Source organism: Rosa rugosa, chromosome 4 (genome assembly GCF_958449725.1).
Source record: "Rosa rugosa chromosome 4, drRosRugo1.1, whole genome shotgun sequence".
Lineage (NCBI taxonomy): Eukaryota > Viridiplantae > Streptophyta > Magnoliopsida > Rosales > Rosaceae > Rosa > Rosa rugosa.
This window is the reverse complement of record NC_084823.1, coordinates 54,547,607-54,665,165: the sequence shown is the minus strand read 5'-3', so window position 1 is coordinate 54,665,165 and position 117,559 is coordinate 54,547,607. Positions and strand designations below refer to the sequence as shown.

The 117,559-nt window shown below is 38.9% G+C and overlaps 11 protein-coding genes and 1 long non-coding RNA gene across 16 annotated transcripts; 6 read left to right on the top strand and 6 right to left on the bottom strand.

Annotated features, from left to right (window-relative positions):
• The first annotated feature begins 18,973 nt into the window (after positions 1–18,973).
• LOC133707426 (flavonoid 3'-monooxygenase) lies at positions 18,974–21,633 on the top strand. The gene is made up of 3 exons (XM_062132992.1): positions 18,974–19,510; positions 19,881–20,330; positions 20,779–21,633. Exons 1-3 carry the CDS (start codon positions 19,067–19,069, stop codon positions 21,427–21,429), a joined length of 1,545 nt encoding a protein of 514 aa, XP_061988976.1. The 5' UTR covers positions 18,974–19,066; the 3' UTR covers positions 21,430–21,633.
• A 453-nt stretch (positions 21,634–22,086) lies between these two features.
• On the top strand, positions 22,087–23,856 carry LOC133707429 (uncharacterized). The gene is made up of 6 exons (XR_009845115.1): positions 22,087–22,419; positions 22,566–22,625; positions 22,748–22,942; positions 23,035–23,082; positions 23,214–23,279; positions 23,384–23,856. It is a non-coding gene; the product is annotated as an uncharacterized LOC133707429 (long non-coding RNA).
• Positions 23,857–24,403: 547 nt separating this feature from the next.
• On the top strand, positions 24,404–26,718 carry LOC133707427 (protein CANDIDATE G-PROTEIN COUPLED RECEPTOR 2-like). The gene is made up of 6 exons (XM_062132993.1): positions 24,404–24,789; positions 24,875–25,066; positions 25,846–26,008; positions 26,096–26,198; positions 26,288–26,369; positions 26,467–26,718. Exons 1-6 carry the CDS (start codon positions 24,502–24,504, stop codon positions 26,542–26,544), a joined length of 906 nt encoding a protein of 301 aa, XP_061988977.1. The 5' UTR covers positions 24,404–24,501; the 3' UTR covers positions 26,545–26,718.
• A 124-nt stretch (positions 26,719–26,842) lies between these two features.
• Positions 26,843–45,353, bottom strand: LOC133707424 (DExH-box ATP-dependent RNA helicase DExH14). 2 transcript variants are annotated; one of them, XM_062132991.1, is made up of 49 exons: positions 45,083–45,352; positions 44,852–44,913; positions 44,592–44,760; positions 44,041–44,488; positions 43,869–43,934; positions 43,436–43,540; positions 43,052–43,345; positions 42,325–42,441; positions 42,181–42,240; positions 41,647–41,718; positions 41,428–41,544; positions 41,164–41,325; positions 40,298–40,363; positions 40,065–40,217; positions 39,899–39,982; positions 39,584–39,658; positions 39,366–39,497; positions 39,021–39,086; positions 38,442–38,507; positions 38,213–38,335; positions 37,359–37,508; positions 37,002–37,214; positions 36,534–36,689; positions 36,213–36,437; positions 36,025–36,126; positions 35,831–35,911; positions 35,635–35,715; positions 35,270–35,473; positions 35,055–35,171; positions 34,827–34,949; positions 33,981–34,070; positions 33,743–33,868; positions 33,505–33,567; positions 32,927–33,015; positions 32,648–32,738; positions 31,767–31,916; positions 31,489–31,680; positions 31,325–31,390; positions 30,632–30,787; positions 30,396–30,539; positions 30,126–30,193; positions 29,859–30,024; positions 29,708–29,770; positions 29,379–29,474; positions 29,115–29,282; positions 28,322–28,492; positions 27,698–27,841; positions 27,502–27,633; positions 26,843–27,117 (listed from the first exon to the last, which is right to left on the bottom strand). In XM_062132991.1, exons 1-49 carry the CDS (start codon positions 45,190–45,192, stop codon positions 27,046–27,048), a joined length of 6,246 nt encoding a protein of 2,081 aa, XP_061988975.1. In that variant the 5' UTR covers positions 45,193–45,352; the 3' UTR covers positions 26,843–27,045. The 2 variants fall into 2 exon arrangements, 1 of the variants encoding a protein (XP_061988975.1); XR_009845114.1 differs by lacking the exons at positions 26,843–27,117; positions 27,502–27,633; positions 27,698–27,841; positions 28,322–28,492 and having other exon boundaries at positions 29,146–29,282; positions 29,379–29,496; positions 45,083–45,353.
• Positions 45,354–47,184: 1,831 nt separating this feature from the next.
• On the top strand, positions 47,185–51,098 carry LOC133707428 (PLASMODESMATA CALLOSE-BINDING PROTEIN 3-like). The gene is made up of 4 exons (XM_062132995.1): positions 47,185–47,370; positions 47,790–48,026; positions 48,128–48,161; positions 50,407–51,098. Exons 1-4 carry the CDS (start codon positions 47,316–47,318, stop codon positions 50,735–50,737), a joined length of 657 nt encoding a protein of 218 aa, XP_061988979.1. The 5' UTR covers positions 47,185–47,315; the 3' UTR covers positions 50,738–51,098.
• A 12,401-nt stretch (positions 51,099–63,499) lies between these two features.
• On the bottom strand, positions 63,500–66,152 carry LOC133707029 (uncharacterized). Its single transcript, XM_062132575.1, has 3 exons — positions 65,792–66,152; positions 63,742–64,460; positions 63,500–63,633 (listed from the first exon to the last, which is right to left on the bottom strand). Exons 1-2 carry the CDS (start codon positions 66,149–66,151, stop codon positions 63,750–63,752), a joined length of 1,071 nt encoding a protein of 356 aa, XP_061988559.1. The 5' UTR covers position 66,152; the 3' UTR covers positions 63,500–63,633; positions 63,742–63,749.
• A 1,949-nt stretch (positions 66,153–68,101) lies between these two features.
• On the bottom strand, positions 68,102–71,280 carry LOC133745050 (disease resistance protein At4g27190-like). The gene is made up of 2 exons (XM_062173047.1): positions 68,647–71,280; positions 68,102–68,161 (listed from the first exon to the last, which is right to left on the bottom strand). Exons 1-2 carry the CDS (start codon positions 71,278–71,280, stop codon positions 68,102–68,104), a joined length of 2,694 nt encoding a protein of 897 aa, XP_062029031.1.
• Positions 71,281–74,669: 3,389 nt separating this feature from the next.
• LOC133706392 (uncharacterized) lies at positions 74,670–82,364 on the top strand. Of its 2 annotated transcripts, XM_062131920.1 has the most exons (11): positions 74,670–74,726; positions 76,069–76,117; positions 76,762–76,886; positions 78,046–78,146; positions 78,860–79,482; positions 79,576–79,749; positions 80,042–80,162; positions 80,637–80,870; positions 80,965–81,098; positions 81,298–81,645; positions 81,746–82,364. In XM_062131920.1, the coding sequence occupies exons 3-11, from the start codon at positions 76,884–76,886 to the stop codon at positions 81,847–81,849; spliced, it is 1,842 nt and encodes a 613-aa protein (XP_061987904.1). In that variant the 5' UTR covers positions 74,670–74,726; positions 76,069–76,117; positions 76,762–76,883; the 3' UTR covers positions 81,850–82,364. The 2 variants fall into 2 exon arrangements, with proteins under 2 accessions (XP_061987904.1, XP_061987903.1); XM_062131919.1 differs by lacking the exons at positions 74,670–74,726; positions 76,069–76,117 and having other exon boundaries at positions 76,581–76,886.
• Positions 82,365–82,553: 189 nt separating this feature from the next.
• Positions 82,554–87,341, top strand: LOC133742008 (histone deacetylase 5). Of its 2 annotated transcripts, none has more exons than XM_062169707.1 (14): positions 82,554–82,806; positions 83,141–83,342; positions 83,650–83,796; positions 83,957–84,069; positions 84,245–84,456; positions 85,013–85,077; positions 85,212–85,382; positions 85,512–85,598; positions 85,854–85,989; positions 86,066–86,187; positions 86,359–86,552; positions 86,641–86,773; positions 86,877–86,938; positions 87,029–87,341. In XM_062169707.1, exons 1-14 carry the CDS (start codon positions 82,634–82,636, stop codon positions 87,192–87,194), a joined length of 1,983 nt encoding a protein of 660 aa, XP_062025691.1. In that variant the 5' UTR covers positions 82,554–82,633; the 3' UTR covers positions 87,195–87,341. The 2 variants fall into 2 exon arrangements, with proteins under 2 accessions (XP_062025691.1, XP_062025690.1); XM_062169706.1 differs by having other exon boundaries at positions 82,555–82,806; positions 86,874–86,938.
• Positions 87,342–87,426: 85 nt separating this feature from the next.
• Positions 87,427–90,673, bottom strand: LOC133742007 (DNAJ protein JJJ1 homolog). Of its 2 annotated transcripts, XM_062169705.1 has the most exons (4): positions 88,549–90,673; positions 87,993–88,051; positions 87,775–87,867; positions 87,427–87,620 (listed from the first exon to the last, which is right to left on the bottom strand). In XM_062169705.1, the coding sequence occupies exons 1-3, from the start codon at positions 90,505–90,507 to the stop codon at positions 87,813–87,815; spliced, it is 2,073 nt and encodes a 690-aa protein (XP_062025689.1). In that variant the 5' UTR covers positions 90,508–90,673; the 3' UTR covers positions 87,427–87,620; positions 87,775–87,812. The 2 variants fall into 2 exon arrangements, with proteins under 2 accessions (XP_062025689.1, XP_062025688.1); XM_062169704.1 differs by having other exon boundaries at positions 87,427–87,867; positions 88,549–90,671.
• A 787-nt stretch (positions 90,674–91,460) lies between these two features.
• On the bottom strand, positions 91,461–93,146 carry LOC133745049 (DNAJ protein JJJ1 homolog). Its single transcript, XM_062173045.1, has 2 exons — positions 92,461–93,146; positions 91,461–92,214 (listed from the first exon to the last, which is right to left on the bottom strand). Exons 1-2 carry the CDS (start codon positions 93,144–93,146, stop codon positions 91,461–91,463), a joined length of 1,440 nt encoding a protein of 479 aa, XP_062029029.1.
• A 635-nt stretch (positions 93,147–93,781) lies between these two features.
• LOC133707248 (S-adenosylmethionine carrier 1, chloroplastic/mitochondrial) lies at positions 93,782–98,094 on the bottom strand. Its single transcript, XM_062132803.1, has 10 exons — positions 97,855–98,094; positions 97,457–97,572; positions 97,292–97,349; positions 96,874–97,023; positions 95,936–96,146; positions 95,672–95,717; positions 95,338–95,458; positions 95,144–95,216; positions 94,474–94,697; positions 93,782–93,931 (listed from the first exon to the last, which is right to left on the bottom strand). Exons 1-10 carry the CDS (start codon positions 97,943–97,945, stop codon positions 93,921–93,923), a joined length of 1,101 nt encoding a protein of 366 aa, XP_061988787.1. The 5' UTR covers positions 97,946–98,094; the 3' UTR covers positions 93,782–93,920.
• Between the last annotated feature and the right edge of the window lie 19,465 nt (positions 98,095–117,559).

Sequence of the window (117,559 nt, the reverse complement as noted above, 5' to 3'; positions counted from 1 at the left end):
TAAAATGTCAAAGTCATTATAATTATAGAATAGTCAGTGATATTTAATGCATCGAGAGTAACATACCTGAACAAACTTTTTTGTTCATTGAAATTATTATAGTTTTTGGTAAAAAATATTTACAAAAAGATATATATCAATTCATTTCTAAATGCAACGGTAGTTATCCTATTTCATTTCCAAGTTCTAACTTTGAGCAAAGTGGAGAATTATAAACCAGCTGATAGACGATGGGGTTGTTAGCTTAACTTTATATATATACACATGCAGGTTCTGAAGTAGACGTTCGCACTTCGCTAAAATGCAGATGTCGACCCTTCTGCGGCGTTTCAGGCGGCGACGGCGGCTCGGGGCTTGCCAGACGGAGGCCGGAGGCATCCCAGGCCGTTCTGGGTAGCGATCGAGGTCGGAGGAGATCGAGGTTGTAGGTTCTGGGCAGCGACTTGACCTGCAACTGCAAGGTTCTGGGCAGCGCTGCAACCTCGTCACCGGCGACTCCACCCGACTGCAGACTGGTCCATCCGACCCCTGGCCTCCGTCGCGGCTTGAGCAGAGGTGCAACGTCGACATTCTGTGTATATATATACAGGCTCGATCACAGGCGGACGCCCGCACTTTCGCTAAAGTGCGGACGTCGATGCAGCAGGCGGCGAAGGCGGCGCGGGGCTGACCCGAGGCTTCCCAGACCTCTTCTGGGCAGCGATCGAGGTCGGGGTTGCCGGTTTCTGGGCAGCCACCTCACCTGCAACTGCAGGTTCTGTGCAGTGCTGCATAACGGTCACCGAACTCTCCACCCGACCGCAGATTGGCTTCGCAGACCCCCGGAGTCCATTCGGCAAGCCGCGCTGCTCCGCCGACGCTTGATCGAGGCCGGAGGAGCGACGTCCAAACTTTTTCTGGGTTGCGGACATCCGCTCTCGAACGGCTCCGTGTATATATATATATATGTGTGTGTGTGTGTGTGTGTGTGTGTGTGTGTGTGTGTGTGTGTGTGTGTGTGTGTGTGTGTGTGTGTGTCCATACTAGGGCGGACGTCTGCACTGCCTCAAAAGTGCGAAAGTCTATGCTTTTGCTCTATTCATGCGGCGATGGCGTTGTGGGACTTGTCGGACGAAGGCCAGGCATATGCTTCTTCTTGCTGGTGGACTTGCCGACTACCAGTTTGCAGTCACTGCCCAGAACCTTGAAGTTTCAGGTGAGGTCGCTGCCCAGAACCTTCGACCTCGATCACTACCCAGAAACGGTCTGGGATGCCTCTGGCCTTCGTCCGGCAAGATTCACGCAGTCGTCGGCGCCTGAACAAAGCAGAAGCATCGATGTCCACCCTTTTGGAGCAGTGCGGACGTTCGCCTCTGATCCCCTCTCTCTCTCTCTCTATATGTGTGTGTGTATATATATATATATATACAAGCCTTCTCTGCTAAGGATATCCTTAACTTAGCTTACTGTACGGATTTCCATATTTTGACCACTTTTCAATCATATATTCACATCTTAACCGTTCAGTTTTTAGGTCCTAATGTATAGTTCATAGCTGCAAATTTTCAGCCAAATTGATGATCGTTAAGGCATCCAGAACTGCAATTTACACGAACGAACCAAATCTGTCAAACCTGAACCTAATGTATAGTCCATTAATTCCTTTGCTTCTTCTATTAATCACGCCGTTAGAGTCTCATAAATTCAACTCCAAAAATAGCAAAAGTTTCATCTTCGACAAATTGTGTTTTTTTTTTTTATTATAACTGAAAAAGAAAAAATTTACAAGGTAAAAACAAAACCACGTGAAACACCCCTCTCCCAGCTGATCCAAACGGAACACTGGGCACACAGAAAGGGGTAAGCAGTAGAACAAAACCTTCGAATTATCACAACTATAGGCTAAAGAAGCTAGATGATCAACTACAAAATTTGCTTCACGATAAATATGTCTGAAGATGATATGATGAACTTTGTCTGCCAAATCTCTAATATCTTGAATCAAAGTCTTGATATACCAAGAAACAGTCACAGAGTGAAGAACACATTCAATGATAAGCTTAAAATCCCCTTCCACGATTATATGGTTGAAACCTTGAAAATAAGTAGTATGCAATGCTTCACGTAAAGCTGTGGCTTTTGCTACTAAAACATTAGTAGATCCTAGCATCCTGCAAGCTGCTACTAAGGCATTACTATCTGAATTACAAATAACAAAACCAATTGTTGCCTTGCCATTCTTAACAGAGCCATTGAAATTAATTTTGACAGATTGGTTCTCTGGGGGAACCCATCTAATAGTTCTCTGTATAATTTGAGTGACCGGGACTTTAATGTTCTTACGATTAACATTCTGATAAGCAGACCCTATAGAGAAAGCTTCAAGCCAGGTAGCAACCGGAGATATGTATTCATGTTGGAACAAAAACTTGTTTCTAGTATTCCAAATAGACCAAAGTATAAGTAGAGCATTGCACAATAGAGCCTTACTATCTTTTTGTTGGCTTAAATATTTCAGCCAATCAAAAATAGTTCCTTGCCAACTAGTAGGCTTTACCAAATAAAAAAAAGACCATACCTAAGATGCAAATTGACAACTTTTGAAGAGGTGATTTATTGTTTCAGTGTCATTATTATATTTTGATGATACCGAGTAAGATTATCCCTAGTATTTAACCTACCCTGTATACAAAGCCAACTAAAAATTGTAACCTTAGGGGGTATGTTCAACTTCCAGATCTTAGTCAACAACTTAGACCTAGAATGGGGATGAGTCTGGGAAAATTGAATAGAGGAAGCAGTCTTAATAGAAAAAATATCGGTGCAGGGCCCCAAATAAACTCATCAGGTTTAGAAGTAATAGGCAAAGGTACAGCCAAAATCTTATCAACAATATCATCAGGTAAAACTTGTGAAAGAGCACGTTGATTCCAGGTTGAATTTGAAATAAAATGACTAACTGTGATTGTAAGGTCTAGTTGTTCCCGTTGCTCTTCAAGAACAAGGCCAATCAGCAGAAAGTGAAAGACCCAATTAAAAGATTATAATAAAATAGAGTTACCATCCCCCACAATCTTAGTCAACAACTTAGACCTAGAATGGGGATGAGTCTGGGAAAATTGAATAGAGGAAGCAGTCTTAATAGAAAAAATATAGGTGTAGGGCCCCAAATAAACTCATCAAGTTTAGGAGTAATAGGCAAAGGTACAACCAAAATCTTATCAACAATATCATCTGGTAAAACTTGTGAAAGATCGAGCACGTTGATTCCAGGTTGAATTTGAAATAAAATGACTAACTGTGATTGTAAGGTCTAGTTGTTCCCGTTGCTCTTCAGGAACAAGGTCAACCAGCAGAAAGGGAAAGACTCAATTAAAAGACCATAATAAAATAGAGTTACCATCCCCCACAATCCATCAGATCCCTAGAAGAAGAATGTCCCTGGCATCCCATTTTATTGAGCAGTTAAGAAATGAGAATGATAAATATACTTCTTAGTAATTAACCTAACCCACCAATTATGAGGTTGTGTCAAGATTTTCCAACCTAATTTGGCGAAAACAGCCCTATTATAACAAGCAGCAGACAGAATATTGACAGGACCCTGTAATACCTGCATAGGAAAATGACATGGACGTGCTCCTGTAAGACCTGCATCAAGTAAAAAATGCATATTTTCGTTGAGAAACGAAAATTCCTTTCTTGGACCATGAGACTTTAATGCCCAAGAAATATTTAAGATTGCCAAGATCCTTTATGCGAAATTCCTTATGAAGAAATGCCTTTAATAATTCAATGGCTTTGGGATCATTTCCAGTGAGCACAATATCGTCAACATAAATGAGCACAGCAGTGAAAGAATTACCAACCACACATGTAAATAATGAATAATCAGCCTTGGATTGCCTGTAATCAGCCTTTTGAATAGCATTGGAAAATTTGGATAACCAATTTCGGGAAGCTTGTTTGAGACCATACAATGACTTATTTAGTCGACATACCAGATTCTCCCCCTGTCGACTGAATCCAGGTGGAGGAAGCATATAAACCTCTTCATGAAGGTCACCATGAAGGAATGCATTTTGTACGTCCATTTGATGAAAACTCCAATTTCGGGAGGCAGCAATAGCGAGGATACACATAAATGTGGTGAGCTTGGCAGTGGGTGAAAAAGTCTCACAATAATCCACCCCTTCAACTTGGGTGCAGTGTTCTAAAACTCGGCCGCCTAGGCGGCGCCTAGGCGCTGGGCGGCAGCTCTCCGACTCGAGGAATGCCAAATCGCTGGGATTGGGCGGCCGCCTGGGCGGGCCACTAGGCGCCTAGGCGGACTAGAGGCGCCTGGGCGGTTGAGCGAAGCATCTGAAAATCACCTTCAAGATCCATTTCAGTCACTCAAGGATCTAATCCAACATAAACCTAAGGAGTACACAAATTTATCTGATAGTAAAACCTGAGAAACCCAAGTTCACCAATCAAACCAAGTTTGATCGTGAAACTGAGATCGCAATGGAGATAGCTTCAAGCTTGACTAAAAGTGTGAAAAGGGAAGAGAAAGAGAGGGTTGAAGCTTGATGTTTGTGCACGATGGTCGATCGAAGCGAGAAGACAAGAGAATCGGACATAAATGAGCTCCTTGGCCACTCCGACGACCGGCGAATCTAGAGCGGCGGTGAACCCAACGAGCTCGTCGATGGATGCAACGTAGATCTAGATCGTGATCCCCGAAGTCTCTCTGGAGAGGAACTGGAATGAGATCTTAAGGAGGAATGGGTCATTCCAACTTGGGTCCTAGCCTCTGTTGCACGATTTTTAGTTTGCTGGTGTCCATGGAGGCTTCTGGGTTTGGGTTAAATAGGGACCCATCGTTCATCCACCATGAAACTTGGGAATAAAATAGTTTTTTATATATTCTTATTATGGAATCTAATAAGCCTTTACTGTAATTAGTCTTTATAAAATATAAAATATAAAATATAATGAGATATATTCTTATATAATAAGTCTTTATATATCATATATATGCTATAAAAATAAAATTAAAATTAAAAAATACAAAACCGCCTAGGCGCCGACTAGGCACCCGCCTAGGCGCCTGGGCGCTCCTCTCCAGCCCACCGCCCGACTAGCGCCTAGCGATTTTTCGAACCTTGCTTGGGTGTAACCCTTAGCAACGAGGCGGGCCTTGTAACGTTCAATGATGCCATCTGAATTATACTTGATCTTGGACACCTATTTGCAGCCAATGGGTTCCTTGCCGGGAGGAAGAGGAGTAAGGCTCCAAGTGTTGTTAGGCTCCAAAGCTTGAATTTCAGATGTCATTGCTTCTTGCCATTGAGGATTTTTTATGGCCTCTGCAAAACTATTAGGTTCCACATTTCGAGTAATATTGGCAATAAAGGAACGGTGAGATGAAGAAAAACGGTGATAGGAAATGTAATTAGAAAGTGGATAACGCGTACCTTTATTAGGAAATGGCCACAAAGACGATGAATCCTCCTGGGTAGGCAACACAACATGAGAACAAACATAATCTTATAGTTTGACATTTGGTTTTCTAACGCGTTCTGAGCGGCGAAGTGCAGGCACAATATCCTCATAATTAGGTACTGGAGGAGAAGAAAGAGGTAAAGATGGTGATGAAGGTGAAGAGTTGTCAAGTGGAGGGGATGAATGATGTGAAGATGGTGATGGAGGTATTTGATCATTAGGATGAGTCTGATGGTCAGACAAGACATCTGGAGATAAAGAATTGTCAACTTGAGGAAGGGTGTGTTCAATGGGAGAAACTCTAGATGCAAACAAGGGTTCTTGAGGGATATCATTTTCAGGAATCACATTAGGAAGTACTGTGATCATGAGGCTGCAGAGAAAGATTAGGAGAATCTTGCTTATAAGGAGAGATATCCTCATGAAAAACAACATCCCTGCTAGTGAAAAACATTTTGGTAGTTAGATCATAAAGTTTATATGCTTTTTGACCGAAAGGATATCCAACAAATATGCATTTATGAGCACGAGGATCAAATTTGTGTTTGGGGTGAACATTAGTGGCATATGCAAGACAACCAAAAACATGAATATGAGAATATTGGGGAACACGTTGAAATATTTTTTCAAATGGAGATTTACCAGACAAAAGTGGTGTAGGCAGACGGTTGATAAGATAAATTGCTGTGAGAACACATTTCGCCCAAAACTCTAATGGAAGATTAGCTTGAAAAAATAAAGCACGGGCAATCGTGATTATATGGCAATGTTTTCGTTCCACAACTCCATTTTGTTGGGGTGTGTAAACGCAAGAGTGCTGATGAATGATGCCATTAGTTTGGAAAAATGCACGCATAGATAAAAAATCACTTCCATTATCAGAACGAATGTGTTGTACCTTTTGATTGAATTGTGTCTCAGTAAAGGCAAGAAAATATTTCAGAAGATTTTGAGTTTCAGATTTGGCATGCATAAGATACAACCAAGTACATCTGCTAAAGTCATCCACAATTGTCAAGCAATACCTTGCACCGGAATGAGATGCAATTTTGTGAGGACCCTAAATATCACAATGAATGAGAGAAAATGGTTTTGTTGTGGAAATAGTACTCAAATTGAATGAGAGACGTGTTTGCTTGGCTAATGGACCAATATCACATCCTTTGTCTACTGATAGGAGCATTTTAATGTGGTATTTTAATAGTTAATTCCTCACATTTTGCTTAGTTAATTCCTTAACGAATCGATTTTTAATTCAATTTTTATTTTCAGGTACATTGGAGTAGATGATGATGAAATAAGTGTTAGGTCCATAAAATGATGGAGAAAAATGGAAATGCACTAAAAAGGTCAACTTTACACATTTTCCTACTCCGGCTAGGAGAAACCAAGCCAAGCAAGGAAGAAGGAGCGACCACCTGACCAAATGAACTTCAAATGAGCTGAAACCTTCCAGATCCATTCTAGACATCCTAAGAAACATTTCTTATGAAGAGTGCAAGAGCCAAAAAGAAGTGGAAGGCCTTCAAACAGTCAGCCCAAGTTTCTGCAGAAGCAAAACTGGAAAACTGGACCTGTAAGGAGTCCAGCAGAAATTCCGGCCCAAACACATGGAGATAAATTCTGAAAACTTTACAGAATGATCTACACTCATGATGGATCATTTCATATGAAGAAGTCACGGGCAAAATCTGAAGTCTTGGTGGAGAATTAATTGAAGGAAAAATGAGTAGAAAGTGACTCAAACCTAACAAATTCCATTAGTGTTTAAATATTCAAACCTAACAAATTCCATTAGTGTTTAAATATTCAAACCTAATAAATTCCATTAATGTTTAAATGCTCAAACCTAACATATCATCATTTGTTTAAATCCAAATAGTTTTGCTTGGTAGTCTATAAATAGAGGCTACAACAAAGAAGAAAGGACATTCCTTCATCCATTCCATCTTCTTTGTCTCTCCATTTCCTTTCCATTTTCCTTTCCATCCTCTAGTTTCAAGTTTAGTCATCTCCACGAGTTCAAGCAAGGCCAAAGAAGAAGAAGAGAAGCCGTGAGCACTTCCATCCATAGCCATCCTTGAAGCTTGCTTTCGAGTTTCAAGAATCCACAACGTGAATCATCCATCTCATCTTCATCCACGGTGTAATCCTATTCTCCTTTGTAACCTTTGCTTTGAATTTCGTTGGTTATGAACTAGTTGACATATATGTTTGAACAAAGTATTATTTCTGGAATTTTTATGATTAATTGAGAATTTTCAGATTCATATATTGTGATTCGAGAGTTGCTTATGTGGGTTTGTTTAATTAAATTTGCGTTATAGATAACTTTTGTATTTTAATCTTATGTGGTTGCAAACACTTAGGGTTTCGATATGAATGGTGCTAGGTTTAAGAACATGAAATCGACTTTTCGTTTTGTGTAAACTTGAATCAAAGTAGTAAAGGTTTTGTACAAAGATCGAATTTAATTAAAGAGAATTGCAATTAGGTGGACTTTTCCATACTAAGTTGTACACTTGAGTTGATAGCCTTTCTCTATGTGTAATGCGTTAAACATGACATGATTGACTAGCTTTCTAGGGTTTGATTGCATGTTTGATAGGATTAATCTAGGTGCTTTCGCTTAGGTTAATTAGCATTGAAAAGTAAAAAATGGGAATTCATTTGCTTTCGAATGTTTCACATGATCAACTCCTTTCTCATGACTTAGATGAACAATATTAGGGTTTGAATCAATTTTAATCATAAGTTTCGGTTTTGATCTTTGTTCCTTCATTCCATTCGTATTTTTATGTTTTTGCATTTTAATTGTTTTTGTTAACTTAGTTTCATTTTCGAAAAAACCAAAAACAAAATCCCCCCTTTTCGTGTAAAATGTTTATATTTTGTGAATACATTTGTGAATATTATACTTTGTTTTAATTTTAATTGTTTAATTGTTTGACAATGACAGGTGTACCCTCAATCCCCGGAATAGAACGATCCCTATTTGCTTATACTACTAACGATCTTTTCAGGGTTAAATTATGCGCTTGCTTTGAGCGTATCAATTTTTGGCGCCGTTGCCGGGGAATTGAAAAATCACTTGTTTTTGTTTATAATTGTTGTATATAAACTGTTTGATACTTAGTTTAAATTAACTAGGTTGTTTTTTTTTATTGTTGAATACGAATTTAATTGTAGGTTGTAAATTAAAGAAGGAATAGGTGAAGTCGTGTTTATTAATATTGGCCTAAACCCCTTATTGGTACCTAGTTCAGGTCCCTTAAGGTTGAGGGCGGCCTTTATTAACATTCATTGAACTGTCTAACACACTTAGGACCTTTTACATCCTAGTAAGAATATCCTATGTGAGATGGTGTCTAGGAATGGGACAACGTTCATGACGGGTTTTTGAATCCAGAAGTGCTTATAAATGGGCTTAGCTCATGCCAAAATGGATTTTTCCTCTCGTGTTTACCCTCCCCTACCTGGCCATTTCAGTAAGGTTGCCCAACGGATGTAGGAGGGACTTTGTGTCTAGACGACTATACTTGGGCCGCACGTCCACTTGATTTACCGCTTGGAATTAGATTTGATATCAATAATGTTTATAACAAAAGAAATACTTGTGCATACTCTTTACGTGTAAATTATTTTGTTGTTTCACACTTTATACTTGTAAAAATACTTTTTACGTTTTATACTCACTTGTGTACTTAACTTGTGTCTTATGTACAAAATACTTGTTAATTATACTTGTAGTTTGTAATTCATAGTTACTTGTTTATTTTTTTTGTATTTCTTTGTTAATATTAAGTTACTAACTTTATTTAATGTAGGTACCGTCTGGCTGCAAGACGTAAAATACAAGCGCTGCTTGGGAGGCAACCCAATTCAGAATATAATCAGATTTGCTTTCTCTTCCCCTTTTACTCCTCCATTTTCTTTTTGTTTTAGTAGTTATTTTCGTAAATTCCATCCCTATATGCTTACTTATTTCATTGCATGCTTTTAATTGATTACATTGAGGATAATGCAATATTTAAGTGTGGGGGAAGGGATTTATATTTTTGTCTTTCATTTTGAATCCTATAAATATTTTTGTCTTTCATTTTGTGTCCTATAAATATTTTTGAGTCCTATATTTTTTAATAATAATAAAAAAAAAATTAAAAAAAAAATAAAAATAAAAATAAAATAAAATGCATTCATTCAGTCTTATTAAATTCAGCTTTTTACAAAAAAAAAAATAATAATAATAATAAAAAAAAAAATTTAAAAAAAATTAATAAAAAAAAAAAAAAATGCATTCATTCAGTCTTATTAATTTCAGCTATTTACAAAAAAAAAAAAAAAAAAAAAAAAATAATAATAATAATAATAATAATAATAATAATACTCTATACTAAGCCATGTCTGCATCTCTGTAGGAGTTGAGGCTGAGCTCAAGGGAAATGTGAGAGCCACCGCCATAACCGCTACCTCTCTCGGAAGTAGTCTTCATGATGCCCAAGATGTCCTCACCATGCATGGGGAACAATGGAAGGGTTTCAATCTCCTGGTGATCTCCTCCTCGTTGTTGCAGGGATGTTTGTCCTCCTGTTGTGCCAAAAGAGTTGTACTGGTATTAGTGTTGAAGTGTGAGGAAGAATATGAAACAAAATTTAAATCAAGAAATCCTTCATTACCAGTAGAATCGGTGGAACCAAAGTTGAGATTAATGGATCTACCATCATCAGTAGAACTAGTGGACCCAAAATTGATGTCAATGGATCCACCAGCTGGCCCAAAATTGATGTCGATGGATCCACCAGCACCAGTAGAACCAGCTGGCCCAAAATTGAGATCAATGGATCCACCAGTACCAGGAGAACTAGTTCCCATGGGCACTTGAGCAGCCTGATTGCACCTCTTCATCTGCTTCTCTCGAGCCCTGACATTCTGGAACCAAAAATAAATGTTCTTGCCCTCAACATGTCCATACTGGTTCAGCTGGAGACAGATCTCGTGAATATGCTCTGTAGTTGGGCGCTTAACTCCCTTGTCGTAGTAAAGATCCTTGAGGATCCTTATTTGATCTGGAGTAGGAACCCACCTGGCACGGCTTCGCCAGAAATCTGTGTTGGCACTACTCCCGGCTGCTTGGTTGTTTCCTCCATCCTCGATTTGTTGCTGGGTTTGTAGCTCCATCAGTTGCAGAGTTCGTGGTTCCATGGTGATGGGTTGAGGGGATGTGAAGATCGAAGAGTAAAGTTGTCGAGTGTTTGAAGGAGTTGTTGTTAAAGGGATTAAGGATGATGATGGTGTGTTGGAGATCTGAAAGTTCAGAGGAAAGATGGGATTGAATCAACTAGATGGGAGAGAAGATCAGAAGAGAAGGATTGAATCGAAGAAGAAATATTTTGAGTTTTGAAAGAAGAGGAAAGCTGAAGAGTTGGGAGAGAGGGGCTGGAACTCAGGAGAGATTTTCGTTCCTTTGGAGTGAACAGTTGCGCCCTCAGAATGCACCTATTTATAGAGCGAGGTGAGCAGATCTCCACCGTTGGATGGACGATTCCTGTGATTCATTCTACGCGTTGGATTAAAGTCGCCCTGAAACCCGGAAAAGTTGTTGGCGCGTGGAGAGCGTGTAAGGGGACCGAGGGAATCTCGAGGCGCTGTGGCAGACAGCTGTAGCCGAAAGCAGATTTGACTGCCGTAAATCACGGAAGGGATAAGCCGTGACACAAGTGGGCCGTACTTGGGCCTGTCTCGGATCAAGGCATCACTATAGCTGTGGGTGGAGGCCTGATGGGCCGAGTTTCAGAAATAGTTTTGGACATGATGGGCCGAGTTTCTGAAACAGTTTTGGATGAGTTGGGCCGGATTTCTGTAACAGTTTTGGATACGTTGGGCTGGGTTTCTGCAACAGTCTTGGATGTTTTGTGCCGAATTGTTGAAACAGTTGGTTTAAATAAAAGGATTGGTATGGATAATAACGTGAGCAGCCGTGCTCGAGTGGTTGAGTGTAAAGTTCGTGTACAAGAGGTCTGAGGTTCGAACCTCGCCTCTCGTTTATTTTTATTATGTTCGTTTATGACATAATAAGTATAAAATTTGTACACATTATATTAAGCACAGCTTGTGCTCCAGTGGTTGGGGACAAAGGTTTCGTGCAGCAGGTTAAGGTTTCGAACCTTGCCTCCCCCGTTTTTTTTTTTATTTTTATTTATGTCACTCCATCAGAACCCTCCTCCGAAGGCTGAAACCAGCAAGAAGGCTGCCACTCGCCCGCATACCGCTCCTCCAAAGGAGTAAATGGAGGTACAAGTCTAGGCTGAAAGACTTTAAACATTAAGCGCTGCATGGGAGGCAACCCATTTCAACCGTAGCTGTGGAGGAGCCATCAACGCAGATTTGCTCTCTTAAACTCTATCTCCTCTATTACTATTTTCTGATTGTATCTTTGTTATTTGCGTTTTTAGTTTTTGTTTTTAGGTTTTCTTGAGTTAATCATTCCATTCACATGATAATTGTTCATTGCATGCTCTAACTTGTTTAACATTGAGGACAATGTATGATTTAAGTGTGGGGGGAAGGATTAATGCTTGTAGTTAGTTTTTGTCATAAAAAGAAAACAAAATAAAAAATCAGAAAATTAAAAAAATTAGATTCAAAAAAAAAAAAAAAAAAAAAAAAAAAAAAAATCGTTAACTTTGTTTTAGGTTTTATATTCATGTTTTGGTTTTTGTTTATCTTTGTTCTTTAGTTTGTTTGTTTTGTTTGTTTGTTGTTAGAGTCAAAATGAATTTTGGGTAAATATCTTCTTCATCGTAGGCGCATCCAATGGGATGTGATGTCTAAAGGTCTAGTTTGGATATGAGAAGTGCTGACAAAGGGTCTCGTCCCCTGTCAATCAAGTGAGCTGAGCTCCGCCAAAATCGTTCCTCTCTTCACCTGGTCATGTTCCAAAGGAGTTACCGAAAGGAGAAGAGAAATATCCCTAAGTCCAAAACGTTTTTTTTTTTTTTTTTTTTTTTTTTTTTTTTTTTTTTCTTGTATGTTGCGTCACTTTATGTGTTGTTCTTGTTTTTGTTTTGTTTTGAGTCATAGGATGCCTTTCAACTGTCTGGGATGATTCTATATCTCTGAAATCATGACTAAAAGAGGATCACAATATTGAGATGATTTTAACATGGTATTCTTTGGTTAATTGAGATATATGAAAAATATGTGCTTTGTAGTGGATATGGATTGCATGACCTTGGTACAGAATATAAGCATGTTAAGATGAGTTGTGATTCATAAAGCCCATGTGAGATAATTGAGCCATGTCCCTTTTTCTTGGAGTGAAATGAAAATATATTCTTAATTTCTTGGCGATGTTTTGATGATCTCATTATTCTTTCATCTTGATTGACTGCTTGCCATAGATTAAGTTTAATGGACTAGAGAATGCTAGAATTCGCTCTTGTGCTTGTTGAGACGTGATATCAATACATGGCCCTGATTCTGGAAGGGATAGAGGTTCTCTAGGAATTACCACCATTGCCAAATAAACTTGTGTCCCCAATTGTGCCCGTCGTGGGACCCCTCTAGTTAAGCCCCTTTGAGCCTACATTAAGCCTTTTCGTTCATCACCCTTAAAATCCTTAACCATGAAGCTTAGTATAGTTACAACTCTACCCTTTGTTCTAAGAACTTAGTGGAGCTAACTTTTGAGACATATTACATGGGTTTGGTGTTAAAGATGAAGATTGAGAAGAGGTGAAAGTTCAAGTGTGGGGGTAGAATTGTCCATAAAGAAAAGATATGTGAAAGCCGTGAAAAATGAAAATAAAGAAAAATATATATATATATATATATACGGCTAAAAAGAAATAAAAAGAAAAGTATATGGACTTTAATACCCCATACTTAGTGATTTTGGAGTTTGCTTTGAATTGAAGGCCCACTACAGAAAAATTTGGCCTTTGTCCATTTCACTAGATTCAAGGGAAGTTTACATTGAAGATTGGGCCCAACATGAAGACATTTGGCCCTCTTATATTACCACTATGGGGAAGTGACGTTTTTGCAATGCCTTGGTGGAATATTTCGAAATCTCTACATTCATATGAGCTCTACTAGGTTTTTAGGACACTTTGATAAATCCTTACCTTTCGTTTCTTTAAACCTTGAGCCTGAGCCCCATTACAACCCTTGAGAGAGGACCTTCTTGATCCTTATGATGGGACAACCTTTGATGTGGAGATGAGTTACAAGAGTTGAACCTATGGCAGTCCATTCGTGCAAGTAGTTGGTATCCTTCATGAGATCTTAAAAGAAAAATATATGTGCTTTCGTTTATATATATGTGATACACTTTGTTTATCTTTCACATATACTTGAGTGAATAAGCTTTTAAGCATTGCCATGATCTGAGAGAAGAAAGAGTGGATATACCTTGTGAGGATATGAATCATACTTGTCTGAAGCATGCTGAGCTAAACCCCATCACCATTGTTACAACCAAGTCCTACTTGTGTATGTGTGGATTATATGTTTTAATTAACTCTCGAATGCTTAACATTGATTCTTGGTTGAGTGCTAATCTTGGTGTTGTGAAAGTATGAGATTTCTGAGACAATATGTTAAAGGGCAATAGAGGTCTTTGTGATGTCAACATCTTGGTCTTTGTCTTTGAATTTACTCTTTTATGTGTGACGTTTTTTTTTTTCTTTGTGTTTTGCTTTGTGTTTTACGTTTTTGGTTTCTTTGAGTCTTTGTGTTTTTGTTTCCATACTTAGTCATTTTTTTCGTTGGTTTCTTTGTTTTGTGTCATAGTCTTTTTGGTTTGTTAGTTTTTGATTTTGCTAAGGGACTAGCAAAAGCTAAGTGTGGGGGAATTTGATAGGAGCATTTTAATGTGGTATTTTAATAGTTAATTCCTCACATTTTGCTTAGTTAATTCCTTAACGAATCGATTTTTAATTCAATTTTTATTTTCAGGTACATTGGAGTAGATGATGATGAAATAAGTGTTAGGTCCATAAAATGATGGAGAAAAATGGAAATGCACTAAAAAGGTCAACTTTACACATTTTCCTACTCCGGCTAGGAGAAACCAAGCCAAGCAAGGAAGAAGGAGCGACCACCTGACCAAATGAACTTCAAATGAGCTGAAACCTTCCAGATCCATTCTAGACATCCTAAGAAACATTTCTTATGAAGAGTGCAAGAGCCAAAAAGAAGTGGAAGGCCTTCAAACAGTCAGCCCAAGTTTCTGCAGAAGCAAAACTGGAAAACTGGACCTGTAAGGAGTCCAGCAGAAATTCCGGCCCAAACACATGGAGATAAATTCTGAAAACTTTACAGAATGATCTACACTCATGATGGATCATTTCATATGAAGAAGTCACGGGCAAAATCTGAAGTCTTGGTGGAGAATTAATTGAAGGAAAAATGAGTAGAAAGTGACTCAAACCTAACAAATTCCATTAGTGTTTAAATATTCAAACCTAACAAATTCCATTAGTGTTTAAATATTCAAACCTAATAAATTCCATTAATGTTTAAATGCTCAAACCTAACATATCATCATTTGTTTAAATCCAAATAGTTTTGCTTGGTAGTCTATAAATAGAGGCTACAACAAAGAAGAAAGGACATTCCTTCATCCATTCCATCTTCTTTGTCTCTCCATTTCCTTTCCATTTTCCTTTCCATCCTCTAGTTTCAAGTTTAGTCATCTCCACGAGTTCAAGCAAGGCCAAAGAAGAAGAAGAGAAGCCGTGAGCACTTCCATCCATAGCCATCCTTGAAGCTTGCTTTCGAGTTTCAAGAATCCACAACGTGAATCATCCATCTCATCTTCATCCACGGTGTAATCCTATTCTCCTTTGTAACCTTTGCTTTGAATTTCGTTGGTTATGAACTAGTTGACATATATGTTTGAACAAAGTATTATTTCTGGAATTTTTATGATTAATTGAGAATTTTCAGATTCATATATTGTGATTCGAGAGTTGCTTATGTGGGTTTGTTTAATTAAATTTGCGTTATAGATAACTTTTGTATTTTAATCTTATGTGGTTGCAAACACTTAGGGTTTCGATATGAATGGTGCTAGGTTTAAGAACATGAAATCGACTTTTCGTTTTGTGTAAACTTGAATCAAAGTAGTAAAGGTTTTGTACAAAGATCGAATTTAATTAAAGAGAATTGCAATTAGGTGGACTTTTCCATACTAAGTTGTACACTTGAGTTGATAGCCTTTCTCTATGTGTAATGCGTTAAACATGACATGATTGACTAGCTTTCTAGGGTTTGATTGCATGTTTGATAGGATTAATCTAGGTGCTTTCGCTTAGGTTAATTAGCATTGAAAAGTAAAAAATGGGAATTCATTTGCTTTCGAATGTTTCACATGATCAACTCCTTTCTCATGACTTAGATGAACAATATTAGGGTTTGAATCAATTTTAATCATAAGTTTCGGTTTTGATCTTTGTTCCTTCATTCCATTCGTATTTTTATGTTTTTGCATTTTAATTGTTTTTGTTAACTTAGTTTCATTTTCGAAAAAACCAAAAACAAAATCCCCCCTTTTCGTGTAAAATGTTTATATTTTGTGAATACATTTGTGAATATTATACTTTGTTTTAATTTTAATTGTTTAATTGTTTGACAATGACAGGTGTACCCTCAATCCCCGGAATAGAACGATCCCTATTTGCTTATACTACTAACGATCTTTTCAGGGTTAAATTATGCGCTTGCTTTGAGCGTATCATCTACGCAACAAGAAACACCAGGAATTGTTTTGGCTAGCAATTGCAAGCGATTTGGAGAAGGATGACCAAGACGTCGATGCCACAAAGTTGAAGAAATGACTGCATGATTGGCAGAAGAAATATGTGAAGGTTTAGTGGCTAAATTTAGAGTGAGGTAATAGAGACCGTTATGCTCCCTACCCAAGCTGATTATCTTCTTCGTAACCAAATCCTGCAAAAGACACATGTCAGGAAAAAAAGTGATGAAACATTTAAGAGATTTTGTAAGCTTGCTTACTGAGATAAGATTAACCTTAAAACTTGGAGCACAAAGCACGTCACTTAGACGAAGATTAGAATTAAAAGAAAGGATTAAATTCTGCTTACTACCTTGTACTTTCAAGGGTTCATCAGTTTAGTCCCTACACTTCTAATTTAATCAGAAAAGTCCTTGCACTCTCCAATTTCATCAAATCGATCCAATCCGTCACTATTTCGTCAATTTTTGCTGTTAAAATGTTGACGTGGGACCTTCTCACAGGGAAAATTCCCAAACTACTCATCGCTAGGCAACCCGCTGACGCGTTAGTGTTGTGAATGCAGATGGGTAGTTTGGAAATTTTACCCGAAAATTGACGGAGTGGTAACGGATTGGATCGATTTGATGAAATTGGAGAGTGCAAGGACTTTTCTGATTAAATTAGAAGTGCAGGGACTGAACTGATGAACCCTTGAAAGTACAGGGTAGTAAGCAGAATTTAGTCCTAAAAGAAAAATCCCCAATTGAATGAATGGGAGCATGTTTACCGTTAGGTAATTTCACAGGAGGAAACGAAGGTGTAGGAACAAGATTTGATAAACAATTAGGAATGGATGAAATATGGTATGTTGCCCCGCTATCTATGATCCAATGATTAAGAAAAGAAGAGGAATGTGGTAAACTTGTACCATTTGCTTGAGATGGAAAAACACTCTTACTCTTTACCAGTGCCATAATTTTTAGGCATTGTTCAACGGTAAGATTGGGTGCAATTGCTTGAAGTTTATGGATGGCAGAATGAGCGGCAGCCATGATAAACAAAAGAAGTTAAAAGCTTCTCAAAGAAATTCCAACACTAGTTGGAAATATTTTGAAATTTAGGTCCAAAAGCGTTTTGCTCTGATACCATGTAAAAATGATAATTGGTATATTGATGATCATTAGAATTCAGAATATTACAAGATATATAGGAAAACAATCTACCTTTTATGGTATGGAATAATCTAGATCCTAAGTATTATCACAAAAATAAATTACAACGATTGACAAAATGTGAAGGGAAACAATTAGCATTTACACCTAAATCTTTTCATATCATGAGAGATTCTCAACAGGGAGAGTCAGGGAGAGAGAGAGAGAGAGCTCGGTAAGTTTCTGAAAAATGAAAACTTACTACAATAACTTTTCATAGATATAGAAAGTTACCATAAACAGTAACCTTAGTATTTTGGCCATAACTTTCGCATATGAACTCCGATTTTTACGTATCACATATTCAAGGACTTGGTTTAACGCCATCTACAACTTCCATGAAGAAAATTTTCTCAAAATTTAATCCGAACAAAAGTTAACTTTTAGGGCCTCTAAAAGATCGGAACGAAGTTAAATGTAAAAATAAATGTCGTTTACCGTCCGAAAGATTAGAAAACCGGTAAATTTAGGTTCGGGACGTAACAAATACCTAAACTACCTTTATCCTTAAGTAAAGCAATTTGGGACCAAGAGACTGTAGGATTTGAGTTACCCCAGAATTTTTTTTTTACAAGTTTTATCAATATTTCTATTTAACTTAGCAAGACATTTTTTTTAATAAAAGGCTGCTATTGGTGCAGCTGCTCTCAAGATTTGACTTAGCAGGACATTTAAAAAAAGACAGAATGTGATTAGGTATTCCAGAGATATTAGCCTTTATTAAAGTGAGTTTACCTGCACGTGAAAGGATATTTGCTTTCCAACCGGAATTTTTTTTTTGCATTCGAAGCATGAGTTCATTTCGATTAATAGGATCTTTCCAGCAAACAATATTATGAAGATTCAGCTTGCATTGGTATACATCATAAATTGTCTATTGGTAAGTATCTTGTGAAGATGAAACATTAGAAGAAAGGAAAAGAATGGATTTGTGATAATTCACCTGTTGGCCTAAGGCTTCTGAAAAGGTTTGAAGCGTATTAAGAATATTTTAGGCTGCTGAGACATGAGCCATTAAAGAAATTGGTCAACTTTTCAAGAAATCAAGGGTTAGTTTTATTGAGAATTTATACTATACACACATATGATACACACAAATGTAAACTACAAATAATCTTCAACTTTCATCACTGACCGTCAGATTTTTTATTCATGACGTACATGTGTATATAATAAAAATTTTGAATTTTATCCACCCACTAGAAAAAAACTCAAAAAAAGTGAAGGTTAATCAAATAGGGGTCGAGACTCCTCCACATCTTTTTCTACTTGCAGATATTTTACAAGCTTTTATTAATGGGTAATTAACAATGCGGCCATATTCTTGTGATTTTGTCAAGAGAGGAAAAGTCATAACCTATTCTCGGTCTTCCATATTTTTCTTTTCTAATCATATTTCTTTAAGGTTTTACCATGGGATACCGGTCCTTCAAATAAATAAGTGCATCTCTTGCCAAATAAATAAATAAATAAATAAGTGCATCTACCATTCACTTATACCAAAGTACTGAGACACATCCAACCTAACCCACACACGTTGTAACCTACTAGCCCCACGCACCTCACTCCCCAATCCACCAACCTCTATATTATGTCTGAAACCTTCAACACACTCGACTCAGATTGAACAGAAAGAAGAACAGCCATGTTTCTCATAGTAGTGATCACATTCCTCTTCGCCGTGTTTTTGTTCCGGCTTCTTTTCTCCGGCAAATCCCAACGCCACTCGCTCCCTCTCCCTCCTGGCCCCAAACCATGGCCGGTGGTTGGCAACTTACCTCACTTGGGCCCCTTCCCGCACCACTCCATCGCGGAGTTGGCGAAAAAATACGGGCCGCTCATGCACCTCCGCCTTGGCTACGTTGACGTAGTCGTGGCGGCATCAGCATCCGTAGCGGCCCAGTTCTTGAAGACTCACGACGCCAATTTCTCCAGCCGACCGCCCAACTCCGGCGCCAAGCACCTCGCCTATAACTACCAGGACCTCGTGTTCAGGCCGTACGGTCCACGGTGGCGCATGTTCCGGAAGATCAGCTCCGTCCATCTGTTCTCCGGCAAGGCCTTGGATGATCTTAAACACGTCCGGCAGGTAAAAATTGACCTGCTGCGAATACGTTAAAACTCATAGAATATTTTTAACTGTTTGTGCCCAAAAATAATATAACTGTAAAGTATTTAAGTTACTTAACGTACAGGGTCAGACACTGAGATTTTCACTCATCACCGCTTATTTTGTCATCATTATAAAACGTGTTCTTCATCTTAGTTAAAATTAAATAATAGTTAAATGATTTTCATTGACTGGAATGTTATCTACCTAATAAATTAACAGATATGTAGGCTCTTAATTAATTGGTCGTTACATAAGTGTTAAATTAAGAGTTACCTTTTTTGTTTTCCTAGCCTTTCTGAGTTTAATACATAAGTTTTTTTAATTAACTATGCAAAAATAATTGTAGGAGGAGGTAGGTGTGCTAGCGCATGCCTTGGCAAATTCAGGGTCAAAGGTAGTGAACCTGGCGCAACTGCTGAACCTGTGCACGGTCAATGCCCTAGGAAGGGTGATGGTAGGGCGGAGGGTTTTCGGCGGCGACGGCAGCGGAGGAGACGATCCGAAGGCGGACGAGTTCAAATCGATGGTGGTGGAGATGATGGTGTTGGCAGGAGTGTTCAACATAGGTGACTTCATCCCCTCTCTCGGATGGCTTGACTTGCAAGGCGTGGCGTCCAAGATGAAGAAGCTCCACAAGAGATTCGACGACTTCTTGACCGCCATTGTCGAGGACCACAAGAAGGGCTCCGGCACGGCGGGGCACGTCGACATGTTGACCACTCTGCTCTCGCTCAAAGAAGACGCCGACGGCGAAGGAGGCAAGCTCACCGACACTGAAATCAAAGCTCTGCTTTTGGTAAGTGCACGTGACACGTCTCTATCTCTCTTTCTTGTCTTGAACCCAAAATATACAGTTACGTTTAATTATGCGAAGATGATGATGATGGTCTTGACTCCTGACTGAGATGGATATATCAGGGCCTCTGAAAATCAAGAAATGGCACATGTAGGCTTTAGTGTGATTGGCCCTGTTCCTCGCATTTAGTGAGCTACTACCGGATCTAGTTAGATGGCCTTTTCCTATGTTACTCCCCCAACCACGTGGCCTACACCCAACCAACCCTACGGCACACATACATCACACATTAAGTGCATAACCTTGCTATAGTGAAGAAATTTAACCTAGGTTAAGTTTAGCCGCATTTTTACTGTGGTAACTTTATTATTCAATTTATGAAAACGGGAATAAGTTGGGATTATTCTAGAAACGTATTGTTTCTTTGACCCATATTATGTGCATGCAGAATATGTTCACGGCTGGCACTGATACGTCATCGAGCACGGTGGAATGGGCAATAGCAGAACTCATTCGGCACCCTCATATGCTAGCGCGAGTCCAGAAAGAGCTTGACGATTTTGTTGGCCATGACCGACTCGTGACCGAATCGGACATACCCAACCTCCCTTACCTCCAGGCCGTGATCAAGGAAACGTTCCGACTCCACCCATCCACTCCTCTCTCGTTGCCTCGTATGGCAGCCGAAAGTTGCGAAATCAACGGGTACCACATCCCGAAGGGCTCCACACTCTTGGTCAATGTATGGGCCATATCACGTGACCTGGCTGAATGGGCCGACCCACTGGAGTTCAAGCCCGAGAGGTTCCTGCCGGGGGGCGAAAAGCCTAATGTTGATGTTAGAGGAAACGATTTTGAAGTCATACCCTTCGGTGCCGGGCGAAGAATATGTGCCGGAATGAGCTTGGGCCTGCGTATGGTCCATTTAATGACTGCAACATTGGTCCACGCATTTGATTGGGCCTTGGCTGATGGGCTGACCGCTGAGAAGTTAAACATGGATGAAGCATATGGTCTCACTCTACAGCGAGCTGCACCGTTAATGGTGCACCCGCGCACCAGGTTGGCCCCACATGCATATAAAACTCCATCATCTTAATTAGAGAGCTATGTTCTAGTTCTAGTGTGGCCAGTTTGATGTCTCCATGTTTTCTATTTAAGTTTAAATTTGTAAGTTGATAAGGTGATTCTATGTATGCTGAATCACAAAAGTTGCTATCTAAATTCCATGTCCAATGAAAACGTTCTTCTTCCCTCTTGTAAAACTTTCTCTTTATATAATATATTCTTTTGATTTGTTAAATATATTTATTTCAATCATCTTGATCGAGATTCAAGACATAACTACTCAACAATGTAATAATGTAACAATGTGTACCAAGTTGACTATGGCTAACTTTCCCCTAGAAAGACCTATTCCAAAAGAAAATCAATGTATAGTGTAATTGACTCATAGTGGTGTTCACCTGGTTAATTACTGACCAACAAATTATACTATCATTTTTTTTTTGTTTTGAAAAGTGTTACTCAATCACTTCATGATGTAAATCCAAATATCCAATGGTGAAAAAACAAAACTACTCAACTTAAAAATAACTTTTTCATGGTGAAACGATTTCATCAATTGTGTGCAATTCTACTCTTTCTAAATGTACCCAGCAAATTTCTATGTAGACCCAGCAAATTTATTTGTTTATAAATATTTCTAATTAAACCACCTAAATTCCCATAATAACCTTTGTACCCAGCTAAAGAAACAAGCCAACAAGGCGATGTAAACTTCCCAGCTTCATACCAATCTTCTTCGGCAGTTTCTGGGTTCTTTCAATATGAATGCTGAGTCTCAGCAGCACTCAGTCCATGAAAGAGCAGAAATTCGAGAGCTACTTTGGCCGCAACATTGCCATCGATGCCAGCATGAGCATTTATCAGTTCCTCGTATGGATTCTACTACTCCTTTCTTTATACTGGTTCTGTATTTTGGCTAAAGAAGCTTTCTTTCCGATGTGGGTGTGTGTGAACTGGTGTAGATTGTTGTGGGAAGAACTGGGACTGAGATGCTCACTAATGAGGCTGGTGAAGTTACTAGGTAGTAGGTACCCTTTTCAAAGTTCTTAGCTTTGAACGACATAAGCCAGTTTTAGTCTAATTTGGGGTTGAGAATTGATTTATAGCGTTACAAATATTTGGTTTTGCAAGTAATGACATGAGTTTTGTTCTCTGGGTACAATGTAGTCATCTCCAAGGCATGTTTTCGCGGACTATTAGGCTTCTGGAAGCTGGAATTAAGCCGGTGTAATTTATTCTTTACCCTTGTTTTTATATGTTTTTTAGTCTTTGGATCGTCCCTCCTATATATTGCACTCATGAATTCAAACTATGGAATGACTAGTTTCTATGTTGATATATTGTTTCAGCTATGTTTTCGATGGGAAGCCTCCAGAATTGAAAAGCCACGAGCTGGCAAAGGGGTAGCTTTCTTACCGCCTAGTTCCATAAGCATGTGTTATTGATTGATGTGTTTTGTCCAATAATGCGTGTTGTACAGCAACTTTATATGCAGTTACTCAAAGAGAGTTGATGCTACTTGAGATTTGGCGACAGATGTAAAGGTACGTGTATATTTCTGATTTTGGACTAGTAACTTTGAGAAACCAGAAAATGTACCTCACAGCTGTCTTTTCTTGTTATTGACTCATTGCAGTCTGGCAATAAGGAAGACATTGAGAAATTCAGTAAACGGACAGTAAAGGTGAGCCCATTGCTTCAACTTCCTTCATGCTATCTGTACCATAGTTTGTGTGCCAGAACTTTGTATTTGTCACTTAGATCCATTACATGAGAATTAGAAGGTTTGAGGTCATATATTTTGTGCTTTGGCAGGTGACAAAGCAGCACAATGAAGACTGCAGAAGACTTTTATGGCTCATGGGTGTGCCTGTAATTGAGGTTGGACATTATTTATAATAAGTAAACTGCTGTATATGTGAGTTTCAGTTTGATACAGAATTAAATGTTTGCCATACTTTACTTGGATGAATTGAGTTTCACAGGCTCCCTCGGAAGCAGAGGCGCAGTGTGCTGTGCTTTGCAAGGAAGGAAAGGCACCTGTATACACCATAACACCCAGAACGAGCCATTTTTTGGTCTAAGAAACCCATTCTGGTACGAATCAAACACACCAAATCCCAGAACCCGAAACCAAGCGCCAGCAATTTAATTTTTGTCCTCCATTTCTCTCACCAACCACGGCCAAAGCCTCGTCTCTCCGATGGAAAATTCTCCGTCAAGCCCTTCTTCGCAAACCAACCGGTCCCTTCCTCAACCCTCTCTCTTCCTCTTTAATCAAACTGAGCTTGAAATTTATATATCTGAATTCTATGTGCTGGAGCAAATAAGCAATCTGCAATTGGGGTTAAGCGAATCACGAGGAAGACGATGCGAAGTTTCTATCGCTTAGTTTCTTTGCTGGGTACAAGATAAGGGCAGTTTGGGAAATTAGGTGATTTATTTAGATATATTTAAAATAAATAAATTTTGCTGGGTTTACTAAGAAATTTGCTGGGTACATTTAGAAACACCCATCCAAATATCCAATGGTGAAAAAACAAAACTACTCAACTTAAAAATAACTTTTTCATGGTGAAACGATTTCATCAATTGTGTGCAACTCTAACAGCTTCCCTATAATTTTTGTATTTTAGGAAAGCAAAAGTCAAAATTTTAAGTAATTTTTCATCCCCAACTCTAACAGATTCTCTATTTTACAGCAATCTCTGAAATCTTCATAATCATTTTAAGATTTTAGAGATTTCTATAAAGATTATGAAGATTTTAGAGATTGCTGTAAATTTAGAGAAATTTTTTTTTTTTCTCACTATCCCTAAAATATGGATAATTATTGGAAATCTGTTAGAGCAAAAGAGACTTATTTTTTCTTAAAATAGAGAAAAAATCAAAATATGAGAAACTGTTAGAGTTGCTCACAGACTTACTGATCAGACTAGATGAACATTATTGCGGTAACCAGGTGAACATTATTGCGTTAATAGTGCACTCTCGCATAGTGGTGCGTGACGCAGAAGCGACGTCGTCGTGATCTCTATATTACCAAAACTAATGCTTTGCTTTCTTTGATTAAACCCTTGATGCAATCTCTTCGGCCAGAGCTATGGCAACAAATCTCGTACAACACCTGAACGCCTCGGTCAACGCGCCGATCCCAAGCCTTCCCGCCACCGTCGACGGCGAGGATCGGAGGTTGTCCAGCTCAGACTGCCATGGTCTCTGGTACGACGCCGTTCTCGTCGTCCCTTCCGTCGTTTTCTTGGTCTACTTGGCCTTCCACGCCAAGAAGAACCTCAAGAAGCTCTCTAATGGCAGCTCTTATATCATGATTTCCTATTATGCCCTCGTCTGGGTCGCCGCCCTCCTCAACCTCGCCTGGTGCGCTCTTCAGGTCCGTGCAGCTTTTCGCTTTCTAGGGTTTGAAATTGCTTTTGGAATTTTAGGGTTTGAGATGAAATTGGCGGTTTGCAATACAGGGTTGGCAATGCTCTGGTGGAAAGGCGGTGGCTTGGAATCTGTTGACTTTGTTCACAGCTTCTGCAATGATGTGTTTGGAGATTAGCTTGGTGGCTTTTTTGCTCCAGGACAATTACTCAAGTGGAGTTGAAGCTCTAGCTCAGACTTCCCTTTTCTCAGGGATCGTTGTGAGCGTGGATACACTGCTCAAGGTACTATTGAAAATCCATGTCATTTTTACCTGTTTGTAATTGACCACTTGTTTCTGCATAATGTGATTTCGGCTTAATCGTTAGATATGACGTTTTGGTTGCAGTAGATTCTGTATGTATGATGTGGGGTGGTCTTGTTCCGGTTTCCACTTGTTTATAGTATTGTTGAGTGGATTATTACTGAATCAGTTCATTCAGATCCACAGTCTGAATCAGATAATGTGATCATCTGTTAGTAATACTATTTCCAATTTTATGTTCCAAAATCCTTTTGCTGTCTCTGAGCATGCATTCATTCATTCGTTCAGTGGTACAACTAGCAATTCAATGATCTCAGCAAAAGATCCTATTCTTCAAACGAGGTTGCAACCTGGTGTTTTGGTCTTGAAGAAGTTTTATTTTAACTTGACGAAGAAGTTTTATTTTAACTTGACGAAGAAGTTTAGTTACTTAACACTCTTGACAGTTACCTTTTGCATATGTAAAATGGTAACGGAAGATTACATATATACACCCAACACTGTCCGATCAATAGATTATATGGTGGAGAGTGGAGGTCCGCAATAGGGATTTTTGGCAGACGTTCACTCTAAAACAGGCCTTGTATATGTATGATTTAGTTGTCTTTGTATTTCTTTCCCCGTTCTTATTTTAACATCTTTGTGTTTCTCATCCCGTTCCAATAAAAAAAAAAAAAAAAAAAAAGTCTTCCACCTATGTACTGGCACTCGAACCATCTTTACATCTATGGGTTTAACATAAGCCTTGTTCATTTTCAGGCAATCTATGTATTCGGATTTGGGGTCCCTCTCTTCATGGTTGGTGTTGGAGGTACGACTGGAGTGAAATGGGGCCTATGGTTCTTCCACAAATCATTGCTTACTGCAGTCTATGGCTTCATATTGTTTGTGCATTTCTCCAAATGGAGAGAAAAGCTTCCGCGTGAGTACATGTCTGGTTCTTCTATTGCCACAGCTTTGTTTAAAAGTTTGACCAATTTAACATGTAGTTCTGTTCTCATGTTTGCAGCCAGACCAGCCTTCTACAACTACATTGTCGTGATGTTTGTATTTGGTGCTGTGACAATGTTTGCTTGTGGGCTTGCTGGAATCGGGGCTGGTTTTGGCATTTGGTAATTAAAGATTTGTTGAAAATTTGAATTAGGACAAAGTTATTGTCATTATCTTGCAATTAAAAATTTGAATTATGTATCTCTTGCAGGTTGTACAATTTGACAGAAATATGTTACCACGCTCTCTATCTTCCTTTCCTATATGTAACCTTCCTGGCAGATTTTTTCCAGGTGATCATTTCAGAATCATGGTTAAACAATGTTTTCTGGTTTTCAACAGCTTATGGGAAGGTGATAATCATGTAAAATTATGTTTTCTTGTTTACAGGAAGAACAATTTCTTCTGGATAATGCATATTACTCTGAGATGAAGGATGCAGGGTTCTTCGATGCTGATTGGGATTAGTCTCTCGGTAACTTGTAGCCATCTGGCCCTGCTTTGTATACCTTGTAAATAAGATACAATGTGTATTTCAAGGGTAAATTAGCGCACGAAACAAAAACCATACTCGTTGGGTGATAATTGTAAATGCAACTTTGTTGAGTAGTGAGAGCCAATCTAATTGACTAATTCTGTAGCCATCTGTGCTTAAATGAGCTTGCTTGGATGATCGAGATGAAGAAATTCATGCTAATTTTTCACAAATTTTTCTTTTCTTTGCATAGTCTAGTACCGTCTAGTCTAGTGATATTTTGGAAGTTCCTACGACTCAATAGACTAATTATTGTATATTCTCAATCTTTTATGTTATCTTCAATTGCACCTGTTACCATATACAATCTTGCTGACTATTTTTCAACAGTATGGACATGCACAACTAATGTCAGCGACTGATGTGCATATACAAAGTTATTATGCATGTACAAACTTGCTGACTGATGTGCAATGCTCTGGTTGCTGCCATCCTTAAAGTTCTGAAATTGAATGCTCTTGTTCGAACCCCAGATAACAATCTGATATTAAAATCAGTTTCATCCCCTGAAGAAAACAGCAAACAAAACTAAAGTATCAGAAAGATGTCCTCTCACTACAACATACGTAGACTTAGTGATAAAGCAAGACAATTCCACAAACTATAAACAGTGAGAAAAACATCAATAACAACCCAATCAACAGATCTATGCAACATACACACTAATAATTTACAATGCAACATAATTTCTTTACGCTGTCCAGTAATAATTTACAATACTACATAATTTCTTTACACTGTAGTTATTCCATTGTATTTACACTAACCCCTATTTATCTTTAGTGATTGTCTTTTGAAAATTACATATATACAGTTCCATTTCTTTAGACACACCATAATTAACAAATCGTAAGCATAGGTTATCAGTCAAATTGAAAGCTAGACAGTACCTGGAGAGTGGTTGAATCGGATGGTAACTCCATGTTAGTAACCAAGTGATCAGAGAAAGATACTCTCTTCAGAGCATATAGTTCCAACGTAGAGGTGTTCCCAAGGACCAACCACCATGCTTCATTTTTCACCTGTAAAAAGAATGTCAAGATTAGATTGGTGCGCTCATAACTAGTTTAGAACAAGAAGTTTTACCTTAGGAAAACGTGGAGTGAATGCTCTTGATTTATATTTCCTGAAATTGGTCTTCACCAATCTGATGTTTAAAGAGCAAGATTTTCCACCATCTTTCTGTAGAATTTTTAACTTGACTTCGATGCGTGGAAAGAGCTGCAGATCCTATTAGAACAAAAGAGATAGATGTCAAGTTACTGATATCAGTCGACATGCTTGATGGCCAATAAAGAGAGAGAGAAAAAAGCAACTATCTAATACTTTAATAACGTGACCAACCGACTTAAAGAAAGAAAGAATGGTCATGTTACGTCATCTATACGTCAGTTGCACGGTGGGAAAGCCAGGAATCAAGACTCCAGGGGATTGATACTTTCATGCATCACATATTCATCTAAAGTCTTTACATGCACACACACAATATATATATATATATATATATATATATATATATATATATATATATATATATATATAACACCAAACAAAATAGAGAGCTGAACACCTCAAAAAAAAAAAAGAAAAAAAAAAAAAGGGAAGATGGTTTTTTCGATTACTGGTCATAGTTCCATACACTCAAACCACTAACCCCACCCACCCTTCTCTTACCCAAACAAAAGTATCACATATCTTAGAAGTCCGCACCTGAAAGAATTTTGAAGCAGGGAAGTTTCCAATCATGTTCTGCAAAGTTGCCTTGGGAAGTTCCAATAGCTGCTGTATATGGAAGATTCCTCGTTTGCCGAGTGATTCCGCAAGTTCAACATTCATGCAAGGCAACATCCATAAGGAAGAATCCTCATCAAACCATAAGCCCTGAAAAAACCACAAAAGGATATGAGATGAGGCAAGGAGGCGGAGTCAATACTTTTTAAAGAACAAACCATCTAACCCAATGAATAATTGCAAAAAGATGACTTGACAATTCTATAAACTAATCAAAATTCACGCCTTAAAAGTGACTAAGATTTTATGGGGTCTCCTAAATGTCTAGTTAGCTCAATTCCGACCCTTCATCAGGCAAATATGACCACCTGAAAGGTAATAGATTCCTCTAAAAGTTATGTTGTAGGAAGGTATCTGTTTCTCTTGTTGATTCTTCTGTGTAAAATCCTCAAAAATACGTACACCTGCAATTTCTCTTTTGTAGAAGGTTCAAAGTTCAGGGCAGATGGCCCTAAAAGGTTTGTAGGCCTTTCACCTTGAGAGAAGCAAAAAAGGAAAGAAGAATTTTTCTTGGAACCAATGAAAAATTAAAATACCATCAACAACAATGAAGAAGACATCAACTAACAAAATTCATAGATATTCAGCATCTCTGACACGTCTAGCTAATCAACAGGTCTGTTATCTGTAGATATTCCCTTCTCCATTAATCTAAGCCATTATTTATTTTCATGATAATAATAGTTATAACTGTAACAACTAAGAAGAATACCTGCATGACCATCTGCAAAAGATGCATGCAAGTAACTGAACTTGAAAGCCACCCACTGTTGGCACATATATCTATCATGGCCTGGATAATCCGTATACTTTGATCCAAAACTGACTTCAAGTCTGTGACATAGTCAGTAATTGGTAATTCTAACTGCGAGAAATGTGCCTGAACAAAAAGTTCACAAAAGGTGAGAAATAAAATGAGGAACTAACAAAAAAACAACAGAAACTTCATGTTTGTTATGATGAATCTAAGTCTGACCTGAAATAGCAGATTTGCTTTGACATGTGGATCATCTAGGCGATCCTTATCCACTTTATATCGAACTCTCTCGGACAATGCCTCATTGTAATTTTCCTATTACCAAAGAAGAGAGTACCTAACAATATTAAGATACTTGTGTGTGTGCTGATCAAGTAAACTGGCAGCAAGGACTACTGTCGGCCAAAATTATTGGTTTCCAATGAAGAACTTAAGGTCCTCTTTGTGGTGTTGTAAAGAAAACATATGTAGTAGCATATTGTATGCAGAACATATTTATCTAAAAGGAAAACTAAGTACACATGTATCGACAAAAAGCCAATATTTACCTCGTTATGGCGAACAGGAAGCTCATCATATTCAGAAGCAGCAGATAGGATATGCAAGAATACCTATAACAGAAAACCTCCTTGAGCATTACAGAAGTGTAAAAATGAGAATTTGGAATACTGAATAAAATCTTCATGAACCGTTTCTTACTTCAAGAGAGGTATCTGAGCCAATGTTTGAACCAAACATCGATACAGTCAAGTAGCTAAGGTAATACTGGGATGCTATCGAACCCAGCATCATTGGCTCCACACTGTCTTCACTCATCTTGATGCATCCACTGTCTTCCAGATCCTCCAATGTGTTCTGCACTAACCTGCAGAAATAAATCAGCACGTAATCAAAGCAATTCCACCAAAAGAGATCGATGCATCCTGATAGAAATACATTTCATAACAAATGGGAATATACTATTACCTAGACAAATAAGAACTGAGAACTTCGGCATCAGTATTGTCCAAGCCATAGTAAGCCGGATTAAACATCTGCAGCAAAGAAATTTTCCACGTAAGATCTTGGACAGGCTCAACAAATAAATAGCACAATTATAATAAACACTAAAGGGTTTTAACTCATCATGTGTCACGGTGTCACAACAGTAATGGTAGAGACCAAGAATGTAGAATCCAATTCACATATTTGTTTCAATACTATTACACATACTTATCACAGATACCAAAACCATACCAGTCTGCGGAATAAATATGTCCACGTAAGATAATGCAATGCATCCTCTTTATGGCAAATTGTGCCAGAAACTATCTCCGCATTAATGTGATTATGCAGCTGTTCCCTCAGACTACTCTCGACAGGAAATGGTTCATATAAAAACTGCAATTCACAAAACCAAAAATTACACCATGATCCTAAAAGATATGCATTCCATTCCACTAACTATATAAAGTCACTGCTTCAAATTTGACCTTTTTATAGAAGCTCTTTTTGGGTTCATGAACAAGAATGACTGCTTTCCCGTGTTGATCAAATTGTGGGCGACCTGCACGACCCATCATTTGCAAGATATCTGTGATTGGGAAGTCGACATATCTTTTTGTTTTCCCATCATAAAATTCTGTTCCCTGCAAGAGAATATAAAATCCAGTCAAAATTGTTTCTACAAGGGTGGAAATCAGGAGTGTACAACGGAGAACATTTCATGCACAGCTACCAGAACTCTAATAATGTAAAACACATCCCAAATGCTTTGCTAAACACGGGTCACTGAGAAATTTAATATTAAAAAGCAGTAAAGGATGGTTACAACTTACAACTCCTTTTGGTTCTATTTCCCAAATTTTTCTTGTTGGTAATCTTTCATTTATCAAGACAGGATCCAATAGATCATTGTCTTCTAATTGAATCTTCCTCTTACCCAAAATATCTTCACAAAGTCCAATACCCCTACTAGACTTGTGCTTCAAATCCATAGAAGGAAGTGCTACAACCCTCAAGCCAAATTCTATACAATCTCACTGATTGATTTGAAGACTCATGTTAAAAGCATGATGTGAAATGTAAAAAAGATCCAAATTCTGAACAGCAAAAAACATCCAGATAGAAAGTTTCTTATACTGGGAAAAAAAATGTAAAACCATGTCACACAAGTATTGCCTTACCTTAATAATAACCAGATGCGCTGGAAGGTTTACACCCCATGCCAATGTGCTAGTACAAACCAATACCTACAATTTAATGAACAATACTTGATCAGTATAAAGAGTGAAAGGATATGATCATTGTTTATTCCTTTTCCTACTGTATTTAGGTAAAGGAGCAATGCCTGAATCTTGTTGTTTGCAAAAAGTTCCTCAACCAGGGATCTATCTTTGTCATTCAGACCAGCATGGTGTAATCCAATGCCAAATTGCAAGGTGTGCCTCAGGTTACTATCAGCAACCTGATAAAGAACCATCTGCAGTTCTTCTTCTGGTATACTAAGAAACTGCCTTGGATGCTCATCTGAAGCTGCATACTTTAATTACCAAAAGAAAAAAAATGATTAGTCATAGTTATTGAGTGCTTTGTATCCCCAGCATTACCATGGAGTTTCAATCCTACCTGAATAAGGTCCAATGCAGTAAGCCTTGTCTGGCGACGTGAGGAAACAAAAATTAGAACCGGTTTTGTAGGTGAATGGGTGCATATAGCAGCATATGATGGTTTGTTCATGCTATTCATCCTTGGACAATAGAACTTTCCTGGATATCCCTGTTTATAGAAACTGACATATTACTGCTATGAAGTAAACTATAAACATGCATAGATCAAGAGGAAGACGGTATAAATTCTAGTTAAAGTAGTCATATACACCCAACAATAGATAGCCTTGTATATCTAGCAGCAAGTGCAACAGGTTCATGCATTATTTCCCTTTATATAAGAAAATAAATTATTTTATAGTTATTTGAAAAGGAAAAAAATAGTCTACCAAAATAGTGCAAACCAACTTGGCAATATTCTTTCACTCTAAGTTAGGGATGGGAAAGGAGTGCCGACTCACATGTGCTTTGCTTGTGCATGATATGACTGCAGACTTGTTTTTGTAGGAAATCTTGTTAATCATCATTGTAGTCTTTTTATAATTTTAACATTATTAAAACAATATTTAGCTAGAAATTTTTGTCCTTGTAAGTAATATCATTTGTTAAATTAAAACTATGAAAGCTACATGACGAAATAATTTTGCAGCCGCAATTAAAACTTCTCTACAAAACCAAAAATAAGCACTGTACAAATTAATACAACAGACAGGAGAGCAAGTAATAAGAGAGACAGAAGATTAATAATAAATTGCAAAGTAACAAAATAAGGATGTCCATAGTGCTCATGAAAAGATATTGATATATCATAAAATGAAACAGAAAGAGCGAAGGTTAATACTACAGATAGCCAATTACTATTCAAGAACCAAATCCATTTGAAACACTAAATCCACTTACCTGGATATGAACTTCAAGAGGTACAGGTCTCACACTTGGTTTGAAATTGAAGAGTCCAGTTTCTCCAACACCCAACCAATCAGCTAAATCTCTATATAATTCAAAAGATATAAAACTTTAAAATTTTATTTTGAGAAAAAATTGACATGAGAATACTAAAACAAAATGTCTAAGTCTAGGACAATGAGAAATATAAGCATTGCAGAGATTCTGCAAAAAGAGCATGAACATGTGACACCTTGTGCAAGATACTAGGATCAAAGATACAGAGAGGCATACCCTGCATTTGCCAGAGCTGTAGAAAGGCCTACAAACCGTACTTCACGCTCTGTCTGTGAGGATATGTATCTCATCCTTGACACAATAACCTGAAACAATGAATCTGGGGTTAGGATGTTCACTGCATAAATGAGAGTCAACTACTCAAGCTAAAAGAACTTGAAATACAACACATATGACGAATGGAACAGAAACTATTGCGTAAAAGAATTATACAGACCCCGGTTAATTTATGACTTGACTACTATCATAAAAAGATGTGATTCTCACAACTAAGTGGAATCCAACAGAGGAGACTTCAGAGCTTGCCAATATTGATTTCTTTAATTTTTTATAATTTCATTTTTGACAAATTTAAGGAATAGCTACATTCAGTCCACATTTCAGTTGAATTGCATACTTAAGTTGAGTAGATAAAAATTCCAGAAGCATTTGAGATGAGATAAAACAAAATGGGTTAATACTAGCACTCAAAACATACATTTCACTGTACAATCCAAAAATATCAGTAAGAAGATACATAACATGAAATTGAAAGTTGTAGTACAGCTAAGAGCACGGAATTTTCAAATAAATACCTCGAGGATAGGCCCACGGTCAGCTCCCAACAAGTGAATCTCATCCAAAATCATAAGCCCAACCTACAGATAAAATCACAGTTTAAGATATGACTTCATATGATCTAGTAGAAAGAAGTGTAAAAAGAAAAAAGAAAAAGAAAAGAGAAAAAATTGAGAAGAATACCAATTAATGAAAGTAATACAATGCCTTCTTGAAAGAATAAAAAAAGAGAGGCTTATATGTAAATGATTGCACCTTTTTAACATAGGTTCGGCTATGCCAATTACGACTGATACCATCCCATTTTTCAGGAGTTGATATTATGATATCTGCTGACAAGATGGCCATCAAATCTGGAGTATAATCTCCTGTCATTTCAACCTGATAGAAAAGTTCAGTCAGTACCAGTACCACATGTTAAGATATAGCTATAAGCAAAATAAAATAATATAATAGTGAAAATATAGTAATAAATAAGAAAGAAAATACCAACCATTTTCTTCCCTAGCTGAGAGACAAGGCGCTTCCTCCAATCATTCATTCTTTCTCGAACAATAGCCTTCAAAGGTGCTATGTAAATGACCTACAGCAAACAATTCACACAAATAGCACTTTACAAAGCAGCATTCAAAACATGTGGTGGAACACATGCATCATATACCCAATGTTAACCCTCATACCAAGGAACCTTAATAACCGTTAACTATATACTGACTACAAAGCATATGCTTTGATGAAAATCCAAGAGAAAGCTGCTTTATAAGATAACCTTTCAGTAATTTTGTCCATCAATTTGACAAATGTAAAAGCATAAGACTTGGATTACTGAAAGTGATGTCCCTTTGTAGAGTTGCCCAGATCAGCAACTGATATCCTCTAAAACCAGCCCTTGCCCATTATTCTCCTAATAATTTCTTAAAATTTCACTAAATGGAACCTATACAATATACCCAGAAATTCGCCAATCCCACTTCGCAGACCTGGGCTTGAAACTTGAGTCTGGACTCTGGAGCCTCTTTCTGAACCCTACAATTAGACGACAGGAAATTCTAGCAAATGGCTAGGTGGGTAACGTGAGGGGGTTCACATCCCAGACCACATGGTAGCAAACCATGGCCCTGACCAAATCCATACAATATAACGAGCCTGCTGCAGTCTCCAAGCAAGAAAGTTTGCTGAGAACGAAATTTTTCTTCTTTTCTGAAGAAGGCCCAATATCGAACACTACTTCACTGTAATCCTCAAAATTTGTTTAATTTCTTTCTCACCAAACCACGATTCCAAAATAGTGTTCATCTAATTTTGTGCTGTGTACCATTAAGAAATGTGAATAACATACCTTCATATCAGGCTGGGTGTTGAAGAGACGAAGCATAGCAAGCTCAGCAGAAATAGTTTTTCCACTTCCAGTAGGAGCTCCCAGTAATACATTATTGTCTGTGTGATACAGCACATGGAAAGTCTGCCCCATTGCAGAAAAATTGTCAAGTTACTGAAATGTAATGGATACAGCCCAAAAGAGCAAAAATAAAAACAAATATAAAGGAGTACAATCGCCAAATCAAACCTGTGTTTGTATTGGATTAAAGTGTGAGAATTTGTACAATGCTTCATAAGCAGTGTTTCCAAGAGATGTCACAGGGAGAGGCTTTAAATCTAGCAGTTCTGTATGTGAAGTATGGGCCTGAAGAAAGCATACATGTCTGATGAGACAAAGCTTTTGGCAGGACCATCTTGAAATTGCAACCCAAAAAAAAAAAAAAGACGGTGAAATTTAATTACCTCTGGTAGTGTTAGATTATGGAAAGAAATGGTGTAGAATGCCTCTGCATGCAACCAAGAATCAGAAACAGCACGAATATAATACTGTGGCGGATGTGGCTCAAATATTGGCACAGTGAACGAGAGCTTCTGAGGTTCCCCTTTAGCCATCCGCTTTGTTAGAGTGAATAGCTCCGAGTGGTAGATATGATCATTCTCAGAATCCTGTTACATAGTTGAACAAACTCAATTTAAAATATATAAAGAGTAATTCTGCTAGTTAAATATGTAAAGTATATGAGGCCATGATCGAAGTGACGTAAGATTACTATCATACAGGCAATCATTCCTCAAATATTTAACAGATAGAGGATCCAGGTCTGCACCTCAACTAGAATCCACCAACGCTGGGCGGTGCCGTGAAAACGATCTTTCCATATAAAGTCTGGTTTAATATGCAAATCCACCTGAAAATTAAAATTAATCAAGTAGGATTTGAAGATGAAATTCTTGAACCATTAAAACATATTAAGTGAGGGAGAAACTAAAATATAAATTTTAAGGTTCACAACAAGAATTTACCTTTAAAACAGTTCTGGTAATTGGACTTACAGTTGCTTCTAACTGGATCCATGGAAAATATCCCAAATATTGCTTAACCAACTTCAATCACCCAAAAGAAAAAAGAAAAAGAAAAAGGCGTTGGACAAATTTCTAATAATTTGAGGCATACAGCACCACATGAAGTATAAAGCACCGCATTAAAGAACATATACCCTTCCTCCAGGTCCATAATTGACCAGTTTCCCAATCTCTTTTTCCTCCATATCATATAGGCGATCTAGATCAGCACCTCGTTCCTCAAGATTTCGCAGTATCTGTACAAAAAGAAGCATTTTACATTTTTGTCAAACACTGGACTATACTTTGAGTAAGTAATAGGATAAAGGTACAATGGACAAACTTGTGCTGAAATCTCCCTGTCAAATTGTCTGAAAGGATGTTGATGGGGCCAAACTTGGCGGTCCACCGCCTTGCAATATTCCAACATGAACAATGACATCTCACTCCAGCCTTTTCGCAAACAAATCTCAAATAAGGCCCGAATAATACGTGCCAAGCTTGCACTTATATATTGAGCATCAGAAACCAAAGAAAAGGTATCAATTGAGCCTCTAGATATGTACACCTGCCGAGCACATAAGTCATAAATTAGCCAACAAGTATTGCCTTTTCTGCCAGTTTCTAACTAGTATTTGGTACCAGTTCCAGAGCAAACAGCAACCTGAATGAGAACGGAAATCTTTCCATGTTTATTTGAAGGACCACCCCTAACTTCTACTGGACACAATTTTCGCACCAACATCTCAAGCTCATTTTGTTCCTCTTCTCGAATAACAATATTTTCAAATTCCGAGGAGTGGGCTACCATGTCAATTACCTGTAAGACCAGCAAGAAGAGTACAATCATATCAAACATCACAAGACAGTAATATTACCAGTCATGGATGGATCACCCATACAGTTTTCCTATGAAGACACGCTTTTAAAGGCTCTAGTGGGTTCCCTCAACTAACTCACACTACGAGTTTCCGGCTCATTCTTTTAACAGGAGCATGATCAGTCCATAACAAACAGCATCTCTAGGGGACATATTATTTATTTGGAAAGATACTTTTGTTGAAAACAATTGGGTGATGGTAATTTTGACCACACACAAATCCAATACAAGTTTATTAAAGAAAACAATTACCTCAGTCTCATTCATGTGACGTTTCAACATTTCATTGTAGGTTTCAACACTAGAGTATTGAATATAAAAGTGGCTTGCTATGCGACCAAGCTCTGTACAGTAAAAATTGCCACTTTTCTCGTCAAACCGCATCATTTTTGCTTTGTCAAGGGCACGCGCAGCATCTGCTACGAGAGATCTCTGCTTTAAACTCAAGGAAGGATCTGCCATAACCTGCAAAATGCAAAAGAAAATTTTCCTGTATAAGCACCTAAATTCAAGTGAACTAAGCATAATGTAGTTCGGAGAAAAGCCATCAACATTCAACGAGGGTCAACTGGTCAACTATATAGGTTAAGTGTTATCAACATACAGTACCTCCTCCCACGCGATACCATATGCCAAAGGGTTGAGCCTCATCCTTATAAAAAGGTATGTATATCCAAGCCATGCACAAGCTTCCTTGACATTGGTGACAGTTCCAAGTGCCACCTCTGCATTTAAATTGTCCTTCAAGGAACTAATGAACTGAAAATATAAAGACAATTTTTAAACAATAAGGAAATTAAAGCATCTTTGACAGTCTTGGATAAATCGAATGCACAAACAAGCAGAATTCAGAATTTAGAGCAAACAAGAATAGCTTTCCATTAGAGCACACATGAATATTATCAATATCACCACTATACTCATATTTTATAAGAGCCACAGGTAGAACCAGAACATGAATCTGAAATGTGAATATGAATTTCTATTGAAGCGTAATGAAGTTCTTGAACACACATCACACATGAGAGACATGAACCACCACTTAGTTGCACTTTTAGATCAACTAAAGCTGACTAGTGAGTAGTGAAAAATAAGAGAAAATAAAGCAGATAATCAATAACACAGCTTTCACCATCAGTTTCTCCCGAATTTATAGAAAGTTCCTGCCTGACATAATTCTCTTTTTTGTAAACTACAAAAAAGCTGAAATGTGAATGTGAATTGTGAATATGAATTTCTATTGAAGTACGCATAATGAAGTTCTTGAACACACATCACACATGAGAGACATGAACCACCACTTAGTTGCACTTTTAGATCAACTAAAGCTGACTAGTGAGTAGTGACAAATAAGAGAAAATAAAGCAGATAATCAATAACGCAGCTTTCACCATCAGTTTCTCCCGAATTTATAGAAAGTTCCTGCCTGACATAATTCTCTTTTTTGTAAACTACAAAAGTACCTGACTTTCAATAGGAAGTTGACTCGTCAGCAACCGCAGATAGTAGGCCAGCTTGTCATGAGACGTGATTATAATACCTTCACCACTTTTATCGAATTGAGGTCTCCCAGCCCGTCCAAATATCTGAAAGCCAGATGTCATGAGTACAAAAAAAAAATAATAATAAAATAAAAACAGATGTCAAAGTTTACTTGAGAATCGAGATAAGAGCAATGGTTAAGAGGCTTACCTGCATAACATCAAGCATTCCCAGGTCTCGCCACCCACCAGCCTTTGGATCATATAATTGGGTCCCCTGGAAAAGAACGCGAGATACTTTATACTTTATGCATAATATTTTGTATATTTTTTTTTATGTGTAGGATACAGGAACTATTGTAATAAACAATCAAATTGTGAAAGATAAACAAGAAGTCAATGCGTCACAAGATTTCATCAACAAAAATTCTTCCCATTCTTGAATTACACTCAAAAGGTACATCCCTAAATTAAACTGAAACAGTATCGTTTAGTAGAAATCTTGCCATTAAAGTTATTTACATTGTGAGAGAGAGAGAGAGAGAGCAATGTCTAAACTTAATATGATATACTATGGAAGAATTTCTCCTTTATTAAAATGTCTAAACTTAATATGATATACTAGAGACAGATGTAAAAACTCTTCAACAGAAAGAAACAAAAAAAAGGCGACAAATTTATAGTCCATTTTGTCACATCTTGTGGCTTTATAAAATTGCAGTATATATGCTCACTAAATGCAAGACTTAAGCGATGGACATATATAATACTTTTGGATAGATGCTCAAACCTTTATCACAACAGTGTGAGCTGGTAGATTTACGCCCCACGCCAAAGTTGCTGTACAAACAAGTACCTATAAAAAGAAAATAACAGAAGACACAAATGCTTCAACCAAAAAACAAGCATAATGGTACATGCCACATCATGTAATCAGGCTGGAAGATCTTAGGAAATGTAAATGAAAAAAAAAAAGTATTAGAAAATAAATAAGTGAGATTTTTTAGTGAATTTTATGTGGTACGTCCACCTCATTTGCCACATCAGGTGGTTTAAATGTGTTGCATGAAAATCTTTAACATTATACATATAAAATTGATGGTATGATGTACGGAAGGAAACTAGATGTATCTACCTTCAATAGTCCATCAGAGAAAAGGCGCTCAGTCAGACCTCTATCAGAACGTAACATCCCAGCATTATGAATTCCAATTCCGAATTCAAAAAGTTCAACAAGATCTTTGTTTCTGGATTTTACAACTTCCCTCTGAAATGCATAAAATGGGACATCTATGAACAAAAAGAAAACAACACTACTACCAATAAAATGCAGAAAATCAGGGATTTTCATGCCTGGATCAATGAAAATTGTGGGTGCTGATCATTCTTAAAGAGCTCCAGTCCTTCAAATTTGCGAGCAAGTTCAACCTGCCAAATAAGTCATATCAGTTGATAATGGGAAGCAACATATAACACACATCACATAATGACACTAAAGAAATCACATAAGAGAAAAGAAAGAGTGCAAATACAGAGGGAGTTATCTTGCAGCAAGAATGCATACTGGTCTCGCTGATTCATTGGCATGAACAACCAACCTAGTTTCTTATTAACACTTGCAAACAAAAATTTCAAGCCAAAACAAATCCAAAAAGATAAAGCACATACCAGCTTCTGAGCCGTTTTTGCTGTGTCCTTTCGAGAATGGACAAATACCATTGCCTGATGACCTTGCCTTAGTGACTCCACAACCTGGCCGAACAAGTATTTAATCAATCAATGATCATTCCCATACATAAGTGGCACAAAAGAGAACCTCCCAGGAAGCACAGACCTTCTTGTAGCATATCTCATTCAACAATTCAGTTTTGGCTGAAAAGTTTGTCTCACTAATACCAATATACTGTTGTGCAAGGGGCACTGGACGATAGCTAGAATCAAAGTAGAAGAGTCCTGCCTCTGGATTCACTCTCAGAAACTGTGCAACCTACATTATTATAAAAATAAGTTCAAAGTATGGCAGTTGAAGGCAACTGAACAGATTATATTAGTAAGTGGCCAAGATACCTCCAAATAGTTGGGTAGAGTGGCGGAAAGTCCCACAATGCGTATCATTGACTGTGAAGACTCCACCTGTCACACATAAAAAACAAAACCAAAAAGAAAAATCAAAACATAAGAAGAAAATACGTAGTTTGCAGGCACTCATAACATGCAGCTATCACATAACACTTCTGAAGAGACAATCCTCTTCTGGATGACTTGACAATACATTTTCATTTTTATTTATTGTATAATTGTAAGCTTGTTATACATTGTTGTCCTCATCCCTTATAAATTAAACTCCAGTGGTAGTGTCATATGGTAAGAAAGGCCTGGTTGAAGTAGGTCTCATTCACCCACTATTTGCTGATTAGCAAGGTGAAACTCTTGGTATGCATAATCATGAGCAAGATGGATTTGCACAATAGGAAGATGCTAGTTCGATATACATTGTTGTTCATTCCCTAACAGCAGAGACATTTGGCCATTTGGGCCCAGTGGATGTTTGGTAACCTTCTGAATCTCTAATCTCTCTAAGTTGGAACCAGTTAAATAAACACAGAACTTAGAAGTCACAAATAAGTGGAAAAAACTAAATGCATTGAATGATTCACCAAAAATTCAATAGATTAAACTTAGAACTTTCTCAAAATATGCATTAAGCACATGTGTAGTGTATTGGCCCAAGTTAAGAATTATGGTAATGAGAAGGGAAAAGAATTCTCCCTTTACTGTCAACCAGACATCAGAAGATAAGGACCAAGAGCCGGCAAGTATATAAAAGCATCCTTCATGCGCATAAGTTAATTGTACAAATTGAATCAATCACACTTAACTGGTACAATAATTATTTAACAGCACAAAGTAAGACATTAATGATTAAACATTACCTGGCGTAAAGTCCGAGCAACTAGTGCCTCAATTACCGGGCCTCTATCATCATTCAAAAGATGAACTTCATCAATTATTAGGAGCTTCACCAGCATTGAAAGTGACATGTCGCTGCTCTTGCGAGTAATGACATCCCATTTCTCAGGTGTTGTAACTATCATCTGAATAACAAGATACGAAAAAAATTAGTTTGTAACAGTAATAATATTAGTTTTTGCATGCATGTAACAACCAACTGAGCCATCAGAAGTTGATCAATTGACCTGAGTTTCTTCAAGTTCATTCTTAGAAAGTTGCATGTCTCCAGTAAGTTCTCTCACAGTCATATTTAATGGAGATAACCGATGGCTAAAAGTTGATGTGACTTCTGCAGCTAACGCCTAGAAAAAGAACATGATTATAAGTGACAAGTCACTAAGCCAATGCCCACTTCCTGCCCTCACCCACTCAAAAAAAGCAAGAGAGTAATATATGGGAGGAACCTTCATAGGTGCAACATAAACTATTTTGAACTCGTCTTTGTGCAGGTAACCATCTTTGAAGTGCTGTCCAATCTGCCACCAAATGCCTCAGTTACTATCTAAATCTGAAAATGGATCCTAAACGACAGTAAGGAATACTTAACCATGCAAACACAATAAATTGAATTCTACATGAAAGGTACTTTACTATACATAGCGCCATAACTAAGGCAGCCAATAGCTTAGTTTTCTTCTTGCTTTTTGGCAAGGTGATATTTTGAAGAGATGAATTCTCTTGGAAAATATATTATATTATTATAATATTTCCCAGCTCAAGGACTATGACTGTATGACAAGCCTCTCCCACATCCCATACGGAGGAGGAGGACTGTGCAATGAGCCTGAGTTCAATCATAGATAACAAAAACAAAAGTGCAAATCTTTGACCATTTCCAAGTAACAAGAAAAAAAGGGTCTACTTTTTTTGGGTGCCTAAAGAGAAACAGTATAATCACAAAATGCATATTAGAAAAACAGGAATGGCAATCTTTGCACCTCATGTAGAATGGAAATCATAGCTATGTTTGTTTTGCCAGCTCCTGTTGGAGCACAAACCTGCAAGTTTATGGAGAACAGATTCAGACACATACTTTCACTACAATGGTTTGCAATTCACAAAATCGGAATAAAATATCTTACTAGTATATTCTCATTTGTGTAGTACACAGTATGATATATGCGGCTCTGAATGCGGTTCAAAGATTTGTATCCACGAAAAGCAGCTTGAGCAAACTCATCTAACTCCGAGATCTCAATCTGACAACATATGATAGCGAGCACAGATTGCAAAGGAGAAATCAAGGTCAGAAGTTGATGAAATGCCAGGGCAATGGCTATTTGTTAAACCACAGCAAATGCAGAACTTATTAAGGTCAGTTTGCCACTCAACTCCAATTGCATCACAAACCCATTTTAAGGAACATAAGTCCATACAATTATCTACAAAAAATTGCATGCTTCATATGATTCTTCTAATGAAAGTACTATCTAAAGGCTTATACATGTCAAACGCATTCTGTTCAAGCCTCCTTTAGAGAGAAAATGTACAAAAATAGCATGCGTTTCCAAGTAGTTTGTATGATAAATTTAGCAAGCCTATTCATCAGGTAAAGGAATAGACAGGTTTAGTACTTCATTATTATGAAGTACATAAGATAATTATTATGAAGAACAGGCATCCCTCCCCTGGTGTTCACTTCTGAATTACCTAAAGGTCCCTATTAAAGTCATTTCTTTTGTTTATTGACTTGGTTATGTAACATTGGAAATCTAATTATTAAATATCTAAGTAAAAGCATTGAGAACCAGTAAATAAAACTGGAATGAGAGTCACGAAGTACAATGAACACGAACTGCAAATGGATACCAGCTTTTCTCCAGGTTTCATTTGTGCTCCTGGTGTAGGAGGAATTAGGACCTCCTCATACCCCTTGTGGTGCTTCCTCTGAGTTCCTTGCGGAAGAGCATTAACCGCTATCCCTTCACCAAGGCCCGATAGATCATCAAAAATATTTTTTTTCTCACTTGCTTGTAGTAGAGAAGAAAAATTTACAGCAGCCAGATCACTATCAGTGCCATATTCTGTTCCTCGTCTATTTCGCTTTTCCTCTTTGCGCCGAAGCTTATCAATCTGCCGTTCAGATTCTGTTTGAACAGTAACCTGAAAGACAAGTGAAATTGTTTGATGCCACATGTTGCTCTTTTATGATATGTAGTAATGGGAACAAGTTTTAAACAGAACCAGCTCTACCTGTGTGCCATAACTAGGCATGCGAGGTTGAGAGGTCAAAGACGATTTGTCAGATTTCATTACTAGTAACCCATGATGGATAGCATCAACAAGTCCCTTTCGATGCTGAGAAATTTAAGAGAAGAAACGAAACAAGAGTTTAGCTGTAAACTCATCAAAAAGTAAATCTAGAATGGACTTCTCCAACAAAAGTCCATTCAATAACTAAGAATTAAGTATTGATAAGACCAAATCTTTGGAGAATATATTTTGAGCCTTTTCTACAAAATGAATATGTACATGAAGTGGCGAGAGAAAGATCCTGATAACACACGTCAGGAAATCAAGACTACTGTGGGAAGAGATTTTGTTTTGTAGTGTGTGTGTGTTGAAGATGAACCATAAGGAGTATCTAAGATCAATCTAAACAGTACTAGAATATTTAGATTCTTACTGATATGAGGTCTTGAACAGTTTCAAATGCACTATCCCCCACAAGGTCCAACAAGTCACCTGCTATCTTTATTGAATAAAACAAAAAAGAGCTTACAATCAGAATGAAATGGAATTAGTTGTGTAGAAAAGCTCAAGAGTGAAACCAACATATATGAACTATTAGCCAGTACCTCGTCACCAGGTTTGTCAGAATCAAGCACCCGACAAATGGCCATAGCCAGTTCATCTCGAGAAAGCTGTGTAGTACTTTTTGTTATCTGATCACATGCATCTTGTAGCCAAGTCAGATCGATGCTGCGCCCATCAGTAGCAGAATGACCACCACTCAAGCCACTGTGACCATATGATCCTTCATAATAAGAGGAAGGTCCAGCGGTTTCCTCACAAAATGACTCCGCATCATCCAAAGAAACATCTACCAAAAACCGAGCCGGAGGATGAAAAACAAGGTCGGCACCAAATTCTGCATCGTCATGAGATCCATTTACAGGCCTTTCTGAAACAAGTGTAATCCCATGATCACTAGACCGCATCCCACAAAGTCTCTGAGCTAGAGACGCAACTTTCCGCATGTTAGCATCTGAAACTGTGTGCCCCAAAAGCATTTGCACTTCCTGCCTACATTTCAAAACGATAAATGCAATGCATAGAGTCGATTACACTTCCAAACTAATGACTGATTAAAAAAAGAAGATTAGTTATTCGGAAACAGGATTTATACTTTTTTCCGGCAAAATTTGTTTCAACACTGCCTTCCTCCTCCGGTCTGTCAAAAAGCCGGTAAACAACGAGTGCCACCTCACGAAACTCCTCGGATTGAACTTCTCCATCTATCAACTCCACCACAGCTCCAATAAACTGCTTGTAAGCTTGCCGCAGCTCATACGAAGCTGCTCCACAAATTTCCAAATTGCATTAAGATCAAACACTCCCAAATGCACAGCTAACATTACATCAACTTCTTAAAACATAAGCCATTACCTTCCTCCCATCTATGAACTATCTTTCTCGCAAGCTCCGACTCATCAACTGAGCTCGATGATCTATACACACATCAAATACAAACATTTCCAAACATATATTAAGCATCAAGCACAAGATCAAAGGCGAAGTAACTAGCAAAATGACTACTACAAAGTCAAATTTCGATTTCGGACCAAAGCGAACAAAATTTCAACTACAATCAGACGCAGTAAATAAAATCAAACATACTGGCCAGGCTTGGTGTGGTTTTGAAGGATGAGCTTGCGCTGCAAATAGGCCTGGTCGACGTCGAAGGGCTCCCTCAGAGAGCTAGTCAATCGCGGAAGCTGAACCAGCATTGTTGAATTTTTCGCTCGGAGAATTTTGCTTTCCGTCTACTTGTTCCGGTTTAGGGTTTTGCTTCGGGGCGATTACGGCGCGAAATTGAGGAGGGAAATAGAGCTCCGGAGTCTGAAGCGTTTCTCGGACTTTTGAGTTTTGAGAGAAGAGGAAGCTTTACTGTAACTTACAGGTCCTGAACCGGTTAACCGGTTTACGGCTTTTTGGGTTTGGGCCAGCTATTTGGTGAAAGGTACCATTAATCGGGCCCAATAAAAAGTTGAGAGTAATCGAGGCCCGGGTCGTGAAGGAAATTGTTTCATTGGGCCAATCTCTCCCAAGTTGATTGGACCTGGGAATCTCCCATCCGAACCAAAACAGACCGTAGTGTGTACGTGTGGTCCATTTGTATAGTGGTTTTATTGCCCAATAGGCCAATACCATTTTAATGTTCACCATACGGTTCAACCTTAGAACTTTTTAACAAATTAAAAAAAAAAGTCAAAATACTTTCGTTTCTAAACTAAAATCATGGACTATAACACAATGGGTTTTTGAGGAAAATTTATTTTCTTTAATTTCTCACCAATTTTTTTTCACCATCAAATTATGGATTTTAAACACTTCTCCAACTGACGGAACTCAAATTTTTTTAAACGATTTTTTCAAAGTTGAAAATAAAAAATTTGTTTTAGAAAATCTAGTCACAGTTTTAGTGTTCCGTCTATTTGAAACTCTTTTAAAAATCATGCTCTATAAATTGTGAGCTTATAACACATGATAATTTCAAAAATAAAATGGTAATTAGAGGGGTCCAATCATGCCAATAATGTCAAGATCTATTTTCGTTTAAATCATCTCATGTCATAATCTCATAATTAGTAAAACACGATAGTTTCTCCATTTATATATTTGTAAGTTGTAGCCTAATCTAGGGTAAACAAAATAGCTAAAATAACATCGATATTTTATAGTGGGGTTAATTAGGTTATATAGAAACCACTGCAAGTGGCCTAGTGGTTCTTGCTTAGTTGGGTGTGCTCCCCAACCTAAGTTCGAACCCCGAAGCTGTCAAAGTGGCGAGGCACTGTGCTGCAATGCACAGTTGGAGCATTTCACATGCGCCGAAGGGGTTTATCTTGGGCCTAGGAAGCCTTTGGGTTCCCCTTGACAAAGTAAAAAAAAAAAAAGGTTATATAGAGACAAGCAAATATCAAGTGTTAGAATACACAGACTTGTCACACTGTGAGAAGAGAAATGAGAATAAAAGCAAGACAGACGAGTTGAAGTCATGCAAAGTTGAATCTACTAATTGTGGCAGCAAAGTCACACGTCAATTACAATAACTTTGTGGCATGTTTTAGTCATATGAATGGCTAGTGCTTCTAATGCATTATTCTTTCTTCTTCAAGTAAAATGAATAAATTCAAACTCAAATGAACACAATTCGTAGATTACTTTATCTCAATCTTCCACCCTCCCCTCGTCCATCTAACCTTCACTACCCTTGAGTTTGGTAAAAGAATATATACACTTGCAATGTAAGAATGCATGCTGATATGATGCAAATATAAGAGTGAGATTACAGATTACAGGATCCCAATAATATGTTTTCCCGTATACAAATAATTCCCAGGTAAACCGTAGAGTACGCAGTACATATGCATGCACAGCTAGCTAGCATTATTTTCGTATCTGAGCACCGCTTGGAAACCCTACGAATCTGGACAGACACTATATCCGGGCAGTCGGCTGTGTTAATTAGACTGTTTTACTAGTCCCCATGCCACCACACCTTGTCGATTTTCAAAACTGTCAAAAAGGTTAAAAAGAAGCAACAACAACTGAACGATCTACAGAGACAGCAGGACACGAAAAAAAACAGAAAAGCACTTACAAAACGACACGACGTTCGCACAGTACGTCGCCACTACCGCCACCGTCAAGTTGTCCACATCACACCACTATCTTACAAATTCAGTTCTCTCTCTTTTGATATTAACCCCATTTCTCTCACTCTACCCAACACCACTTCTCTCTTTCTCTCTCTCTCTCTCTCTCTCTCTCTATCTGGTTTGAGCTCACCACCATTATTGTTAGCTTCCTCAAACACTTGCCACAAAGCTCTCTGTTCAGCTCAATCATGGGTGTTCTAGCTTTTGCAGCTTTGCTTTTCTTGGCCATGGCTGGGCAGTCAAGTAAGCCCTTTGCTCTTCTTTAGATATTCATCTCTATATATTTTCCCTATTTTCTTCTTGAGGCATGAAAAAACATAAATCAAGTAGTTTTTTTTTTTTTTAAAGTATGATATTTTTCATTACCAGTAATGTGTGGATCTTTTGTAGATTTGAAGACATTTTTTGTTGGATAGGTTCTTAATTTGAAGACATTTTACCCATTATTTGTTTTTTTGTTTTTGTTTTAATTTCCAACATTTTCTTGTGCTAGAACTGGTTCTACAAGATTCGTTCTTACCCAAATCTTGTTTTCAGCTTTATTCTGTAGGACAAGAAAAATCTGATCTTTTGCATTTAGATGTGCAAGTTCTACCTTTTTATTGTGAAAGTTTATTCCTTTTTTAATTTTAATTTCCTTTGTGGGAGTACTACTATTTTAGGTGCCAATTGGTGTGTGTGCAAGAGTGGGAGTGATGCAGTATTGCAGAAGACATTGGACTATGCCTGTGGAGCTGGGGCTGACTGTAACCCCATACATCCAAATGGGGCTTGCTACAACCCTAACACTGTTAAAGGTCACTGCGACTATGCTGTCAACAGCTATTTCCAGAAGAAGGGCCAAGCTCAAGGCACCTGTGACTTTGCCGGCACCGCAACCCCTGTTACATCCGATCCCAGTAAGCCTCCATTGCTACAATTAATACTCCGTTTCCGTATTCTTTTTCAGATCAGTGTGGTAATTAACCAACTCTTTACATTGTTCTTTGGTGATTTACAGGCGTTACTGGTTGTGTTTTCCCATCTAGCGCCAGGTATGATTTTTGACCCATTTTTATGTTTTCCAGGGATATTACTTTTGCTCTGTTCCAAGTGTTTTCACATTTTGATTTGAAGAAGACCACACATTTCATAAATGATTGAAAGGCAAAATATAATGAAGAGACAATAAGTTACCAAGAAGCAATCTGCATTTACTTCTCATACCTACAACATTACCCTTTAAGAGTCTTCTATTTACTTCTTTAGCTTTCTAGTTGAGTGTTATGAACCGATGGGGAGGACAACATTATTTCTACAAAGTCTTTGTTTATATGGCTGAAACTAATTTTTTTTATTGTCATCTAAAAAAAAAAAGAAGGGTTTTTATGCACATATTAGGTTCGCAAGATTTGATTTTTGGGTATTTAAGGTAAGGGCCGAAGCTTAGGTAGTTTACCTTTGTCTTCTGTGGTAGTGTTGGGGCCTCTAAACTAAAGAGCTTTCCTTTTATTCAAATATTTCTCCTGGTGGGATAGGCATCTTTGCTTTTATCATTGAAAAACGGTGCTTTCTGAAAGAATGATAATTACTTTAAATTATTTTTGGTTCTGGTTACGTCAATTAGCTCATGATAAACAACCAATACACTCCTCTTCCTTTTACGGTTTCACCCCTTTTTCCCCAATCTGAATTGAGTCGTGAGTATTTTGACTAGTATTGTATTGCATGATGATGTCCCTGACCACTTCCCCCTCAATTATTGGTGGGGGAGCTCCTTCATTGTGTGTAATAATTCTGAGCTCCTCATTTCTACAAAAGGTGCTACAAATAGCTGGGATCCAATGCTTTTTTCCTAAAAGGTTTAGTCTTTCTGAATTGAACAGTGCAAAGGGTAACTTCTTACTTCCCCCAAAATTACAAACTGGTCCTTTGTTCATTCAACTATGATAGGACCTTTATTTGCTTTTGGGTAAACATACAATGCCGTATTTACATTGTGGGATCTGACCCATGGTCAAAAATTCAAAAGTAATGGCCACCATGCACTGTGGTGAAAGGGTTTTTGTCTACATTGTGATGGGCAAAACTTTGTCCCTTATAAAAAGCATAGTACAACTTTCATAGTGGGACAAGTATTCTGATTATATGATAAAAAAAGCTTTGGGGATTGGCAAACTTTTTGAGATGTGAGCCAACTTTTGAATTCTCGACGGTTGTGCCTGTATGTGTAGTCCCAGTCCGCCGTATTTACGGGAGTACTCCTCTAAACTCACTTTTACCTTTTTTTTTTTTTTTTTTTTTTTTTCCTAAGATAAAAATGAATAAAAAAATTATCTTGGTTTCAAAATATATAGTTAAAACTTTTTGTTTTTTGTTTTTGTCTTCCTTTGATGCATGCATCTTATACTTTAACGAAACTCTAGCAAATACTTTTGCTTTCCTTGATTAAAAAGCTTTCTAGGATGACCTTTGAGGCTATGCCTTAATCTACTTAGCAGTGACCGATGTAGTTTTCACACCTCACACAGCACAAGTATGCTTATGTGGTTTAAAGTCTTTGACTGTAATCAACTAATTTGACTGGCATATTGCAAGATTCATACACTTTAATTAATTATCACCTCCCAACAACATAAGGTGCTTTGATGGATAGGATATCAATACATTGATATTTCGGAAGTCAAAATAGTTTCATTGTAATGTAATGATATGAACATAATAGTCTTTTAATAGAAGTGCCTGATCTTGTAAGGGAATGATATGATAATCTTTGAGTCCACTGCGAGTCTGCAAGTCCTATAATTCTAATAAAGCTCAAAGCTTGCTTTGCCAGCATCTCTATAAGGCTTTAGGAAATTAGAATATATCTGCATCTGCAATGCCATACTTGTTCCATTACATGATGGAGATATTCATCCAAAACATATTGTCATAAACTGTATTTGTATATCTTCATGGCTGAAAATGATTTAAGAATGGCATGACTTGTATATTGATACTCTGAAGCTGCGAGGATTTAGGAAATATATCAATATATTTGTTAAGTTCTGGCAAATGACCTAAGATACTAGAGTTAGTTAACATGATCATGTGGGGCCATAATTACATATCCAAGATTGAGGAATAGGACCTGTACTTTGAAGAGGAGAAATAATAATGCCAGATAGTTTCTATTCCACAATATAATATTGGTTTCAGTTACTATGCTTCTGATGTTCATGGGCTTTCTACTTGCATTTTGGCAATTTTACTTTTTGTGGTTGTTGTAATAAACGCTGTTTCCTTTCTTTCATTCAGCTCTTCCGGCAGTACGACTCCAAGTACCGGCACAACCACCCCAAGTACCGGCACGACCACCCCAACCACCGGCACGACCACCCCAACCACCGGCACAACACCCACAAGCACCAACACAACACCAACAACCACCGGAACAACCACCGGAACAACCACTGGGACAACCACCGGTGCCACTCCTTACACTGCAACTCCTGGAGTATTCGGAGTAGGGCCATCTGGAGCTGGCATCACGGATGACAGTGCTGGGATTAGACTCATTGACACTACTAGTTTGTTCTCTTCTTCCGTAACCTTATTCTTTTCAAGCTTGATGCTTTGGTGGGGTTGATATGAAAACTTAAGAGGTGGGGTAGGGCTGGATATCCGAGATGATGCTATATTTCAATATGCAGTGGTATATGCATGTGATGCTGCTGTTGATTATAGGTGTTCATTTAGGGACAGCCTTGCTAAGTTTTTGTTTTCTATCTCCATCCTACTATGATCTATGGGGCAAAAGTGCAGGGGCTTTTGATTCCTTTTGGGTGGTGTTGCTAGTTGGACTATGGAAGCATATCTTTGTGTCTTCAACTATCTTCGGTTTTTGTAAATTAGATCTAATCTGAGTGTACTGCTAGCTAGTGTATTAATTTGATGAGTATTTGGCACTCATTGGTATTAAGGTTATATTTCTCTCTTAATTATTATCATTTTGTTTCTTGTGTTGGGTTCTTTGTGATTATTGTGCCCCACTCTGTGCTAGCTAGGGTGTACATATATATTATAATGATTGAACCTTGGTAGTTTCTTGAGCTAGTCGTTGTTAGATCTGAAACGTAAACACCATGCCAAGGTTAGATGAAAGTGTGGATAGATCTACTTTCACTGTAATTCGAAGTGTGACATGACATTTGACAGATAATCATGGAATAATTATTATGCATATGATAACTACATAAGCCGTTTAAACTTTAGAGCTCGAGCTTAACGGCTATATAGTGGTTCTTGCAATTTGCTTACTTATGGAGGACTTGAAGGGAACAAAACATAACTGGGATATCTCTGCAAAAGTTGCAGACTCCATTATATAGTTCTCTGGTCCACCTTGATAAGGTTGGTACTATATAGTCTTCAGTTAGCGTAGAGCTTTCAATGAAGCACTAATTGGCTCACCAACCTCACTGTATATTGACAAGGAAGCTCACCACATATTGAGAAATGAAGGCTCGAAATAATGTGGTTCTCAAAACTCCCACTTTGAAGCTTAAATGAAGCAACACCATATGCAAGTTGCAACACACCTTGAACCGAACCGAACCGACCTTAATTCTCAGTTTAACCTTACGACCTCGGTAAGAAAATGTGAGAGATTGCAGGATCAAAGAAAACTCAGCTCACATGGTGCCACATTTTTATAATGAAAGTGTACTCTATTTCCCATTTACTAGTATCTTTCTAACCCAATTTTTTATCAGTCAAGAAAAAAAAAATTGCAATTTTTATAATGTGCATGCTTTTACATGGTCTGACATATCAGGATGTCGATCGTTATGCACTTGTACTCCACATTCTGATTTTTGAGTCCAGGGTTCTTGAATATACAACTAATTGTTCAGTAGAATATTTTGAAGTAGTCTCTGATTTTTCATTTCTTATCATACACTTGAATATTCAGATTCCCACTTCTTTCTTTGTCAGCAGACTCCACTATATATTATAGGCACTACTCTTTTAGAATATGCCAGAAAGTGAGAAGCATCCTCACTCAACTCGGCGGTAGAAAATGCAAGAAGACATTTTGGTATCAAAATTGCGCATGTAAAAGAAGAAGAAAAATCGTTTAGCATTTTGGTAATTTGAATTTAATTGTTCTAATTAGCTGTGGATTTACTTGTTCTTTGTTGAATTGGGTGGATTCTCCCTCAACTTATTATAGTAGGCTAGGTTGGATTAGTCGACTTTTCTCTCTGCTAGGGTTTCCCTCTAGCGAAGAAACTGATCGAGTTTAGGCTGCCATGGCGGCGGGAGAAGCGGTGGCTAATCATGTACGAACCGAGGCGGCTGTGGCGAATCTGATTGGGGGTGGCGAGGCGATCCATGATCCTTTCTTTTATCTATGTGGATGTCTGCTATCTCCGAAGCGCGTGGTGATATCATCATTCTCGGCGGCGATCTCTGGTGTTTGGAGATTGAAAGAACGTGTTTTGATCTGGCAGGAGGAGGGAGGTATTTTCGTTTTCTAGTTCAAGGAGCAGGAGGCGAAGACCCATGTCCTCAATGGCTGCCCTTGGTTTTATAACAATTCAATGTTGTTGGTGGCGGATTACGATGGTGTTCGTGTTGTGGATGAGGTACCGTTGCGCTACCTTGAGGTTTGGGTGGTGGTGACGGGGCTACGTATTGTTATGCATAATGAACGAGCCCTAACCTTAGTTGGAAATGATTTGGGGCAGTTTGTACGGTTTGATCAAGCGGCAATGGTGAGGAAGGATCCGATTAAGAGGATTCAGGTGATCCATGATGTACGACTTCAGCTCACGTACAACTTTTCACCGGAGGTGGCGGTGGCTCTGGAGTTTAGGTACGAAAAGTGCCATGGGATCTGCAAGAGGTGCGGGTTCTTCATCCATGGACAGGATGGTTGTGACAAAGGACTTGAAGGGACAGCGGTGGCTCTGGAGGCGGTGTCGGACCGAAATGGCCTGCAATCGGGCTTTTGTGGCAGCGGTGACGGGGCCGGAGATGCTCCCTATGGGGCCGGCAGAGCTAGGCTTGATGTTGGAGATGGCTGGAGATAGGGTGGCGGTGGATGGACCGATGCCGGATGCTGCTGTGACTGCTCCAGAAAAACCGGCGAGAAACCCTAATTTAGAATTAGGGTTGACCGCAGGTTTGACTGGGCTGCACAGATTTGGGCCGGGCGACATCTCTAATGTGGGTGTGGGCGCTGCTGGGTCTTCTTCTAGGCTTGGGGCTAATAGAGGCCCAATGGTGGATTTGGGTTTGAGAAAGAAGATCTTCAAGCCTAGTTTGACATTTATACAGCCAGAATTCCATCTTGGTGAGTTGGTGGAGGTTCTGATTTCGATGGGGCCAGCTCCAAAGAAGAAGAGGGGTCGTCCATCTGGTCGCCGAGTTAAGAAGGCGGAAGGTAAAAATGCAGGTGTGGATTTAAGCTCCAACTCGAATGGGAAGGAGCTGTTTATTGCTTAGCTGTTCTGTTTAGGGGTTAAAGCCTGTGCAAGGGTGAGTAAGTTTCTATGAGTCTTCTATGACGTTTCTAGTTTCTCTTTTATACCACAATTGCGTGATTGGTAAGGGAGGGTTAGTTGAATGATTTCTTCCCGCAGGAGGTGAAGTTTTGTCATTCTTAGATAGGCTTACTTGTGAGCTTCCCAATGATGTTAATTAGTTTGCTTTAGCTTGGATATGTTTTCCCGGATTTTCTTGCCAAAACTCTTACGTAAGTTTTGTAAGCTATGGCCTATTGGTTGTTGGTTATTGAATAACAATAAACTTCTATTTCAAAAAAAAAAAAAAAAAGGCCTGGATCAATGGGCTAGGCCCAACCTTCCTTCAAGGGTGAGTCCAAGATGTATCAGACAGCCTGCACCCTAAACACTATATGATTAGGAGTGTTCTAATTTTTTTTTTTTTTGTTCTATAGTGCTACGAAGTATTGAAGTCGTTGAATTAGCTCATGTGTGAGGCCCATCAAAAACTGTGACTAATTAAAGGAACGGCTCTCAATTCCAGAGTGCTAATACCCCGGAGAAGAATTTTTGGAATCAGATTCACCAGTACAGCTTTTCCTGTGCAACATCTGTGGCAGCAATATTAACATGTGTGGATTACTGATTATAGTTGCAGTCTGCACCACCATTCTGAAAAGGCAATAATGGTGGAGAGAAAACAACAATAGCATATAGCAGTGAAATTTGAAAACATGTATGCATATGTGCATTAGACTCATGAATACCTTTTGCATCAACAATGATCAAATCAAAGATATGACGAGCAAACACACTTTCAAAGTTCATTGCAAATTGATCATACCTTGCACTATAATACCAGGTAGGCTAGTTAGCTTAAACATTTTTCATAACTAAATAACTACATAATGAGATCCCAATTCTCATCCAGAAAGCTAGGATTAAGAGAAGTGCTTACTTCAAGCTCTACATAAATACACGAATAACTTCTGTTAAAGAGCGAATTATGCTTTTCGAATTGTTGACAGTTTTCCACTGCAGCTGGTGAGTGACACCATCACAAACATACTCCATTTTCAATTCCCATCACAAACATACTCCACTTTCCCAGGGCTTACTTTGATGTCACCAAGGCTTTCCAAACATCCAGCGCCAAGCATAATGTCACAGCCCCACATTCGCCTCACATAATAGTCACTGCAAAACCCATGAAGATTCAACAGCAAAGGCAGGTTCAAACACTTCTTCACACAATCTATTTCTTTACCTTTAGCACCAAGCCTCAAAGCACCTAAATGAGTTTCCGGCATAGTGGAACAATTATCCTTCTTCACAATCCAAGGCTGAATAAAATTGTAGGTACTGAGTACTGACAGTGCCTATGACCACATGGGCTAAGGTAACTCCAAGATACCCATTCACTCTCATTAGTCTAGGGATTAAGGTTTTAGGAGTTATTCCTAGTTGGCACAGGAAGGATAATTTCATTTCATAATCTCTAGCCAACAGATATGCTTGCTGAACATCTTTAGGCTTATCTCCCATAACAAGACACCTAATGTTTTCACTCAATTAACCCATTGATATAAATTTTGAGCAGACATTTCTGCGGCCCTCCTTTGATCTGATGCACATTTTTCGAATATTTCATATTGTAATCCTCGACACTACCCGTTTGTTGCAAACTACACAGCGCAGTTTCTGGGAATTTCACCTCTGGGCAGCCGAATTTCGCATAGAGATCAGCCTTGAACTCCTCCCAACCACTCCATGGTTTCGATATCAGTCTCTTCTTATACCACTCGCGAGCTCTCCTTCAAATATGAAGGAAGCTATTCCATAAGACACTTATATGACCGCTAGTGATCGATCAAAATTTGAATTCATTACGTGAGAATTAAGTAATTTGGAAAATAGCGTTTCTCACCTTGAAGGTTCTCATATATTCATGTCGTTAATGAATTCTATTAAGCGTTGGGAGTCCTTAGACATAGCAATTTGACAATGAATTTCTTAGAAGAATATGAACATCGTCAGAAATTTGAGAGAAGATTTAGGTACAATAGGTTAAACGCTAAAGCAGAGGGGATCCCATAATACACTTACAATGATCAAAATTTGAATTCATTACGTGAGACTAATAAAAAGTATTGTGAGAGCAAGCTTTCGGACGATCAAGTCGTTTGAAAAATGTCGTTTCTCATGTAAAAAAATCAAGAATAACACTCCAAAATAAACATGATCTTAGCATGCACTAAAACACCAAGTAGCTTAAACAGTTTCAGTACAAGACCCCAATTCTCGTTTAGATCGAAAGCTGGAACTAAAAACATTTCATCACATTTGTCTTAATGAACACCTTGAACCTCTTATTTGATCACCTAACCTACTAAAACCTACTACAATTCAAGAACATAATGAAACCAATTCAAGCAAGTTCATCATGAATGGAACTTCCCCAATCTCCATTCATAATCCCTGGCCAACAGAAATGCAGCGTCGACATCTTTGGGCTTAGCTAACATAACATAATCCCTAATGTCTTCACTCAACCCATTGACATACACTTTGAGCAGAAACTTCTGTGGCAATGCTTCAATCTGATTCACAATCCTCAAATATTTCTTGTCGTAATCCATAACACTACCTGTTTGTTGGAGATTACACATAGCGATTTCCGGTTCTTTCACTTCTTGGCAGCCGAATCTAGCATAAAGATCTGCCTTTAACTCCTCCCAATCGCTCCATGGTTTCGATTTGATTCTCTTCATCACCCTATACCAATCTCGTGCTTCTCCTTTAAATGTGACCCCAGCGATTCGGATTGCTTCTTCGAATGGGATAAGATAGAACTCGCAGAACTTTTCTGCTTCAAGGGCCCAGTAGTCCGGGTCTTTCCCGCTGAAGCTAGGAAATTCGACCTCGATGTAAGGAAAAGTTATGTAATTTACTTGATCCGGATCAAGGTGTTTAGGGTTTTGTTGTTTCTTTGGTTTTGGCGGGGGAGATTGAGCTTGAGGGGCTTCCTTGAAGCCTTCTTGATCACCAATCATACGGTTAAGGTTTTGGTTCATGACGGTCAATTGCTGACTGATTTGGTTGAGCTGAGATCCATAGCGTTCTACCGTGTCGACCAGTTATCGAACCTTGTGATCCATTCTTGGCTCTCTGCAAAACCCTAGAACTTAAGAGACAAGGTGAAAGAAAAGTGATCAGGTCGGCTCTATTTAGAGGGTTAAGTGGATTAAATGTTCGACCTTTGGGTGGTCGCGACTAATGGACTTCCTAAATGATTTAAGAAATTTAAAACGTGACAATAAGAGCATTTTTAATGGGCTTCCAAAATGATTTAAGAAAGTTTTTTTTTTTTTTTTTTTTTGGCATTGAAGAAACATTACAGAGGGAACGAACAAAGGAAAGAAACAAAGAAAGCAAGAAAACTCCAAAGGCACAGCTAGGGAGGGGGGGCCGCAGCATCGAAGAGCAAAATACGCATAAGGGAGGGGGGAGGATTGGAGTACCAATCAACAGGACACACCCTGCGTAAAGCCATGGAAGCCACAAGATCAGCAGCACCGTTGGCTTTTCTACTGACCCAACGCCAGTTAACACGATGGAAGCGGCCGGCAAGAGCTCGTATACGAGCAACAATTGGGGAAGCCGTCCAGCCCACCGTAGAAAGGGGATTTTGCAGAGCCGAAATCAGAGTTAATGAATCAGATTCCAGCAGTAGAGAAGAGAGGGAGAGGGAGGAGGCTGCGATGAGGCCAAGCTCAATAGCCATAGCTTCAGCAGCCAAAGGAAAGGAAGAGAAGTCAAACCTGGAGGAGCCCCCCACAATGATTCCAGATGGATCACGAATCACCACCGCCAAACCACAAGAGTGCGAATCTTCATCCCAAGCCGCATCCGTATTAATTTTAAGAGAACCACATTGAGGGGCAGACCAATGGGTCTCCTTGGTAGACAGATCAGCGACGCAAGAGTGTCGTGGGCGGAGCAGCTTGGGAGGGATCTGAAGGAATTCCCCTGATGCAGCGAAGGCTAGGGAAGCGACAATCGAAGGATTATAAGGAACTTGCTTGAAAATGAGATTACACCTGTATTTCCAAATATACCACAGGAGGAAAGCAACATGGGTGGGGAAATGAGCATCATCCAGAGCTAAACCATTGTCAGAATTGAACAGCGCCAACAACCAATTGTCAAATGTGGTAATTCCTTGAGTGTCAATACGGTAGGTGAGAGGATGAGAAAACCAGGTCAGAATAACCAGAGGACAGAAAAAAGACAATAAAGAGTAATTTTCCGTATAATACGTAAATAAAATATGTATTGATTTTTTTTTCAAAGATTTGTTAATTTTTTTGTATTTTTAAGCCATAATTATAGGTACTATACATATTTTTATATATATATATTTTTTGTATTTTACACATATTATTGAATAAAAATATTAATATTTTAAAATTTGAAGATTAATTAATTGATTTTAAAAATATTTTGTCGATTTTTTAGAAACTATTTGATAAAATGTCCAAATAATTCTATGCGTCTGGCCCAAACTCTAGTAACTTGTTTAAGTTATCATCTACAACATATTTCATTCAATGTAAGATTACGTTTCATTATAGAATTCAGATTCTGTATTTTGTAATACTCTATATAAAGAGACTCATATTATCAATGAAATACACATTCATTCTCCCCAATTCAGATTCACTAAAACACGTATGAATTTTTTACATATTATACGCGTTCTGTATTTTATAAGGGGAAATGATCATTTACCCAATTTTGGAGTTAATTAACCCCACTTGCCCAAACACTCTAAGAGATTGCCCACTTACCCAAACACTCTAAGAGATTATTTCCCTAATACCCAATTAATTATTTTTTTATTCTTTTTTATTTATTTTTGGGATTTTTTTGCCCTCTCCTTCTTTCTCACTTAGAGACCTTGCCGGACTCCGGTGACCAGTGGCCGGCCGCCAACTCCGGTGACGGACTCCGGCGACCGGTGACAGGAATCTGGTGACCGGTGACCGAAATCTGGCGACCGTTCACCTGAATCCGGCAACCGTTCACCGGAATCCCGAATCCGGCTACCGGACTAGTGATCGGATTCCGGCGTCTGAATTTATTGCCCCCCTAATAAGGCCCAGTAATCATATTATTGCCCCCCAATGAACATATTATTGCCCCCCAGTAACAAGTTTATTAGGGATCAATAATTAATAAAAAATGAAGATGTTTATAATTTTGAAAGTTTTTGTAGGTTTATCCAAATAAATAATCTTATTAGTGCCCCGTAATAATCTTATTATTGCCCCAATAACCATATTATTGACCCCTAATAATCGTATTATTGACCCGCAATAGACATGTATAACTCCTCAATAAAACCTTTTTTTTCATTCTTCTTTCTTCTTTCCTTCCATGACATGTATAACTTCAGCCGGCTTGAGCACGTCATAAAAAAAAAATTCAGATGCACGATCATATTCCAATGACACACGTCGATCCCAGACAACATCTGCAGCATCCAGCTCTTGACCTCGCTGCAGCCCATCCCGCCCTCCTTCTTCTTCGCCGCTCTGATTAGTGGCCAGAAACTCGAGCACGAGCACGGCGTCCTCGTCCTCGCGCCAGAAGTACTCGTACAAAACGAAGACGTTGGGGCAGCCGTGGAGCGTCTGGAGCGCCTCGATTTCGCTGAAGGCCGACTGGTAGTCGTGGACCTCCTTAAGAGCGACGCTGAGGTTGTCGGCGAGACGGCGGGCGCGGTAGACGTCGGAGTAGGCGCCGGATCCGACCCGCTCGAGGATCTGGTACTTGGCGATTATCTAGGGTCGGGTGTGGATGCTCCAGCTCTACGCCGGTGGAGATCGATCAGTTTCAGTTTAGAGAGAGAGAGAGTCCAGGAGGAGAGAGAGTCTAAGAGGAGAGATCGAGCAGTTTCAATTTAATTAATAGGGGTAAAATTGTCAGTAGATGTTAGACTGGGTAAATGGGGTTAAAAAACTCTTAGTGGAGTAAGTGAAAAGCTGAAATTGGGTAAGTGACCACGGCCCCATTTTATAAACTATGTTAAAAGAAAATTATTAATATTTCAAAAAAAATAATAAGATTTCAAAAAATAATAATAATAAGAGCATAATATTTAATGTGTTTCCTAATTTGTTTAGGAAAGTTTTAAAAAAATTGCTTCGATTATTCCTGTACGTGCACAATTTTGTTACAAAGTTAAACAAGTTCACAGCGAATCTCTATTGGCTCTGTATCCTATTACCTCCATTAGAGTCGAGGAAGCACAAGAATGATGGAACCAAGACAAACCCGCAGTCCCGCACGCCTGGTAAAAAAAAAAAAAAATTAAAAAAAACAAGACAGACTACCACTCTCGATTCTCTTCATTTCAATTAGATTCTTCAGCTTCATTATTATTCTTTTTGTTTCAAACCTTACTTGTAATGCGTGATGGTCATTCTTAATTCAGAAGTGTACGACTCTCGGATTCTTTATTTACTGCAACCTTTCCTACTCTGACGTCTGATAGTTACAACTGAGTGGTGTCTTTGTTAATATAATATCTATATATATATGCTTGAAAATCTCAATTGTCTATGTTGTTTCATTTTCCTTTTTTCTGAACTCAGGACTTCTTGATTTAATTGTTTTGTCATGTGTTAATGAGGAATGTGATATTGTAAAATGTCTTGATGAGCCCTTTAGGTTGTGAAGAGATAATTTTCCTATTTTAGACCTAATTCTTGATTAGTACTCTGGGGCTCTGGGCTTATTGTTTCAATTCCTTCATTATGGAGCTCAGTAGCTCACTAGCACACTGCACATGCTCATGTACGAAAATTTGAGGTTCTTCTTGGGCAAGGCTTTGAAATTGATATAGGGGTGGTCAAGAGAGCATTGTTCTGACAGCCGGTTCGTGTTGAAGTACACACCTCTATCTCATAACCAAAATCAAAAACAGCCCCAAGGTTTCGGGTTCATAATTTAGAGTACCAAGATGGCTAGCATGTTAACAGTCGTTCCAAGGAACTTGTGCTCCATGAGCATATGTCCCTCGATCTGCAGATAAAAACAGCAGTTGGTTAGACAGGAGTTTAGATTTCTGTGTTGAGTTTGATTTTGGTTGGTCCTACACATTGAATTAAACGCTGTTCGCTTGCCCTCGCTGGATGAAATTCTCTTTAAAAGAGTTACTGAGACCATCTCTTTCTTTTCATTTGTCTTATCAAATGATTAAATCATAACTTGTGTGTACAAGAGCTTGAAGTGAACTTCATTATTCTTTGCTATATCTCCGTCGACTTCACGTACAAAATCTCCAAAACTCCCTAAATTGTCTCTCTTCTCTAACATATGTTATATTTATGAAGTATAAATATAACATATGCAGAGGAGAGTTTTTTTCTTTTGACAAATATGTTAAAATGTCATATAGATCTCAGAAAGTGGATTTTCCGTCACCATGTAAATGGCATGCAGGCCCTGTCCAAATAGATACCATGGTAACAATGTCTAGAAGGCATTCCAACGAGTTTAAACATGGCCGTAAAGATTTATCTTTACAAAAGGTGAAGGTTACTTACAAAAGTGAACCTACTGGACATGGCACTGAAGAAATCAATTCAATCACTGAGAAACAAGAGTCTAAATCATCTGCTGAACTAAAATGTATGAAAACTCTGGCATTGATTGCATGAGAATTTTTCTTGTGAAGAAGATCATAATTACTTGCTGCATTATCTCGAATCATTAATGCATTTAATTTTTTTTTATCCCCTTATGTTTCTGTTTCAGATAAAGCTACTTCTATCGAGTATAAGAATCAAAACAACTGCAAGAAAGAGTCACAGGATGCTCCGCTCATCAACTTTCCAGGCAAAAAAGCTTCTCGGAAGTGTTTCTTATTGTTATGTAATTTTGTTCTGTGCAATTTGGTCCTTCAGTTACATCTTTGGTGTTTACTAATTGAACATGTGTTTCCTCAGGAGATAACTCCATTGCCTCTGAATTTCTAAACATCAAACCCAAAACAGAGATAAATCTGCCAATTCGCGCAGTTTTAGATGCTACTTGGTGGTGAGTAACTTATATTTCATGAAGGTGCACACTCTTTCAAACTGTTAAAAACATGCAATATAATCTGACAGAATATATTTCTCTCTTTGTTTGCTGAGCTAGAACTTGTGTTTGGCTATATCGACATTGTTTGGTTACTGATGATGATACTTCTGTTGTAGTGGAAGCCTTGAGATCCTTGATAAGGATTCAGGTAGTCAATTTTATGATGGATTTGTGGCTCATCTTCCTGGAAAAGTTTGTTGTAAAGCTCTAGAGCATACACAACTGATGCCTAATGTGCTGCCTTGTACTATGCTCTCTTGTTGCAATGTATGGGAAGAAATATTTCAGAACGAAATCCCCACCATTGAGGATATTGCAGTATTCTTTTTCCCTGGCAATTTTGAGAGGTCAGTTCATGAACTAATTTTCTAGTTCACTTGACTTATATACAATCTCTTAATAGGTGATGCCTTGTCATTTAAGAAATCCTTCAATCATTTTAGGTCCAAAGAGCAGTACTTTAGCCTTGTACAAGTTATGGAGACACAAGATCTGATACTGAGGAGTCTTATAAAGGGCGTCAATCTATTGATTTTCTCTTCTAAGAGGCTGCATCTGGATCCTTCTGGTAAGTTTCGAAAACTTTCAGTATGATTTGTTTAATTCTGTAACGTATTGTGTGAAATATTATAAAGCTCAAGGGTTAAGTCTCATACAAATAAAAGGAAGTAAGAAAGAAGCTAAAACATTGCTGTTTTCCGTAAAGACTAAAGAACATTAACCTCACCATGAAACATTACTCATATTCTCTTTAATATTGGCTTGATATGAGGGAATGAACAAAAGATCTTTCGGTGCACGTCAATGGCATGAAATTGATATTTCTCATTGTTGATTTAGGATTGAAAATGAAATCTTTCCTGTGGGGAATATATTGCCCTCTCCAGCTTACCAATGACTCCCAAGCACACTCAATGAAGGCTAACCGCCTCTCCCTGATGCAGGGGATGCTGCTCTACCACCACATGAGTTGAGAAATTCATTGACAACTCAAAGTTCAATGTACTCCTGCTATGATGTTCTGTGAAGAATTAGATAGAGATGTATCGATCTGTTGGAATTAGAAAGGCTAAGTAGTGATGCATTGTACTAATAAATATGACTTACGTAGTGCAGTCGTTTTGAGAAGATGGGAAGCTTGATGAGAAATGTAACAAGTTGGCTATATTTCTAGAACTGTTTCCTTTGTCTCCATGGATATTTACGATTTCACACATAAATGGCTGAATCAATATGCACTGTTTCATGGTTATATTCACCGGTTTGGTTCCTAATAGGAGGTATCGAAATAAGTTTGTTTTCTCTTTAATGGTTGGAAGCAATTTGGATAAAATGACACTAATGTTGCTTCAGAGATATTTGTCATTCATGAACGACCCTTCATTAACCAATCTGTGATTTCAGTTATGAGTAAAGTTGAAGCGAGTCAAGAGCAAGAGTAAAGTACTTAATGTTCTTCCTAAATTTCCTTTGAGAAACGACAAATTATACCGGACATGTCAACAGAAAATCCGAAATTACAAACAAGCTCTCACTCACATAACCAATCTGTGATTTCAGTTATGAGCAAAGTTGAAGCGAGTCAAGAGCAAGAGTAAAGTACTTAATGTTCTTCCTAAATATCCTTTGAGAAACCACAAATTATACCGGACATGTCAACAGAAAATCCGAAATTACAAACAAGCTCTCACTCACATAAAATAAACTATCATGCAGTCTTTTTTTTTGGAACTAACGAAAGGAAGTGTTTGTCGTCGTTGGTCCTCACCTCAGGCTAAAGTCCAATCGAGCAGGGAACTTTGCAGACATAAACAACAACATCCCAATCCTGGATTTACTCTCTCCCCCACGAACAGAAATGCACAATCTGTTTCCAATCCATCTACACAACATTGTATATGTCACATTTCACATTCATTCCTTCATTCATCCCGATGGATGCTCAGTCAATTGAAACACAAATAAGAGACGTAGAAATGCAGTCACATACCTGATCGATCAGATTCTGTTTCTACTGTTATTGAGCACCTGCAAAACACTCTTACTGGCACCTTGGACATCTATTTTCACTTCCTTTGGTGTGCTGAGGGATCCTAAACAAAACCTCTTCATATTGTAGCATTTGAGGACTTTTATGTCTTTCACTAGTGGCCATTTGAAATTATATCTGCCTTGCGAAAAGCTTGAGAGATTTGGTAGATCCTCAAGAGTCAAAGTACATAGCTGAGGGAACAAGTTGTCATCCTCTGTTTCTTCACCCTCTGCTGCTGCTACTATTTCTTCAATCTTCTCGCAGTCTTTTATCTTTAGTCTTTGGAGCTTCACAAGACCTCTGGCAATTGAGGGAGAGAGCAGAGTTCTCAAACTTTCACAAGAAAAAATTGATATCTCTCTAAGATTCTGAAATGCTTGACGAGATTGATTCCTTGACTCAGAAATTGTTAAAGCAGCAGCATCCCCTTCATCATCGACAGTCAATCTTCTAAATTCAAAAATCTCTTCCAGAGAAGAACAGTACGATGTGTATATGCACTCCAATTTCTGCAATCTATTTTGCATATGTGTTGGTACCAAACGCAATAGTTTGTGACATCCGGTCACCCCTAGATATTTTAGTTCACAGAAGGATTCTGCAGAAAGTTGGCTGTTCCATATCTCTTTTAGGTTCAAGGAGATAATGTATACTTTTGTCAAGACTGGGAAATGAACCTGCATGCAAGTACGTGTGAGTCTGTTAGTCTATACTTTATATATAGTACTGTACTGTCTCCCAAAATTACTCTACTTGTTTGCGTATGCTGTGATAGGTTATTTGTTGAACATTATATATATTATAAATAGTGTGATGATACAGAACATTTGTGTGATGATATATATATATATATATATATATATATATATATATATATATATATATATATAGAGAGAGAGAGAGAGAGAGAGAGAGAGAGAGAGAGAGAGAGAGAGAGAGAGAGAGAGAGAGAGAGAGAGAGAGAGAGAGAGAGAGAGAGAGAGAGAGAGAGAGAGAGAGAGAGAGGTTCTGAAGAGGACGTCCGCAACCCAGAAAAAGTGCGGACGTCCGGATTCTCCGTGATCAAGCTCTGACGGCGGCGCGCCTCTTGCTGGACTGAGACCAACGGCATCCCAGACCAGTTTACAGTGAAGACGAAGGCCAAAGAGATCGAGGTCGGAGGTCTGGGCAGCGTGGTCGACTGTAAAGTGGTAGTCCGATCAAGGTCGACTAGAAGCCGGCTACCACTGAGTCCACCCGACTGCAAACTGGTCCGGGATGTCCAGTCCGGCAACCGCAGTGCAGCCATTGCCGCCTTCTCAACGCCGGAAGAGGGACGTCCGCACTTTTTCTGGGTTGCGAACGTCCTCTTCAGAACCTCTCTCTCTCTCTCTCTCTCTCTCTCTCTCTCTCTCTCTCTCTCTCTCTCTCTCTCTCTCTCTCTCTCTCTCTCTCTCTCTCTCTCTCTCTCTCTCTCTCTCTATATATATATATATATATATATATATATACACGGTCCTCTATCTTCCACTAAGGGATCCCTTTTTTTTGTCTTTTCTAGGGATAGGTCATTAGACCAACTTTTCGATCACATTTCATCATCTCAACCGTTCAGTTTTTAGGTCCTAATGTGTAGATCATTTCTGCAAATTTTCAGCCAAATCGGTGATCGTTAAGGTATCAAACTAGATTAAATCAACGGATGAACCAAATCTGTCAAGCTTGAACCGTTTATACTTAAAATCTTAAATCGCCATTATGAATGCCTTAATCTGTCAAGCTTGAACCGTTTATACTTAAAATCTTAAATCGCCATTATGAATGCCTTAACAATAATCAATTTGGCTGAAAATTCGTAGAAGTAATCTACACATTAGGACCTAAAAACTAAACGGTTGAGATGCCGAAATGTGATCGAAAAGTTGATCTAATGCCCTATCCCTAGAAAAACAAAAAAAAAGGATCCCTTGTTTCGCCAACAAATAGTGAAGATAATTAAGTGTACCCAGCAAAATTTAGAAACAGATACCTTGGTATCGAACAGAGGTTGTATGATGATGTCAGATTGTTCTGGGCTTATGTCTTCTAGTAGCCATTCCGACCCGTTAGAGATATATTTGCTTATCCCCGTGAAGCTTGGTAGTGTTGAGAGAGTCAATTCTGTCAGACTTTGGAAGTTGAACATCTCTTCATCATCTTCAAAGGCAAAAATCCCTTCCAAGGAGGAGCAGAATTCTATTTTCAAACTTCGTATTTCCTTGAGAGACCCCGTTGGCAGCTCACCATGAAAAATCTCTTTCAGTCTCCTTGCGTAACTGATCTCCAGTGAATTCAAAACAGGAAAGATGCCGCTGCTGCTATGTGGAGTAGTAGGTTTCACAAGGGTCATGTCAATCGTATTTTGGGTTTTCATGCAGGTCGTCTACCTTTTATTTATCTAGGAGTTCCTATATTTTGTGGAAAACCCCGCAGCTGTCATCTCCAAGTTATTGCCGATAGAGCTAAGTCAAGGTTAATGGGTTGGCAGGGGAGGCTTCTCTCTATGGCTGGGCGTACTCAACTTGTGCAATCTGTTTTTCAGAGTATGCTTCTTCATAGTTTTTCAGTGTATCAATGGCCTGCTTACCTTGTGAAGAAGTTATCTACTTGGGCGCGTAATTTTATATGGTCCGGAAATATTGAGACTCGGAAAATTGTCACTGTTGCTTGGACTCAAGTTTGTGCTCCGAAAAAAGAGGGCGGGGTTGGTATTCGTGACCTGGCAACTCTTAATTCTGCGGCTGTTCTAAGGTTTGCATGGAACTCTTTCACTTCTTTGAATCAATGGGGTGATTATATGCGAACTCGTTACCCTATTGTATCTAGTTCCAAAGTGAGTTATCGCAAATCATCAATCTGGCCAGGCTTCCGTTCTATTGCTCTTCATATCACCCACAATTGTCGTTGGATTATTGGAGATGGTCGTTCAGTGTCCTTTTGGAAAGATAAATGGCTTCAGGATCCAATTTTGAAAATTTTGGGTTTTTTCGACTGGTCAGGATTCAGTGATTTACGTGTGGCAGATTTCATCTCAGATCAGTCTTGGCAGTTCCCCTCTTTTTTCCTAGATACCTTTCCAGACTTGTACAGAAAAATTTCTGATATTTGTCTCCCTTTAGACACAGAACCTGATATGCTAATTTGGGAGTCTACAGCCTCTGGAGAGTTATCTTTCACTAACTCTTATAACTTGCTTAGACGTCACTTTATTTTGAGAGACTGGGCTTCTACTATTTGGCATTCCTTCATTCCTCCGCGCTATTCTTTCTTGGCTTGGAGGATTCTCCTTGATCGCTTGCCCACTGATGATCGGTTGAAAAGAGGTGGGATTCCGGTTGTGTCCATCTGCCAATTATGCAACAGTTCGGCAGAGTCAGCGTTGCACCTATTTTTACATTGTCCTTTTTCCCAACATCTTTGGGGATGGCTGGCAACTCAGTTTGGAACCTCACTTCCTGCTTATAGCTCTCTGTTGGATTTTTGGGTTGGCTTTTGTCACAAGGTTTTCTCCCCTCAGCTTTATAATTTGTGGTTGGCAGCTGGCTTGCTTACTTTCATGGAAATTTGGAAGGCGCGAAATAGACTCAGGTTTGATGATCGATCTCCTATCTTTTCTACACTGTGTTGTTCAATTATGGCATGGCTTCGGCAATTTGGTTCCCTTGTTCCTGGTCACTTTAAGGGCGTCCTTGATTCCCGCCTATTATCCTCCCTTGGGGTGTGCCCCAAGCCCCGTAATGCGCCCAAGATTCAACGTGTCATATGGCATCCCCCCCTCTTTCCTTGGGTCAAAGTTAACACTGATGGTCTGGCGAAAGGTAATCCTGGTCCTGCAGCTTGTGGGGGAGTCTTTCGTGATGCCTCTGGGGTTTATTTAGGGAGTTTTTGTCAACCTCTTGGTCGCAATTCATCCTTCTATGCTGAACTTTGTGCGGTTATTGTGTCTATTGAAGTTGCTTTCACCAGAGGTTGGACTACTCTGTGGTTGGAAAGCGATTCTACTAGTGTTTTAGCATCTCTTTCCTCCATTTCTTTCTCTCCTCCATGGGACTTGAGAGTTAGATGGCAAAACTGCCTGAAGAACATTCAACAAATGCAATTTCGGAGCACTCATATTTTTAGGGAAGGGAATGCAGCTGCTGATAAGATGGCAAACTTAGGTGTTTCAAAGCACTCATTTACTTGGTATCCTAGCCCTCCTGCAGAGCTTCACAGGTACTTGCAGGCTGATTTTTTGGGACTCCCAAATTATCGCTTCACAGGTTGCTGAGATGATTATGTTGGCCTGTCATATTCATATTCAGAGGCTTCCTTCCCAGGAACCCCAGGAATTTGTGCGCATAGTTAGCTTCATCAGCATCTACATGAAGACCAGGACAGTGCAGCTAATTTCTTGTCTCTACTTTTAGATCTTCATATTCATAGGGAAGGCATTTCAGTGGCAGATTGCTTGGCGATTTTGGGATTGACTTTTCCTTCTCTTTGCTGGCTCCCTACGCCTCCAATGGAGATTTTTTCTAAGCTTCGTAATGATGCCTTAGGAGTCCTCCATTATCGTTGATTTGGTTGGATTTTTCTCTTTTGTTTTCTTTTTATGGGAAAGGTTTTGGTCTAGTCCCCCTTTCCCTTTTGTAATTTTTCTCTTTTTCAATAATTTAATCCGGGCGTGGGGCTGAGCCTCCCAGTTAGGCTGGGTTCCAAACCCCTTCTTAAAAAAAAAAAAAAAAAAAAAAAAAAAAAAAAAAAAAAAAAAAAAAAAAAAAAAAAAAAAAGGGTCATGTCAATCAGATACTCCGCAGCATCACACTCCTCAAGTGTAAGAGACTTAATCTTTGCAAAACAGACCGTATCTAAGACATTCAGAGCTTGAGGTTCTGTTAAATTCTTCATTCTGAACTCAAGAATGCTGGTTTTCTTTAGCAACAAAGTGATTCCACCACCCATAACAGCGCTTCCGTCAAGATCGTGAACTCTCAAGTAGTTGCCATCATGCTTCAAGTCCCAAAGTATATGCTGCTTCCATCCTATAAAGATCTTAAATCTTTCGAGCTTGTTAAATAGATTACTGGTTAGAAGCTTATTAACTGGTGGCAGAACAACTTCTAAAGTAGTCAAATGGGACAAGGAAAGTAACTCTGCAAGTATCCCAGTTTTCCAGTCCATGGAGTTAGCCCACCTTGTGTGCTCATCGTTTGCTCTGTCCAGACCTTGAACCTCTTTTCTAAACTGGTTTCCTATGTTTGCTGGTTGCTCAACCGCCAATCTGTTGAATCTCTTCCACGTGTCCAGTGACGTTTCCCGATAGTCCACTTCTTCGGATTCATCAACTCTCTCCTCAGCCTCCAATTGAGAGATCCAATTGGTTGTTTCAATCGAGGCTAGTTTCTCAACTACCCAATCCTCGAAGCTATGCCACATGTACAATTCTTCTAGTCGGGATAAACTTGATATAACACCTGGTGGTATTATTTTTAGCTCACTACATATGGACAAATCAAGAAATCTCAGATTAGACAAATTTTTGAATGTATCAGGCAACTGTTCAATGTCGGATCCACACAAACTGAGTATCACGAGTGTCCTTAGCTCCCCAATTATAGATACATCACACTTGAGATCGCACACATCTAGACACAGTGTATGAAGGTTTTTCAAAACTGGAAGTGATGGCAGTAGTGACAATGGAGACATACTCTCAATTACTAGAACCGTGATATCTTTCATTCTACTTAAAATTGTGGGTGGAGGCTCCAATGGAATTCCAGTTAAAGGTAGAGTTCTCAACAGTAAAAGCCGACAAAGCCCCTTGATACTCAGTGAAGTGCAATAAGTAGATTTCTCAGCAACACTATTCTTAGCAGGCCAATCCATCAATTTCACAGTTTTTGCTTTGTCTCTCACCACAATTCTCTTTTCAACCCCATCATTTTTCTTTTCTACAAACTCTTCAGAGGCTATATATACGGCTACATCATGCACCACATCATGCATTCTCACAAATTCTGGCTTATCATCACTGTCTAACAATAAAAAGCGACTTTTAAGTGTCTGAACCAATGTTTCCATACGGTTTCTTCCTTCAACCATTGAATCAATGCCTTTAAAGAGCTCAAGCCCAAGCCCGTATCTAACCAAATCTTCGATTGGTATATCAGCGCTTTCTTCAAATATGCAACACAGCAAAAAACATGATTTGGCTTCCTCGTTTCGTAAACATTCATAGCTGAACTTTATTTTACCATACACATGTTCTATCACTCCTGGAACGTTTTCTGGGTTAGCCTTTTCTAGTTCCTTTAGTGCATTCTTCCAAATTGCAATGCTTTCACCTTTTAGTGCCGTTCCAATAGTTGAAATTGCAATTGGCAACCCAGCACATTCCTCCAGAACCTTTTCTGCTACAACATGCAACTCGAGATCAGATTCGATGGCACTTCCTGCTGTCTTCTTAAATAGACTCCAGGCATCTCTATCTGGCAAACCATCAATTGAGAAGTTCTTTCTTCTGTCCATGTCCTTGAATAGATCTTGTTGTCTTGATGTGACCAGAAGTTTACAACTAGGGGGAATCCCTATTTCCCACAAAAGGTCTGAGGTTGTTGTTGAAACATTGTCTAACATTACAAGGATCTTCTTGTTGCCTTGAGATAATCTTTGACGTAGCTTACTTGCTCTTGGACCTCTCTCTTTTTCGTCCTCAAGGATCTTCTTGCCTAGATATTCTGCAAGTTCACCTTGAATCTGAATCACGTCAGGAGCTTTGTCAAGAGATTCCTTAATGGTTGCCTTTGTATACTCATCGAACAGACCCTCTTCCTTCGCTTTCTCAAAAATTTGCCCCATCAATGTTGTCTTCCCAATGCCGCCCATGCCGCATATGATAATCGGATTGAATTGATTCCCCTTGAGAGCTTCCATCACATCTCTAATGGTTGATCTTCTTGAATCAAAATTAATATTTTTTCCTTCACACGCAGGTAGCTGTTCTTGGTTTGATGCTTCTGAGGAGCTGCCACCTTCATGCAATAAGTCCTCTGTGGGTTGGAATTCCACCTCTGGATGAAGAGCAGGATGCGCTATAGTCCTGGGTTCATTAGCAAGGAGTTTATCCACCTCATCAGTCATCTTCTTAGCTTTCCTTCCCAAAGAATGACGGCACTTCAAATTTGGAAGCCACCCATTACAGCACGCTGTCTTTCCTGCTACAGTTTCTTCACTGAAACTCGTCTCCTTTTCCTGTATGATCTTGTCTACATCACCGAGCCAGCGATCAACTCCGGGACCAATAATCTGTGAAGCTTCTCTCGCAGGTTTCATCTCCAGGTTTACTCTTTCTCTTTTGTCACGGAGTTCCTGAACCTTTCTGGTGAGATGCTCAATGTTGCTGTCGTAGTGAAACACATAACTCAACTGTCGACAAATTGGTCTCACTGTCCATTCTGCCAATGGTTCAACAAATGCTACAATAATCTCTTGCATTTCTTTCACTACTAATTTGTTGTCCTTCTTTGTTTTTTGACTGGAATAACAACGTTTGAAAGATGAAGAAATTAACGAAGGAAAGGAAAGAAATAACCAAAGAAATTAAGATGAAGGACACTGTTTTTTATTTTATTTTTTCCCCTGTTCTGGATGAATAGAACAGATTGATAATGTAATGATAACACAGATAAAGAACGAATGGCAGAAAGAAGGCAGATATATAATCAACTCAAACAGCAAGTTTTTTTTTTTTTTTTTTTTTTTTAGAATTTTGTTGACTAGAGAGAATACAGAATCAATAAGTGAAGCAATACTGCGTATCAATTAATATATATGTTAAGGGACTGAAAGAAACAAAGTAATGGAAGTGAGATTGAATAATGATTTGCAAGTGCAAGGCTATCGATCTGTTGAAATGTTTGTAGACCAGATTGAGAAAGAACTTTGGAGCACAGAGAAAACTAGACACAACACAAGAAAACTCGATCACAAAGTGACAAAGCACACATTATGGAAATTTTAAAACGGGATTGATTCCTTTCGTTTGCCACACTCCATGTCATTCTAAACTTTTCTTCTTTCCAAAACTTAGACTCTTCAGATTTCAGAATACATTCTTTTCTCTTTTCTTTTCTTTATTTTAGAGTAGAAAGCACCATTCTCTCTTCTCCTCTGCAAGCAATCAAATTGGGCATGGAAGTTGGACAAAACTGCTAATTCACTCTTTTAATCTTGGACATGAATAAGTAATGGCAAACTGGGTGTGAAAGTCGGCCGTCCCAAGAGGAATTCCTTGCCCTGTGAAATTCTTCAATTAGAGTTTACTAGTTTGTTTTTTCAGCAGTCCTGTGAGGTCTCTATGTTAAAATCCAAAATGGAAACTTTGAAATACTAAAATAAAAAATAAAAAAACCAAAGTTGCAAAATTGCAGTAGAGCAATTGTCTAGCAAAAGGAGCTAGCTTGTTCATGAGCACAAAATGCTAGTATGAGTTGATTCAAGACTAAAGCGGTCTTTACCAAAGTCAGGTAATAGAAGACTTTGGAATTTGGATAGTCTCATGGTATTAGTGTTGCCGTAGCGTGTTCAAAAACAGTCTCAAGGCCTCTGACTACTCAGTTTTTGACATTAACTACATTTTTTTGTTGAAATTGAGGGGAAATTAATTGCCATACAAAATGGCATTCCAATCGTTTGTCCCCAACAAAACAAATGGAAATGAAAAGTTAAAGCTTTGATTCTGGAGATCCATTTCATTCTCTTTCGAAATGGAACTTCTCACTTTTTGAAATTTTGATCAAAACTGTTTCATTTCTTGCACGATCAGAAAAACCGTACTTGCTCCTCCTCACAGGTAGACATTCTTTTGCTTAATTAGTCATTGTTAGTAACTTAGTATAGCCAATCATTCATTCTTTAACAAAACTCTACCCATTAGTTTGAGTTTGAAGAAGCCCAAGACCCAAGACCATGATTGTTTAATTGCAATCTTCTTCTTTATTGTGGTTGTCTTGCTGTCGAATACCAAGTTTGAAGATCCGTTTAATTGCAACTTTGCTTCCCCATTATGGCTTGTTGTCTTGTCCGAGATCAAGGTTGAAGAACATAAGATGTCCTTCATACTCATGGCTCAGGTAAGCTCATCCATAGCATCTGATGGTCCTTAAATTGCTACAAAGTTATGGGTTTTTTATGGCTTCCATTCTTGTGTCAACCATGATTAAGGGCTTTTGGATAAAATTGGTTTTTCCAATTGAAATTAAGGAGTATGGGCTTACCTTTGCAATTTGAAATTAAGGGTATGGCTTTACCTACTCCAACTGAGTTTAAGGGGCTATTGTATTGAAAATAGTTTGGTTTTCAATCCCTTTGTTATTCAAGAGTTTTCTTTTTGGTTTCTTATTTTACAAAGTGTCTTGTTTCATGTTGAAAACAGTTTGAAAAATACAAACCTTGCATTCATATTCATCTCTTGCATCCCATGAGGTCATTTGGCATCTGCAAGCTTCAAAGGTGAAATCTCCAAGAAGAACTTGTTGTGTTCATAGCTGAGATTTTCTAAGTGTATCACTTGTATAAACATTTAGCAAGGAGTGATTACACACAGCCTAGTGAGTCAGTCTAGGAGGGATTGTCGCGGTTAGTGCAATCCCTGTGTTTTAAACTTGTAATATGTTTTTCATTAGTGATTTGATTTTGGTCTTTCAAGAGTGAAAGACCATGCAGATGTTTTCCCTTGATATTACTGCATCAACAAAACACGTGTTCTTTACTGTTTTAATTGGCTTGTTTGATTTTACATACATTATGTTCAATATCAGTATTCACGATTGATCATCCATTTGCAATCTCTGAGAAAATTTTTGATCGAAAAAATTGGTTGTGAGCTTCACCACCCTCTAGGCTCCTTCCAAGATCTTCAGACATGTTGCATAAACTTTACTTTTTGATATCTATAATCTAGTCATGTTGTCACTGCCTTTCACAATTTTTCAAAAAGATAATTAAGCTGCATAATGATTTAATGGGTTTAGCTACGCCTCTCTTATTGTCTCCGACCCTAGCAGTGACGCAAAGATCTTTCTATATAACAAAACGAACCCCCCTTTTAGCTAGCATTTTCTACAGGTCCCGTGTCATTTTTTCCAAAACTTATATCATAACTGAAACAGCAAACTGAACATGACAATACATAAATTAGAAGTAAGCTTTTTGTCCATCTAATTCTCATGCCTATTTGCATTAACTAGTCTGTTATTTGTCTTTCATTTACACCACACGACCACTTCTTGCTGATGACAATGTACTAATTCCCATACCTTGTTGTAAATCATGAGCCGCTGCTGAGCAGATGTAATCGCACCTAAAGCAGAGAGAGGTTTTTGAAATAAAAGACAGATTATCCCAGTCGATGTGACACGCACGTGACAGCCTTACTAATTGCATGTGTTAGACAAAAGGTTGTAGTTACAGCATGAGCCGCTGCTGAGCATATGTAATTGCACCTAGAGCATAGAGAGGTTTTAGATGTAGATCGATGTAGATCGAAGACAGATTATCCCAGTCGATGTGACACGAACATGAGAGCCTTACTAACGGTGTTAGACAAAATGTTGTAGTTATAGTATGTAACTCTGTAAATATGATTTTCTTCTACCAACTCGGCAAATTAGAGGCTTGAGAGTGAATTTGTGTTTCATTTTCTACATTTCACTAGTGCGATATCAAGAAAGTAACACAGTAACAGTCAATCACATAAATAATATGGACCTTAGAAGGAAGAAAGTGAATCTTGTCCCTCCCCACGTGCATACTCTTTTTTTTTTTGTTAAGCAAAAGTTTGGAGAGAGAAAGACTATCATACATCTCCGCGCTAGGGCAAACCTACAACTTCAACACCGAAAGACTAATGTGGAAAACGTACCTGTCTCCACAACCCCCAGGTATATATAAATTTCCGCATGAGATTTACAAATCGCGCAACCTAACGCAGGACTGTTGACAGCAGGAGTCGAACTTGAATTGAGACTCAACCATAAGCACCGCCATATATACCAACTGAACCAAAGCATGTTGGCTATACATATTCATTTTTCCTTTCACTTGGGATTGCTTTTCTTTCCGGGGTCGCCAACCGAGTTTTTCGCTCCTTTTCTTATGTACCGAAATTTGCACCTACCAATTTACCATATACATGATGTCATTTTTCTTCATTCATGTTTCTGATTTAACACGCAATAATTGATTTTTCATCGAAAAGGAAAAGCAAACCCAATGGATTTAACGATTTTTTTCCCTCTTTTTTTCATGTATCAAAAGTTCGTGAATCTAAGTTTGCACTTGCCAAAAATGAGAATGGTATTTTTCATTCATGTTTCTGATTTAATACGCAATAATTGATTTTCCATGGAAAAAGAAAAGAAAACCCAATAGATTTAACGCTTTTATTTCCTCTTTCTTTAAAAAGTTCATGAATCTACGTTTGCACTTATCATGGTAATAAATTTCGGCGTGCAATATTGAGATATAAAATGAAAGAAACATATACATTTTCCTTCTACCTGGAAATTTGCTTTGTTTTCGTCTATTCTCTCTCGGCAAAAACTAATACAAACCATAGAGAGAAGCATTTAGTTAGGTCCAGAACAACCATATCTAAAACTACTGAAATTCTGGAGGTGGAGACCTCAAGTCTAAGTGAGACTTCCACCAAGAGAGTAAGGCCCCGTTTGGGATTGCTTCGCTTTTTAAAAAATCAGCTTTTGTTCAAAATTTTAGATTTTATTATGTTTGGTAAATAAATAAAAAGTAGCTTTAATTGAAAGTTATAGGTCACTGGCAGCAAATTTTAGAAGCAGCCTAGAGGTTGCTTTTAGAAGCTGCTGTAGATAAAAACATACTCTGCAGTTGTTTTATATATTAACAGCACTTTTAAAAATATTATTTACCAAACACGAAACTGTTTTAATTCACAGCTGATTATTCTCACAACACAACAGCAGCAGTTTTTTTTAAAAGTCACAGCAATCCCAAACTAGCCCTAAATAATTAAACCCATTGTCATCAAGCTATCTACAATAAAATTTACCTTGCAAAAACAGCGTTGAAAGAAATCTCACCAAAAAAAATATGTTGGCCTTCTTTTTGTTATCATTTATATGTAGGATCTTCTTGAAGTACTGTGTTTTTTATACTGAAACATTGTAATAACCTATGATCTAGTTGGTGAATGGTGAGTGAAATTACAGTTACCTTCTTTTCTTTCTTTTGCTCTTTTCATGATAGCTTTGCTGCTGGAAACTCTGGATGCAGGTTTGCTGTTTTTCCATTTCAGGTAAATAGCTTCTCCTAGAAGTAGTTCTTTTATTTTCTCAATATTTTTTGTCATTACTCATTAGGCCCACAATTATAATAAATATTTGTCACATTAATTAATGATGTTTATGGACCACTGGATCATGAAGAACCCTTCATTAACCAATCTGTGATCGATCTCCATTGAATTTAGACGACTTCCCATTACATGCTTCTAATTAATCAAAGCTCCTACTTGTTAACTACACTCATTAACCACCAATCTCTGATTTGACAGAAAATATAGTCAAAGCATTTTCTCCTTTTGAAAATTCTATAGTATTCTGGAGTATTGAAACGAACCGTTAAATTGTAGTGTGTCCCACCCAATAAGTAATCTAACGGTATGAGATTTTAAAATTTTAATACTCCGGAGCGCTACAGAATACACACAACTATTTTCTCCACACAGGCCACCTGAAACGAAACCAACAAAACAAAGTCCCTCACTGAAATCGGGTACACAATTCAAACCAGAGAGCCCTTTAATCGGCCATAGCTGTCCTAGAGAGCAAAGCCAACACACCCATTTCCTTCATCCATTCCCTTTCTACAAAAACCAGTCACCATTTTCAAACTGTGATCAATGCTCTGTTTTCTCTAACCCTGTTCATTTTTTTGTAGTTGGTAGCACTTGAGTGAGTCCCTGAATTTTGGGTCTCCTTCACTTCTACACTGTTCTTCAACAAAAGGGGACCAAATATCAAAGCTTTGGAGCTAAGAAGCTCGAAATTACTGAGACCCAGATGGTAAAAACCCTAAAGTTTTAATCTTTACTCGTATTCTGCTACCCTCGGCACTTTATTTTGTAATGTATGTTCGAATGATCTTTTGTTTTGAAGAACGATATTTTATTCTGCAACAAAATGCTTGTTCTTGATAGTTTGTGCAATTTTTTGTCAATGTTTACTACAAAAAGTTTTGACTTTTTACTGTTAATTATTTAGTTTTGTGGTAAATTTTGTGTTTTGTTAAAACCTGTGCCTCTGTTTCCATCGAGAAAGTTTCTCAATTTTGTTTTCACTGCCTTGTATTTATTTATGTCCTTTTAGATAGATGATTATGATAGTAATGTCATGATTCTGATGCATGAACACCTATTGATATCTGAAGTTAAGCAAATTAATGAGCCAATGTTCTTCAGTAATTTGAGATTAATTTATTCTTTTCACTAGTGAATGCTCTTGCACTAAGAGAAGGTCCAGAAGTGTTAATTAGGAGCAACGAGTAAGTTCCTCAGGGTTTTCTAATTGAAAGTTATTGAGCTTGGACAGAGTATGATTTTGCTAGTGTGCAAGTATTAAGATTGTTAAACTCTATAGAAGAACACTAGTGTGAGTTAAAGATCAACCAAAATAAAAGAAAGTAAATGTGATGTCGCTTACATTATTTTGTTGCTCAATATGGTACTAGCAAGCTCATTTAAAATTTTGTGCTTTTACAGTAGAGGTGTTTCAGACAAACCTTCATATTGGATTTAGTTGAAGTTGGGCTCTGCCCTTTACATTGTATTTAGTGCAGTTTCCAATCAGCATATTTTTAGTATTCAAACAAGCAATGCCTTGTTACATGCTATTGGAAGTGCATGGGACAATAATATATACTGGATGGGCAAATAAAAACATTTGAACTTTGAACTTATGTGCATGGGACAATAATATATATCAGGTTGTACACACTTTCGAGTTTGAACTTTGAACTTATGTGGAATTTTCATGATATCTGAAGAAAAGAAATAAAATAAAAACATTTGAATATATTTAGATGGCTCTTGTGCAAATGGTGGAAAGCTCATGTCAAATTGGCTGAATATCAGTGCATGCATACTGTTCTTTTCAGGAAATATGCTGTATATCCATGAACTCTTCTGATTTTTTTATCCTTTTCTGTATCTCTTTGACTTTTCAGGGCGGACCCTGTGATATATGTGGTGGATATACTGATCGTGGTAATGCTTTTGAAAATCTGATTGTAACTTGCTGTAAATGCAGAATAACTCGTGAACATCTGTATGACTCTCTCTCTCTTTCTCCATGAATTTTCCAGTTAAATCAAGATCCATTGTGTATCTTACTTGCTCCTTTTGTGAAAGGGTATCACTAAAGAATAAAGATGGATAAAAGTACATTGGATGTGAACAAGTAGTTCTATATCAGAATCATAACTAGCAACTACCATCAGAGAGCAGCTAAAAGAAAACCATCTCTTAAGTAACAGCAGCTTTTAATCAGCATGGATTGAGAAAACTAGTATTTCACAAAATACAGTTGAAACCAAAGGCCACAAAGTTTACTAATAAAAATAAACTCTTCCCACAACAAACCATTCTAAGGAGTTTTTCTGCTAGCTTCTTGAAGTAAACAGAATCACTCTAAATTTCATGTGCATCTTCTTTTATTACTCATGTATATGGTATTTTGAACAACAACTTTGTCGGTCTGATGTCCTGTCCTTACACTTTAGTTGCTTAATTATTTTCAGAAATACATTTTAGACGTGGGGAAAAGAGGGGAAAACAAGGTAGCTAAGCTGGAGGGTAGATTTTATAATTTATTTTATTTCAATGCCCTGTAAAAAGTAATGGATTTGTCTTTTTCTTTTCGCTAAGATCCCTATTTTATCTTAATAATGCTTGTTACTATAATTGTTTCTGGTGGCTGTAACTGTATTTTCTGAACTATCTTGACTGTTGCATGTTGTAATGTGATCTCTTAATTTTCAGTTATTGCATGCGGGATAAAATTTCCTATTTTAATTGGGATAAATGGGTTTGCGAATCATGCACCAAGGAAGAAGGGACGCTTTGTTCGAAATCTAGTATTAAGGGAGATCCAGTACCATTGTCAGCTGATATAGCCCACTATGATGGCAGACATTTCGCAAGCCCCAGCAAAAATTCAGGGTGGCAAGCTCACTCTAGCAGGCAAAAGGCTGTCAAGAGTGGAAAAGTAAGGTACATTACACATGAAGAAGTCCAACAGCTAGCTAATACAAAATCAACATCACCCCAAAAGACTTCTATTGTGGTCAAAACCGTTGCACCAAAGTCCCCCTTATCCAGGGTTAACGCACCTCCAGATGTGACGTGGCCTAAACATAGCAGACCCCCTAACAGGCAAAGCATCTCCATTTCAGAAAGGGGCAGCCCCTTCTCCATTTCACAAACCGTGACGCGTCCTAGACGTGGCAGGCCCCCTAACAGGCAAAGCATCTCCATTTCAGAAAAGGGCAGCCCCTTCTCCAGTTCACAAACCGTGATGCGTCCTAGACGTGGCAGGCCCCGCAAGATGCTTAGCATCTCCAAGATTAATCAGCAAGCATCTCAAATTATAAAACATTCACAAGGTGATATATGGTAATCTTGCTATAGTAATTTGTATCCCATACCTAAATAGAGATAGATGTGTTATAGAACTGATGTTATTATCTCCATTTCAGAAAATTGGTCTCCTGGAACACATACAAAAGGGCACGTTATCGAGGAAAAACCAACGGATGGATCAGTACTTTCTCGGGGAGCTGAAACTTCTAGTAGGAAGATAGTGAAGGAACCGAACACACTATCATGCACACCATCACCATCAAGGCATTCATCACTAAATATGAGTTCAGGTAAAATAAATTCTCTAGTTATTAATACATTCTACTGACTTGGATCTAGTTTCTATTATAGTAAATAAGTTGAACAAATCCTTCAACTGTTTTTATTACAATTTCTTTGATATGAAGGAGCACTTTAAGATTGATTGGGAGTCAATGATGAAATAAAAAAGTATAGTGTATTTGTGGGTGTTCAGTTCTTTCCAAGCAATAGTATCTTATCATAGAATTGAAATTTTACCAGAGTTGTGAATGTGGTTGGTAATTAGTTGCCTTACTAAATATTGAACATGCATTGCTTTAGGTGGTGAGACATCTGCTGCTGAACATAATCATACAGATGGTGAAGAAAGAAACCTCCTCAACATATTCTCTAGTCTCCATTTATATCGCGCGTCTCTTCCTGCTCTGCATGCTACTTGGAAGTAAATAACTTCTCCATTTTAAGATATTACATATTGTCTATTCTTGATCTTCCAAACTCGCATGCTGATTTGAATACCAAGAATTATTAGTTGATAAAAAAGGAGTTGCTTGACAGCATGATTTTTATTTTTTATTTTTAACTTAATCTTCTAGTGGTTTCACTTTTGTATTCAAAGTTTTGAACACGCTACTTTGTGCAGGGCCTCTGGGCTGCTGTATCACATATATATTAACATCAAACTCCTTTGTCAAGCTCTATAATGTCTATATGATATACTGATATATGGTTGTCACCTTTGTTATCCACCCTCACCTTTTCTAGCTGGTAGTATTTTATATGTGTTGAGGCATACTGATTGAAAGAATGGTTCTTATTCCATTTTCAGGTCCTTAAGGTGTATATGGCATTTAATCTTATCTAATTTCCATTAATTAAGTGTTTTCAAAAGCTTAATTAGTGTATCTTTCTTTAGGGGAGGCTTCTTCATCTTTGATGCAGACACACCTGCTCAATTCATTGGTGGGTTCCAGGCACAACTTCCCTGTAAGGTTCGTCGTAGAGCCTATGACTTATCACAAAAAATGCCTGCTGTTCTTCGAGCTACTTTGCTTCCTCGATTGCATCTTTGGGATGATCCGTTCCAAAATGAATGTCCTGAACTTAAAGATGTTGCACTGTACTTCTTCCCTGATGATAACATTGCCAGGTCTGTTTTGGTTTCTATTGCATGCATGGTTACATCTGGAATGTGTTTTACAGAACCATCTTATCTGAATATATTTTTTCTGGATGATCTGTAGCTCAAGAGAGACTTATGCTTCGCTGTTTGAGGTCATGGATACCAAAAGTTCAGTCTTGAGAATTTACTTTGATGGAGTGGATGCTGCGGAGTTGCTTATATATACATCTAAACAGCTGCGTTTAGACTTGCTGGGTAAGCTTTCTCTTGTAGATGACTTTTTGGAATTTTTAATTAAAAATTTCTTAACTGAAATTCTTGCATACATTGCTTATCTACCATCATCATATTGGTTCATAAGTTATTGCAAAAATTGGGTCTTTAGTAGTGTGCTTTGCTTTGTGCTTGTTCTCTCAGTGGCTTAATATGATGGCCTGCAATTCTGTTTTTGCAGACACTGTTACATGTCCAAAGACACAAAATTTCTTATGGGGAATCTTTCGTTCTGGAAGTAATTGTCAAGCTGACCTAGATGACAGCGCAACTATTGCGGATATGGAAGTTGACATGGTTGGTGGAAAGATGGTGGGAAGTGTTGATGTAGTTGTTTCAAAAGATTCATCCACCCCTTGCAGAATGTCTGAGCAGCCTAGAATGACTGCTGTGCAACAACTTTTGTGTATTACAAAGCAGGAGCATTCTTCTTACCAAAACAGAATGAGGCTTCTAGATGCTGCTATTAAACAATTGTTAGGAGTTAAATCAGAAGAGCCTCAGGACTCTGATACTTCTGCATCATCAGGTGCTATATACTATTGTGAACTGTTGTGTTTTTTTTTTTTTTTTCCTCCTCCCTTAAAATAGGAACTTCCTCATGGTCTATCATTGTAACATTTTAGCAGCAATGGAGACCACAATTGCATTGCAGCAAGTGATGTTGGAGAAAGACAATGACGAAATGGTAGGGACTTCTTCAACTACCGATCATGCAGATAATCAGAGTTAAAAAAACCTTTTGCAGAAGAGTTTGAAAACCACACTGGAATATAGTTAGCTACAGAGGACTTACAGGAACACTACTTCTACAACATCACTTCCAAAGGTAACACAGGTTTCCGTGGAGAATGCACCTATTCTGTTCACCAAAAAGAGTTAGAGTCAGATGCTTAGAGCTACTCTGCTAGAGTTCACACATATTTTAGTTTTACAGGTCACTGAATCACTCGTGTTGCTGGTATGTTATGGATGTATTTTGTTGGCTCAAAAAACTTATGTCTATGTACTATTTGCTCTCCATCTTTTCTTGTATTTGCATTTAAGATTTTGAATTATTTGATAGGGTATGGCATGCAAGGTTAAATGGTTGAATGTCTTTAGAAAAAGTCAAAAAACGACCCAACATTTGGCCAATGTGTAAGGTTGGGTCGTCTTTCAATGGGTAACACATGTAATTAGTAAGTATGTCATATTTCGATTTTTGCAATATATGATGAGATGAAAATCTGATCATCTGTTGTATTGGTCGAGAAAACATGAAGGTATGGCAGAAGAACTCATTTCAATTTTCAGACTTTTTTCACTTGTTAAAGTAAAAGAGAAAGAGCAAGGGGAAAAAGTAAAAAAGAAATCAAAGTAAAGGCAAAAGGGCAAAAAAGGTATTAAAAGAAAAAGAAAAAAAAAAAAAAAAAGGAGAGTGGGAACTTGGAAAACTCCAAAATTGAAATTCACAGTCCAAACGAAACACAAAAGGAAAAGAGATTGGTTGGGTCAGAGTGAGAGATCAGAGCACGATGGAGGTTGGTGGTGGTGTTGACTCGGAGAGCAAAAGTCAACGGCGGGTAGGGTTGTTATACGACGAGAGGATGTGTAAGCACTCCACACCGGACGGTGATCCTCACCCGGAAAACCCTGACCGGATTAAGGTCATCTGGAACAAACTTCAAGCCAGCTCCATTCCTCAGAGGTATAATATACACATTCATCATCATCATTATCATTCAAACTCTTTTTGATGCTGGAAAATTAAGTAGAAAAGAACAAATCTTGGGATTCGTGCTTTTGAAGTAGTGATCAAAGTTCACTACTTTATTGGTTTCATAGTTTTTTTCAATGTGTAGAGTAATAGGTCTAAATGCAATGAGAAATAGAAGGAATTGTGATACTTGAATGAAGTGGTGTGTGTATGTGTATACAATTTGTATATACACATATGTATATTATGTATTATGGTGGGAGAGATATTGCTTGGGTTATTTGCCATTTCTTGAAACCTATTATGAATTCTTTTGCTTTCTCAGGTGTGTTCCTTTGGATGCCAAAGAAGCAGAAGACAAACATATCTTGGCAGTTCACTCCCAAAACCATGTTAATTTGATCAAGAAGATAAGCTCCAAACAGTTTGATTCACGGAGAAATCGAATTGCATCAAGTTTGAATTCGATATATTTGAATGAAGGAACATCCGAAGCTGCCTATCTTGCCGCCGGCTCTGCCATAGAGGTAATTTGTGTAACTTGTGCATTGAGAGTAATTCATAATTGTTTAGACTTTAGATCACATAATTTGTGTTTTCTTGTGTTTGAACGGTGCGGATCCAAATATACCTTATTTGGAAGAAAATGACAGTCTTTTATCCAGAATTTGGTTTAAGTGTAATTAATTAAGGCGGATTCCACCCCTGATAGCAAATTTATTGCAACTTTTTTATCAGTTACAAATGAGCTACTCCTACATTTTCCTGTCTGACTGTATGTCTTGTAGTGTATTTCAACTTTAAAATTCCAACTATGCGTGTTTCCATATGTAGGTAACTGAAAGAGTTGCAAAAGGAGAAGTGGATTCTGCTGTAGCTATTATTAGGCCTCCAGGACATCATGCCGAAGAAGATGAAGCTATGGGGTTTTGTCTTTTCAACAATGTAGCTATTGCAGCAAGTTATGTTTTAAATGAAAAGGTAAGAATGCCCTATAAATTGTAATCGTTTCTAGTAGTCGTGCTTTCTAATGCTTTCTATTCATCTGAGACTTTAAATAAGCTCTTAAAACGTCAAATTTTTCCCCAACACTTCTATTAAGTTGTCATCTGAGGTTATGTTCATACTTTGTGCTTGGCAGCCAGAATTGGGAATCAACAAAATACTGATCGTTGATTGGGATGTGCATCACGGTAATGCCACTCAAAAGATGTTCTGGAAGGATCCTCGTGTTTTATTCTTCTCAGTTCATAGGTATGTCAGAACTTTGAGCTGATAATCTTAATGATAATGAGTAGCATACACAAAAAATTATATTCCTTGATTACGATTTGCTTTTAGCTTGTAGCTTGTTTGGTTGAATCTGTCTCACATGAAATGAAGGTTTTCATTCTTGTGGTGACCATTTGGAGTTGTGCTTTGTTTTCAGGCATGAGTTTGGAAGTTTTTATCCAGCTACTGACGATGGTTTCTATACTATGGTTGGAGAAGGACCAGGAGCAGGATATAACATTAATGTCCCTTGGGAAAATGGTCGATGTGGAGATGCTGATTATTTTGTGGTTTGGGAGCATATTTTGCTTCCAGTTGCCAAAGAATTCAATCCCGACTTAATTATAGTCTCTGCTGGATTTGATGCAGGTTGGTAACTCCTTATCTGTTAAATATTTTCCTTTTACCTTCCATGTTTCTGGCTGATTGAGGGTTCTAATTTATTCTTTATCAATTAAGTTTGTAAAAAGAACTTATATAAGTCAAGAAAGTTTTTATCCCTACTATCAGAGGTCATCTTGTAAAAATAGAGCAATCATCTGAACATTTTTTTACCAGGGGAAGGATGGGTTGGTCTGAGGTTATGTATTATCATCATTATTTCAAGTTCATTAGCTTCTATTTTATATTCATATTAAGCATTTGTAGATCACCACTCCGAAATTGACATGTACAGGCAAGAACAAAAAGTACTGTTAAGGTCCTCAGTCATTCACTCATTCATTGGTTATTGAGGGACAGTTGTTCTTTCTTGTTGGTTTGTGACTGTTTATGAGTTCAAGATGATTTCTTGGATGTTGATATATTTATTTCTTCCTCAAAAAAAAACTTTTGTTTGATGACTTTAATCATTGATTACTTGCTAGTGATATTTACTTGATAACTTTAAGTATCATAATATTTTTAATCAAATTGCTTGAAACAGCTATTGGTGATCCTTTGGGGGGTTGTCGTATCACACCATACGGATATTCAGTTATGCTGAAGAAGGTAGTATTTCAATTTAATCTTATTTCTTCTTCTGCCTGTTTTGGTTGTGTTGTCTCTCCGGTTCAATAAGTTCTCCATCAGTATTGTTTTGTAGTGATCTGTGATGCTCATGTTTATTGATTATCGTCTTTCAGTTGATGAATTTTGCCAATGGAAAGATCGTGTTGGCTTTAGAAGGAGGATATAATTTTGAGTCTATTGCAAAGTCAATGCTTGCTTGTGTTGAAGTTCTGCTAGAGGACAAACCTATTCTTGGATCTTCGGAGGCATACCCATTTGAGTCTACATGGCGTGTGATACAAGCGGTAAAATAAGATTTAGTACTTTTTTGCTTTTGTGTTGACATCCTTTCTGCTGGATCATCCATTTCTTCTTTGTGAGTCAATGGTACTATGCTTCGTAAAACTTTGATGCATTTGTACTCTTCTTTTCAGGTTCGCCAGAAATTAAGTGCTTACTGGCCGTCACTTGCAGATGAATTGCCAGAGGAGCTAATCAATCAAAAAGTGCCTCCAGCTGCGGTACATTTCCTCTTCTCTTGCCAGTACTTTGTTGTTGATTGTATCTGAGGTTAAGTAGTGATTAGTCATATGCGAAGAATGCAAATTAGAAACTGTTGAATCACTTGGGACTTGGGAGTGCATAATTCTCTCATATCTGTTGGGTACTTGGGTCTTCCACTCATTCATCTATCTTTGTCTCTTGATCCTCTTCTGTTTAGCTGTATCTTTTATTCCCCCGAAAGAAATGCTAAGATAGTTGTTTTGCAATTCTAGTATGTTCTGACCTCAAGCTCTGACTCTGAAGCGGAGGAGGATCACGAAAGTCCAAAAGTATCTCAACATCTTGAGGAAGCTCTTCAGGAGATTATAGAGCCCCTTTCAAAGATGAAAGTTGATGAAAGTACTCGGGGTAAGTTGAGAACTGAAGTTTAGAAGATGCTGTCAATGGTCTGTTTTTCATACGTTAAGCTTTAAACTGTTTCCAGATCATGTGGCAAGCAACACTTACACCTGGAGGTCGGAGCTTTCTAAAGTTGACATCTGGTATGCTGCGTTTGGATCAAATCTGTGGTTGAATAGACTACTTTGCTATATTGAAGGTGGACGGGTAATACACAACTCCAATAATTTTGTCTGTTATGTTGACGCACTAAATTTGTAACAGTATTCGATAAGCGTCAATGTTCTCTGCTTTAGTCTCTATATGCTGTTCTCTTGTTTTGATTCTTGTCTCCAACACCCCGGCTCCTTTTGTTCACATCCTCAAGATGGCTTTCAGGTGGACGGTTTGCAAAAGCCATGCGTTGGTTCGGTGGATAAAACTCCACCGAAAGAGATCATGTGGAAGACTTTCCCTCATCGCATGTTCTTTGGTCGCGAATCTACTCTGTCATGGGGTCCTGGAGGGGTTGCGTTCATGGACCCTGAAAGCAACAGTCAGGATAAAACTCACATGTGCCTGTATAGAATTACGTATGTTACTGCTAGTGACTCCATTCTATCCTATTGCTTTCTATTTAATCCAGTGGAGCTGAGTATTGGAGTTGGTGTTTTCTTGCAGGCTCGAGCAGTTTAACGATTTGTTGGTGCAGGAAAATTATGGAGGCTATGCCATGAGCTCTCCTTTGTTCGACTTGACTGCTTTAAATTCAGTCACAGGTCAAGAACCTCATTCCCTGCAGGTTCGCCTAGAGGTATGTCAAAAGTTGTTATCACTGGGGGCCAGTTTGCTTTTTCGAATGCATCATTTTGATAGACTTCTTACTGCTCGGATTGTGCTTGATTTTGTTTCAGAAGGGTTGGTACCGTAATGTTGTCTACTTGGGCGAGGAGCGTAACATTCCAATACTGACTATGACGTATGCGGCGGCAGTCTTCAATTTTGATCTTCTTTCTATGATGTATAAGGAATTCAGTCGGTTTGATTGCATTAACAAATTACAATGCAGGTGCACACCATCGGACGTTGAGGGCTTCAAATCTGGAGAGCTTCCCTTGTGCGCTCCAGCCAAGAATTATGCCAACACAATAGTGAGAGGCTTGGTGGAAGGAAAGCTGCTTTCACAGGAGGAGGCAATGGCTTACATACAAGAAGCCGCTACTAAAGCATTATGAACTGGATGCCAACTTCTTCTTATCCTTGCAGTATTTTGTAAATCTAAGTGTAACATTATTGCTGGAATAGGATCATACTGATGCTTATTCATAGGATATTTAAAAACTTTTCCAGGCTTCCATTGCAGTGGTTGCCATTGACTATCATTTTGGTGCCATTTTTTATTTTGCATTTTTCAATGTGTTTAGGGCTTATGAATCATAAGAAACCAACGAAGATATAGATTGCAAATTTCAAACAAAAAGAAGGGATACCGTCTAATAAAGGATTATATAAAAATGTATCAAAATTTTTATCAGCATACAAGGCAAATTGGCTATAATTATCATTTCATTCTTCTTTGGTTACTCCAGAAGAGGGATTTAACAAATCATATGAACCAGACCAAACCGGCCGACTGCTTTGCCAACATGCCCCTTGCGTACCTGTAGCATGCACTCAGGTTATCAAAAAGAATGGGATGCTTCCTGCAGACCCTTTTCTACTTCTGCAACTTTTCCAAATGAAGGAATGCTCATAATAAAGAATTGCCGCCTATCAATGTCTACAATCCTCTTCTATGGTTCATAGTTTACTCACATCAATCCAATATTCAGCAAGTTTCCGTAATTGGTTCTTCACCTCTTCAGTGAAGCATGTCCAGTGTCACCTAAATGCTTATGTAATTGATTCCTGTCATGAGAAAAACCATCCACATCCTACTAATTAACATCTACACCAGAAAACTAAAACTATAATTTATATTCAGATGTCGAAACAAAAATGTATGCATTGCATCAAGAGATGTAATTAATTACCTTGATCCAAACTCCTCTCCACATGCCTCACATGCATTGCTAGAATTCTTTGATGTTGCCTGATTTGGGAAGTGTGATCAATTAATAAACGGAACCAAAGAACAAGCAGCAAACAGTACGTAACCAAAATCCAGTGAGACCTAAATTTCGCTAAATCAAGCACTAAGAAAAATCTTGATATAATAGAAGGCGAAACACAGTGTTGTCTCCAGTCGTTGCAAGTTAAGACTTAAAAAACAACAAGCAGGCATTAATCAAAAAGAACCTTTTCAAGTACCATCCTAGCAAGTAATAGTCTTCAAATTTTCTTTGCCATCATAATATCCAGTTTTAAACCACCGGTAGTAGGTAACTACCATGGGATGTCTATTCACCTAAGCCCATTAGAGACTGCAGATTTAACCTCAATGATTAAGGACAAGCCATAAAAGGGGTTCCAAATTAAGCGTTCAATATGAGTTGCAGGTTTACAATTACAAACTCAGTAGAGTATATCTAGACAATTACGGTCCAAAAGCTGAGGCAAAAACGCTGATTAAGCAAGCAACTATCTTACCTTAGCTTTCTTCCCTTTGGAGCAGCTCTTTGATTTGCCGTTGGCCTCTTTCTTCACATTCTCTTTCTTCTTCTCAACAGTTTGTTTTGAAGATTTCTTCTTTCTGGCTATTTGATCATCCTGTTTTTCGTTAGTACTCGCAGTTTCCACCATAGAATCAGATGTGGATTCCTTTATATCTGAATTATCATTTTCACTAGCTGCCTCACTTTGACCATTACTAATTTCATTCATATCGACCCTTTTAGTTTCTCCACCACTCTTCTTACTCTTCCCTTTCCTTCTGGTGGGCTTCCGATTCTCATATTCCATAGAAATGGACCCTACACCATTGATATCATTATCCACATGAACACCAGCCACCAAGGGATCCTCAACCTCAACCCTTGAAGCTGCATTTTTCCTACTCTTTCGCCCTGCCACCATTGCTTCAAGAACATCCATTTCATCCTCGCTCCCACTATCACCGTCATCAACTCCAACTGCTTCACCAACATTTTCCCTACTCTTGTGCCTGGCTGCCATTGCTTTTAGAAGTTCCATTTCACCGTCGTCGTCATCACCATCATCATCAAGCTTTTCCCTACTCTTGTGCCTGGCCGCCATTGCTTGAAGAAGTTCCATTTCATCATCATCACCACCACCACCACCACCATTATCATCCTCATCTAGCTTTTCCCTCTGAATTTCATCACCAAAATCATAAAACTCATCCTCGCCAGCACTCACTCCAGCCCCATCATATTGGGGAGGAGGCTCCAAACCCTCCCTCATTTGCTCACCTAAATCATCCGCTTCCTCTTCATCAAGCTCTTCATCCCCAATCGACTCCCTGAACTCCGCAATCTTATCCTTATGCTTCTTTGACTGCTCATGATTCTTCCACTGCTTCTCACTCTTAAACTTCTTCCCACACACCACACAATACAACTCATTCCTCTTCCTCTCCTCCTCCTCATCCCCTTCCTCTTCCTCTTCCTCCTCGACCGCTTTCGCCCACTCCGGCTCCTCATACGCCATAGCCCTCTCCAGTTTCTCCTTCTCCATCTTCTTCTTCTTCTCCCTCTCCTCCTTCTTCTTCCTCTCCCTCTCCTCCTCCCTCTTCACCATCATATCCATCACCCTCTTATCCCTCTTCTTCACAAACTCCGCCAACCCCCGCACAGTGTCATTATACTCTCTCTTAGCCTTCTTCCTCTGCTTCTTATTATCCTCCTCCATCAACCTCCTCACCTTCCGATTCGGCCCCGCCATGACGTCATACTGATCCACCCAGCAGAAATCCATCACCGTACAAAAACCTAGCCAGTAGCCATAGAACGCCGTCACCTGAGCATAATCGCTCTTCAAATTCCCCAACGCCGGAGCCTCCCTCACGGCGTCAATCCCTAACCCTAACTTCCTCGCGAAACTCAGCTCGTTCGAGTAGATTTTATTGAAGACGTCGGCGTAGACCTTGTAGAAGCCCTTGCCGGAGTCGGAGTAGCCGGAGAAGACGGTGGTGGAGAAGAAGCTGAAGAGGTTGGGGATGACGGAGTCGGGGACGGAGTTGGCGGCGGAGGGATCGGCGAAGAGGATCTGGGAGCGGTGGGAGTCGTACCAGGCTCGCTCCTTGGGGTCGGAGAGGACCTCGTAGGCGTGGCCGAGCTCCTGGAACTGGGCGTTGGCGTCTGCCTGGGAGACGCCGGTGGGGATGAGCTTGTCGGGGTGGCGCTGCAGGGCGAGTTTCCGGTACGCCGACTTGATCTCGTCGGCGGTGCAGCCGCGGTCGACGCCGAGCACCTCGTAGTGGCACCGCCGCTCCATCAATATCTGATTCCGAATTTTTGGTTGTTGGGCGTATTTGTGTGGGTTTATATGGGTTGGCTCCGCAACGACATGTCGTTTTTTTTTGTTGTGGCTAGGAAAGTTGTTGCTTTCCGGGGGGAAGGAAAGGGAAAGAGCAAACAATCTCATCATCCTTGTGCTTTCAGGTTCTAACTGTAACAGTGGACTGGTCACTGTAACGTTTTGTTCAGGCCATTTCGGCCTTGGCTCGGATCTTTTGTTTCGGTTAGCTGGACGAGTGAGTCGGTCCAGGCGTCGAGCAGAAGAGCAAACTCAGCGCGCAGCTATTGGGTTGTCAATCCCTCCTCTTTTCTTGTCTCATATTCTGTACGTTGTATGATGTTGATCCTATTCTCTCCTGATGTCTCTGAGTTTGGGGTGGAACTGGAACTGGATGCCTAGGTGTAAGAAGTAATTTAGTCTTTAGGGGTTAATTTGTATGTACTTGTTACTGCTGCCTCTTAATCTTGCCCTTCACTCATTCCTAAGTGAAGGTGCAAGATGCCTATAGACTAAATATCTTACTTTTGGCCAATTTTACACAGTAGTTCCCAAACCAAAACTACTGGGACATTTATTTTATTAGATCATGGATTCAGTCAATCTTCTACAATTAAGTGTGCATCATACTCATTAACTCGTTTCAGTAGTGTAAACTGCTTTTATATGTGCTTTTAGTAAGTTCTGTAGATTCAGTAACATGAATCAAAAACAATGCTTCTATGGAAGTAACAAATAAAATCTACAGTATTTCGATTAGAATGAGAACATAACCAATTCATTTCATCCCACCTCATGCCATTTGAGGTAATATTAAGGGCATAATCCACTAAAGTTTTTTATCTAGAGTTAATCTACTGAAGTACTTCTGGAGTTAATCTGCAAACTAGAGAGAAAATTCACTACAGTAGTAGAAAGTCCTCTAAATCCCACTTACTTTCACTTTGAATATCATCAAAATCTCAACTATGATTAAAGGACAGTTGAGAAAAAGCAAAATTATGAAAGCTCCAAAATCAGCAAAGTAAAACAAAATATATAATTCAATGTTAACAATTCCCTTAAAAACCACAACAAAAAATTAATTAATGTTTGGCAAAATCACCTCTACTCTTCTTCCCTGCATACCTTATCCTATTACTAGACTTGGAATTCTTTACACCAGAATCCTCACTCTCACCATTACTTTTGGTATTCCTTTTACTCCTCTTCTCTTTCTTCCCTCCCTTCTTTCTCTTCTGCTCATCTTCACTCCCATTGTCAACGCAAGATTCCGCACTAGAATCTGATTTTGATTCCTTCTTATCATCATGTTCATTGATTCTAGTACTCTTCACACTCCTCCTCCTCCTCTGTTTCTTCTCTCCTCCATTCTCATCCATGTTCTTTGTCTCCTCGTGCTCCATATCCACCTCATCCTCCTCTACATCAATGATGGTTGCCATGGGCTCAAAAATTGGTTCACCAACTTTTACACTAGTCTTTCGCCTCGCCACCATTGCTTCAAGAACTTCCATCTCATCATCCTCCTTATCCTCTTCTTCCTCTTCATCACCATCAACAACTTCTTCACCAACCTCTTCTTTCGGATTTTCATCAACACATTCGGATACCTCATCTTCACTCTCACTCTCCCTTTCTTCTTCACCTTCTCCCTCCAAAACCTCATCTACACCATCATGCTCAGGTTCCTTATCCTCATCTCCCTCCTCCTCCATCAACTCCAAGACCTCCTCAACCAAATCGCGGTGCTTCAACCCCATCAATACTGCTACCATATCCCTATGCTTCTTCGACATCTCGTGATTCAAGCACTGCTTCTCGCTCTTAAACTCCTTCCTACACACCACGCACTCCCATTCCTCCCTCTCCTCTTCCTCCTTCTCCTCCACACCATACTTCCTCTTCCTCTCCACCGGCTTCGTCCACTCCGGCTCCTCATACTCCAAAGCCTTCTCCATCTTCTCCTTCTTCAACCTCCTCCTCCTCTCCTTCTCCTCCTCCATCTCCTTCTTCCTCTCCTCCTCCCTGTGCGCCATCATCTCCAAAACCCTAATGTCCCTCCTCCTCACATTCTGCGCCAACCTCCTCACTTTATTATTATACTCATTCTTAGCCCTCTTCCTGGCCTTTATGTTCTTCCTCCGCATCACCGCCACTCCCTTCTTGGTAGGCGCCGCCGCCAAGTCGTACTCGTCGTGCGGATCCTCCCACGTGAAGTCCATTATGGTCCCAAAGTTGAGCCAGTAGTTGTAGAACTGCACCACCGCCGGATAGGGTCTGTGTTCGTCCCCTATCTCCGGCGGCTTGATCACTGAATCCGGCGGCAACTTCTTCTCCTCTTGAAAAGCAACCTCGTTGGCGTATATCTTCTCAAAAACGTCACCGTACACCTTGAAGAATCCCCGGCCCTCGTTGGAGTAGCCGGAGAATCTGAGGCCCTCGGTGGGCACGAGGTTGGGTTTGAAAGTTTCCGGGGTGAAGTTTTTCTTGCGGTACAAGTCATAGTCGCCTCTCTGCATGGGGTCTTTGATGACGTCGTAGGCCTTTTGGAGCTCTTGGAACTTTGCGGTGGCTTCGTCTTGTTTCTCTTTGGCTTCGGCTTCGCTCAGGCCGGCGACTCTGACTTTGTCCGGGTGGATTCTCCTCGCCGTTTCTTTGTAAGCCTTTTCGACATAGCGTTCTGCGTCATCGAGGTCGAGGTCTAAGAGGTCTTCCGGTTCGATGCCTAAGAGCTCGTAGTAGTCGAAGCGCTGGTTGAACTTCACCATTGTTGTTGTAATGGGCGAGAACAGGCGGGAGAGAAAAGCAGCAAACGCTTGTGTAGTTATTAATACATGGAGAGATGAGGTTTCATTGTTTATATAGGCAATGGAATCCTAATCCTCATTGAGGAAGGAAAGACTTCCTACAAGAAATCTACTTCCCTAAGTAGAAATTACTTAGGATTCAAGTTGTAAGTTTGCTTCTATATATACCTGGAAATCTTTTGAGGTCGTAAACAATTCTTGACTATTGTCCATCTGGTTGGTAAAACATATCTTGCACGCAGAGAGAGAGAGAGAGAGAGAGAGAGAGAGAGAGAGAGAGAGAGAGTCTCTGAGATTGAGAATGAGAGAGAAGCAATTTCGAGCTGTACCAATCTTCTTCTTCTTCTTGTTCTTCGTCTTCAATGTCTGTGATGCACTGTACGGACCATCATCACCAGTGCTTCAGCTGACTCCCTCCAACTTCAAGTCCAAGGTTCTGGACTCGAACAGAGTTGTTCTGGTTAAATTCTATGCGCCGTGGTGTGAACATAGTCAAGCTCTGACTCCTATATGGGAGAAAGCGGCTACTGTGTTGAAGGGTGTACGTGGTCACCGTAGCTGCTCTTGATGCTGATGCGCACAAGTCCCTTGCTCAGGATTATGGGATTAGAGGATTCCCAATGGTAAAGGTGTTCGTACGTGGACAGCCTCCAGTTATTTATCAGGGAGCAAGAGATGCGAAACTCATTGCAGAATTTGCACTCTTACAGGTACTTGGTAAGTTACAGAGAGATGTTAGAGCGAGACTGCATGAAAAGAAATAAAGAAATCTGAGATGAAATGGGGAAAGCTTTGCGGGAAGTACCTCTGTTGATTTGTGGATATGTGGTTCAATGTTGCGTAAATGTAATGCCCCTATTTGTTTCATTGAAGTTGAGATAGTTTTTATCAAGAATAGTGGATATGCAGTTCAATGTTGTGTAAATGTAATGATCCTATTTATTTCATTGAAGTTGAGATAGTTTTTATATATATAGCCAATCAAAAAAAAAAAATGTCCATTTCGTTGAAAACGTTGAAACTAAAAGCATGGCCACTAACTATTTTGCTCTTTTAACCCTTTTTGCAGTTATCAAGTTGTTTTCATCAGCATCAAAATGCTGTTTGATATATACTATAGTGAAATTTGTTGTAGAATAGGTTAGATGTTCATCCTAGCAAATTCAGTAAGTTGTGCCTGACAATGTAACAACTTCATCTGAAGAATGCAGTATCTATAATCCATTCTGTGCAACAAACTGGATGGGATCGATGGGAAAAGTTCCAGTAAAAATTTTTTAAGCCGAACCTTGTAAAGGTGAATTCTTTTTATCTACTGTCAAGCTAGCAACTTCTTGCACGCTATCAATGCTCACTCCTTCATTAAAATGGTCTCTGAGAAACTCCACAGCCATAAATGTAAGAGCTGAAGCTGGAATATACCATGTAATCCTGGGGATGCTACCTCTGAACAATCCCTTTGCACCTTCAGTCATCCATATACTTCGCAATGCATCCCACCAGCCGTTATACCTAGAGTTCAGAACATTAGATGAAAAACCAAACAAGTGTTTAAGTATCACATCTTAACTTCCATATCAGACATCCAGATCAAAAGGAGAATTGCTTTATCAAATTTCCCTTCCCCATCATGTTGAGCCTTATTAAAAGCTCAGTTCTAAATTACAGTAATTGCAAACAGTACTAAAGCATGTTAACCAAATACTTTCCCTTATAAGGTGATGTAAACATCCAAGATAGCATGTTAGGCCTCCTTGTAAACAGGTTTGATGGTGATTGTCAGTGTGAGTATTTACATGCACATCAGCTGCCTTAATAGAGAAAGCTAAAGCCTTGGTCAGGTAACATCACCATAGTTGACACTGAATGATAATTCCATATGATGCTTGGAGCAATTTAATCATACGCCTAGAATTACAAAAGTCATTTTGAAATAAACAATAATAATGAATGGGTACCTCAACGCTGATCCCTGTACTTGCAATCTTGTCTTGATCACATCGAAGGGAGTGGTAAGATAAGAACTCATGCCTGTACAAATTAATGCAAGTATAAATCACCTTCAAAGTTCAGTCAATTCTAATTGCTGAATTTAATCACAGATTACTTAAATGTACACCAAGCAGATGATACATAAGCAAGGTACACATACCACCAGCCAATCCTCCTAGGACAAGTCCCTCCAAGGAACTATTAATATGGAAATTCGGATTGCGTACGTACTTTTTCTTCCCATACTCTGTCAAATCTTTCAAGCCTTCATAGAACATAACCTGAAAAGTGCAGACAAAATCTTTGAAACAATACTATAAGAACCTAACTGCCTATGAGTCATCAATGATAAGAAAATATGTCAGCATGTATGGTTTTTACTTTTTGTTAAGAGTTTGGTAATCCTGTCTGTGATCACACGTGTGAATGTTGAGAAGAAACTGATGTAAAGCCAAATAAAGTGAGCATAGTCAAATATTCAGAATTTCACATACCATCAGACCAGCAAAAGGCACATCCCTAGCAAGTGTTGACCCGAATCTGCCAAATGAACAAAAAGAAAGTTATGATCACACTTCATATATGTGCACATCCATGCTTGATGTGTGTCCTTCCATGAGTATTGGGTGTGGGGGTGCATGGTAGGGTCATGAACAGGCAACAGACTAGTAATTTACAATTTACGGTAAAAACAGGTACCATGCATTGGTAAAAGGATCACACCTAACCATTATTGATTTTAATGTTGAGATATATACCCTGCATATAATCCTCTTGGCCCCTGCTCCTTCCATATTGAGCAGCCTGCCTGGAACATCCCTGTATAGTAATCATACATTTGGATACCAGGCTTCATAGAGATATTATCTTTCAGCATAACAGAACTCCAAGAAGCCTTTGTCCCTTGAACCTGCATGCGTTGCTTCATCACTTCACATGGAACATATACAAAAGAACCAAGTGTATCTCCTGAAATACATAAAGAAAGGGAAAAGATGGATTTTGAGTCCCCTGAGGCACATGATGGCTGAAGAGTCCACAATAAATGTTGCTACTACTAACATTGGAAACGAACAACAATTGGCAGCTACAGCAACTAGATAATGCGTAGAGTGCAAGACAGCACGAGCACAACCAAATCTCTATGGATGAGCACACAAGGGGGATTCATGCTAAGGTTGTAAGTGGTAGAGTAAATGCAGTCTAACATCCATACTGAATGTTTGAATTCACCTTAAAACAAAGGTGCATTATGTACGCACATAACAGAAGCTTTAATTTATTTTCTTAAAAAACAAACATGTTTATATTATAAACAACGAAAACAGGACACTGTAATAAGTTACGTCAAAACAGTTCATAAATCTAAGATAAAAAGGAGTCAACTGAAACATCAATTACTTCTTAGTATATCAGAGATCTGAAGCATTAATAGGCCTTAGATTCTACAAACTTAAACCCACATCCAATCAAACTTAAGGGCATCCTTGCAACAATTTAAATACAGCTATATCTCCAATTATAAACGCAAATGTCATAATGTCACTCATAATCTGAAGCTCTTAAGATCATTAGTGAATACTGAATACTATCAACATTTAACAGTCTGAAAATTTGTTCCAACACATGATGACTAAGATAAACTCGAACATCAGCAGTACGACTGAGATAAAGTTTTGAGAGCTGTAACTCTTACCAACTGCTCCAGCAATGAAATGCGCCCAATGTCCCCCAAGGTTTGGATGTGATTCTTCAATCCAGTTTTTGGTTGATTCTATGACACCAAAATATGTTGCTCCAGTTGCAAGAGAACCAGTGACACCAGGAGCTATGCCTCTATAGAAACCTACAGAATTATTAGTTAAGAAGAACCACATGCTCTGAGAAGGCACCAACAGTAAATCAAGAAAACAACAATCCCTTTGTTCAAAATCCAAAACTGACGTGTTACAAGTATATGTTTGGACTTTGGATACTTCTAATTCTTATGATAAAAAGTAAAACTTCTGTGATGTGGCAAAAGATAATGTACAACATGTAACATGAAAAACAAATAGGACTACAGGACGGCATGCAAAAACTAGAAAACTGCTTTAAAATGAAAAGTGAAGTACCCTTTAATCCATCAACAGCCCAAACTGTTCGTACCATCTGCAGTATGTTCTTTTGGTGCTGCAGGTGTGAAATAAATCATTAAAGATGGCATAATTCCACCAATAATTCAAACACTATTACACCATGAATGAAACATCTGTAACATCTATACACCATGACCATACCTGACTTGCACTGAAAATAGCTTGGCTTTGAATACGAGTCTTGACAGTGTCGATGGGATGCATCATTCCTTCCCCAAAAGCCCCAGCAATACCTCCCCATAGAAATTCTCTCCAAACTGCATTAAAATATTAAAACCCAAAACCTCAATCACCCCAACTCTATACCCAATGATACAAACCCATCACTAAAAGAAATCTATATACAAATTTCTATAATCAAGAACAGAAAATTCCCTTAGTTTCTGTTACTGCCTTACTGGGTTATTACAAAACAAAAAACAAAAAAAAGTTTCTCTATCAGAAAAATCAAACTTTCAGAAATGGGTTTTCGTCTGCTGCGAATTCCAAACAGGCAACGTAGCTAGAGTTATTTGGGGTGTAAAAATTTGAAAGCTTACCGAAGAAGTTGTGGTGAGTTTGTTTTGCTGGGGAGGAGCTTTTCTGAGTCGTGGTGCCTAGAGCATGTGCTTCGCTCGAGGTCGAGCTCATTGGAGGAGCTCTCAGTATGGCTCTGGTTTAGGGTTTATGGATTGCTTTGAAGTGACTCGTGAGGGAGGGTTTTAGCCCCGGCGCGATAACCCGGAAATTCAGTGCCAAACACGAAAAGGTTTCACGAAATTTTGAGATTTTTTTCACGTAATATTACCGTGTAATTCCAATTTTTAGAATCTACACAAACATATTTACTGAAAAATAGTAAATATATAGATCTAATCAGAAAGGAGAAAATATCTTATATAATTAATCGTATTAAATAAGGGAAAATAAATTAATTGTATTAAACTTATAAGGAAAGTTTAATTATGTGAATGTATTAAGGGATTTGATTTAAAAAAAAAAAAAAATATATATATATATATAGGAAGCCGAATCTGTCCAACCTGAATCGTTCGTGTTCATAATTGTAAATTGCAGTTTTGGATCATCAATTTGGCTGAAAATTTGCAGAAGTGATCTATACATTAGGACCTAAAAACTGAATGATTAAGATGTGAATATGTGATCGAAAAGTGGTCAAAATATGGAAATCCATTCCTTAGCTAAGGAACGGACAGTCTTTCTATGCTAAGGACCTCCTTAGATTTTCCTTGAATGAACTTACTTTTCAATCTCATATCCACATCTTAACCGTTCAGTTTTTAGGTATATATGAGTAGATAATCTCTGCAAATTTTCAGCTAAATTGATAATCATTAAGGCATTCAAAACTGCGATTTACAATTATAAACACGAACGGTTCAGGCTGGACAGATTCAGTTCGTTCATTCATTTAATATAGTTCGATACCTTAACGATCATCAATTTAGTTCAAAATTTGCAGAAGTGATCTATGCATTAGGACCTAAAAACTGAACGGTCGAGATGTGGATATGAGATCGAAAAGTGAGTCTATTCAAGGAAATCCTTAGATTTTAAAATCTTAGAAGGTCCTTAGTATAGAAAGATTGTGTATATATATATAGAGGGCATTTGTGAGCCCCCGAAAATTTTGTTTAATTTTTAGAATGTAATTTTTCGCCAATAAGATTTTCGCAAGGTAACTTAAGTGAAGGAATTTATTTTGGAAATTATTTTGGTATCGAGACCACCTATTGGGCTGACGATTTAAGTTTGGGCCGAGATTCTTCTATTTGGGCCTAGAAGGTTAGCGAAGTTTAGTGAAGCGACCGTTTGTTGAAGTTTCGAAGATGATAAATTGAGTTGTAACAGAGTCTTGGATTTTGGATTTTTACGAAATCGAGTTTTGGGCCTAGGACGAAGTCGAGGAGTAACTTAGGAAGTTTCCGACGAAAAACGAATAAAAGTTACGAGCCCGAAAACCTGAAAGTGACCAGCAGGGAGTATTATGTAATTTGACGCGAGGATAAATTCGACATTTCTCACGCGCTAGTATAAATAGAAAACTTGGGAAAACCCTAGCCTCATTTCTCTTCCTCTCTCCCCTCTCGGCCGCATCTCTCCCTTTCTCCCCCGACCTCTCACTCTCTTCTCCTTCCCTCTGCAAACGCCGGAAACCCAATCTCCGGCCACCACCTCATGTCACCGCCACCACCAATCGAACCTACATCCAAATCGGACCCAAGCCCGAGCCTCAGCATCGACATGCATCGCCGGCAGCCTCTACACTCGCCAACCCATGACCGCGACGCCACTGTTCCTCGAGCCTCGTCGATTTCCGGCCTTCATTCCAACACTCCGCCGCCACCTACGAGCTCGGGGTAGGCTGTTAAGCATCACCCCAAAGCCTCGTCGCTAACCCGAAGCTGGAGGACACCGCACGCACCCGCGCCGGCGATCTGGGCTTCTGCAAAACTAGGGATACCGCCTCCGGCCACGATTGAACGAAGCCACCACCTCGAAGAAGCTTAGGGCTGCACGAACCGCCTTAACCCCTTAGTCCCAACTTCTGACTTTGACCGGAGCCACCCTGCACCGCCGTGAGAGCCACCGGCTTACCTTTTTCGTCTGGTAAGCTATATTTTGTCCTCTCCCTTTGGATAATACCATGAGACGTTGAGAATCGAAAAACCTAATTTTCTGTTGTCCAAATTGGATTGTATGAGGTTGGAGAGTCTGCGTTTTGGGTTTGAAGAGGAGAGCCTGGAGCTGAGGTTTCGATTGAGTCACCCTTGAAGAAGAAATGGTAAGGACACTCTGCAGTTTCTGTTTTGGATACGAAAGTTGGTGATGGGTTGATTATTGATTTTGTTCTACATGTTAGGGGTTCGAATGGTGTTTTGGTGCAGCCATGTTAAAACGGCTTCTAGTTTGGGAGAGAAGATTGGTAAGGGCCTGGTTTGGTGATCTTGGAATTGTTGTGGTTGAATTGAACAAATTGTGAATTCATGGTGAATTAAGCATGTTGTAAGATGATTGGAAAATGGATTAAATGGAGGTTGAATTGAGGTGACTTTTTATTTTGTGTTAAATGCTTAAACAGTTTGGTAATTGAGATTGGATCAATTTTACTAAGTAAACTAGATGCTGTGATTGATGTTAATATTGAGAAGCAGTTGGTCAAGAAAATGGTGGATCCCTTATGATTTAAGTTATTCGATTAAAGTAAAGGAAATAATTACAATTAAAGTGTTTTCTTAGTTACCATACCCCGGAATTTGGGAATGGTAAATTATCCTTTGTTTTCTTATCGAAAGAGTACTAAACAAAGAAAGGTTAAATGAGTGGAGCCGAACTATGCTTAATGGACACAAGTGTTAAGTTTGATCACCATATCCCAAATGATCAAATGATACATCATTTGGATTGTTTGGGAATGGGTAATAAATTTTATCTACTAAAAGAAATTCCTTCAAGCATAAGTTCTAGATCATTGTTTTGATCAAAAGATAATTCGATGGACTTAAAGAGAATTAAATGAATGCTTTGGTTGCTCGGTTAATTGGTTATAGTGACGTTAAGTTACTCACTGGTTTAATTTTATTATAAAGGACCCGAGCATGTGCACTTGGATTTGGATAAAGGATCGAAAGTCGGGAACGAACCTGAATGTGGGCAAGCACTCCAATTCCAGGTAGGGTGAGCTGTCCCTTCCTTGTTAGAGGCTTTTCAGTATATGTGGAATGCTATACTATGATAATATGTTGCCTGCAAGAACGTTTTTGGTTGTTCATCAGTCGATGCCTCGTGATACATGTGTTTTCAGAGCTGATAATTGTTGATTGCGAAAACCGAGGCTAGACTTGCATGTTGAGATACTGTACCCTTTGTATGTTTGTGACCTGAAAGTGAATGGGACCTAGACGCGTTGATTCCTAGGGATCCCACGGTGTCGATAACCGTGAACCTCCGGAGGGGGCTGTGCTCCTATGTTTGTCGGGGAAAGGTAAGTACAGACAGTGAACCAGTCATAGGAGACTCAGAGCCAGGAAATTGACACTTTCGCTACTTGTAGTCACAAGGACTACAGAGTAGTTGGCTGGTTCTCTTACTCAGGACGAACCAGATCGGTCACTGATTTATTTTACTTTAGCCGGCAGGTAAGTATCTCGGAGCTCCAAGTTGTGTGAAACATACTGCATATGCTTTATAAAAGAAACAAATGTTTGTGGTTGCCACTTTTCTTAAAGCATTTTTCGATAAACGTGCACAATATTATGTAGTAAATATTTTCAAGTATATTATTTTTCAAACCTAGCATGGTTGGGTCGGCCCCTACTGGGCATGCGAGGACGAAAGCTCACCCCTACTATAGTGTGCAGGTTTCGAGCATGTGGTCGGGAAGCGTACAGGGGAGGCACATGGCACGGCTTGGCGCATTTCTCTTTAGTTTTATCAAAAGAAGGCTTTGGTCCTTAATCGGATTTTGTAGTAGCTAGTCTATTTACTTTTTATTTATTTCCTACTCGTTTACAAAAATTCCGGGAGACCCGTAACCCTGGGGCGCGTCTCCCATACTTGTAGTTACTTAGTGATCCGTTTTATTTTCCAAATTGGGCTCCGATTGCAAGCCCAAAACTCTTAGCCCATTTCGAATTCCGCTTTTGAAAATGTGTTGTTAGGTTGCTAGAATGATTTGTCCAAGAAAGTGTTTTGTAAACCAACAACCTAAACTCAAAAGGCCTTGCGGTTTCGGGTTGATGAGCTATCGAGATGCCATTCGTGACATGTCGATTCCTCATTGGCTCGGAGTCGCGGCGCTGTGGGACCCCCCTCTCGGGTCACCACAGTAAAGTGGTATCAGAGCTCTAGGTTCCGAAATACTTTCGAAATCGTTTTTTTGCAAAACTAGCAACCCTTCTCATATTTTTTTTAAGTGTCGAATTTGGTTGGGCAAAACGCTCGAATTTCTTGGACATTTTAAAGTATGTTGGTAAAAAAAAAAAAAAAAAAAAAAAAAAATATTTTCGACGTCCTTCCTTTATTTTGTTCTTCCCGGAGGATACCCTATTGCCTTATTTCACTTGCAAATATTTTTCATTGAGGCTACTTCCGAGTCATTCAAAGAATTTCCAACGGATTTTAAAAGTAATGATACATTTGTGGTTCCTTGAAAAAGAATTTTGTTTGTTTCCTTGTGGTGCTTTAAAGTTTGGTTTAAATTTTAAATTGCCAATGCCGTCATGATGCCACTCGACCACAAACGCTCCAAAGGTAGTAAGTATGAAAATTGGATAAAGTGTTGGGTAAATTATTAGGGGATTGAGCATTAAGGAGTTAACGAGGTTATATTGGGTGAGTTGATACTCGGAGAAGTAAGTTCGAGATGAAGTTGAAAGGAATGTTTGTGTACCCCCATGCTAGTGTTATAAAGTAAATTTTATTGATGGATTAAAGTTGTTGTACTACATATATTGTTGCACGTATTGAAAAATATAGAGTGTTGTGTGGAGCAAAGTGAAAACTTGAGTAAAAAGTGAGATAATGACCCCTATATAGTCATTTGGATCAGTGGTGTTCGTATTTTCGCTCAATTTCCTCTTCTTTCTTCCGAGTGATGGCCCGACTGCAGCGGTTCCCCATCGATGCTCTACGAAAGAAGGTGTGATTTTCGAGTAAGGTAGACACCACTCAAGTGTTTCCCAAGTGGTGGATTGATAGGGAAACTTGTAATGGCAACACAAACATGAAATTAAGTATTGCTTGAGCTTGGCATATCAATAACTAGAATGAAAAAAAGGGGAATCTCCCCAATCTTGTTGTTAATTGGTGGAACGATATGAAGCTTTGTTGCCTTGGAAACTCTAATGTTGTATTGTTGTGCTGACAAGATTACTTTGTGGGGAAGCACAAGAAATTGAGGAAAGACCAGTGGAGTCACATAAACTATTCTTGAGTTGCCATTGGTCTGCATAGAGTTGAGAAATTATGTTCCCTATAATCAGGGAAATTGTTGGGAAAATAAATGATTGCGGAACCAGCAACGTGCTTGGAAATGTTAGGATGCTTCGAGATCGCAAGGCCGCGCCCTTGTGCTGGTATTAGTAGGATCACTAGTAAAGTTTCTGAGAGTGGTCAAGAAAGGATCTTTAAAGGTTATAACTTTAGCAGTCAGATTTCTTTACTTCAAGGAATCTTTGATTGCTTTGAAGTCAATAACGCTACGAATTTCAGAACGTAGACAAGTTGGTAGCACACTCTTGAAAGACAACGTTGATTACGTGGTTAGAATGACGCTGAAATGGTGACGTCAATGCGTAATTGAAAAGTTCAAAAATCTAGGTGACACATTGCGCATTTACCTCACGTGTTTGCTTTTGAGACAATGAATTCGTAACATTTCTTCCACACCAGGAGTTTACTTTAACTATTTTACATTCTTGCCTCTTAGTACAAAAGTTGATTTTCGTCTCTTGCATTACTCAAAATGTTTTCCTCATAAGTCAAGAGACTACACCTTAGACAATCGCGTTTTCCTTACTAAAGTGTTCTATTTTACAAAGCTCGAGCATTTTGGGTTCTTCTTCTTCTTCTTCAAATAAAAAAAAAAAAATAAAAAAAAAAAATTGCAGCCTAGAATTTGAAAACAAACTCAAACTATTTTCCTGTTCTAGTGAAAAGCCTTTGAAATTATTTCCTCACCTACCAAAAGGTTCTTGTCAACAAATCTTGTTCGAAAAGTACAAAAGTTGAAAATTTCCCCAAATCTGTTTTCAAGCAAAATTGAAATTCCGAGAATTTTACTATTTTGTCTCCGCAACTACTTGAAATTTAGTTTCATCCGACCTCTACTGCTTTTAAATTTCTGAAATTTTGACGACGGTCTCAGTCAGCATTTCTAGATTTGAACCTAGGGATTTGGTTGAAATTGCATATCCCAAAATTTTAGTCGTCAACTCATTCGAAATTATTTTCCAACTTCTTGGAAACTTGAAATGATAATCTTGTTGTGGTTTTCTTTTATCCTTGGTTATCCTTTCTATGTAAACTGGTGGTTGGAAGAATGTTAGTTCACCTTCGGATTTACTCAGGGCACCCATTTCGAAAGTAAAGGATTACTTTAAAGGAGAATATTTAGAAATTACTTTTTCTTGTTGTCGGACGAGGACACAAGAAAATAAAGTGCTTGTAACCGATTCAACTATTTTGGCTTGACCAAAAATTGAAGGAGCACTTATGACTTGATTTTTGAGTTTTGACATCAAACGAGCTCATATGATAGAAATGATAGTTCAAGGTCGAGACCGTTAATGGAAATGCTACGAACTTTACAAATCTCGGGGAGTCGACTTCAATTGGTGATCCTCGAATTTCGTTGAGCATTATCGAAAGGCATTGTTGCAACTTGACGCCTTGAGCATTGGACGGCCTGTTCGGTCAATACCTAGCGACCTATTGATTGGTGTCTCATGACGAGAAGTAGACACCTAGCTGTTGTGATTTTATAGTGTGACATCAAATTTACTGAATCATGTGCTTGGTTTCGACGTCATATGGACCAGCTGTCACAATTGTTTGTTCATCGAGTAAACAGTATCCGCTAAGCTACGTATAAGTGTGCATGAGGTATGACAACCAAGATCGTTGATAACTACGAGGCGGATGACAGTGATGACATCGTTGACGTGTCATTCGTAGTGACGCTTTACGAAACTTATTTAGGTTGACCAATGGAGAAAGCTCGGTTTCTCTCCTTGGTTGCCACTTATATTTAAGGCTCAAATTCCCGAGTAATTTTATACTCTCGTTAAATGGGAATTGAGCGTAGACGTCAATTTGTTTTCAGTGATTTTGAAAAGTAAGCTATTATTGCATGGTTGCAACGAAGTTACTATTTAGCAAGTTGCTAATCGAAAAGAAGCATGATTCACGGAATAAAGTGTATCCTATGGAACGTATGATAGGAACACTTATTGAATTGATAAAGATAGCTCCGGAATGGGGATATGAAATTAATGGAAGCACGAATTGTGAAAGTTTTACGAATGTCATTGTGTTGTGTAAGATAATGTGTGACGGGGCATTCCACGCGAATTGTTTACAAGTAATGCTTGAGGATTCTTACACTAAAATGTTGGTCATTTAGTTGTGGAAATGAGGTCGACGAGTGGATTTGCCACTGCTTTGCAGTATGTTGTTATTGAGATTATTGGGTGACTAAGTGTTAGTCCCCGATTTGTTTTAAGGCTCATTGAATTTTTTCAAAAATGTTGAAGCGATAATGTCATTGTCCATGGTATTGAGCTCAGAGGAGCTAGATGAGACAATGAAATCAAATGTTTGCACATACACACACAAGGTGATAGAGGAAAAGTGCAATTTGCGAAAAACAAATGGTCTTAGAGTTTGATGAGGTCGTCCCCATAAGTGGAGTAAGATGTACCATGTGAATGGTAAAGGTTCAAAAAGTATCAGAGGAAGGTAAAACAATGTCTTGTGCAAACTCGAGCCCGAGGTGAAAAGAAGTAACCTCTCTTATTCATGTATTGGGCAAATTTCGAGGACGAAATTTATTTTAAGGGGGGTGGAGTGTGAGCCCCCGAAAATTTTGTTTAATTTTTAGAATGTAATTTTTCGCCAATAAGATTTTCGCAAGGTAACTTAAGTGAAGGAATTTATTTTGGAAATTATTTTGGTATCGAGACCACCTATTGGGCTGACGATTTAAGTTTGGGCCGAGATTCTTCTATTTGGGCCTAGAAGGTTAGCGAAGTTTAGTGAAGCGACCGTTTGTTGAAGTTTCGAAGATGATAAATTGAGTTGTAACAGAGTCTTGGATTTTGGATTTTTACGAAATCGAGTTTTGGGCCTAGGACGAAGTCGAGGAGTAACTTAGGAAGTTTCCGACGAAAAACGAATAAAAGTTACGAGCCCGAAAACCTGAAAGTGACCAGCAGGGAGTATTATGTAATTTGACGCGAGGATAAATTCGACATTTCTCACGCGCTAGTATAAATAGAAAACTTGGGAAAACCCTAGCCTCATTTCTCTTCCTCTCTCCCCTCTCGGCCGCATCTCTCCCTTTCTCCCCCGACCTCTCACTCTCTTCTCCTTCCCTCTGCAAACGCCGGAAACCCAATCTCCGGCCACCACCTCATGTCACCGCCACCACCAATCGAACCTACATCCAAATCGGACCCAAGCCCGAGCCTCAGCATCGACATGCATCGCCGGCAGCCTCTACACTCGCCAACCCATGACCGCGACGCCACTGTTCCTCGAGCCTCGTCGATTTCCGGCCTTCATTCCAACACTCCGCCGCCACCTACGAGCTCGGGGTAGGCTGTTAAGCATCACCCCAAAGCCTCGTCGCTAACCCGAAGCTGGAGGACACCGCACGCACCCGCGCCGGCGATCTGGGCTTCTGCAAAACTAGGGATACCGCCTCCGGCCACGATTGAACGAAGCCACCACCTCGAAGAAGCTTAGGGCTGCACGAACCGCCTTAACCCCTTAGTCCCAACTTCTGACTTTGACCGGAGCCACCCTGCACCGCCGTGAGAGCCACCGGCTTACCTTTTTCGTCTGGTAAGCTATATTTTGTCCTCTCCCTTTGGATAATACCATGAGACGTTGAGAATCGAAAAACCTAATTTTCTGTTGTCCAAATTGGATTGTATGAGGTTGGAGAGTCTGCGTTTTGGGTTTGAAGAGGAGAGCCTGGAGCTGAGGTTTCGATTGAGTCACCCTTGAAGAAGAAATGGTAAGGACACTCTGCAGTTTCTGTTTTGGATACGAAAGTTGGTGATGGGTTGATTATTGATTTTGTTCTACATGTTAGGGGTTCGAATGGTGTTTTGGTGCAGCCATGTTAAAACGGCTTCTAGTTTGGGAGAGAAGATTGGTAAGGGCCTGGTTTGGTGATCTTGGAATTGTTGTGGTTGAATTGAACAAATTGTGAATTCATGGTGAATTAAGCATGTTGTAAGATGATTGGAAAATGGATTAAATGGAGGTTGAATTGAGGTGACTTTTTATTTTGTGTTAAATGCTTAAACAGTTTGGTAATTGAGATTGGATCAATTTTACTAAGTAAACTAGATGCTGTGATTGATGTTAATATTGAGAAGCAGTTGGTCAAGAAAATGGTGGATCCCTTATGATTTAAGTTATTCGATTAAAGTAAAGGAAATAATTACAATTAAAGTGTTTTCTTAGTTACCATACCCCGGAATTTGGGAATGGTAAATTATCCTTTGTTTTCTTATCGAAAGAGTACTAAACAAAGAAAGGTTAAATGAGTGGAGCCGAACTATGCTTAATGGACACAAGTGTTAAGTTTGATCACCATATCCCAAATGATCAAATGATACATCATTTGGATTGTTTGGGAATGGGTAATAAATTTTATCTACTAAAAGAAATTCCTTCAAGCATAAGTTCTAGATCATTGTTTTGATCAAAAGATAATTCGATGGACTTAAAGAGAATTAAATGAATGCTTTGGTTGCTCGGTTAATTGGTTATAGTGACGTTAAGTTACTCACTGGTTTAATTTTATTATAAAGGACCCGAGCATGTGCACTTGGATTTGGATAAAGGATCGAAAGTCGGGAACGAACCTGAATGTGGGCAAGCACTCCAATTCCAGGTAGGGTGAGCTGTCCCTTCCTTGTTAGAGGCTTTTCAGTATATGTGGAATGCTATACTATGATAATATGTTGCCTGCAAGAACGTTTTTGGTTGTTCATCAGTCGATGCCTCGTGATACATGTGTTTTCAGAGCTGATAATTGTTGATTGCGAAAACCGAGGCTAGACTTGCATGTTGAGATACTGTACCCTTTGTATGTTTGTGACCTGAAAGTGAATGGGACCTAGACGCGTTGATTCCTAGGGATCCCACGGTGTCGATAACCGTGAACCTCCGGAGGGGGCTGTGCTCCTATGTTTGTCGGGGAAAGGTAAGTACAGACAGTGAACCAGTCATAGGAGACTCAGAGCCAGGAAATTGACACTTTCGCTACTTGTAGTCACAAGGACTACAGAGTAGTTGGCTGGTTCTCTTACTCAGGACGAACCAGATCGGTCACTGATTTATTTTACTTTAGCCGGCAGGTAAGTATCTCGGAGCTCCAAGTTGTGTGAAACATACTGCATATGCTTTATAAAAGAAACAAATGTTTGTGGTTGCCACTTTTCTTAAAGCATTTTTCGATAAACGTGCACAATATTATGTAGTAAATATTTTCAAGTATATTATTTTTCAAACCTAGCATGGTTGGGTCGGCCCCTACTGGGCATGCGAGGACGAAAGCTCACCCCTACTATAGTGTGCAGGTTTCGAGCATGTGGTCGGGAAGCGTACAGGGGAGGCACATGGCACGGCTTGGCGCATTTCTCTTTAGTTTTATCAAAAGAAGGCTTTGGTCCTTAATCGGATTTTGTAGTAGCTAGTCTATTTACTTTTTATTTATTTCCTACTCGTTTACAAAAATTCCGGGAGACCCGTAACCCTGGGGCGCGTCTCCCATACTTGTAGTTACTTAGTGATCCGTTTTATTTTCCAAATTGGGCTCCGATTGCAAGCCCAAAACTCTTAGCCCATTTCGAATTCCGCTTTTGAAAATGTGTTGTTAGGTTGCTAGAATGATTTGTCCAAGAAAGTGTTTTGTAAACCAACAACCTAAACTCAAAAGGCCTTGCGGTTTCGGGTTGATGAGCTATCGAGATGCCATTCGTGACATGTCGATTCCTCATTGGCTCGGAGTCGCGGCGCTGTGGGACCCCCCTCTCGGGTCACCACAGTAAAGTGGTATCAGAGCTCTAGGTTCCGAAATACTTTCGAAATCGTTTTTTTGCAAAACTAGCAACCCTTCTCATATTTTTTTTAAGTGTCGAATTTGGTTGGGCAAAACGCTCGAATTTCTTGGACATTTTAAAGTATGTTGGTAAAAAAAAAAAAAAAAAAAAAAAAAAATATTTTCGACGTCCTTCCTTTATTTTGTTCTTCCCGGAGGATACCCTATTGCCTTATTTCACTTGCAAATATTTTTCATTGAGGCTACTTCCGAGTCATTCAAAGAATTTCCAACGGATTTTAAAAGTAATGATACATTTGTGGTTCCTTGAAAAAGAATTTTGTTTGTTTCCTTGTGGTGCTTTAAAGTTTGGTTTAAATTTTAAATTGCCAATGCCGTCATGATGCCACTCGACCACAAACGCTCCAAAGGTAGTAAGTATGAAAATTGGATAAAGTGTTGGGTAAATTATTAGGGGATTGAGCATTAAGGAGTTAACGAGGTTATATTGGGTGAGTTGATACTCGGAGAAGTAAGTTCGAGATGAAGTTGAAAGGAATGTTTGTGTACCCCCATGCTAGTGTTATAAAGTAAATTTTATTGATGGATTAAAGTTGTTGTACTACATATATTGTTGCACGTATTGAAAAATATAGAGTGTTGTGTGGAGCAAAGTGAAAACTTGAGTAAAAAGTGAGATAATGACCCCTATATAGTCATTTGGATCAGTGGTGTTCGTATTTTCGCTCAATTTCCTCTTCTTTCTTCCGAGTGATGGCCCGACTGCAGCGGTTCCCCATCGATGCTCTACGAAAGAAGGTGTGATTTTCGAGTAAGGTAGACACCACTCAAGTGTTTCCCAAGTGGTGGATTGATAGGGAAACTTGTAATGGCAACACAAACATGAAATTAAGTATTGCTTGAGCTTGGCATATCAATAACTAGAATGAAAAAAAGGGGAATCTCCCCAATCTTGTTGTTAATTGGTGGAACGATATGAAGCTTTGTTGCCTTGGAAACTCTAATGTTGTATTGTTGTGCTGACAAGATTACTTTGTGGGGAAGCACAAGAAATTGAGGAAAGACCAGTGGAGTCACATAAACTATTCTTGAGTTGCCATTGGTCTGCATAGAGTTGAGAAATTATGTTCCCTATAATCAGGGAAATTGTTGGGAAAATAAATGATTGCGGAACCAGCAACGTGCTTGGAAATGTTAGGATGCTTCGAGATCGCAAGGCCGCGCCCTTGTGCTGGTATTAGTAGGATCACTAGTAAAGTTTCTGAGAGTGGTCAAGAAAGGATCTTTAAAGGTTATAACTTTAGCAGTCAGATTTCTTTACTTCAAGGAATCTTTGATTGCTTTGAAGTCAATAACGCTACGAATTTCAGAACGTAGACAAGTTGGTAGCACACTCTTGAAAGACAACGTTGATTACGTGGTTAGAATGACGCTGAAATGGTGACGTCAATGCGTAATTGAAAAGTTCAAAAATCTAGGTGACACATTGCGCATTTACCTCACGTGTTTGCTTTTGAGACAATGAATTCGTAACATTTCTTCCACACCAGGAGTTTACTTTAACTATTTTACATTCTTGCCTCTTAGTACAAAAGTTGATTTTCGTCTCTTGCATTACTCAAAATGTTTTCCTCATAAGTCAAGAGACTACACCTTAGACAATCGCGTTTTCCTTACTAAAGTGTTCTATTTTACAAAGCTCGAGCATTTTGGGTTCTTCTTCTTCTTCTTCAAATAAAAAAAAAAAAAAAAAAAAAATTGCAGCCTAGAATTTGAAAACAAACTCAAACTATTTTCCTGTTCTAGTGAAAAGCCTTTGAAATTATTTCCTCACCTACCAAAAGGTTCTTGTCAACAAATCTTGTTCGAAAAGTACAAAAGTTGAAAATTTCCCCAAATCTGTTTTCAAGCAAAATTGAAATTCCGAGAATTTTACTATTTTGTCTCCGCAACTACTTGAAATTTAGTTTCATCCGACCTCTACTGCTTTTAAATTTCTGAAATTTTGACGACGGTCTCAGTCAGCATTTCTAGATTTGAACCTAGGGATTTGGTTGAAATTGCATATCCCAAAATTTTAGTCGTCAACTCATTCGAAATTATTTTCCAACTTCTTGGAAACTTGAAATGATAATCTTGTTGTGGTTTTCTTTTATCCTTGGTTATCCTTTCTATGTAAACTGGTGGTTGGAAGAATGTTAGTTCACCTTCGGATTTACTCAGGGCACCCATTTCGAAAGTAAAGGATTACTTTAAAGGAGAATATTTAGAAATTACTTTTTCTTGTTGTCGGACGAGGACACAAGAAAATAAAGTGCTTGTAACCGATTCAACTATTTTGGCTTGACCAAAAATTGAAGGAGCACTTATGACTTGATTTTTGAGTTTTGACATCAAACGAGCTCATATGATAGAAATGATAGTTCAAGGTCGAGACCGTTAATGGAAATGCTACGAACTTTACAAATCTCGGGGAGTCGACTTCAATTGGTGATCCTCGAATTTCGTTGAGCATTATCGAAAGGCATTGTTGCAACTTGACGCCTTGAGCATTGGACGGCCTGTTCGGTCAATACCTAGCGACCTATTGATTGGTGTCTCATGACGAGAAGTAGACACCTAGCTGTTGTGATTTTATAGTGTGACATCAAATTTACTGAATCATGTGCTTGGTTTCGACGTCATATGGACCAGCTGTCACAATTGTTTGTTCATCGAGTAAACAGTATCCGCTAAGCTACGTATAAGTGTGCATGAGGTATGACAACCAAGATCGTTGATAACTACGAGGCGGATGACAGTGATGACATCGTTGACGTGTCATTCGTAGTGACGCTTTACGAAACTTATTTAGGTTGACCAATGGAGAAAGCTCGGTTTCTCTCCTTGGTTGCCACTTATATTTAAGGCTCAAATTCCCGAGTAATTTTATACTCTCGTTAAATGGGAATTGAGCGTAGACGTCAATTTGTTTTCAGTGATTTTGAAAAGTAAGCTATTATTGCATGGTTGCAACGAAGTTACTATTTAGCAAGTTGCTAATCGAAAAGAAGCATGATTCACGGAATAAAGTGTATCCTATGGAACGTATGATAGGAACACTTATTGAATTGATAAAGATAGCTCCGGAATGGGGATATGAAATTAATGGAAGCACGAATTGTGAAAGTTTTACGAATGTCATTGTGTTGTGTAAGATAATGTGTGACGGGGCATTCCACGCGAATTGTTTACAAGTAATGCTTGAGGATTCTTACACTAAAATGTTGGTCATTTAGTTGTGGAAATGAGGTCGACGAGTGGATTTGCCACTGCTTTGCAGTATGTTGTTATTGAGATTATTGGGTGACTAAGTGTTAGTCCCCGATTTGTTTTAAGGCTCATTGAATTTTTTCAAAAATGTTGAAGCGATAATGTCATTGTCCATGGTATTGAGCTCAGAGGAGCTAGATGAGACAATGAAATCAAATGTTTGCACATACACACACAAGGTGATAGAGGAAAAGTGCAATTTGCGAAAAACAAATGGTCTTAGAGTTTGATGAGGTCGTCCCCATAAGTGGAGTAAGATGTACCATGTGAATGGTAAAGGTTCAAAAAGTATCAGAGGAAGGTAAAACAATGTCTTGTGCAAACTCGAGCCCGAGGTGAAAAGAAGTAACCTCTCTTATTCATGTATTGGGCAAATTTCGAGGACGAAATTTATTTTAAGGGGGGTGGAGTGTGAGCCCCCGAAAATTTTGTTTAATTTTTAGAATGTAATTTTTCGCCAATAAGATTTTCGCAAGGTAACTTAAGTGAAGGAATTTATTTTGGAAATTATTTTGGTATCGAGACCACCTATTGGGCTGACGATTTAAGTTTGGGCCGAGATTCTTCTATTTGGGCCTAGAAGGTTAGCGAAGTTTAGTGAAGCGACCGTTTGTTGAAGTTTCGAAGATGATAAATTGAGTTGTAACAGAGTCTTGGATTTTGGATTTTTACGAAATCGAGTTTTGGGCCTAGGACGAAGTCGAGGAGTAACTTAGGAAGTTTCCGACGAAAAACGAATAAAAGTTACGAGCCCGAAAACCTGAAAGTGACCAGCAGGGAGTATTATGTAATTTGACGCGAGGATAAATTCGACATTTCTCACGCGCTAGTATAAATAGAAAACTTGGGAAAACCCTAGCCTCATTTCTCTTCCTCTCTCCCCTCTCGGCCGCATCTCTCCCTTTCTCCCCCGACCTCTCACTCTCTTCTCCTTCCCTCTGCAAACGCCGGAAACCCAATCTCCGGCCACCACCTCATGTCACCGCCACCACCAATCGAACCTACATCCAAATCGGACCCAAGCCCGAGCCTCAGCATCGACATGCATCGCCGGCAGCCTCTACACTCGCCAACCCATGACCGCGACGCCACTGTTCCTCGAGCCTCGTCGATTTCCGGCCTTCATTCCAACACTCCGCCGCCACCTACGAGCTCGGGGTAGGCTGTTAAGCATCACCCCAAAGCCTCGTCGCTAACCCGAAGCTGGAGGACACCGCACGCACCCGCGCCGGCGATCTGGGCTTCTGCAAAACTAGGGATACCGCCTCCGGCCACGATTGAACGAAGCCACCACCTCGAAGAAGCTTAGGGCTGCACGAACCGCCTTAACCCCTTAGTCCCAACTTCTGACTTTGACCAGAGCCACCCTGCACCGCCGTGAGAGCCACCGGCTTACCTTTTTCGTCTGGTAAGCTATATTTTGTCCTCTCCCTTTGGATAATACCATGAGACGTTGAGAATCGAAAAACCTAATTTTCTGTTGTCCAAATTGGATTGTATGAGGTTGGAGAGTCTGCGTTTTGGGTTTGAAGAGGAGAGCCTGGAGCTGAGGTTTCGATTGAGTCACCCTTGAAGAAGAAATGGTAAGGACACTCTGCAGTTTCTGTTTTGGATACGAAAGTTGGTGATGGGTTGATTATTGATTTTGTTCTACATGTTAGGGGTTCGAATGGTGTTTTGGTGCAGCCATGTTAAAACGGCTTCTAGTTTGGGAGAGAAGATTGGTAAGGGCCTGGTTTGGTGATCTTGGAATTGTTGTGGTTGAATTGAACAAATTGTGAATTCATGGTGAATTAAGCATGTTGTAAGATGATTGGAAAATGGATTAAATGGAGGTTGAATTGAGGTGACTTTTTATTTTGTGTTAAATGCTTAAACAGTTTGGTAATTGAGATTGGATCAATTTTACTAAGTAAACTAGATGCTGTGATTGATGTTAATATTGAGAAGCAGTTGGTCAAGAAAATGGTGGATCCCTTATGATTTAAGTTATTCGATTAAAGTAAAGGAAATAATTACAATTAAAGTGTTTTCTTAGTTACCATACCCCGGAATTTGGGAATGGTAAATTATCCTTTGTTTTCTTATCGAAAGAGTACTAAACAAAGAAAGGTTAAATGAGTGGAGCCGAACTATGCTTAATGGACACAAGTGTTAAGTTTGATCACCATATCCCAAATGATCAAATGATACATCATTTGGATTGTTTGGGAATGGGTAATAAATTTTATCTACTAAAAGAAATTCCTTCAAGCATAAGTTCTAGATCATTGTTTTGATCAAAAGATAATTCGATGGACTTAAAGAGAATTAAATGAATGCTTTGGTTGCTCGGTTAATTGGTTATAGTGACGTTAAGTTACTCACTGGTTTAATTTTATTATAAAGGACCCGAGCATGTGCACTTGGATTTGGATAAAGGATCGAAAGTCGGGAACGAACCTGAATGTGGGCAAGCACTCCAATTCCAGGTAGGGTGAGCTGTCCCTTCCTTGTTAGAGGCTTTTCAGTATATGTGGAATGCTATACTATGATAATATGTTGCCTGCAAGAACGTTTTTGGTTGTTCATCAGTCGATGCCTCGTGATACATGTGTTTTCAGAGCTGATAATTGTTGATTGCGAAAACCGAGGCTAGACTTGCATGTTGAGATACTGTACCCTTTGTATGTTTGTGACCTGAAAGTGAATGGGACCTAGACGCGTTGATTCCTAGGGATCCCACGGTGTCGATAACCGTGAACCTCCGGAGGGGGCTGTGCTCCTATGTTTGTCGGGGAAAGGTAAGTACAGACAGTGAACCAGTCATAGGAGACTCAGAGCCAGGAAATTGACACTTTCGCTACTTGTAGTCACAAGGACTACAGAGTAGTTGGCTGGTTCTCTTACTCAGGACGAACCAGATCGGTCACTGATTTATTTTACTTTAGCCGGCAGGTAAGTATCTCGGAGCTCCAAGTTGTGTGAAACATACTGCATATGCTTTATAAAAGAAACAAATGTTTGTGGTTGCCACTTTTCTTAAAGCATTTTTCGATAAACGTGCACAATATTATGTAGTAAATATTTTCAAGTATATTATTTTTCAAACCTAGCATGGTTGGGTCGGCCCCTACTGGGCATGCGAGGACGAAAGCTCACCCCTACTATAGTGTGCAGGTTTCGAGCATGTGGTCGGGAAGCGTACAGGGGAGGCACATGGCACGGCTTGGCGCATTTCTCTTTAGTTTTATCAAAAGAAGGCTTTGGTCCTTAATCGGATTTTGTAGTAGCTAGTCTATTTACTTTTTATTTATTTCCTACTCGTTTACAAAAATTCCGGGAGACCCGTAACCCTGGGGCGCGTCTCCCATACTTGTAGTTACTTAGTGATCCGTTTTATTTTCCAAATTGGGCTCCGATTGCAAGCCCAAAACTCTTAGCCCATTTCGAATTCCGCTTTTGAAAATGTGTTGTTAGGTTGCTAGAATGATTTGTCCAAGAAAGTGTTTTGTAAACCAACAACCTAAACTCAAAAGGCCTTGCGGTTTCGGGTTGATGAGCTATCGAGATGCCATTCGTGACATGTCGATTCCTCATTGGCTCGGAGTCGCGGCGCTGTGGGACCCCCCTCTCGGGTCACCACAGCATTTCCATTAAGGGATCCCCTTTTTTGGTATTTTATAGGGATAGGGCATTAGACCAACTTTTCGATCACATTTCGGCATCTCAGCCCTTCAGTTTTTAGGTCCTAATATGTAGATTATTTCTGCAAATTTTCAACCAAATCGGTGATTGCTACGGTATCAAACTAGATTAAATCAATGGATGAACCAAATATGTCAAACTTGAACCGCTCATACTTATAATTTTAAATCACCGTTTTGAATACCTTAACGATCACTGATTTGACTGAAAATTTGCAAAAATGATCTATACATTAGGACCTAAAAACTGAACGGTTGAGCTGCCAAAATGTGATCAAAAAGTTAGTATAATGCACTATCCCTAGAAAATACCAAAATAAGGGATCACTAACTAGAATGACTATATATATATATATATATATATATAGACACACACACAGAGAGGATCAGAAGCGGCGCGGCTCTTGAGCTTCTTCTTGCCGGTGGACTCGCCGGCTACCAGTTTGCAATCCACCTTGATCGGGCTTGAAGTTTCAGGTGAGGTCGCTGCCCAGAACCTTCAACCTCGATCTCCTTGGCCTTCATCTTCATGGTGTAGCAGTCCGGGATGCCCCTGGTCTCCGTCTGGTAAGAGCTGCGCCGCCGTCGGCGCCTGATCGCGAAGAAAGCATGGACGTCCACACTTTTGGGGCACTACGGACGTCCGCCTCATAATGGGCCTATATATATATATATATATATATATATGTGCTATAGTACTGGAATGTTGGCCATATGGCCCATATCTATTGTCAATTTTGTGTAATTTTAATTCCATTAGAGATTATAACTTCACTTATGATCTTATTACAAGTACTTAAATTTATCGTTAATGTTGTAACTTTAGTTCAATTAGATGTATAATAGATGAATGACATACATTGTTTGATACAAATCAAAACATATCCAAACCAGACTTTTGACACGCTTCAATTCATTTCAGACTAGTTGAGAATGATTTTGATATATTTCATGGCCTATTAGAAGTTGAAGTAGAAGACGCCCCAGTCAGATCCTCCCACACCAAGCATCAAGTCATGCATCATCGTTTCCCCCCACCCAATGAGGTCTTAGAGCAACTCCAACAGCTTCCCTATATTTTGATTTTTCTCTACTTTAGGAAAAAATGAGCCTCTTTTGCTCTAACAGATTCCCTATAACTATCCCTATTTTAGGGAAAGTGAGGAAAGAGAAAACCAAATTCCCTATATTTACAGCAATCTCTAAAATTTTAAGAAAAAATATGGAGATTTTAGAGATTGCTGTAAAATAGGGAATCTGTTGGAGTTGCTCTTAGTATTCCAAGTTTCCAACAAAGGTAAACTGATCTCTCGCCTCAGTGCACAAACCCGAAGGCCCCTTAAATATGTTGGCCACAAATTGGTGGGAGCTGAGACTCGGATGGTAGAGATGGAGGTTTCATGCTATGTCACTCAACCAACCTTGCCACATCGTATGATTGTGTAT

Coding starts and splice junctions, on each gene's coding strand:
- LOC133707426 (XM_062132992.1), top strand. CDS start 19,067: ATGTTTCTCATAGTAGTGATCACATTCCTCTTCGCCGTGTTTTTGTTC. Junction 19,511..19,880: donor ATCTTAAACACGTCCGGCAG/GTAAAAATTGAC, acceptor AAATAATTGTAG/GAGGAGGTAGGTGTGCTAGC. Junction 20,331..20,778: donor AAATCAAAGCTCTGCTTTTG/GTAAGTGCACGT, acceptor ATGTGCATGCAG/AATATGTTCACGGCTGGCAC.
- LOC133707427 (XM_062132993.1), top strand. CDS start 24,502: ATGGCAACAAATCTCGTACAACACCTGAACGCCTCGGTCAACGCGCCG. Junction 26,199..26,287: donor GGGGCTGGTTTTGGCATTTG/GTAATTAAAGAT, acceptor TATCTCTTGCAG/GTTGTACAATTTGACAGAAA. Junction 26,370..26,466: donor TCCTGGCAGATTTTTTCCAG/GTGATCATTTCA, acceptor TCTTGTTTACAG/GAAGAACAATTTCTTCTGGA.
- LOC133707424 (XM_062132991.1), bottom strand. CDS start 45,192: ATGCTGGTTCAGCTTCCGCGATTGACTAGCTCTCTGAGGGAGCCCTTC. Junction 44,914..45,082: donor AACCACACCAAGCCTGGCCA/GTATGTTTGATT, acceptor ATGTGTGTATAG/ATCATCGAGCTCAGTTGATG. Junction 39,983..40,064: donor ATGAGATATGCTACAAGAAG/GTCTGTGCTTCC, acceptor TTGTTCGGCCAG/GTTGTGGAGTCACTAAGGCA.
- LOC133707428 (XM_062132995.1), top strand. CDS start 47,316: ATGGGTGTTCTAGCTTTTGCAGCTTTGCTTTTCTTGGCCATGGCTGGG. Junction 47,371..47,789: donor GGCCATGGCTGGGCAGTCAA/GTAAGCCCTTTG, acceptor CTACTATTTTAG/GTGCCAATTGGTGTGTGTGC. Junction 48,027..48,127: donor CCCTGTTACATCCGATCCCA/GTAAGCCTCCAT, acceptor GGTGATTTACAG/GCGTTACTGGTTGTGTTTTC.
- LOC133707029 (XM_062132575.1), bottom strand. CDS start 66,151: ATGACCCTTGTGAAACCTACTACTCCACATAGCAGCAGCGGCATCTTT. Junction 64,461..65,791: donor AACCTCTGTTCGATACCAAG/GTATCTGTTTCT, acceptor ACTTGCATGCAG/GTTCATTTCCCAGTCTTGAC.
- LOC133745050 (XM_062173047.1), bottom strand. CDS start 71,280: ATGCAAGAGATTATTGTAGCATTTGTTGAACCATTGGCAGAATGGACA. Junction 68,162..68,646: donor CTCTGAATGTCTTAGATACG/GTCTGTTTTGCA, acceptor GTCTTCATGTAG/ATGCTGATGAAGCTAACTAT.
- LOC133706392 (XM_062131920.1), top strand. Junction 79,750..80,041: donor ATCACTAAATATGAGTTCAG/GTAAAATAAATT, acceptor GCATTGCTTTAG/GTGGTGAGACATCTGCTGCT. Junction 81,646..81,745: donor TGATACTTCTGCATCATCAG/GTGCTATATACT, acceptor ACATTTTAGCAG/CAATGGAGACCACAATTGCA.
- LOC133742008 (XM_062169706.1), top strand. CDS start 82,634: ATGGAGGTTGGTGGTGGTGTTGACTCGGAGAGCAAAAGTCAACGGCGG. Junction 84,457..85,012: donor CTCTGCTGGATTTGATGCAG/GTTGGTAACTCC, acceptor TGCTTGAAACAG/CTATTGGTGATCCTTTGGGG. Junction 86,188..86,358: donor GCTATATTGAAGGTGGACGG/GTAATACACAAC, acceptor GATGGCTTTCAG/GTGGACGGTTTGCAAAAGCC.
- LOC133742007 (XM_062169705.1), bottom strand. CDS start 90,507: ATGATGAGATTGTTTGCTCTTTCCCTTTCCTTCCCCCCGGAAAGCAAC. Junction 88,052..88,548: donor CCAAAGGGAAGAAAGCTAAG/GTAAGATAGTTG, acceptor TTCCCAAATCAG/GCAACATCAAAGAATTCTAG. Junction 87,868..87,992: donor GGAGAGGAGTTTGGATCAAG/GTAATTAATTAC, acceptor TTCTCATGACAG/GAATCAATTACATAAGCATT.
- LOC133745049 (XM_062173045.1), bottom strand. CDS start 93,146: ATGGTGAAGTTCAACCAGCGCTTCGACTACTACGAGCTCTTAGGCATC. Junction 92,215..92,460: donor TATAATAATAAAGTGAGGAG/GTTGGCGCAGAA, acceptor CGTGGTGTGTAG/GAAGGAGTTTAAGAGCGAGA.
- LOC133707248 (XM_062132803.1), bottom strand. CDS start 97,945: ATGAGCTCGACCTCGAGCGAAGCACATGCTCTAGGCACCACGACTCAG. Junction 97,350..97,456: donor CTATTTTCAGTGCAAGTCAG/GTATGGTCATGG, acceptor TCACACCTGCAG/CACCAAAAGAACATACTGCA. Junction 95,718..95,935: donor CCAAGAGGATTATATGCAGG/GTATATATCTCA, acceptor TTCATTTGGCAG/ATTCGGGTCAACACTTGCTA.